Source organism: Lichenostomus cassidix, chromosome 1 (genome assembly GCF_008360975.1).
Source record: "Lichenostomus cassidix isolate B80296 chromosome 1, HeHo_3.0, whole genome shotgun sequence".
In the NCBI taxonomy this organism is placed as follows: domain Eukaryota; kingdom Metazoa; phylum Chordata; class Aves; order Passeriformes; family Meliphagidae; genus Lichenostomus; species Lichenostomus cassidix.
In genome coordinates, this window is record NC_139479.1 from 64,107,874 (window position 1) to 64,252,052 (window position 144,179).

General features: G+C 38.7%; 1 protein-coding gene across 1 annotated transcript; it reads right to left on the reverse strand.

Annotated features, from left to right (window-relative positions):
• Positions 1 to 363: 363 nt before the first annotated feature.
• FREM2 (FRAS1 related extracellular matrix 2) lies at positions 364 to 120,403 on the reverse strand. Its single transcript, XM_085060982.1, has 24 exons — positions 115,122 to 120,403; positions 111,338 to 111,427; positions 58,004 to 58,150; positions 55,642 to 55,872; positions 52,795 to 52,920; positions 51,666 to 51,917; positions 39,865 to 40,014; positions 37,753 to 37,962; positions 37,301 to 37,498; positions 35,302 to 35,466; positions 35,039 to 35,221; positions 32,350 to 32,480; positions 31,275 to 31,433; positions 30,079 to 30,382; positions 27,346 to 27,477; positions 26,383 to 26,714; positions 16,549 to 16,741; positions 14,145 to 14,249; positions 12,874 to 13,001; positions 12,650 to 12,784; positions 8,179 to 8,305; positions 7,796 to 7,983; positions 6,704 to 6,850; positions 364 to 5,066 (listed from the first exon to the last, which is right to left on the reverse strand). The coding sequence occupies exons 1-24, from the start codon at positions 120,262 to 120,264 to the stop codon at positions 4,554 to 4,556; spliced, it is 9,489 nt and encodes a 3,162-aa protein (XP_084917108.1). The 5' UTR covers positions 120,265 to 120,403; the 3' UTR covers positions 364 to 4,553.
• Positions 120,404 to 144,179: the final 23,776 nt, after the last annotated feature.

Genomic DNA, 144,179 nt, shown 5'->3' on the forward strand with positions numbered 1-144,179 from the left:
CAGGAACAAGGGAACTGCTCCCTGCAGAGTCACTTTCCCTTATCAGTGAGATGAGTAAAATAAAGGCAACCCAGCCTACAAAGGAATTGCACGTATCTAGAGATTTCTGATGTTCTGGAATTGAAAGAGAAATCTCTCTCTGAGCCATGTGCTGGAACCACAAAGATTAAAAAACAACCCCTGTGCTGAGCCCATCATGACTGGAAAACAATGAATCCAGGAAAAAAGCAGTGAGATTTACTGTGAACACAGGAACTTTATGTTCTTCCATTGATGTGACAAATTAAGTTTTTCTTAATACTGCATTAATGACCTCTCTCAGCAGTGTGATAATCATACACAAACTTTAGATCAAAACAGAAATACCAAACAGAAACAGTTTTATTTTTTTCCTGATACAAATGCCAAATATCACAGCCATAGACATAAGCAAAAAATTGTTCCAAATAAATATGACAGCTTGATAACAAATTTAAACACAGGAATTCTTGTATAAATGGCTTAGCAAATGGTATTGTTGCTAGCAGAATAAGCATCTCCAGGGAAAAGAGGATTGAATACATAATCTGGAAATAGATTAAATATATATATAAAATATACTCAGTTTATTGCTTGGATAGATAAATATTAAAATATTTGTGCACATCACTGGGAATGAGGCACTTATTCAGGTTAGTATAAACAAGGACAATTGTTAACTAGAAGGAAAAATGTTAATAAGCCTCCAAAACATCTTGCTGAAATCTGAAACCTTGAAGCCATAATAATTAAAAAAAAAAAGGCATGCTGTTACAGATGTATTTATAGTTCACTGAATTGTAAAAAATCCAATTTCTTAAGAATGGGAAAAATCCAGCACGCCTTACTGAAAATGTTGGAATTTTTTTTCCCAAAAAGAGGACTTTGGTATCTGACTCATGAATCTCACTTATGCTTGTCCAACTTTTCAGTGTTAGCTTTGTCCTTTTCTTTGTTATCACCAGTTTGCAATATTATTTTATATATTGTTAGAAAAACATTAGTCTGATTATCCCCATCAACCTAATATTTTACAAAGTTGTAATCAGATCCTATTCAAAGCAGTGATTGAGTTGTTAACTGGGCTAAATATTTGGCTTGTAGAACACATGGGTTTTGATGCGATTTTATAAAAACAAATAATAATTAAGAAAGATTTTGCCTGCAAGCACCTTTAATGATATTTTGGTCTGGTAAAATTCAAAAGCAGAAAAATAGCTCTATTGATAAACACTTAATTTCTGTATTTTATATATATTTTTTAAAAAAGATCTTCTCTGCTTATACAAAACAGGCATTTCATAAATATTAAAATGTTCTATTATTTACATGTGTCCCATTCTCCTGTAGAATCATTAACTGCAATTATCCAAACATACAGCTTCTAGAAGAGAAATTCTGCTTTTCACATAGTGATGTCACACATAGGCACAAAGGCAAATTTGATCTTATTGTACATTTGCAACTTAGTGGTGAACTTACTAATATAAAAAGTATCTGTGGGTTAAGTCTTTGATCGATCTTGCACACATAATACATGGATCACAAAACCAGGAACTTCATTAAAAGAGCAAATTGATGTCAGGTGGCTGGAGGAAAGGTCTAAAGCACTGGGCATGGCTTACAGATAATTGTTTCAGGCTAGAATTCGGATTAATTAAAATAAAAGATGACTGCGAGAGTTTAGTGATGGAGTTTGACCCTTTGGGTGCTGTAAACATCCTTCAATTAAGCTGTCTAATCACAGTCTTCAGAAAATCTAGAAAAGGTGGGGCAGATTTTGACCTGAATAATTTTGTGAAAAACTGATGAAATCTTATTAAATGAGTGAAATCATAACAACATAGACCCGGAGCAAGAGATATTAGCATGAGTCTCTCTGTGGGTATATTCACACTGAACCATGAATCACAGCACAGATATTCCTAGGCCAGCAGAATTCCACATTCCTGAGTCTTTATGACTCAGAGGAAAATTGTGCAGAATTACTAGGTCAGGTCTATCTGTGTTGACTGACCCCCACAACCAGGCCAGGAAGCCTGGCAGCATTGTGCACTTCCAGGCTGCTTTCAAATGGAATCCTGCTCAGCTAGCTCAGATCTCTGCAGCATGATCCCCAGACCACCAGATGTCAAGGGTATTGGGGACTGCCTGTATACACCACCACAAGACGGTGGTGGCGGAAGGGAAGAGGCGTTTTAGCAAAGTCTCAACATGATTTTATATAGTTTGTATAGTTCAACTCTATTGGGAGCTCCGTTGACTCCAGTGCTGTTTGACAATGTCATGGACGGTGGGATCAAGTGCACCTTCAGCAACTTTGCAGATGACATGGAGCTGTGGTGGGGTGGATGTGCTGGAGGGAAGGGAAACCATCCAGAAGGACCTGGGCAGGCTTGAGAGGTGAGCCCATGCAGACCTCATGAAGTTCAACAAGGCCAAATACAAGGTCCTGCACCTGGCTCAGGGCAATCTCAATCACAAACACAGGCTGGGCAGAGAATGGATTGAGAGCAACCTTGAGGAGAAGGACTTGGGGGTGCTGGTGGGTGAGAGGCTGGACACGACCCAGCAATGAGCACTGCCAGCCCAGAAAGCCAAACGTGTCCTGGGCTGCATTCAAAGCAGTCTGGCCAGCAGGGTGAGGGAGATGGTCCTACCCCTCTACTCCGCTCCTGTGAGATCCCACCTGGAGTGCTGTGTCCAGCTCTGGGGCCTCCAACACAGGAAGGACATGGACCTGATGGGATGAGTCCCAAGGAGTGCCACAAAGATGGTCAGAGGGCTGCAGCTCCCCTAGAAAGACTGGCTGAGAGAGTTGGGGTTTTTTAGCCTGGCCAAGAGAAAGATCTGGGGAGATCTTATAGCACCTTCCAGTACCTGAATGGGGCCTACAAAAGAGCTGTGGAGGGACTTTTTACAAGGGGATGTAACAATAGGACAAGGAGTAATGACTTCACTCTGAAAGAGGGTAGGTTTACATGTTAGGAAGACATTTACTATGAGGGTGGTGAGGCACTGGCACAAGTTGCCCAGGAAAGTTCTGGATGCCTCATCCCTGGAAGTGTTCAAGGCCAGGCTGGATGGGGCTTTGAGTAACCTGGTGCGGTGGAATGTGTCCCTGCCCGTGGCTCTGGGCTTGGACCTACATGATCTTGAAGGTCCCTTCCACCCTAGGCCATTCTACAGTTGTATGACCAACCTAAAGGACTTACATAAAACACTAGTGTGACAAAAGGGACAATCTCCTGAAGGTCACATAGCTTTCACGGCCAAGGATTTGACAGGGATAGAACAGGTCCTGTCTGGAGAAAAACATCTTTGGGACAGAACAGGCCATGTGTGGATAAAGACTGACACAAGACACTGCTGGTCCAAACTTGTCATGTTACCTAAAAAAAGAATGCTAAGAGAAAATTAGAACTTCTCTTGCAGAAGGAGTCACTCATTAAAAAATGCCCAGCAATGACCCAGCATGTTTGTCAAAATGTGCTGTGATTATACAGCAATAAATACTGTTTGATTCAATCAAAAGTTAATTTTTTCTTCACTTTTTGCTATTTAGTATGGTAACTAACTATGTGGATTCAGTATAATGATTCCTAGGCTCAGTTCAGCAGAACCTTGTCCTCTGCACTTTGAAACTAACTATTGTTTTCTCTAGGTACTGAAATACTAATGCTTGCATTTCTCAGCAGTGGACATGCACTAAGAAATAAAATTTACCTTACAACAATTCCATGATCAATCATAAACTTAAGAAGACATAGGCGTCCAATTTCACTGAAAACCAAAATTTTTTTCTGGATTTGTTGCATTCTTTGGCTTTATATAAACATAAATAAGAAAAAAAAAATCTCAGATTAAATAGATGAATAGGAATTTGCAGGAAAAAGTAAGTATTGGATCCTGTGACATGCAGCTGTTTATAATGTCATGCTGTATAATCTAGCTGTCTTTTGAAAAATTTAGTTACATATAAGTAAAAAAAAAAATATCACTGGTACACATTAAGTGAAGTCAAAAACTTACAAGACGGAAAATCCACGCCTAAGGTATTCCATCACCTTTCAAACTATTTGTAGACATTGAGGTCTTTGTGAGAAAGAGTACAAAATTCAACAGAAGAGTGTAAGGATTCCTCCCCTCAAGTATTACGTGTTTCTGAAGAAACAGATCTCCTCTCTTATTGCAGACAGGATATAAAGCACCTTTGTATAGCTTCTTTTATACTTTTGAAATGTCAAAAAATACAAAACCAAAACAATAATCTCTCCCTTACAATGCAGTCCCTTGAACTGCTGCTTAAAATTAGTGCATGGTATAGGGACATCAGCACTTCCTTTTGTGCAAAGTGGGAGGTTTGGTTCGGCTTTTTCTGTTGTTGAAAATGGCAGTAAGAGTTCAGGATAACAAATTTCAAGTACACCATGAACTCCTCATGAGTCACCTTTTATCTGCTGCTAAAAATGTGCAGTCCAAGGGTTTTTTTGAAGCACTCTGGAGACTCTGGCTTGAACCCTGTGGTCTTGGACTCAAACCTCTGAGCTGTCATTGCTGTAATTATGTGGTAGCATCATTGGTTCATTGCTGCCCGACTCGTTTGTGGCATCCTTCTTGTCAGAATTTTGCTTCCATTTTAGCAGCACAACGATAATTGCAATTAAACAGATGGCAAGGAAAACAGCAGCAGCTCCGCCAATGACCGTGACTATGCTGATTCCTGCACTTGGGTTACTCAGCTCCCTGGGGAGAACACCATTGACTGCAACCTCCCTTGGCGGCACCTGCTTCTTGCTGCTGCGATCCAGCGCTATGTGCTGTATGTTCGTTCCTCGGTTGTTCTCTACTCCAATGTCTCTTGCAAGCTCTGGTGCCTGCTCAGCTCCCCTCCTCTGCCGTCTCCGTGTGGATTCTCCCGGGCTCCCAGCGCTGAGGAGCGAGTGGTACTGGTGCTCCACGCTCCTTTTGCCGATCCCACGGTTAGCGTTCTCCTTGGAACGCACGGTGTAGATTGTGTGGACATACCACTCCCTGCCCAAAGACACCTGGAAAGAAACATTTTTTGCATTTAAACACACACACACACAATCTGGGCAGTGCTAAATGCAGAGGAAAAGAGTTTCCATTCTGGAGTGAATGCCTTGACAAGCACTTTCAAAATCATGCACAGATAACCCCTAACTATGTGCCAATGTACACCAGAAGAGTTGTGTTTTCTGCCAAAATTTGTCTGTCTCCATTCCTCTCCATGGTCAGGCTCTGTGGCTCCCAGGGCAGATGAAGAAGGCTATGGCCTTGGCATGGTTTTGGTACTATTAGTACCAAAGGCTACACAAAGTATCTTTAGCTGTGGATGGGCTGCAGAAAAGCACCTTCCAGGCTCAACCTGCCAAGTGATTAGGCCCTGGGTCTAGTTCCATCTGAACATAAGAAAGCAATTTTTTTACTGCAAGGATGGTCGAACACTGGAACAGGAAGCTTGTAGATCCTCCTTCCTCAGAGATGGACAACTGGACATGGTCCAGGGCAACCTGCTGTAGGTGACCCTGCTTTGAGCAGGCTGCTAGAACAGACATTTCCACAGGTGCCTGAAAACTTCATCCACTCTGTGGTTGTGTGGGTCCATGCAGGCTGTGTGAGATGATACTACCTCCCTTGAATTTCTCTTGTCTTTCCTGATTTTACCAGATTTGGCCTCCACAAGGTTCAGTAGACTTGTCTGAATATTGTCTTAAAGCTACTGCCTGATAATTTGAGTGGTTACAGCCCAGTTTTGTTATTTTGAGAAAGAACACATTTTCTATTTTACTCTTGTTTTTCCAAGTAATTTTCAATATATACTTTTGTTTCTTCATATTCTCTTTTTTTTTTTGACAGAGTGAGGACCAAAAATCATGGCATTGGAATATATGAAAATGGATTCTTCATATAAAAAAGATTTCACTTTCCTGAGGGCAGATTTTAAAATACATTTTATACTTTTAAGTAGGCTGTTTTGTTAAATACTCTACTGCTTACAGCGCATCTTTATTATTGAAGTGGCCAAAACTAGGATCAAAGTCTCCATATTTTTCTACTAATTCCTACACTTGAGTCGTGCATGCAGTTTTGTGAATACTAGAGACAAATAGTGAAAAGACAACTCTTGGCTGGTTATATAGATCAAAGCAATGAATGCACACAGCCAAAGCATCAAACATAATTAAGAAGTAGTTGCACCCTTTAGTTGTCAATTTTTAGGCTTTCCAGGTGAGTTTGCAAGGAAAGAATTGTACAGAAAATGCTGAGTGTCAACTTGATTTTGATGAAGTTCACCATAAATGCTTATGATTTTTATTTTTTTGTCTTTGACAAGCGAGAGGGGAAGCAATAAAACAATGCCATGGAACAAGAATCTTATTAACTTCTTAAAAGAAATGTACACGAACAGTTTGTATAATTTCCGGTTAGCCTGTGGAATTATACAACAGAAAAGCAAGAGTATCCCTACACAAACACTTTTATAAGTGTTTCAGATTTTATTTCTAGAAATTTCTAAGGATTTATAATTGTGTTTGACTGTCACTGGAATCAAAATAAATCTTTCTATTGTCTTCAATTTGACTTACAGTGAACAACAGTACTTGTGCAAGGGCTTCTTTCTTGGTTCAGTTCCCTTGCTCAAAAGCTACAGAAACCATACCTGAAATAGAGGAGTTGAGTCTACTTTAAATCCATCAGAGCCTGGCTGTTTAACTAATGGAATTGCTTCAGGATCATCTATTGCAAGTTTTGCATTAAAAAGCACATTTCCAAAGCTTGTGGCTTGCGTCTCTGGCTGAGCTTTGTCCTGCATGGAGTGAAGAAAAATCTTGTAAATAACAGATTCATTTCTTCTAGGAAAAAGTTTTAATATTTACTAGAAATGTACAAATTGTGTAATTTACACATGCTATTTTATGCAATGTAGTGAAATGCCAAAAGAAAAGACATGAGAAGCAGTTGTGGTCCCATCTGACTTGTACTAACTTCTATTTAATCTCTTGTCTTTCTGGAATAAAAGGGGGAAACACTAGAGAACAACCATAGCTATACTTCTTAAACAAAAAAGATACATAAAAGTGGTCTGAAATGAAAATAAGAAGTCCATTTCCCAGTCTAAAGAAGCCACATTTTATTTCATTAACAGACAGTCACATAAATTTGTTTAGCTAATTATATAATCATCTTAAAGTTAACTTCAAAAGTTGGGCATCAGGTCTCTAGTTACCTGGGGTTACTCTGTAGTTATTTTCAAAAAGGAAATTATCTCAGATCATCTAAGCCAACTTTAGAGATATCTCTCTTTCCCTATGGACTGCAGAGGCAACCTGGATAACTAACTTTGCACTGCACTAAATTTTGGATGGCTAAATATGAAACAAATTCCACTCCTTCACTTTCATGTCTCCTAAGACTCTTGTCTATGGTCCATGGATACAGCCAAAGCAGAGAAAAAGCCTATTGTGAGATTCTAATTTAGGTCAACCTCTTAATGAAGGCAGTTCCCAGAAAGATAAAGAACAGAACCAGGAGGGAAAAAGGCAAGATACTGCCTCCATCAGTTCATGTTAGCCTGGAGCTCCAGTCAAAAATTTGGTGCTGTTGAGAACATTTTAAAGAACAGCTGGGTTTTGGATAAAAGACAAGTTAGAAAAAAATTAAAAAAAAACCCCAAAAACAAAACAAAAAAAAAAAAACCAACAAAAAAACCCCTATATATATATATGCATCCTCCCAGAATTAGAACACTTACCACAATCTTAAACCTGTACAGAAGGGATGGAGAATCAGCAAGGCACCCATACTCAGTGTTGGACGGATTATATTTGGGTACATATCCATCAGCTCCTGTGCACAGGAAAACCTTCTCGATGCTACAGTAGAAGGAATCACCCAAATTCTGCACTGGATCCACCATCACCCGACCATATATGACATCACCTGTAAAAGTGCCCACAAGTTTACATCCTGTTAGACTGCAACATTTAGCACAGGTCTGAAGCTAAGCTAATAAAGCCTTGCCAAGAAGTTTAGTGCAACAAGCACAGACCCTTACTCCTATCTTGTTTTGACTGCAACAGGATCCTGATAGTGTGGAACACAAATTAAATGTGCATGATCTGTGCACAATTATACCTTCTGAGAAAGCAACATCACTTTCTTGCCCAAAGCCCATGGAGCCATCAGATAGCCACAGTGTCTTTTTGGAGAGGAGGAACATCTGGGTGTTCAAGCTGAACTCAGCAGCCACTGGGTCACTGACCTAAAACCACAAAAGCATAAAGCCCTTCAACAAGTCGTTTTTAATGAAAAAACAGGACATCATCTTAAGCTCCTAAATCTTAAAACGTAGCAGGATCTTCTCCCAATGTACATTACTTATCAGCTCTGCATATCTACACACAATAATACAGTTTAATGAAAAGATCTAGTGGTACTAGACACACATTGCTATGTTTTTTATATGCACACAACCTTTGGATTATCTGCATCTGTGGTACTTAATAGTATTCTAGGTTAGTTTCTTCCCACCACATATTTCCAAATCCCAGTTAAGGAGGTGTCCAGGACAACTTATGTGTGGGGTTAACATGAGGAAAATATTTGCCTCAAAAACTTGTCTCTGACTCCTCACAGCCTGTTTTCTCTACCCCATTTTCATTCTTACACACAAATCCCACCTCTGCTTCTGATCCTCTGTCAATATTTGAAAGCACATATTGCTGAGGATTTATTTGCAAGTATCAGTTCTTCTAATGTGCTGCAGGATATATCAGATGATGCATGTGAAAATGCACCAAACCATTTGAACATCTTTTTATGCTAGTATTTATCATTTTATGCTAGTATTGATCTTTATATATTTGACACAGTTATCTGTGGTTCTTCCTTGATTACATGAAAATTATAAAAGAAATCAATACTATCAGATGCAGTTTCTCATAGGACCACAAAACATAAGATAGAAGGCAAATTATAAAGGGACATGGCATAATAAAAGAGAAATAATGCAGTGAAAAGAAGAACTGGGGGGAGCCTAAAGTTAAAAAGGATGCAAGTACCTGAGTAAACAATGCAGAAGACACAAACATCCGTAAAAAAAGAAAAAGAAAAAATAACAAGAGGCCACTAAACAAATAAAAAAATGCTAACATGTATGTGTATATTTATGTATATATATGTATAAGTGTGTGGACAGGAAGGAAAAAAACATTCTTCTGGCTCATTCCACAATAGAGTCTCAAAACTATCAAAGCAACAGAATCTTGCAGGAAGAATGTATAGCTCAGACCTTTTTATAAATGGAGTGCACTCTTCAGAAAAATGAACCATACCACCATAGCCTAAGCACAGAAATAATGATTAAAAAATTGCATTCTCTTGGAATGCTTCTTTCTAAATGCCTGGAAAACAGGTTTTTGGGTTGTAGTTCCACAAATACTTGATTAGCACAGCTGGTTTCCAGCTGTGTTATTTATGACAATAGTTTAAGTGTAATTATTTTCATGGGCATTTGAGACATTTTATATGTGAGTTCTCAAAAAAACCCAATCTGTGAGGATCTTCTGGGTGAGAAGAGTAACTGACAATTTATTCTGCCTATTTGCCATGTCCATCAACTCTGCATATGGATGATTTGGGAACAATGCAGACCACCCATGGGATCAAAGCCCCTGTGATACCTGGTACCTCAAGGAACAAAGCACTCTTGAGAAAGGTCCATCCCAGGGCAACAAGTATACTGAGTATGGAAGACTTTTTGACAGGAAATAGTCATACACATTTAAAGAAAGGAGATGCTGAAAGGACTGGGATAAAGCAAAGCTTGGAGGTTGAATGCTGATCATCTTCAGGGAATACCAGAGTGAGACAGTGGTAATCCAATCCTCACTAGTGTTCCAGGCTACCTGCTTCACTCCACAGGGGCCATGGAGAGTGGAAAAGGAGTTATACAGGTGATATATGTTAAAAAAGGAAATGTTGAATCAAAATCTCCAGTGGGGAAACACCAAATACATTTTCTTCTTGATTCTTAGAATGGTTCCTCCCTTGTGAACAGTGAAAACAGTGGTGAAGGAAATTAGAAAAAAAGTCTCCAAGGAAATGAAAAGCCTCACATTAATTCAGTACAGGAGCTGGAGCATTAGACTAAGAATTGGAGGAACCCTTGTCCTACCTTATCATTTTATGACTTTACAGTCAAAAGTAATTTTGGTCCAGTTATGACACCTACACTCACAGATTTCAGAGAGTCACAGAGTGGTTTGGGTTGGAGTGCATATTTAAAATCACGTAACCCAACCTCTGTGCCGTGGGCATGGACGTCCTTCATTAGACCAGGTTGTTCAGTGCCCCATCCAATCTGGCCTTGAACACTTTCAGGGATGGGGCACATACAGCTTCTCTGGAAACCTGTGACAGTGCCTAACCACCCTCATTGTAAAAAGTGTCTTCTTTATATCCAATCTAAACCAACCTTCTTTCAGGTTTTCTAAACTTACCCCTCTTTCTGTCACTGCAGCCCTTGCCAAAAAGTCTGTCTTTCTTATAAGCCCCATTTATATATTGGAAGGCCACAATAAGGTCTCCTTAGCTTGTTTTCTTCAGTCTGAACAACCCCAAATCTCTCAGCCTTTCTTCATAGGAGAGGTTTTTCAGCCCTTTGACCATTTTCCTGGTCCTTCTCTGACCCCCTCTAACAGGTTCATGTCTTTCTAGAGGACTGCAAGCAGTGGGCCTGTGCAAAGTATCAGGTATTTCCTAGTCTAAGGACCAATATCCTTCAGGCTGATCCTTCAGTCTTCTGTTTCTTATTCGTAAAACAATGGATATCAATGCTTATTCAGTTTTGCAGAATGACTACAAAATATTAAAGTTAAATACTGCCTACTGAATTTGTACTGCTGCCAATTGCTGCTTTTTTGGGACCTGCTTAAAGTCCACATATGGTTTCAATTTGGGATCAGATGGAAAAATTATCATGGACACAGAATTTTCCAAGCCCCTTTTTACTATGAATATCTCAAAAAAGGGCTGGTCTTGGTTTCAAAATTGTCAGTGATGGGGGTTTAGCTTGCCACAGTCTATGACACTGTTACAACTTTGTACCTCATGCCTATTTTGCATTGATGTACTTTCCATATACTGTATTATTAAGTCTTATCTGCAATAAAACCCCCTGCATCCATTTATTTATTTGAAGGCAGTTCTAATTCTTAGTCATAGTTCTTGTAGGCTACTATCAGGTAACAATTAAGTTTCTCCTTAGAGTACTTTGCCCATTTTGCAAATTTTGGTTTTGACCAGGTGTTTTGACCTTTCTTTGAAATAGCAACATCTTTTTGTTTATACTAGGATCAGGAACAAGCTGTGTTTCAGCATTGCTATGAATTGCTTGAGAAGTGATTAGAAATGCCAGACAAAGGCTGAAGTGCTAAACTAGCATACATTCCCCTCACCCATTCCATTCAAACTTCTTCAAAATGTGGAAATGTGGTTAACTCTGAGCAGGCAGGTTTCACATCAGATCATGTATCATCTCTCTTCTTTGCCAGGACTTAATGCCCTATCAGGAATCATCTGCTCTCCCACAGGTGGCATAAGGCCAAATGAAAGCATAAAGACTGCATACATTCCCTTGTGTACTCTAGCTAAGTCAACACAAAAGTGATTGTGTATCCCTGACTGATATGGATTTATTCTGTAAGATGATTTAATAGCATAATCTATACCACTAATGAGCATGAAACCACAGCCATGCTGTTCTAGTATTAGCTGTATTGGCTCCCAATAGCAGAAATGATATAATTTCCTCCTTACACATCCCAAGGTCACACTAACCCTTTTGATAACCTGGAAAACTGGCAGTTTATGTTCTCTTTAACTATCCAACATGATCCCCCTTTTTTTTTTAAACTGATGTTTTCTACAGCAGAATCCATTGCTCCATAGTTTGTTCCCAGCTACAGAGCTTCACAGCTGGACTTTGTGAAAGATATGCTGTTTGCCCGTCCCCATATGTTCCCATATGATCCATATTGCTATGGACTCGATTTGTTTCAGTCACTTTTGTGACTTTTAAAGCTAAACATTTTACTAGTGTTGCCTATCTACACTTCCCTCTAGAGTCAGAGAAGGAAGTTCTACCTTAGGACTGAGTGAATTTTCCTCTGGAGGTTCCACTTTTAACACCAGAGCCCTAACTCTGATTTTGTATCAAATGAAAACCTTCTGATAATAGTTTTATATTTTCCTAATTACCTGATAAAACTATTTACCACCAAAGCTAACAGACAAGGAAAGAATTCCCAAATGTTATTATCACATCACAGCAACTTTCCCCCAAACTAATGTCGATGAGCTTCCTACTGACTATCAAAGACTGGGCATGCATTGAGGACAAAAAACCATTTGGGCTCCTACTTTAGCCTTTCCCAGTTGGGTAAAATTGGTTATTTAGCAGAAGAGGAGTATGTGCTGTCCCACCCATTCAGGAATGCCTTGTTTATAAGCAAGTAAATTCAGTTGCTAGTACTATTATTACAAAACCAACAAATGGGAATCAAATTAGAAGGGAAAGATGATGCAGATGTCATTGGGATGGTACCTGCTGGAATCGGATGTCCAGATCAAAGGTGATGGGCTCTCTAGGATTGCAGATCACTGGCAGGCTGTACTCCTGATGTGGGGCAGTGCTACAGGCTATCAGCTTCACCGTGTAGGTTCCAGAATAGTCTCGAACCTGGACACAGAGAGAGAGGGAGCTGTACCACCAACACCCCAACCAGCAGGCTGGGGCAGTGGAAGACTCAGTGACGGCTGAGGTTTTACCGCAAAGTCTGAGACAAAGCTCCACTGCTGGACTGGCTGGTTGTAGGTTGGCTCACTTCGGATGAGGCTCAGGCTGAATGTGAGGCCAGGGTGATCAGCTGACATAACCATGGAAGTTAGAGATGAAGCTAGAAATGTGCCAAGAGATAGGTTAGTCACCTTTAGTGTTTCATTGCAAACTCTCAGAGCCTGAAAAACATTCCCAGTAATTCATAAACCATAATGCCATAGCTGATGTTAGTACCTTCACTGGGTTTTAGTAACTGAACCTAAAATCAATCACAGTCAACTCAGCTGCGCCTCCTTGATTCTTGTTCAAGTGTCTATTCAGCAGCTGCTTTTGGGCTACACAAGAAATGTATGAACAATAAATTTAAGACACAGTCAAAACTGCAATAGTGGATGACAGAGATCTATAATCTCTCCTGTTTTAAACTTGGAAGGTCAGCCCAAGGAAATGCAACATAATTTCCCTTAGCAATGTCTCCACCTGATAGGCAAAACCAAACACTGTGGAGGACAGCTGAGAAAAAGCAGAAGCACCATGAAGGAGTTTTATGGGTTAGAAACACCTGAGTTAAACTAAAAGAGATTTCCTGTTGTTTTTTTTTTCTTGTCACTGTTGTTCAGCAGATTTAATTTAGTTAAATAATCTTTTCCATGGCTGGCATTCATGCTCAGATTTATGTCTGTAGACAGAGGCTTACACCTGTAATTATTCTGAAGAAAGGAACTGGGGTTTAAACAGATTAAATTGCAGGAGCAGGTCCTCAGCAATGACTAATTGAATATCAGTGAGAATGTTATATTAATGGAGTGATACAAGGCCCATACAAGACTTTTTCTTGCTGTCTAAAAAAGGTCTAGATATCCTAGAAAAGCTTCAGATTAGAAAAGAAATTATAATGCTGCCTAAGTTCCTAGGGCAACGTAAGTAAACAGTAATATTAACTATGGGGTTAAAAACATGTATCTATAGATCTGTAATGGAAAGAATGGCCTAGATCTTCATCCTTCATAAATCAGGCTCTTGATCAAGTGGAACTATTTGCCTGCCATCACATTCATGCATATTCCATCAAGTTTGACAACCTGAATACAGTCATCAAATAAGAAATCTCAAGCAGAGGAAAAATCTGTATCTGAAGAGCATAGGAAGTTAAAAAAAAAAATCAGCTATCAGTAGCAGAAATAGAAAAAAATTAATAATATCAAATTTGGGAAGAGTGTCTTTATTTCTGTAGTACTGCTAAAGGGTAGCTAACACTTACCAGGATGGGACATAACAAACAGACCATGAAACCGAGCTTCAGTCTTGAAGTTGACCACCAAGCGCCCCTCCTCACTGATGCGCATGCTGGTTGGGAACAGGGAACCTGCCAGCAAAAACCAATTTATGACTGTGTTCCACTTGCAGGTGACAAAGAAACCACACCCCTGTGAAACACCAGACACACTCTTTCATCTACCCTTGCCGTGTCACATGCTTGGGGGTGCCTGTTGGTACTTTTTGGGTTGACCCCAAATTCTTCTCAAACAAGAATTTACACAGCGAGCCCTAGAGTTTTCAGGATGTGATGCAGCTTCCAAAGCATATAGGGAACTTCCCTGCAAAGTCATGCTTTTACATGTTACCATGAACCTACACAGCTGCTCTCATAGGCTGAGGAAAATCCACACAGCACAGTCTGTGCTTCTGTTAAGGCAACAGCATGGTCAGCTGCCAAGGGGGTCTGCAGAAGGAAGAATACTTTTGTTTTCACAAAGTATTCAAGATGACTTCTACCAATGAAAGCTGCTTCAGAGATACCCTTTATCAGTGTCTCCCTGCCTAGTGTGCCAAGGCAGCAAACACCAGCATTAGTAGCAGCAGCAGGTTGTGACTTCCACAGCAATCTGCTCTAGGGTACTGCAACCTGTGAAAATCCTTCTGACAGGCTTTGCATTGCTGGCAATTGTTGGCATGAATTTGGCCCAAAATACAGGCCTTACCTCTTCTAATTTCATATTACAAGATCTTGTTTACATGTCAGAAGTAGTTTATTGCTGTAGCTCACAGCCAAGACACTTTTTCTCTAGAGTTATGCAAAGCTTCAGAGGTCAGGTTTTTCCTCCAGTGTTCACTTACAAACAGCAGGTGATGTACCACCATTCTGCTTGCTAGGAAAAGAAGGAAACAGCAATGCTCCTCCATGAATGTGCTGGAAACCTAACACACTGACCGGTGTGAATGTATACCACCTGTACAAAATCATCTGTGCCAGTCATGTTTCTTGGTACAACAGAAATATCTATATAATCACGTATGAATTACAGCTTCAGAAGACCTTGACTGCTTTACAGTGCTACTTAGAATTTATGTAGGACAATTATATGAATTGAGAGTTATGAAAAGAAAATGGAAACTAGTTAACCCCTCCCTGCCCAGAAAAAGAGCTGCTCAAAAAATACTACCCAAATCAGACTGAGATGTGTTGGAGGTCTAAACTCCACTACCTCCCTGCTTTTATCATGTTTTGTGCTAGTTGTTTTCAAAGGAACTACCAATGTCCAGCAGCTCCAAAGATGTGGCCATCAGCTTCTTAAGCAGAGAAATAAAAAAATTAAATCATCAAAGAGGGAAAAAGGTGGCAGAGATGCACCACGTAACTGCTGGGACAAAGGGCTAGGTCTGGTTGTTATTTGGTGACTAGCACATCACTTGATTTATGGCATGTGGCTTATTCTTAAGGCCTGGCATGGCATGTGCTTCATTCTTCATGCACTGTAGATTCTCCTTGCTGGTCTTCATTTCCTGCTCTTAACACAAGGACAGAAATTGCATAGCAATGATTTCTGTAGATCATGTTCAGTTAGCAGAAAAAAAAAAAGTGATTTTAGATTCCCAGGAGTCCTAAAATTGCATAAGTGTATGCACATAATTACAGCTGGTGCCTGTATTCTACCTTAGGTTGAGAGAGATTTGAAGCTTAATGCTGGGAAATATTAAGTACATTTGCATTAAAATAACAATGCATCACACAGGTGCACCTATATATTTTAATTCTGCACATACATCTGTGTGTCACTATTTTAAATATGTAAATTAAATTTTTAAAAGATAAATTCTGCAATGATAGAGTGACTTGTTGACTAGTTATACTCACTAACATTTACTGACAGTATCTAACAGATTCACAGAATGTCTCAGTTTACTACTCTCAGACATAGGACATGCCCCCCTTATACAGTTCTGCTTCTTTTGAATGTTTCATAACATTTTCAAAATATCAAAAGTTTCTGAAACTACCCATTCATAGTAAGAAAAAAAGATATCACAGAAAAGCTTCAATTATTTTCATTAAAGTGCAAACATCTTGTGTGCTAACACAATATGGTAATACAATGTACCCTGAAGTTCTGAGTAGATATAAGTGTTTGAATTTTTGCATGTATACTTCAAATACAACAATACAATTGTCTTTGCAGTAAAAGAGCTCATGTCAACTTCACACAATTTTCATAAGCACTCCAGCAGACACCTGGAAGTGCTAGGAAATGACAGATTGAAATTGATAATAAATGATAATTATAATTTTTTTAAGTATTGGAATGATTGAAAAACAATCCTACTGTGTGCAAATCATATTTTTAGTAACAGAGCATGAGCTCTATGTCAAGAAGCCCAACACCCACCTTGGAGCTCTGCTTCAGGTGGGCTTCCAATCCCATCCTTCCACAGGATGGCAGTGTCATACACGAAAGTCAGCCGGAGCTCTGACTGCAGGTCGAAATGCTGCCAGCCTCCGACGCCCACAGGAGAGTGGAAAACATAAGAGACGTACAGAGGGACTCTCAGCGTGACATAGGACTGCACTAGGTTGAGAACCTATAAAAATGAGAATTGTATATTAGGGTTAGCGATCATCACCAGCAGCGTTGCACAGGTAAGCTGAATGCAAGAGAAAGGGAAGACAGAACTTCAAATAAATACTGTGACTGAATCAAATTCTCTCTCTGCAAAAATCAGATGAGGTGCAAAACCACATTTCAGTGGCTGTCAGCTGAGCTTACATCTCTTCAAGTTCCATCTTTGTACTTCAAACTGATAAAACATAACTCCCTCCATTTTTTGACTTATCATTTTTGTTCAGGTGTTTTTAGTAAATATTCAACATAGCTAGTAATGAAGGCTTTAGAAATATTTCAAATAGCCTTTTGCATTTGCTCTATCGTTGTGCCTTGACCAACTCTTTTGCTTACATTCTTGTTACTATCAAGTAAGAAACTCTTCTGGAAGATGCTGAAATTGCTCAGATGTCATTGAAAGACTGAGTCCTTGGACTCTACTTAGTTATCTCTGGAACTATTTCTTCCTTTGTGCATGCATAATAGCTAACATGCTGCATGCAAACACACAAATTGTACCGTTCCTCACTGTTTGGAAGAACTAAAAATATTAAGCAAGTTGATATGGATTTAAAATAGAGCCTTTCTGCATATATTGTACCAAAAAATTGTGCTGTAATTATCAAAGAATTACATACTCTTAATATGTATTTTTAGAAAAAGGGCAAGAAGAATAGTGTAAGTAAACTGTCACATCTTAAGATAGCTCTTACATGATACACAGATCTAAACCTCTCTAAAGAGCTTTTGCGTTTATGTTTGGTTACAAATACATTGTCATTCACATATCTCTGACTAAAAATGTGCAATCCAGATCCTTTTAGACCATTCTGGATTTTCTAAGAAATACACGGGAGGAAAGACATTGAGATCATCTCCCAGCGGGAAGCTTTTCAAAGGCATAAAGTTGTTAAATTCTCATTTAGTTCCAATAGAAATTACACACATAAATTTGCACATATGAACATTTCCCTGGAGTGATTACCTTACACGCTTCTAAAGAGTGTTTTGCACTATTAAAAGTGCCCAGCATTCACAGAAGTTTATAAGCTGTGTAAAAATCAGACTGTTTCTGGGTTCACCCAGCGGCATATCAAGGGGCTGAATGCCCATTATCTTACAGCTGCTTTACATTTCCAAATGCCTGACAGAACATTTACTAATATAATGTAACCACAAATTTATAGTTTGCACTGACTAAATACTCTGGCCTAATTGAGGATTTCATTAAGGCAAATGTTTGCAGCTGCCACAACTCACTTTTACATGTGACCTCCTTGATCTACACACTATGCTACCAAAACCCTTTCGACTTAACGTTGTTTGAATCATTCCATAATACATGCTAGCATGTAGACAGTAGTCATTTGGAAACACACAGTATCACAGAATCAAAGAATTGTTAGGGGTGGAAGGAACCTCTAAAGATCATCCAGTCCAGCAGCCCTGCCAAGGCAGGGACACCTAGGGCAGGTTACACAGGAATGTGTCTAGGCAGGTTTTGAATGTCTCCATTTTGAATGAAGTCATTTTGAATGACTTCATGGTGTCCCTGGGTGGCCTGTTCCGGTGCTCTGCCACCCTGTATGTTCTTCCTCATGTTGTGGTAGAACACATTTTTTGTTTCAGTTTATGGCCATTGCTCCTCATCCTGTCACTGGGCACCACTGAAAAGTAAAACTCTAACACAGACTGGTAGATGAGATGCTACAGTTGTAGATTACTTTATATCAATGCTTCTTTGTGGATTTTACCTAAATACAACCAAAAACTTCTATTTGAAACAAAAAAAAAGAGTTTCTTCTTGCTATATGTTGGATGACCAATTGAAGTTAGACAAAAATATTATTATTTAGTACCATTTAAGTTGAAAGTTCATATTTGGGATATCTTCATGAGTATCTGAGCAATTATTTTGGTCACAGATTTACTGAATTGTTCCAAATAACAACACGATATTCTCACTTCTATAAAAAAATAGCAATGATGCAGCTCTTGAGTGTCTTATGGTTTGCCTTTGATTCAGGGGTAACACAAAAATTTGTCATTTCCTGGAGCAGTATGAAGAACTGAATGAATACATTTGATTGTACAACAAATGTGTTACTGTTTTAAGGTCATCTCAGACAAACTGTTGACTTTTCTCTGTATGTTCTTGTTCTACATTTGCATGCTGTACAGTAAGAATTAGACACTGAAGTCAGAGATCTGAAATTCAGTTTGCTTATAAGGAAGAGACAAAAGTATGTGGAAGAGGATTTAATATATGTCCATTATTCTCTTAAATAGAAGCATACATAATGCTTAATGATAAAGTAGAAGACTGGAATATCAAAGTGAGAATTTAATGACCTTGAGGATTAGAATAATAGCAGTGAGATGAAATCCTATAGCTTAAAGTACAAGGTAATAGAAACCAGTCACAGGATTTCTGGTACAAATGAAAGACATTCATTAGACACAATAGAGGGGAAAGAAATTTTGTTGATCACATCATAACTATGACCTTCCTACCCTCTCCATGTGCTATGATCCTAAGATAAACTGAGGAATGGGGTGGAAATTAGAAGCATGCATGCCATTATACAGAGCACTGGTGAGAGCTTATCTGGAACAGCTTTGATCATCCATGCTTAAAAAAGGCTAATTTGCATTGTAGACTGCAGAAAAAGAAATCAACATAATCAGAGGAATGGCAAAACTATCTGATGAGAAGAGTCTAAAATAGCCTTGTTGTTGAGCCCAGTACAACAAAGGCTGAGAGGGACTAAGAATGCTGTCTATATACATCAGGGCACTAAGAGCAGAGAAGGGCCACTGATGATGAAAGATAGTGCTGACATGAGAACAAATGGGCATAAGATGGCCATGACAAACACAGCCTAGAAATCAGAAGAGTTTCCAGCCCTCAGTGTGCTGGTATTCAACAAGAATAGTGAGGCCATGAAATCCTGTTAGGTTTTAGATTAAGTTTACTAGTGTTGGAACGACAGTATAGACTTAAGGCAGCAGCCTCAATAGGGTGATCCACAAAACTCCTTCTACCTCAGCATCTTATCCACTTCAAGCTAAAAAACCACCCCTCATTCCAAAGCTTTTCTTGACTTGCAATGTATTATTGGCTCTTCATGTATACTGTATGTAAAGCAATCCATTATTGAGGTTTGTAAGCCACATTTCAGGAGTTTCTTGCCTCCATTCAATGGCACCATAGTGTTAGAGAGCTCAGTTTATTTGTACCAGTGGAAATCTAGTAGCAGGGTCCCTTCTGGGGCAAGTCTGCCAGAAACACTGTTTCCTTCACATACTATCACTGCTCTGTGGGGAAATCTGAAACTCTCCATCTCTAGGACTGTAGAATTTAAAACGTTCTTCCCTTTTACTAAAACCTGTAAGAGATGTCTGGGCAGCAGGGCTGCTTGCCTCAGCCTGGGAATTTGTGTACTTATATGCTTCCATGAGTATTGCTGCCCTTAGGTGTGACTTATGGCATGGAGGGGGAGAAAGGAATTCTTGCTAAAAGCTCATTGAGTTTTTATGCACACAAACCCTTCTCCAGGCACTCATGGATTTGCAGGTGTGGAAGCAAACCTACAACACTGATAGTCAGAGAATTACTGAATAAATAATTCTCTCTAACAGTAAATGGAAACTTTTAAGAGCCTCTCACTCCTACAAGGGGGAATCTACGCAGGCAGAAGAGAAAAATCTCAAGACTTGCTACATGAAAGGATCTTTTTGATACAGTAAAAATAAAATAAAGGGAACGTCAAATGCAGAGGAAAGCTGTGTCAAAGTGAGCAGACACCACCCTGCCCCCCAAATGAATTGATGGAATGTGTTACACAGATGGAGGAGTCTGACTTCTCCAGCCCTCCTAATAATGCTGTTTAGACAAACATGAGAAAACATTCTTTCCATTGAGTTAACTTTCTTTTCCAGCACTGCATGCAAAGCCTATTGAGAGTAGCCAGCTGTTCATTTTATATCTCTATGTGACACTGATGAAACCACAAGGGTAACTTCGAGCTGTGTAAGTGTAGGATCAGCTTAACTGCTGTGGAGAGACAGGACAGGTGCATTATGTATCCATGTATCCATGCATCCTATCCACAGGAGATTTTACCAGTTGTACTGAAAAAACTACAGTCAGTAGCACTGATTTTAAACAACATGGTGGGTGTGAATTTTAGTCTTCTGATACCAGGAGAGAAATACAGACTACAGCTACATTCCAGATGAACTGGAGATATTGCGTCTAATATTCCGTGAAAATGCCAGAAGAACCTGAGAAGACAGAAGACAAAAATTTTTCCAAGTAGGGAACAGACTCTTGCAGATAATATCTGGAAAAATTTAGATAGAAAATCATCAAAAAGTACACCTCAAAATTCATGTATGTTAGAGAACATGATTTATACTGGTCATTGATCAAAGAAGTAGAGTTGCATACTTTTTTTTTTTTTTGGTAAGATAAATTACCAGAACATAAGGTCTAATTTTGAGTACTGACAATTCCCATTTAAGACTTAGAAAGTATTAATGGGAGTTTCTACAGGTGTTTTTCTTTTTTTCGCGTCTCAGATGCAGTCAAACTTCATGAAGTAAAATATACAGTTATTTGAGAATCTGCCACGTCACAATTTAGAATACTAACAATAAAAAATATTTGTAGTAAAGGGTTTGGGGCACAGACCCTGTTCTACATTTATAGTGTGCTTTATTTAGCTGGCTCACATTTCCAGAGGGCAGAACTTTGTGTGTGTGTGTGTGTGTGTGTGTGTGTGTACAGTGATAGTACTGATCAAATCAGAATTAGACATTAGAAATAACACAAGTTTATGTTTTATTTTGTTTATCTCAATGAAACAGAATTTACATGAAAATTCTGGTTTTATTCTCCAAATTACTCCGAGTCTCATTTTCTACTGCATTTACTTGCTATGTCTGTGAATTTGAGTCACACCGCTAAACAATGCTATCAATTAACTATTTACACAATGTCAGTATGGTAAAACGAAGATTTGCCCCCAGGGAGACACCCAGACAGGTAGGTCACAGGCAAAATGCAAAGCAGGTTTGTTTAAAGAAGTCTCAATGGAGAAGAGAATGCAATACAGCCTTGAAACACCAGTCCCTCAAAAACATTTAACCTCTGACTTTGTTACACAGCTGGTGCATTAACTTTATAGTATTTTTTTTCTTCACAGCTTACTAAATGCACATGTTTGCAGCTAGAGAAAGTCTTTAGTCTCACTAGTCTTTAGTGAGGTTCCATGTCAAGAGAACATGAGTTGTAGAGTTTTCTTAAACTTGACTGGAGTCGCTAAAGTTAATATAAAAATATGAAAGACATTTCTGACTATTTGCATTTTACAACCTCTAGTGAGATTTTCAGAATAGGTGAGTTTTCATCTTAAAGCATGATTTTGGTAAAATTAGATCCAGTAAAGCTGGAAATATACTGTTTCTGTGTAATAAAAACCCTCTGCAAGCTGCCTCATATAAGCTGCAGCAGTACATTAATGATCTTAAAATCTGTTTGCAGATGGGATTTTGAAACACTCAGTGCCATAACATGTGTAGCATAAATGTGAACTGCACTGAACACATTGGAAGAAAGACATTTTCAGTTTGGGCCAGGAATAACTAGTTTTTGAAAAGAAAAAAGTGAACTGCTCAGCTATACTCAATCACCATAGTTTCAAGGTATAAATCTGTACATTCAAGTATTTTAATATATGTTCTTCACCTTCTTCTTCCTGTAATGGACTTGATTAATGAGCTGTTGTTAATAAAATTAGTTTGAATGGTAATTTCCTCAGTTCCCTATTACAAGTCTGGTAATGGACTCAAACTACAGAAAGCAACATCCATATATAAATACTTGGCCTGAATCACACAGAAGCATTCAGATGCCAAATTGCCTGGCTATAGCAAACAGTTGTAATAGTAGGAAATGAGATGAAATGATACCTCACACTCTATCAAATCAGTGTAGACCAACACTTCAATATACACTTTATTAAAGTACGGTCACTTGCTTGGTTTTCATTGTCTCCTTTTTTTCACTTCTTTTCATGAATATCTGTCTTTGTTTTAGAGCTTGTGTTTTGAGAATGTGAGATGTCTGTAGTACTTGACTCTCATAATGTCCCCATGAAGTAAAGCCCAACCTTTATTAGTAACTTGAAAACACAGGAAGACTGCCCTCAATTAGGTGAGTTCCCCTTTTTTAAGGTCTATAAATAACCAAATGCAGACACTGAATTCAGACTGTGACTGCAGGTTGTCCTAAAGAAAACTGCTAATCATCAAAGCTGACCTGAACTTAAACAAGGACGGAGTTATAATCCAAATTAATTAGCTCAATTTACAGAGGAGCAGGTCTTTATTTTTAAATAGAAGTTCTTTAAAATGCACATCTAAGTCCATGTTTAGATACGTAAATGCCTGGTTTTTCAGTTGTGGGCAAACCCCAGGAACAAACCGCCAAGCTGTACACTGAAAAGAGTGCTGCATGTAGCTCACACAGGGTTTGCTCATGCACAGAATAATTGAGAAAGAGTGGGTCACAATCAAAAGGCCTCAGAGGGAAAAAAAAAAAGAAAACTAAGACCTTCTCTGTATGTATTATGACAGTTCATGAGTTCATGGGAACTGGCTAAGACAGCTGCAGCCTTCAGCAAACACTAGGAGCTGTGCCAGAAGAACTACACCAGCTGCAGGTCTCCCACCTCACTTCTTGCTTACTAAAGTTCATCTTCTTCCCCTACCATAGCAGGAGCTCCCATAAAGTGAAGGTCCACATCATTTAAGATATTGCCAGTTCTTTCTGTAAAACCTCTCTGTCTGAATCAACATGTCTGTCTTTGTTTGACCATACAGGTACTGGTGAACTAGAATCAAGAAACAAAATTTGGAGCCTAAAGATCTAGCCAAAGTATCTGGTAAATTCAAGATATTAAATTTGCAGTGGTAGCAGGATGTGGTGTTTTTGTTATTTATCTGTTCTGTCTGTATAATGGAATTGAGGTTTCCTTTGTCTGCTAAAAAAAATGGTGAAAACCATAGCTGCCAGCTTTCCCCTCACAGAAGAGGATTATTAATTGTTCACTGAAGGAGAAAAAAACAACAATGGTGACAACCACAGAGATGGGGCACTGACTGCCTCCCCTCTCAGCTGGAGGGGGTCATGTGAAGATAAAGACCAAACCTGGAGAAGAATTAAATGGAGGTGGGGAGCACAGGGAGGGCAGTGAAGCGCGTACCGGCTGTGGAGCAATGCTTCACCGTTAGAAGTAATTCAGCTTGATATTTCACTTAACACACTGTAACCTTTTATCTGTAACCTAGAAGGCACTAAAGGATGACTTCAGCTGCAGTTTTATGGCTCTCCCAGCTCATGTTCATCTCTCTCTGCTTGTAAATGAGAAATCTTACATAAAGTACACAACAGTTCTGAAGCTTGAGGAAAGTACAGCTCTCTTCTTTGGCCCCATTGACACTTATGCATGTCCTCCGAAACTGAATATACAGGTTCTTCTAATTTACCAAAATATTGGAATGGTACTTGTTTTCTCCTCTGTTTACATGTACATGGACATAAAGAGGTTTTATTTAGACATACATTTGTCTAAAGCAGTTATCCAGCCTTTTCTCTAAAGGACAAAGAAGTATTTAAAATGGAAAGGATTTATTCCAGGTCTTCCTTCCTTTTCACTGAGGGACAGGTGGCTTGCACAATTACAGCTGCTTCAAGTTGAGTGAGCTTATGTGCTTATGGTTGTGTGGTATGGGAAATAGGAATATATGGTTGCATATTGCCTGTGCGTGAGGAGACAGTCAAAGGAATGATGAGTCAAAGAAATGAAGAAATTAAATCATTCTAAGAACAGTGAAGACTGCTGTAATTTTTATCTTGTGGGAATGTGTAAGGTTTACATCCCACACTTGGATGCCTTCCCTTTCCCTCTGACAGGTTCATAGATCTAGTGGAATGTACCTGTAGGAGGATTTGCTTTCAGCAGAGGCCAAGCCCAAGAAGAACATGGACAGTGAGCTTCCAACACCAAGGCAGAGACCTTGAACTGGTCTCTGTAACAGATAAGGAACCAGAACTGATGACAAAGCACTGAGATGACATATCCATCAAGGCCTTTGCATCTGAGAAGGGCAGAAGGTCCATTTTGTTCTCATCTTCTGACTTAGAGAATATGATCTCTAGCTAAGAGGGGCACAATGTTAGGAAATCAAGCAAGTATAAAACAGATCCTGGCAATTTCTTGTCCAGCAAACAGACTGTATAATTACCTGTGATCACCCATTGAGTAAGGCAGATTTTAGGCATATAATTAAAGCAAAATCAAAACAAAAAAGTCAGTTTATCTCATCAGATATCTTTACGTCCATTGGGGATTATGCTTTTAGGAGTAAATTAGCTCTGTTGTTGCACATGCTTACATGTTTCTGTGGGCAACGACACACCTCCCACATCTGCTTTATTGCATTTGGGACTAACAAAATAAGAGTTGGTGCAAATAAGTTTACTGAGGTCTCACAGAAGATGGATCCCTAGCAAAATGTCTAAAGAGCAGAGAAATTATGGCCATTTCACAAAGCAGCCTCATTCTTTTCACAATGATTTAACAAGGAATGCTAGTGCACGAGGAAAGTGAGTTAGCTGTGGATAGACTTCTCTGATATGTCTTTCTTCCAGCCTGTGGGATTAGTGCCCTAATATATTTTGTAGTACATAAACTTCATAGTAACAGCCTTTGTACTGCAGAGCCTGAGTGGGATCAGACAGGCTTACATAGTAATTATAGAAGGAAGACCCAGGGATTAATTTCACTGTCACAGCTCCAGAAGAAATCCTGCACCCTTTTCCTTCCACATTATTGTGGATTTCTAGAAGCCATTTTCCAAAGTAGACCTGAAGTTCTCTCCAGTCTCTTGCTTTTAACTCACCAACACTTTTACAGCTCTGTTCTTCAGCCATTCCACATTGGCAGCTTCTTTTGCTTTCTGAACAAGTAATTTTCTGCTGGGTAATGTGAGACCACTGCGCTGTCTGCACAGATGGATTGTGTTACCCAGTGAACGAGAGATCAGCAAAGTCAAGCTGCTGGTAGGACACTGAAGTCCACTGTTATCAGCAAGAAGTCTCTCCACAATGCTTCAAAACTGTTTTTTAAGATATACCACAACTAATACTAAATAGCCCAACACTACTGATGTGCTAAAAGCAATTCTTCGGAAGGCTTTCATTTTAAGAAAAGACTAAGTTGGCTCACTATACAGTAAAAGTGGAATTGGTTTGTCCCAAAACACTCCAGCAATCTACTGGGAGAAAAACATAGCAAATGTAATTCAAACCAAATTATTCACTTAATTTTAATTGGGCAAGGATTTTACATAAGGCCTATTAGCATGTAATGGATATTGACAGTTTTAAGAAATAAGCCAGCTTTAGGGGAAGTCTGTTTCTTCTTAAGAAAAATAAAACCACTTTTCAACTAAGTTATTCCTAAACTCACTTATTTTTACTAGCACAGATGCACTATAAGGGAAATATTTTATTACAAGAAAATGGTACAAAATCAAATTCCAGTTCCATACCTGTCCATCTGTCCCAATGGTGCCTCCACAATCTGTGAGGAGCTCGGACATGTCATAGTAGCTACTAAACTCCCACAAACAGGCTTCCAGATTCAGGTTGCGGTAGAAGCGCAAGGTATTGAAGCCTCTGATTGCTGGGCTGTATTGATAGGGAATGGTCTCTCCAATCACGTCTGGATTCTTGGTAGCGTCAGTTAGAAAACCATGGTGGGTCTTTACTTCTGTGTAATCCAACAGGTTGGAGCATTTATGGTTTCCAACTCTAGTTCCATCAGGGCTAAGTGTCAGCTCAAAGTTGGAGAGCTCTCTTGTAGAAATAACAGGCAGCATGCCTAAAAAATATTAATTTATAGTACTATCACTAAATGTCAGTGGTCAGAACTTCTTGATTTAGCCCAAATTTGTAAAACACAAAACATATTTTGCAGTGCTTCCGTATTTTGTACCTACAGCAACTACTGTACTTTAAAATTCAAAGAAAGTTGAAATGCTAAGTATGTATGAGAATTTTACCCACAATAATTGTCTGTATACTATAAAAAGACAAATAAAATATTTCTAAATGTATCAATACTTCAATATATTAATATATAACATATTAACATTGCAACATATTATTAAATGAAAAAATAGTGTGATTTTTTTCAGAAGCACTTAGTGATTGAACGGTATATTTCTATGCACTTCAAAGGAGTTTTACAAAGCTTAGGTCTAGCCCAACATTTGTAAATCATGCAGTTAATCTGAGAACGCTATTGTTCACATCAGAGACTATATATCAATACAGTATCTTATGCAACTTGTTGAAAACTATGCTTATTCATTCAGAACATTATTATTTGATCCCACTGTTAAAAGATTATGCTATTAATTTATCTATTTAAAATAATATGTCCAATAAAATAGCTCAAATAACAGCATATTGTATAAGTTCTCTTGACTCCACCGGTGATTTTCGCATACCATCAATATGTGGCATTGTGACTGTTAGTTTGATGAGGTTGGCATAGTCAGGATCTTCTGGGCCAGTGTAGCGCAGTTTGGCAGAGAATGGTTCTGCTCCAACTACTCCTGATATACGAGGCTGACAAAGACCTAATGGAAGAAAAGAGAAAGTAACCTTACTTTATGTCCACAGGAAACAATCTATACTTTCCCTACTATTTTAGATGTACTTTTCTTCCACTGTACAGGTATCCAAAACAACGAGAATTTTCTTGACTGACAGGTAAACATTTTGAGAAGCATTTTCCAGAGGTTACAACAGGAATTTATGCAAAGGAGGATTCAAATTGAAATCATTGCTCGATCAACAGGACCACACTTTCAGGACAAGATGATGATACTGCATCTGTGCCTTTTCAGTTGTACATGTCAACCTTACTTGCAAAGCCAGTGCCAAGTGCCATACTTTCTTACAGAGGTCTTCAGAGGCATGTGTTTTAATTCCTCCCACCATCTTAAGTTTTATGGAAGATACCTGACCAGTATTCAGTTGGTTTTGGCACTGGATTGGAGTATGCCCTCACAGGACTTTATGAGCCTCCTGGTCCCTTTTCTGTAGATTCTGTAGTTTTCTAACTACAAAAGTGCATTTAGAAAAATTGTGTCAAAAGATATCCAGAAATACTCTGCTCAGAACAGAGCTAGCTTCAAAGATGGATCAAGTTGCTTAAAGCCTTGTTAATTTGAATTTTGAATTTTTCCAGGAAATGAGAATGTATAATTTATTTCAGAAGTCCTTTCCAGTGTTAGTTCAATGTGTTCCAGTATTAGTCCTAGTTTGTAGGACCAGAAAATTGGGTTTGTAGTCATATGATCTGAGATTATATGCAACTTCTAGTTGCACAGTTCAATGCAGAAGTGTCTGCATTCTGGCAAGAATCACACAAGCATCATAGCTGTTTGTCATGTGGTGGCCAAAAGATCACAAGGTACTCTAAGAAATAAATAAGCAGCTGTGGAAAATCAAAGCAGCTCTCTTTGCCCATTTCTGAGGGATTTCAAGAAAAGAGGAGGCAGGCCCTCCTCTTGGAGAACTTACTGGTTCTGGTGGAGCTCATCTTGCTCAACATCTCCAAGTTGGAAACTTATGTCTATAGGTAACAGAATTTCTTTTCTGCACATGATAGCTTTTTGTTTGTTTAGCTAGTTGGTTGGTTGTTGGTTTCATTTTTTTCCCCTCAAATGCAAGCAACATTGCTAAAGAGACTAAATACAATTTTTTGGACAATCTGAATTCCTTTTGAGAATTTGGTCTATGCACCAGAGGTCAGGCATCCTCAAAATGGAAAATATTCAGGATTTTGGCAGGTTGCTTTGATCATTGAATTTCTTTCCTTTCACATCACAAGTTAGCTCAGGTACTGGAAGTAATTTATGCATGACAACTAAGCCCTGAGCCTTAGCTAATTAGCTCTGCTAATTTGTCGAGTGTAATCCAAATAATGCATTATAACACTAACAAAGCCAGTCTGTTTCATATAACAAAACCAGCTCACACAGTACAAGTTTGTCTGTCTTTAACAAGCACTACAGAGCACCTTGTAGACAATACCCTTAGGCAGAATCCTCTTTAAGGTGTAGGATTCCTGATTAGTTCAAAGATGACTTGAATCTACAGTCAAAATACGGAATAAAGCACAGGGGTAAAGAGAAATTCTGTTCACTAAAGTTCTTAAAGCCCTTCATATAAAATATAATGTTCTAACTAAAATATTTACTTGATAATGCCTAGAAAATGAAAACCATATTGCAAATGAATGATCATGCCATTTATCTCACATAAACTTCAAGAGTTAATGTAGCTAGCAAAGCAGCAAAGATGACACAAAGAGCCAAATGGCTGCAGAAGGGTAATAAAATAGTGTTTTGCACTTCACCTGGTTTGCTGATAATTACTCATTCTCCATATTAAACAATAGACAAAAGTATCTGTGATTTCTGTAACAAAATAGCCTGTGCTATCAGACTGTACTTGTGTGCATGGCAGTGGCTCCACGTCTGCTTTATAATGATATTCAGTATGAGTTTCATGAGTTGTCTGGGCAAAGGAGGTAGACTACACTAACTCTGCTGGCTGAGAGAATGCAGCATCAGCTCAGTATTGGTTAGGTGCCAGAGAATCAGAGAGAGACAAAGAGAGTATCAGAGAAAGAAGGAGGATGAATAATTATGAATACCTTGACCATGGAAAAATTCTGTCCATGCCCTGTTATTGGACACCAGTTGCTTTAGTTCTTTGTCAAGGAAGACACTGATTCTCAGGGGTCCAGTGAGGCCTGAATGCCAAACAAGGTTTTTCTTCTGGCTAGGCATTCATATGTCACTCCCCTCTGGATTCTCCAATGTCTAATCGGAGCTGAGACTGTGCTGCACCATTACTGCAGTTGAATTCAAAAGCCAACAGAAACCAGGCTTCACTAATTACATTGCACATTATATATTCTTGTCAACATAAATGTTTGTTATGTGGATTATTATTTAAAGATGTGGAGAACTAGGAGAGATGAGAAACATTCTCTTTATGCAATGCTTTGCTTTGTTAAGAGAGTTTTTGCACCAGCTCTATGATCAACAGAAGAAAAGTTGAGATTGTAATATCAAAATGCCTGACCATGTAACCAGCTTTTGTTAGGACTGAATTTGGGATCCAAAAGAGACCTGTGAATTTTGCAATAGGTGATGATGTCTTACCTTCTGATGTGCTTATAGTGACAATAGGGCTCATAAGCTCAAGACCCTCATTCCCATCTGAATTCACAGCGCGAGCTGCACACTGGACACGAGAACCAGCTTGGAAGTAAATGGAGTCGAGTGTGATCATCTTAGAGGAAGTGAAGAAGGTGTCAAAGTCAACCTCCTTCATGGGGCTGGTCACACCATCGGGGCCAGTGGGGGCACTCACAAGCCACCGGTACCGTGTCAGAGTATTGTTGATGTTCTCGCTGGCACATATGGAACCAGTCTTGTCAAAGTCTTCATACTTCGGATTGCAAGCCTAGAGAACAAGGAAGATGTGTTAACAATTTAATTGCTTCATGCCAAAGGCATTTTAAGTTATCAAGAGTCACAAAACTCAACAACATGGAACTGTCAATCCCAGTAAATCTCTTAAGAAATCACCTTATTTTGACAGTGATGTGTTTAGCAGTTAGGGCAGATTAAAAGGCATATCTAATTATGCCTATTGAAATACAGAATTTTTTTAAAATTATGATTTATAGGTGAAAATGTGGAATAGTTACAAAGGGACAAACTACACTCCCATATACTACTTGTTTGAACTTCTCCCTTTGATCTAATTCTGCAAATATACTTTGCATTTCAAGATTTATTTTTTCGATTTTTTTATTTATAAGAACCATTCGACTTGTGAAATTCCTGTGCAAAAGGAATGTGTGAAAAACAAATGTAAGACAGACAAAAACATTCATCAAGGTATATGAATATTTATGTAAAATTTTTAAGTTGCAAAACGACAATGAAAGAAGCCTGTAGTCCTTCAGCACTCATTTTGCAGCCTGTGGCACTCATTGAAAACAATGGCTCATCTGTTATTTCCAGTGATTTTAATTCTGCAAATTAAGGCAGGATAATGCAGGAAATAGTAAGGTCATGCACAGACATAGCATGAGTATCAATATCAGACTGCTCTTAGTGAGGAACAAGTGAAGCATCTTTTTATGCTTTCTGTCCTCCTGAAAACAGATTCATTATCCAGACAAATTGGATTAGCTCTAAGGATAATTCTAGCTTGAACTAATATGTGTGACTAATGTGTGTGAATATTATGTGTGACTCACAGCCATATGGATTGATACTGTGTGCCTAAACACCACTGAAAAAATCCATATACTGATTTTGTTCCATTTTTCCACAGAGATACTCACTGTGATACAGATGACAGGATAGCCAGCTATGGGACTAGTTCTGTCTTTGGCTTTAGAAGTATCATCATATATCAAAAGAGATGCAACTTGAGGGACAGAGGGAAAGGTGACATCTGCCATGCTGTTCATTTCTTCTATGTAAACAATGGCCTTGGCTGTCTGACAATGAAAAGGACAGAAACAGTTCTCTGTGAAAATTTAAATAAACAAGGGGATTCAAGCTGGACCTTGATCAGAATATGTCTAGCCTTCAAAACGTTGTTCAAAAAGAAGTTTTAAAACATCAGCTGGATGAGCTATTGAGAAAGAGTTGAGGCACTGAAGTACATTGCAGAGTACAAAAGGAAGAGCTAAAATGAAGGTTTTCTTTTCAGAACAGTGAAGATCCCAGACCTTTATCCTAGTCTCCCAGCTTTTTTGTTATTACGTCAGTATTCTGGCAGAAGCCTCCATGTGCACTATATGCTTTAATGCCTGGTGGAAACAGGGTGTTTGCCATCAGCAAAGGCTGTGTCTCTTCTGTCTGTCTGGAGTCAGACTGTACATGGTGTGACACTGATAAAGCAGACAGGGAATTTCACGAACATTTTATGCCAAATCAGAGGAATATACTGTTTAAATTAAAAGTATACAAGGTATAATGATAAATAATATTAATGTGTGGCTATTTAATCTTACACAGTAAGAATAATATTAACATGGTTTTGACAGCAGAAGTCATATTTCACCTGAAATCACTCTTTTTACAGCATAGAGGTTATATTGTACTGCCAGAGAGTGCTTCCAAAAGGACATGAGTTTTAAAGACTGATTGTTTGAGGAGAATGTGTGGAGAATGACTGTCTTGAAGAATTCAGTCTTTCATTGACTCTGTGGCCCCATCAACGTTACTGCCTGGGCAACAGACTGTTTTATGTAGGTGCTGCTGTGACAGGGGGAATGACCCTTTTTGTCCTTTAAAATACAAGCCAAGATGGTGTGAATAAACATTAAAAGAAGAATAAGACTATGAGCCAGAAAGCAAGAAGTCTGTTTACCACATTTTCCTGTTCAGGACTTTGCATGGGCTTGTTACCTGTATTTCTGCAACCATGTTCTCATCAGGCTTCAGGTGAACAGTGAAGGCCTCTCTCATCTCCCTTACTCCATCAAAGAGAACTTCAATCTCCACAAAGTGCTGTGTTTCACCCTCCTTAAACTCAATTTCTGAAAACATAATGAGACACTTAAAAATAAATCTGTTTTTCATAACAAGTCTTGATTCTAGGTCCAGCCCCGAGAGATTGCAGTTAATATTCACTTTTCAAATTACAGATGGTTGTATACTTAGTTTAACCTGCTTGATGCTACACATAATAATAAATAGCAGTGGACACGTGGCAATCCCTGAAAATAAGTCATTCACATCATCAAGAGATTTGCAAAGATCTAGATTTAATCTAACAGAACTTAATGTTCAGGGTCCCACACTGGAGCAGTTCTGAAGAACTGCAGAGCATGGGAAGGACCCACACTGCAGTTTGTGAAGGACTGATTCCTGTGGGTGGGACCTCATGCTGGAGCAGGGAAGAGTGTGAGGAAGAAGCATTAGAAATAACATGTGATAAACTGATCACAACCCCCATTCCCCTGAGCCACTCAGAGGTAAGGAATTTGGGAGTGAAGTTAACCCCAGGAAGAAGGGAGGGATGGGAGGAGGGTGTTCCGAGATCTAACCTTATTTGCCATCACTGTACTCCGATTTGATTGGTAATAAATGAAATCAACTTTCCCAGGCTGAGTCTGTTTTCCCTGTGCTGATAATTGGTGAGTGATCTCTCCCTGTTCTTATCTCAACCCATGAGCCTTCTGTCATATTTTCTCTCCCCTCTCTACCTGAGGAGGAGTCATGGAGCAGCTTTGGTGGGCACTTGCTGTCCTGCCAAGATCAACCCATGACACAGACCAAGTTAGAGAGTACTATGATTCTTGATTGTATTAACTACTGAAGAAACAAAAAGTAGAGAAACAATTTAACATTTGTGTCTGGAAAGGGTGAGAGTGATAATAACTAAAATAATAGGTGCATTTTGAATATTTTTATTTTTAGAGGATGTCAAATTCACTTTGAAGTTGGTATAGAAATAACCAACAGAAACTTAGGACCAGAAGAACTTGCAGGGAGTGATGTTCTCATTGTTATATAGAAACACCACCATAATCAAAATATACCTGGTGAGAAAGCCTTCTACACCCCAAAGGGACAGGCACAAAAAGCATTAAAGCTGAAGTGTGTATGGGAAATAAGGCACAGTTAGGTGCTAGAGACTGATCAGTAAAGCAAAATGCTAAGAAACACTCTTCCTCTCCAATGCCTTCAAACCAGGACTGGATGCCCTTGCTGAAAGATGTATTTTCTCCAACCAAAGTTATTTGGATCAATACAAAAGTAACTTGGGAAAACTGCGACAATTTTGCAATCCACAATGAGTTTGATAAGGTGATCTAATGATCCTTCCAATCCTAAGTGTTATTAAGCCAGGGAAATAAGCTTTGTGGTAATGACCATATAAACTCATATGTGTGATAGCTAAGAATTTCACTGATTTTCAGTTAGTCACACTTCCTTCAGAAAACCCAATCAAGCATACAGGTTTTGTACCCACAGCTGAGTGAGAAGATTCCCTTAACTCACAGGTATTCTCAAACCTGTGGGGGAATCCTGCACATCACAAACCTTTCTCAAAGGCCTCTGGCAGAGGCTGAGAGCCTCTTGTTCTGCAGTAGCATGTCTCCCTTGAAAACTTTGCTCCCATGTGTTGTCAGTGCACAGCAGGGAGAATGTAAGCAAGACTACACCTAAAGGTAATGCATATAGGATAAAAATTGAATGACACTAAAAGTTCTGGTGGTTTTCAGGGGGAAAGAGCAGAACTCTAAAATGCAGAAAGCAAAGTGACTGGAATTAGCAAGCTCTGGGTTGATGATTTTCTTATGGCCTACAAATTGTCTTTTCAGATATCACTAGTGGCAAATGCCTCTCCTATGGAATTTGAAGACAGCCCAATGTTGTTGCTGGATGCTCAAATGTAAGTCATATCTTTCCACTGTACTGGACTCCAAAATAGTTTATCCAAAACTGTGAAAACACTCCAGCAATGAATGATTAATCTTAAAACACAGAGTAGTATCATATTTTATCATAAACTTTAGAAGAAAAAACTCCATTAGTCATTCCCTAAACCAGGTAGGTGGGCTATTAATGAAAAGAAGTTTATCAGCTAAGAAATTTCTCATTCAGTTGCACTTCTGTCCTCATTCATCACTAGCATGGAGCAGCAGGCAGTGAATTCAGAATTACAGAAGGAAAACTTTACTATTGTGTACGTAGAAAAATGAAAAGAAATACACATTAATTCCTAAATTGCTCAAGAAAAAAACACACAATCATATCCTATGGGTAGATGTTTCTACAGAATAAGGTTATTACACTCTGCAAATATTACTAAGTTTAACTCACACGTGTCTTTCACAATTACTTGAGCTACAGATGTTTTCAAAGGAGTCACAATTCTTTTGTAAATATCTTCATTAATAAGCAGTATTCCAAGAGCAATTGGCTGCTGTATACAACAGGGGATCTGCCCACACTGAATTTGAATAGCAAAATGCATGTTGGGATATAGTTATTTAGTATTCTAATTATGAAGTTATTTCATTTTTCAAATATGATGTTATAGTCATGAATGAAAACAAATATTTAGATGTGAGAAGTAAGATCATACCTTCTGATATAGGGTGATAGTCTTCTCCAGAAGTAGCAGATCCATCCTTTGTATGAACTCTCACAACAGAAACTTTGGAAGTGTCTCCCAGACGAAGCACTGGGATTTTCACAACTGCTACTTGCCTTGTGTCCTTTGGTTCGCTCACACTAAATTTGGTCTCACCAAACTTAATAATAGCCTCTGTATTAATAAGAAAAAAAAAGTTTTTAGAGCATGCAAATGGGCTTCCAAAAGCCAGTAACAACAAAGTATTCTCTTACTGTCAGCATCATCCCGAATCCTTATCAGCGTCTCGTTTTGCTCGCCAATAGAGGCACCAAAGGAAGAATCACTTCTTGGAGTGCCAAGAACCAGGCGTAGTTCTTCCTCCTCCTCATGGAAAGTATCATCCATAAGCACCAGCGTGCAGGGCTTCTCAGTTTCACCTGCAATCATTCTCAAGGTAGTATCAGGCAGAACTCAGGTGTTCTTTGCTCTGATACAGCACTTTTCTCCAAGCCCAAGGCACCACAGGCTGCCCCTGCTGGCCAAGGCATCTGCCTTGACACCATACAAGTTAATGCGCAATGACAATAGTGAAAGCAGGATTAGTAATCATTACCTTTCTATGGAAACTCATTAAACTGGAATCCCCCATTTGGGGACTTCTGTAAGACAAGTTGCTATTTGGTATATTCACTTTACATGTGTTACTCTTTTTGTTTTACCTGGGAAGAAAATGCTCCTTCTCAGTGACCTCTTCTATAGAGTACACTTAAAAAATAAATACTTGCACAAGCAGAGCAATAAAAACTTCCACTAATACTAATGGTAATTTTGTCCTGAAGTTTTATATCTCGTCTCTTTTGATTGGACACTCTCCAACTGTGTGGACCTTCAGTTCTGGTATTCCATTTGATTTTAAAGTCTTTTGAACGCCCATTGATTGCAAGTGACAATGAATATTGCCTTAAAAATGCTCCTGCACCCCAGACAAATGGAACAGCACAGAAGGAGAGAGATGAGGTAAATTTACTGTATTTTTTCATCATTACACATGCAAATATGATCAAAGCTCTTCAAGATAAAGAACCAGACCAGGATGGTGACTGTGCTCATTTTCTGAGGTTGCCTTCCTCCCCTTCCTGCCATAGAAAACAAATTAACCATTAGGAGGAGAAAAAAATGCAAAATATTCTACCTGCTCATTGTTACATGGGAAATGTGAAAACTGAAATGAAATGAAACTGCTGATTAAAGATAAATATTACACATACCTAAGAAGATTATGGAAGCAAAATATAATTCTAGCAGACCTCCTTGCTACTTGCCTTTGCAGAGACATGGTAGGGCAACACTCAAAAAAAGAGAAAAGTCACTTCCTAAGTGGTCCAGATCCATTAATTCTTACAAGTTGGACTCTGTCCTGGTTGCACAGAAGCAATGGCAAAGGTATAGAGTACGTGACAGCACTAAAAGCTGAGGCCAGCTCTAAATAAAGAACTGAATGCCACACTTTTTCAAGAGAACTATGACACTTGTCTACAGAAACACAAAGGTTGTAATTTCTGTGATAAGGGCATACCAAGGATTTCATGCTGATGACAGAACTTGTTTGAGGCTTGTAAAAAATATCACATTTGTGCAAACTTCAAAGACTAGAAGGCCAAACTGCCTTCTGCACAAGTAGAAGGAATTAGGCAATATTCTTTCAACATAGTAACATTTGATTTATTTACATTTCATCTCTGATATGAGATATGAAGTACCTGATATTGGTGGATCTATATCTATCTATATCTGGGATATTAGGAAAACCTTGGGGGGAGAAAAAAACTCCAACAGGAATTAGAGAGCATATACCTATTAAAAGATCTATTACTCATTTCAGTGCAACTCAAATGTATTTACCAGAAATCTGCTTAACAAAGAGCAGAACTTCTGAAGTTTACTCTCTGACAGCAGATCTGTACTTCTACTGTGTTAGGCTGAACCTGCTTTTGCTACCAAAAAGATCCTGGCACTCAGGCTAAACCTATACGAACATATACCCCTTTGGTTCTTATTGATTATCCCTCTAAGTCAGAAGTGAAGCAAACAGAGACAACATCATCCCATTGTGTAAGAAAAAAAAAGCGCTTTGTTTTCCAGAGTGTTCTTTTTGGCACTACTTTATGAGAAGGCACAATTAAAACAAAGCAAAACAAACAAAGCAAAAGAAAGCAAAGCAAAACAAAATGTGGTAGACTAAAGGCTTCTAAAATAAGATCAAGAACTTACCAGGAAGGAATGTGATGATGGAACTGTCAGTATTAGGACGTTCTTCAAAGTCCATCATTACCTGAGCTGAACCTTGCCTTGTATAGCATCTCACAGTGGATGTGTATCGGATATCCCCACTCCTAGATATCATGGCAGAAATCTGCCCATCATTTTCATTGGCTACATACACAGATTCTTTGAACTGCATCTTTGGCACTGGGCAGAAAAACACAGAAAGCACATGTAAAGTATAACTGCAGAAGTTATCATACCTTCCCTCTACTATTTCACATTTATTTATGCTACACTGCACCAGATATAGAATGCAAGCAGCCAGCCAGCACACTATTTAACACATCACCTCCAGCTGAAACAGGTACACTCACTAGCACCAAAAGGACGACTGCTATTTGTGTAGTGCAGAGATGCATCTCCTGCATAAATGTGAAAAGGAAAATAAAATTACTCACAATCTGACACTGAGTCATTGATGAAGATGGTGGTCTTGCTGGGTTCTCCAAGGGCAGCATTCATGGGCATCCTTAGCACAAGCTCAAACTTCTCAGTTCCCTCTAACACTGGCTGTCCAAGATCATCCAGAATTATCACACGAAATGTCTGCATATTGACTCCGGGAGAAAAATCCAAATTACGACTGATGCCGACATAATCTACTCCAGCTGCCAGTGGAAAAGAGATGAAAATAGCATTAAGCATTACATGTAACTAGAATTAAAAATATCTACCATTAGGCAGTTATTTGTAGGTAAATATTTTTCCTTTATAATGTCAGTGTTTGCCAAATTCTGGCATTCATGTAAAGCAAAACTATATTTGGGTCATTTAAGTTGGACTATACAATAAAATAAGTCAATATTAAATAATTTTTTGTTTAATGATGATTGGAGTCACAAAATGAGGCTGATTCTGTTCTGCTGTAAACTAACAGTTATTACAGAAAAACTAATGAAATTTGCTTGAAGTGAGAAATGAAAGTAAGCAAAAAGCTTTGAGAGGGACTCTGGAGATGAAGCAAAGTGTTTCGGAAAGAAATTTCATATTATTCTGTAACAAAGATGGAAGTTTTGAGATGAATGTAAAAAGGAAAGGAGACAAGGCCAGTGAGCTGACTGTAAGGAAGAACGGCTATTCAGAGGAGCTGACAGACAGAATGAATGGAAAACAAACAAATCAAATTCTGCTCAGACCATATCAGATGAGGTCTGGCACCTTACCCTTAAAGGAAGATAGATGGGGTTTGTTTTGTTTTAAGCAAAGCAAACCAATCCATAACATGCCAATGAAAAGAAGGCAAACAAAACAAGATACTGAATAAAACATGACATAGTTTTGGAACCAAGGCATTAAAGGTATCTAGGACTTTAGAGAAGGACTCAGTTTTAACATTAATTTTTGGGGAGAACAAACAGCAGAGCTGTTGAAACAAAGCCTTGGGAAAACACTTCAATTGAAATTGCGATAAGGTTTGGAATTCTGTGAATTTGACAAAATTTGGCCAGATTAAATGTGATCATCATATGGGCACTTGCCTAAAGGCTCTGCTGCTCTTCTCCAGAGCTAAGCCTCTAAGGCAGGATTCCAGGACTGACAGCTCAGAGGAGCAGATCCATTGCTGCACTGGGGAAGGCCAAGGACCACATTCATGGTCTTACAGGCAGCTAGCCATGCCAGAGATTTCATGCTGTGACCAACAGACCAGAGAGCTCAAGAGCTGAGCCACTCCCAGTTTTTAATCCTAGAGGTCCTGGCACAATGAATGAAGATTCTTACTGAATTTTGATATTTTTTACCAGAAATAAAATAACTTAAATATTCAAGATTAGATAAAGACATCAGATCGTAAAAGCAAAGTTCAGAAATGCAGTAACCATGTATTTTTTCAGACTTAATAATTTTCTGTTTCATGAGAAAAATACATATATGTTATGTCACATACATATATATTATGTTTAGATGTTCCTGAAAAAACAATAAAGTTACACTCAGGATAAGCACCTAAGGAAGATAATTTTTATGCTGCCTCAATATGAATATCTTAGCTTAAACATTATGACACGTTTTGTGAAAAAAATAGAGTATGCTAACACTTGATTCTGCAGACAAAGGTTCTGTCCAAGCATCCAAGAACCATACAGCTGAAGCAATCCTGTTCCTGAATAGGATACTAGGTAATAATTTCTCATTGACTACGGTGAAAATGAGAGAAGCAAACTCAGCATGCTGCCAGTGATCATAACTGTGCTCAAAGCATGTTCTTGAGGCAGCAATCAACTGCCTTTGTAGCACAGTCTGTTATATGAGGATTTAAAGGCATTTCTCTTAGTGCTGTACTTCATAGTGGCTCTTATTCCCGTTTCTTTGAAATTCTATAACTACTTAATTTGTTCTAAGAAGAAAAGATCTGCTAAGAGCAAGGGGCATTGCTAAGAGCAAGGGGCATATAATTTTCATATTATGAGGCTGAAACTGTACCAACACCCTCTGAAAGGCAGCAGCATGCACCAGTGATGTGTCCCAGCATGTGCAGTATAGCAGCACAATGAAACCAGACAATAACTCACCCTCTGCAGTCACTGGCTCAGATTTGCGAGACCTCACAGTAACAGAGGCAGTTTTGGACAGGTCAGTTCCAGTCCTCCAGACACGGACCTCAACGTAGCCAGCACTCTCATCAACGTAGTATTCATCATTTCCAAAGTAGAATGCTGGTTCTGGTGAAAGAGGAGTAATTTCCGTAAATGTTTCTTTACCTTACATTGAAGTTAACAAGAGACCATAAAATCCACGTTAAACAATGGGGAGCACTTTGTTCAACTCAGTAAATGAACTAAAGCTCTTTTTTTTAAGGTTTAAAATTCTTCTAGCTATTTTCTGGCTTCTTTACAAGTATTGGTTTGTGTGGTTTTAGATAGCAGTTGTTATATCAGCACTGTGCTCTTTTTCTTGCCTCCTACATTTTCAACTTTTTGTGTCAGCATGTATGAATCTGTGTGCAAAACCAAATGTGGTATCTCATTAAACTTGTTTTAGTTGAATCCTGTGCACAAGCCAGAAAATTCCTTGCATTTTTCACTTTGGTGCAAACATACAAAGGTGAATACAGATAATGAAACCTTAACTTGAATGTTCTCACAGATTCCTGTTGCTAAAACCAGACTGGAACATGACATATAACTGGAGCTACTCTTGGTAACGTTTTCCAGCTAACTAAAGGGGCAAATGCTTAATTTTAGTTCCCCCACATCTAGCATTAAAACAAAATCAATCTTATTTCATGTAAACTGAGATGTTAACATCTTTATCTTAATACTAAAACTCCACATTCATAAGAAAGAAGAGCAAAAAGCAAAGGAGGTTAAGAGCTATTCCACTTAACAGACACATTGTTCAGCTTCATTTTTTCCTCCCTTTTCCAGTTCTCCTACCCACAGTAATTTCACAAAGTAAACAGCCTTAAAAACATATCCCAGCTTCATCCTGGTTGTATATCATTTCCCCTTTCCTTTTTTTTCCATTCCTGTTACTTCCAAACATGCAAGTAATGTCAGTGCCTCAGTGTTCCCTCTAAACAGCAGAAATCACAGCTACCTCTCCCAAATGTAGAAAGACCCACACAAGTTCTCCTTGTACTTCATCACAATTTTCTTATGCTGTCTTGTGAGAATTTATTATGCTCATGAGGCTACAGTATCACAAACATGTTTGAAATACCATGCAGCTTATGGCCAACTTGAATTCAGTCCACAAAGATCATGGTAATTGCTCAGTGCTCTGTGAGTAGCACTATGGATACTTCCCCTTCATCAAGCATAGAAAAAAAGCAAAAAATTCAAAGGAAATGACTGGAAAAGTTTACGGCTCTACAGAGCTAGGTTTTGCATACAGAAAAGATACAGCTCAACCAAACAAGGAGACATAAATCCTTTTTAATGGTGAGTGGAATTTGGACCCATCATTTCCATAAGTCAGATGTTTATAAGATTGTATGTGTGATGTAAAAGGTATGATTTCTATTACAATGGAACAAATGTTTTGGAATTGAAGAACCACCACAGTGTATGGCAAAAATGTCTTCTGTGGTAGATTGCTGAACAATGTAAAATAGCAACTGAATTAAAACTAACCAGAAATAATATTAAATTATTACTCAGTTATTACTAAGCCAAAACTTCATCTGACAAAGCAGCAGTTAATAAGCATTTTGGAACTGTATTCAAGAATGAAATTGCAAGTTTTGGAGAAAAGAATTCTCTCTTCTGTCTTCAAGGTTTTCCTGTATTTCACAACTAATAAAACAAAATTTAAAGGAAAAAAAAAAGCAAACAAATGAACTTCTTTAATATTCATCATCAATGAAACAATCGCAGCTGCCTCTCTACTTATATACTAAAACTAAAATCAAGGGCTGCAAGAAATTGATGGCACTAAGTGTATTTACTGAATAGTACAGATTTACTTAAAAATAGTACAGATTCATATACTTGCTTGAGAATTATCAAGGTCACCAACATTTGCAGGATGAAAGACAAACTTGGAAGAAGTCTAACTTTGGTAGGTGAAAATGTCAGTTCCAACTTAATTTTTTTTTTTAAATTTAACACTATGTGTATTTAAACATGTCTGTAATTGTGTGCACAGACAGACACACATTGATCTTACTTTATTTGCCCACAGAGACTGGATTGTCCCTAGTTGTTTTTATACCAGGGACTGCAAAGCTCTTATCGGAAACATTTTTAATAGGTGAACAGGATACACCCTCTCTACCTTTTGTGTAACTACTATTTGATGAGAGTTCTACTTACAGGGATACTGAAGCACTGGATATTAGACCTGCAAAGAAATGTGTCATTTCCAATATACAATGATCTTCTAAAATTCTTAAGATGGACAAGGGCTTTCCCAGCCTCTAGACACTAAAAATACAGAATGCCTACTCAGACCAAAGGGTTATTAATGTGCCAATAGCTAGATAAAGGCAGTTAAAAATATTATCAATTCTAATACTATATATGAAATAATGTAATTTCTTAACCAAGCATGCTTAGAGTTCAGCACACTTTCCCAATTCTAATCTCGTTCTTATGTCCCAGTGGTTCCGGAACTTGATGTGGACTTGGCTGCACCTCATTTTAAGCACTAAGTGAGAGGTACTCACATGGAGCCTGCTTGCTCTCAGTTTGCAAGGACAAAGATAGGCCATTCCAGGAGATTTCCCAGCACAATAGGCATACAGGAGGACAGGTGGGAAAGGCTGACTTACTGCAATCAGAAAAATCTGAGGAGGTGTGGAAGCATTCCCTTCTACTTACTGGCTACACAGGGAGCTTAGATCATCTGCCTTAAACTAGATGGAAGGCTTAAAATAAAATATTGTTTGTTTCTTGTAGCAATGCTTGCTTTACTGCTGCTGAAGAAGAATCCTCACACACTGTTCATTTCTGTAGTCACAGACAAACATAAAAACGTCTAAACCTAGCTTGCCTTGTACTTCAGAGTGAGTTTTTCACACTTTTTGAGGTATGTATGTTCCATGAAAGACACATTCTGCATGATTACCCATCCTAGGAAACAAATCCTTACAAATGTTTTCTAAATTCATTTCCTGTAAGCTGTGTTAGTAGCTCCCCAGGGGAAGTAGCAAAGCCAAGCTACTAACAGGGAAAGCATTGTCTATCTCAGGTCATGTCTGGAAAACACTCTGCTCAGTGACTGCAGGCTCACTTACAGCAGACCTTTAATCTAGTAATCACTCTGAAGAGAGACTACTGCAAATTTAATGGTTCCTCTTAGAGAAATAAGAGGAAGTTTTCTAAGGGTTTTTTTGTTCAGACCCACATATTTCACTGGCATGAAGTTACGATAATCAGAGGAGAAAAGTTAGGAGCTTTAGTCCCAGGTTTCTTGGCACAGAAATGAAAACTTTGCCTTGTCTTTGTGCTTAAAGAGTCAGAGGCGTATCTCAACTACAGCACTAGTCAGTCATCAAGCAGGAAAACAAACACACTTCTCATGTTGTTAGGAACACGTATAACTTTGAAGGTACATGGTAAAATCAATGTGATAGCACAAAAATATTTATTTCCAAAGAAGCTTTTCCTTTCAAAATTATATCCTCATAAACTGCTTTGGGAGAAATGGCAAAAGAGTAGGTTGTTTATAGAAAATCCTGTTGGCAGGATATTTAGGGGAAACATGAAAGAACAGACTTGTTTGTGCGGACACCTTGACAAGACTTAAAACTAAGGTGAATTTCGGTGACAAATGCTGTCACACACACACACACACACACACACAAACATATTCTCAGGGGGAAAGAAATAATAGAAGGAAACAGGCATGCCACTCTGACATATTCAGATACTGGAACCAGGAGAAGCAGTCTTTACAAGATGAACTTATGGCTCATCTTTTCTAGTGTTAAACTGTTTATTCCTAAAAGCTTTTGCCTTACTTCTTTCCATGAACAGTCCAAACAAGGCTATGATGTGAACATTATTAGTTGCCAGAGCTAGCAGAAGTCTTGTGGTAATGCAGAAGGTGCAAACCAGTGCATTGCAAGCCTATAAGCCTGTTCTGGTACAGTCTGGACATGCTAGGCCCATGCTGAGTCTGAAGCAATGAGCCCTGATAGCTGGCCCAGCTAATTAACTTGGACATAAAACCAGACAAACATGGCCAGATTTGGCTGGTCCTGCTCTGGCTCATACTCAGGCAACATATACATCCCTACTTGTACAATGCCTACTTGCATTTAAGGATCACAGCTGGCATTAAAGGACTGATATGCTGAGTCTGTAATATAACGGACCCCAACTTTATGAAAATGAAGTGTGAGTCATAGATAGACCACTTAAGAGTGAGAGTTCCATTAAATTAAGAAGGCATGGGCATTTACTGTTTAATAGCAGTAAAGGTGAACTTCTGAAATATCTCTCATATGTGCATCATAGTAGCAGCCAAAGAAAAGCTCAGAGAAACCATCCCTTACAAAAACTTTATATTAAGACAATACCAAAGAGGACTTCAAAATCTGCAACTAGGTAGCACCATTCTGCAGCTATTTACACATACTTGAAACTATGCAAGCAACTGGGCTTGCATTTAGCACAATGGATTTAATTTGCCAAGTCATTTATTTTCACTGAATGCTGTAGAAGCAGGGGTCAAGATTACAGTCAGAGCTCAGTTCTGGAGCAGGTACCTATTGTGCAAATGCCAATAGCTTTTTGTTTGATGTGGTCAAAACAGATTACTTTTCAAATTCATATGCTGCAATCTTAACAGCTTTCATCTTCTTAGCACTGTTGTCATAACTTTTGCAATCAAAAAGTAAAGTCCCCTCAGAATCAAAATTGATAGTTTCAGCCAAATTGCCACAGGCATTATCTTAAGCAAATAATGTCTGCTTTTCCATTTGTCTCAACAACCCATTTCTCTCTATTGACTTAAAAAATATTTTTTTAAACAATACTGCAAACACTGTAACAGGTAATAGGACAAATTCAAATTAATGCAATCTTTACCAAACCCAGTTTGATTTTGTAAGAAAATTGCAGTTTCATTTTTAATCTACAATGGCAGTGCCATACACTGATTAGACTGACTCCTCATTTAATTACTCTTATTTTATGCTACTTAACCCCATAATTTCAGTAGAGTAAAATGGTGTGAAGCAGCAACTGTTATGAACAACATTATGCATGTGTCACGTTTAATTAATTTATGATACACACTAATTTAGCATAACACTTTACATTTTCACTCACTTTTGATGTTAAAGTGCATCCATGCTTCAGTTTCTCTAGACACAGTATCATCACAGCCAGCACCTGCCTAGCAGGCCTGGAGTCCACATCTAAACTCTCTGCTATGTCAGTAGGCAAAACTCAAATGTAAGCAAAGTTGCAAACTAAAGAAAGCAGACTACAGCTCTAGCTGCAAGGCTGAGGATGGCAGTAAGATGGCCACAGTGACATCTCATCTCTGGTCACCTGCCCTTTCCTTCTTGACAGCCTGCAGCGTTCTTCATAGCCTGGAGAACAGAGCTTATTCTGATTTTGCTTAATGTCAGGCTGCCGATCTTAAACGGTTCAGTAACAGCTCAATGAGCTACAGAGTATTCCTGAACAACTGAGAATAAAGACACCTGAGTGTATGAGGCCAAGCTGTAGCTCAGCTTGTTGAAGATGTGTGCCTTTAAAGTGAAAATGAATGTTTCAGCAATTAGTTAACTATTATGCACTAGATAGCAATGACCAGTCTTAAATTGTTTCCCAGCTACAAATAGCACGTTAACAGAAAGGCTAAATTCATTTATTGGTGAACTAACATAGACTTGAAAATACTTAGAGTAGTATTGTTATGATTTTTTCACACACCCTTGGGGTATAACCTACAGACTTTGATATCACTGGAAATATTACAGGCAGTGGAGGAGTTTTTCCTATGTTCAGACTGAGGATAGGGCTAGAAGAGTTTTCCTGATGGAAGTACACCAAGCTCCAATCACTTGCCTAAACTATTCCACAATGCATTTAATTGCCACATTCACCAATGGAAATAAAAATATAAAGACTAACAGACGAAGAAACAAACACTGGAATCTGGGGACACATCCAGACATGATTATATTGCCTGCAGCAACCATCTGAATTTCACATACCTTTTTCCTACTGGCTATACCTCCCACATGAAACCAACTCAGGATCTTCTACATGCTCTGTTTTTAAAATGAAATAGTTTATTTTTATGTAATAGGCCCGGGAAATGGGATCGGTAACAAATTTTCAACAAACTGTTGATAAATGCAGATAAATGGGATAACTGCAGATAAATGGGAAGGCTTGGCAGTAGCATTTAAAGATACCACACACAAGGTATTCCACAAGGAGGGCAAGCTTGAAGGAGCTTACAGTCAGTGATTCATACATCAGGTAAAAAATGAGGACTACAAACAGAAATGGTATGAGAAGTTCAGCAGCATTTCAGAAATCAGGCTATGTAAAGATATTGCATATAGCCATATAGTGTGTAGCCAAGCTGATCTGACTTCAGATTTTTGCATTTTTACTATTCAGTCACGATGTTAGTTAAGTTGAGTTTGCTTAACCAATAGAAACAATTTCTTATAGGCTTTTCTGCCCACATACAATCAGAACATATTTAGCTCACTGAGGCTGTAGAAGAAAAGTATGAAAGAGATCTTTCACTATCCCTTTACCAGAACTACTGTTGAGGATGGCACTCGGCAGAGAAGACAGAGCAGAAGTGAAAATAGAGTAACAGCCAGACTTATCAGACCAGAAAAGCAAAGCTCTAACAAAAGAAAATATGATCTGCTGTATGGCAAAACTTCTTGAATTCTGTCTCTTGGACTTTTGATCCCATTTGCGTGGGAGAGAAAAGAGTGTCCTGACAGTGAAGTGAGATAGTAACTGAGTTAATCTTTTGAGTATATACATGCTCAAAAGGAGAATAAATGGCTTTGAAGCCCAATGAGTTACAGTGGTTACAGTGTTCAGTGCCTTTTGGGTCTTCAAAGATTATGAGCAAAATGGCTAAGTCTCAGTATGAGGAGATTCAGAGGAAGGAAGATGGTTGAAGAAGCCTTAGTAAAACTAAATGCACCAAGATGTCCTACTCAGCTAGATTATCCAAAGCTTAAACACCCAAAGCACTCACTAGGTCACTAAATTCACTCCTTACAACCATGAAAACAGCACTTCATTAAATTCGTTCTAAATCTAACAGAAGGTATAATGTTTTCTACAGTTCATATAATCTTGTGTCTTCTACTTATTGGTTATTCTGTGTGTTTTGAGTACAAAGCCAAATGATTTCTGTATTTCAACACTCTCCTTGAATATGACTGTAATTCACATAGAAGCATAATAATGCATATCTAAGTGACCCATTTACAAACATGCAGCAGTGAAGGCTGAAGAGAGCTCTGTGCTCCCACAGCTGCATCCTCAACTGTAAAAGAGCCATCTGAAATAGATGTGACAAACTACAGTCTAGAGGTCATGTTCTGTCCTCCTCACCTATCAATGGAGCCTAGATCATAAGGTTGAACATCTAGTTATTAAGCAGATAAATAAAGATGAGATTAATCCAACATCTGTAGTTCACACACACACATATATACACACACTTATAAAATGGGACACACGTACGTAATGAACTGTAAGCAACAAATAATGCTAATAAAGCAAATCATAAATGTGCCTGAATACTTTGTAGAATGTCCTACTGCAAGGTATGACATTAATTTATTTCTGTGATATGCAGCAAAGAGGGACTTTCCAAAATCTTTAAGACTATCAACATAAATTGAACATTTTTCACTCAGTTGAACTGGTGATAATAAGAAGCTATTAGTAATGAAAACTGGGAGTATAATATGTGTCATAAGCTGGCTGTCATCCACTTTTTCCCTTGAGTAGTTGCCAATCTGGCCACCCGCCACAGAGTGGGGAAAGGGGAGGGGTCATATACAGATTTTACTTAATGAGAGGACAAAAGAAGTTAAAAGCTACACAAAAGTGCCAGAGGCATCAGACTCATACGCACTGTAAAAACATAAAAGTGAGAAAGTAGTCAGAGATAGATGTACAGAGGAAATAATAATTAGTTCACTATTTTATTTATTTTCCAAGAGTGGTGACGGATAGTTGGCCAAATCAGGACTCCAGTCCATAACATAACAGTGGGCATGCTCTGCCTGTAGTGTTCAGGTTGTAATTAAAACTGGACAAATAGACTAGCAGATCTTGGTTAACTACCAAGATCAATCAAACACCCGTTCAGTTTAGGGTCTGGCATACCTACTGGCAAAGAGAAAAGGACACATTTGACTGCCTGCCTTGGAGAAGACAGGAAACAAGGAGATTCCAACTAGCCTTGTGAGATAATGGTGTTCCTCTGATAAATTATGTTACTAATAAAATATAAATTTATCACAGTTTGTGAATTTGGCTCAGTAAACACAATGAGAGTTAGTTCACACTGTCTGTGAGCTAGGAGACTATGAAAAACATATATTTATAATACAGCATTGCAGTGCTGATTTTTCAGGCTATTGATAATAAACATTAATACATACTTTACTACTCTAAGGAAGTCAGACAAGTGTTAGTGGCTACCAATATCCAGAATATGTTCTAAGGATTTTCAAATTTTAATTAAGTGTAAGGAGATTGACAGCAAAGAGTGTTTTAAAGAAATCTTCAGAAGACTCAAAAATTAATCTGTTCTATTTGACTCCTAACATTGCCTTTCTGCATTAGGATACCATCATCCAGTTTACTCATCTCTAAAATATTCCCAGGCAGTGCTGTTCTCTCTCACGTGGATGATCTGAGTGATTGATTCTGTTGAGCAGGTATAACAGTAATGGTCAGCAAACCTCTGACATAAATCTGGGTCTTTTGCTTTCCCAGCCTTGATGTAGTAACGTCATGAAGAAGTTTGAGAGGCTTCTTGCCCATCTAATGTGAACGAAGTGGAACAAATGTATTTAATGTACTTCCTGCTGTGAACAGCGTGAGGCTTCAACAATTCCACTGAGGCAGGATGACTGCTTGTCAGCCTGGCTGTAAGGCTGTGTGCTCTCATGGCAACACTAAATACAGTAGCATGGAATTAAAATCACATGGGGAGACAGACACTGACAAAAAACTTGCAGCAACCAAAATAATTGTAAGTATTTTCCCCTTAGGTGCACACTTCCAGCTCTGCATTCACCACACCTCTTCTGTTCAGGTTTCCAAATATCATCACAAACAAAGAGTTTTATATTTGCCCACAACACAAAACCAAGTAAGTAAAAAAGAGTCTAAATTAGCATAGCAGTCAAAGTATTAGGAGTGTGAAAGAGCAGATCTTTGACTGAAACCTTGTTAAGGCATTTTGTATCAGACTTGTTGCATACAACACAACAATATTGTTAGTGCTGGAACAAAATTACAGGCTCTTGATTTCCAGATAAGTACTAACAAAACACTCAGATCTCAATTTTCTCTCTCTTTATGAAATTATTTCAGAGTCACCACTTCAGTTGGAAAAACAGAGAGCACTTCCAGGCTGATCTAGCTTAGTTGCTAAGTGCCTGAGGATTAAGGCATCTCCATGGAAGACTGGGGTCTGAGTGTTTTCATGAGTCAGAGACTAAATTCCAGGATTCCTCTCTCCAAGGGGAATGAAAAGTGCACATTAATCTCATCTTCCTTTTCCTAGATGCATATTTATCTATTATGTAAAGTGCCTCCTACAAATGAGCTTTATGCTGAACTCTTTGCTCTCCATGCAGGATAGGTATGTCCTGAACCAACCAACTGACCTCAGATTCTTCAGGGATTTCTCTTTATCCCCCAGATCCTGGAGATGCATGAAGACAAGTAGTTCAGCCCATCAGTTCTGGCTAGATTTTGTAATTAATGTTCACATCAGTATGGAAAATGCTTGAGTTTCTAAATACCTATTGAAACACTCTTCAGCATTTGTTTTTTAGATTTCAAACAGATTCTGTTAGATTTTTCTGCAGAGACCACAATTATTTTATGAAGCAGGACAGTTATATATCCATGTTGTTTGATGGCATTTCATAGTAGATATGGTTATAAAACAAAATTGAAAAAAAATACTTCCTTCATGCCCAGTAGTGCTTGCAACTAAATTACTAAATTACTTCTCCTGTTTTCTAATGGCAGTGTCAAAGGAGATTTCTCGTTAACTTCCCTAATATTTTGTGAAAGTATCATAAAATATTAAGTTTTATACTATATTGTGTCTGGGAGATTCCCACTGAATTAGATGGTCTAATTTCAGATCATTGCTGGTATTAACTAATGTCGTGGAGAATCATTCTCCCCATCCCAAACTCTCCATATATATTTTAAGCAGTAAGAGTACCCTTAAAATTCAGGTAATCAACTTCTTCATGAATATATTTTTTTAATAATTATTCTCCAGATATTCTATACTCTGTTATTTACAAACTGTGAAGTTCTTGAATTCATCAAAATTATTCATACAAATCAAACTGCTGTAGAAACCCCTAAATGAATCCATTTGTATTTTGTTATAATAGCAAAGCCAGATAAAGATTTTTATTTTGGCTTGCATTCCATGTATGACCTTTTACTTTACAAGACATGTTTTTTCAAACTGTTGTAGTCATTAATACTACATGATTACTCAGATCCTCCACAGAGAAAACAAAGTCACCTCTGTCACAGGATTACAGGTGAGAAATCTCAGGCAGACTGAGTATTTATGAGGCAATTAGATGGGCGTGGACTTCCTGCTTTAAGAGGTGCCTTTTGTATCCTTACCTAGAGAGAAATCACTGCTGACAATAATGGTCTGTTTTGGCATCACAATTTCAAAGAGTACTGTACTATGTAATTCCTCCAATTAGTCTTTAGGAAATACGATCGTGTCACAAGAGATGCTTTATGGCCTCACAGAGAGGACCAAAATAGCTTATCAGTAGTCCTATCACAGAATTGACAGTTGAGATGTCACTCTCCTCACTCCATGCATAAATGAGGGTAGTTGTACCAGGAAGCTTTTATGGTACTTCTCCTAGAAAGAGAGCTGCTACACCGATGATGAGGCATTAAAGGAGAGGCTTGAGGCAGCAATAATACTTACATGCATTTCTGAAAGCAGTTGCTGATACAGTATGCTGATTCTACTCTGCCTTAGTCACATACCTTTTTCTAATCACCAGAAGAAGTGTCCCTTTCAAAACAACATCTCAAAGTTATTAACCAGTTGAACAAGTGGCATAATTCTGTCAGCATTTCCTGACTGGGGCCATTTCTAAAGCAACATTACTGTTATTTGAATACTTGCTTTATTAAAAAGTCAAAATAAGCATACTTCTAGGCAGAAATTTAAATGCAGCATCAAATCAGAAGAAATATAGCTTGCCTCTTAGGAACTGCTAAATGGCTTCTGCCCCTTTAGAGCCTCCAGTAAGTCCCTCTGCAGCATAATTGAATGGGCCCAAAGGCTTTATGGAAACAGCCTCAGAATCACAGGAACAAGGCTGCCCATGCAAGGTGACATCTTGGATTACATCTGTTAATGTGATAGAATGGATAGGTGCATCTCCTTGCTCTGAATCATTACTCATTTGATTTTCTCAAACAATAAAATAGCAATAATAAATACTTTCAAAACCCCGCATAGCTTTCCAGTAGTATTTTCTAATCTCAAGGTGGAAGCAGCATGTGTTTTAACCAGCAGGAAGAAAAACAAACCTCATTTTCTGCATGCTGATTTGAATGTGATGTTATTTGTAGTTTCTGTCCTGAATTGGGAATATCACTTCAATTATGTGGTATCTTACCATCATCCTTATCAGGTACAATGGTAATGCGAGTGCTTGGGAATTCTGCACCAATTCTTCCACCCATGGGCATGCTCAGCAAAACATCAAAGGTCTCAGCCTCTTCATACAAGGAATCATCTATGATGACGACCCGACACATTTTTTCTCGTTCGTCTTTGTCAAAACGTAGAATGCTGTTGTGATCCTCGGGTCTGGAAATGTAGTCAGAGTAGGAAAGTACAGAGGTTGGGGCTGTGCCAGATGCTGTTCCTGTGGCATAAAAGGGAAACAGTCACTATACCTACCATGGTTATAATGATCTCCTCACAGAGGTGGGATTTTATTTCCATTATCTTTTCATTTCTGTTTACTTTTTAGTGATGAAACAGGCTGAAACCTCTGACAAGGCTATGCTTCTGAGGCCCATGGAAAAACTTCTTCTGTATATGACACAATGGAAGAGTGTGGTTCTTCAAATAATTTGTACATTTTCAGTCAGAAGGAATATTGTCTATCACAAGAGACACAGACTGACAAAGTAGCCCCTGTGAGGATTACCAGTTAACTCCCTTAGTATGTTTTATCAATATTGAAGATACCGGTGGACTAGAACAGATAGAATTTGATGAAAACAAATTATTTGGATTCCAGATCACTTTACACAAAATATTGCTTCAGCTCTGCAGATGAAAAATAATAATAAAACCACAGGTGCAGAAACCCCATGCCCTGCAAACATAATTAGCAAGAGATTGAAAGTCAGAGGAAGGAGAAGTATGGCAATTAAGCAATATTATTTTATATTATTTTTTTCAAGATACAAACAAGTGGAGGATAGCCTGGGCAATCACTGCAGTGATTTCAGCTCTCATCACTTTTAGATATATGGAGCTGCATATAGAAATAATACAAAAAACACAGATCCTCTTCATCTCTCCATGTTGATTTTTAAATTGTGCTCAGTAATACTGTTACACAGATTGCAAAGATTAATACATTTCCAGTTGAGACTGAAGATATTTAGATGAAAAAGTAATTAGTAGAGTTATAAACAATTTTATTATAAAATAGATAGAATAAATATTTTTCAATTTCTGTCTCTTTTTCACTTTTGCCATTTTTTAAATTCTATAGTAGATTCTATTACCTTGCTGTGTGTAGCAGATGACCATCAATTCCTGACTCACATCTCCACTTCTTCTAACCGGAATAAATAACTCACCAACATCTTCTTCAATGGTATAGGTGGACTGAGGAATAAAGACTGTTGATTCTGCAAATAAAATAACCTCATAAAGTCTGTATATAAACTGTACATTAGCTAAGAGCATTTTTGAATATTCTAAAATGCAAAAAAATAGCTTGCATTTATTGGCAATGCCACTAAATTGTAAGTAAAGCTTGGAGTGTGAGAGAAGTAGAGTTTCTTAGTGTTTCAGAAGTGGGAAAGAAAATAAGATCATTAGGTCTGAATTCACAAGTCCTTATTAAGTGGTCTCTAATGAGACTGATTTGTTTATTTGTTTATACAGTTTCTTTGACTGTCTAACTAGGGTTAATGGTGCAAGACAGTGTTTGGAGAATTCATTCACAAATCTATTTTTTTATTATTTCCATGGTATTTCATTATTAACTATTAACTACAGAAGTAAAAATAGCGGAACTCACACACAGGCTGTGGTTCACCAAGGCCATTCTTTAACTTACTGCATCGATATAACCATGAAAATCATTTGGCACTGAGAAGCAAGTTTGAGCTCTTGACATCTTACTCTGACTTGGACATTTGATTTGAGTTGATTACATGTCTACAATCCTGTTTTACTCAGAGGAGACCCAGCCAATACAGCCAGTTAAGTCTGAGGAGCAATCTCACCCTAAAATGTATCATACCAAAAAATACCAGATTGTTTTTCAGGGGAAAAACCCACCAAGAGGCATTCTATACTCCTTCATTATTTTATACTCATATAATCAGATTTCTGGGGTTTATGCTGTTACTGGATTCCAGGATCAATTTTATTCTTGTTCTCTCAAAAACTCAAGAACAAAAGCTGGCTATGCATATAATTATAAAGCACCTTTACAGTTTCACTAGCGTGACCGGCAACCCAAACAGAATATAATTCTCTATAATATCAAATAAATGGTATCAGCTGACTGTACAAAGCAAATTTTTCATTATTTCAGAGTACTTTGGAAAAGAGTGTTCTTAAAATTGTCAAGTGACTTCTTTGAAAATGTGTTCCAGGTTTTATTTCTCCAACTACTACTAGCATGACTTAAGGTCAAAAGCCTGCCTTAAAAATGCTGTAATTCCGGTTTGATAAGATCTAGACTATTCACTATTCCAGCAAGTCAAAAATTCAATGTAAAAAACACCTTTTTGTTTTAAAGTAAATCAAAAGGCAACACTAAAAACCCCCCATTTCATTCCTTTTATTTCTCCCTTTAGAATTTAGTTGGCAAAATGAAAAACTCTAAACCTCCAAAACATGCAGGAATCTGATTTATTCAGTTTCCTCTCTCTCTCTTTCATAATTACTCAACTAGGAGTAAAATGGCACTATAAAAGCTTAACAGACCTTATGAACAACATAAAAGCTTGGAGGAAAATGAGCTAGTATAAGAAAACACATCCACGCAATCTATATTTGGAATAAAACATTAACTAATGTCCTGTACACCAAGAGGCTGGTACAGCTTTCTGAACAAGCTCACAATTTTGATCTTAAATCTACATCATTCAAATCAATGCTTTTTCACTGGTAACAGAATAAAACATTAGATGGTTCCTATTCAGTGAGCTTGGTAAACCCTAAGCTTCAAAAGACTGTTAGGAAACACAGCCCTTCCCCTCAAAGTTCTCTCTTTAGTTTTCCTGTAGATATTCCTTTTCAGCTGTGCATTTGATTTTCTCCTATACAACCTCACTTTATGTAAAATTAATACAAATTCTCTGGGACTGCAAAAATTTTATATTAATGTAAGAGGTAGAAAAAACTGTTGTTGGCATTAAGAAGACTCAGATGATTACTTTGAGTTGTGCTATCTCACTGACCATAGAAAAGATAAAGAGATTTGACACATTTTCAAGTTATTTCTGTGTTTCATACAGGCTGCTTTTCAAGTTAAGCACTATTTTTCTCAGTGACTAGATATACATGTGAGATGCGCTCCAGTTCAACTTGCATTTTTAACTAGGAACTAACACACCTCTGACAATCTCCATGTCCAACACTCTTAAAATGTTAACTAGGGAAGACTATATAATTCAAGCTGTTATGGTCATCCATAAACATTAAAAAAAGTTTAAAAGATTTCTTAAGGACAGTTCTATGTAACTACAGCCCACGATTTCAAGTGTCTCGATGCAGCTGAAAAGATGCAAAGCAACCAGAGCATGCTCTACTTTTTTTATTTTATTTAACTCAGCTTATTTCTTCACTCATATTTAACTGTAATTTTATTTGTTCTTGACACAGCATGTGCTGCACTTGGTCTAATGAACATTACATTTACTGAGCTTCTCAGCTTGATATTAAAGCCTAACTGATGCAAATAGTTTCTCCAAGACCCAAACTTGGGACCAACAAGCCTAGACTTTCCTGTGCCATCCTCTCCCACATGAATTATCTTGGAAGAGTAAATCAAGTCAGCCTCCAGACAACTCTGCAGACACATTCTGTTTGCTAACACATTTCAAGGAAAGCGTATTATACCTAAAATGAAAACAAACAAATCCCCTAGAAATAACTTACATTAAAAAATGCAGGTATTCCATAAAAACATGCTACCTGAGTTAGCTATTCATCAAGCACTTAAAGTGATAGAGGAAAAGTGGCTATCTGATGTGAAAATCTATCTTCAGAAATATTCTGAGGAAAGGTAACCTTTAGTATCCACTAAATCCATGTTACTCATAGCATTTGCCCTCTAGTCTATCTTTTGGAACATGCACATATTGGCAGTACAATTCTGGAAAGGTTCTTACCATCTCCTGGGTCAATAATTTCCACTGTGGATGCAGCAGGAAATTCCAGAATTGCCATGACAGGCTCAGAGAGAACAATTTGAAAGGACTCAGAATGTTCATGTTCACCATCGCTCAAAATCCGTACTCTCCAGGTGGCTAAGGTTTGACCAGGATTAAACTGCACTTGCTTCTGGGCTTTTCCTCTGAAGTCTTTGTCTTTCTTGGCAGTACCATCTTTGGTGCTAATACCTGTTAAAATAAGAAACTCAGGTTATTAAAAACATCACTGGTAATTTTTCTCCCATTAAAAACATGTAGAAAAATAAACTTTTCACAACCTGAGAACATTTCAGTGAAATCCATTACTCTTGATTAATTTTATATTGGGTGTCAGACATAGAGGTAGAAAAACTCTACATTCTTTGAGGTTACAGTCAAGTTTCCATTTCCCCACAATTCAACTATGGATGTCCAAAAGGGACAACAGACTTTTTTCTCCCTTTTTAGACTGCTGGGTTCCCTTCTTTTCCAGAACGTCTAAATAACACCCCATCTGAAACCCTAGAAAATATTTATTTCTCTTAGAAAAAATAAAAACACCCCTGGAAAGTTCAGTCTTTAAAGTGAAAGCTAAGGAAAACAAAGGAGTATATAGAGAATAAGAATGAAACAAAATGCAAAATCTGAACCATTGTTCTCACTGCCATTGCAATAAGCATTATTAAAAATTATTATACCCTTATTTCAGTGTTTGCATAACAACAATCATTAAATTCAATTGAAGTTGAAGCTGCAAGTGCCCTGGATAAAATCCAAACAACTCAATCCACAGAGATGGCAAAGGGGTTCCAGCCTCACATTCAGACTGCTGTAAAATAAGTTTTCATAGACATTTCACTCCCAGTTTAAGGCTGTCTGACAGACCCTCATGGAAATTAGACAATATTTCAGAACTGTCTCCAACTCATGGCCTTGTTTAAATCTCACAGTACCACTGAAATCTTAAAGGCTTACCTCAGGTTTTCAGAAAAAAAACCTTGAAGCTTCTCACTTCTCTGATTGTTTCTTCCAATTGCATTATTTAATGTATTGAAACACATGACCTTTCCCTACAAACCTTGCCTTTCTGTCTTCAGGTTTGTGCCTTGTCCTAAATCATAGCCAATTTTATACAACCTATAAACTTTTAGCCACACTGGCACTGCACATGGACCAGAAAGGCCAGTAAGCATCTTAACCAGTATATTTTCTTTCCAATTCTGTCATTCTGTTTGCAGGATTAAGGTAGTCAGAAGCAAGTTATTCAATTCTGAAATTGACCTTGAACCCATAGGTAAAAAATTTTGTAAACACTCTGTCTGAAGGATCAAAAATCACATCAGTATCTGTTATTCAGCATCAGTAATTTATTTGAACCACACATCCTTTACTATGCATTTAATTTCTCTTTTCCATTCTTTTTCTTTCTTTAAAAGAATTATATTATCAAAGTTAGTTCACTGTTCAAAACAGTCTTTAAGTTACACCCTGTTTGTTAAGGTCTATACCCCTTAAATCTCATGCCAAAATAGGTGTCCCAACTGCACATCACTCCCTGAAACTCAAGTTTTTAATCAGAAAAAGTCCTAAATAGAAACTTGCCAGGCAAATGCTTTCATATCTCTGCAAAAATAGCTTTCAATTGAGTGTTTTTTCTAAGTAGTATAAGCTCACCACAGGTTTCAATGTGAAATTGTACAAGGATAACGTTCCCTGGTACAAATGCATCAGAGGATGGGAACAGATCCAGAAGCTAGAAACAGGTGTGAGGTTGCAGAATGTGATAACACAACCTTTTTTTCACCTTTTCGCTCCCCAGATACTGCAAACAGTTTTCAACACCTCCTGTATCAGCCCCAGTTGATTGCCAACACTGAGTGAAGAAAATGAGCCTAATGCTCATAGCTGATGGTCAGACCAGCTCACAATAGCCTTCCTGGAAAATGATATATGCTTATTGTTGTCTTTACAATTGCTACAATCGTATTTTTTCAATACAGGGAAAAGAAAATCTGGATAGGAAGTGAAACAAATTCTGTGAAACAAATAAACAATGGTATAAATCAAATCAAAGAAAGAAGAACTGTGTCTTGGGTTGTTTAGCCAAAAATTAATTGCGGAAGACAAAAAAAATTACAAAAGGAAAAATTTCATTATATAACTGAAGAAATGCCATACATAGCATAATAAAAGATACACTCAAATAAATAAACAGATACCTTTGAATATAGTTTGCTTAGCAGGAAACATCAGTAATACGACATAGTTGTGGTGATGCATTTTATCAACTTGCTGGCCAGTCATTTGTAGAATCAACTAATAAGGTTAGAACTGAACTTACTTATAAAAGAGGTTTCTCCCAGGTAACCCCTCCGTTTAAGAACAACATCAAGATACTTGGAGTCTTCATTTACTAAGTAATATTCCTTTTCTAAGGAGATCCATGCCCAGTTTAGGCGAAAATGTTGATTCTTCAGCTTATTGCCTCCTGCAAAACAAAATTATAAAGATATAATTACAATTTTTCTTTTTTGTTAAAGACTATTTTGTCTTTTGAGATTAATACAACCTTGTATCCTGGGTAAGATATGTATCTATCTGGACATCACAATCCAAAGGTTTTAAAGACTTAAAACTAAGAAATAACAAGTAAAGAACTCAACCATAATACATTTGCTACACATAGGAGTAAATTTTATCTTAGATGCATACCAACATAGTACCCTCACTTTCTTATTTCTCAAGAGAAGAAGATCAAGAACTAATAAAAATATATTTGGGATGCCTTCTGTCTATCATCCTAATGGATATGGTTTTTTATTACTCTAGAATCCTATAAGTACTATAGCAATAATAAAATAAGCTGCTCAGCTCATTGGTGGCAGATGCTCACTCAGCAGCTATCTTCTGGTAAGATAGCTGTGTGGGAGACTGTAGTCTGAATTCCTTCCCACAAGGTGCTGCTACAGAACAAGATTTGCTCAGGTAACAACTTTCTTAAATGGGCAAGAAATTTCCTTTAGAAATTAACACTTCTGTACTCAAGCCAGAGAAAAAAGTAATTCTTCTGAACAGCAGAGAGACATATCTAAGTATTTAAATTAATTCATGGCTTAACTACTGGAGGAAGAGACAAATGAAGGTTGGTTTACCCCCTCCAGTGTCTTCCATTCTTGAAAAATTAGGCAGCCACTCCATGTGCTTTCACTCTGCCTCAAAGACAAGCCTCTGTGTTTCTCTATTGACCTGGCTACTATAAAAACCCAGGAACTATAGCTGTGCAATCTCACACTGAGGCAAAGGTACTGTGCAAATGAAAGGAGGGAAATAGTTACTGGAGTATCTCCCTGCACTCCTCACCTTGCTTCTTTCTGCTCTTTTGATCTCTGCTGCTACTGAAAAAGGGGAAGGCTACAAACACATACCAAAAACTAACGAGCACCACAGAGAAGCAGCAGCTATAGTGTTACAGCAGTAACTACAACAGCACTTACATTAGCTTAGCCATATGTTATGTCTTCCCATTAGTTTCTGGGGACAAATCTAACAGAATATGTCTTGTTCTCTAATCCAGTGAGAAAAGCCATTTGTGTGCCACACTTGAACACACAGCCCAATTTGACCATAATTTAACAGAAGGATAAAAGTTTCTGAGATATAAAAAGAATGGAAATTTACTGTCAATTAGAGAAGAGAGAACCACTAACGACAAAAATACTGCTGCATGAGCTTACTACAAGTGAGAATGTCAGATACTGGAAATCGCCCAGGTAAAGAAAAAATTTCCAGCAGATTTTGCATCCTTTTAGACAAAAGTTATTCTAACCAGAGGATAGAAAGCAAAAGAAAATCCAGCATAATTTGTTCTCATATCCAAAGAACTCAAGGTTAAATGTGCTGCAGACAAAGGCACACGATCTACATCTTACATACAGGTTGCTTATGAATGCAATTTAGGAAGAAAAAAAGCACAAGAAAGCCAATAGAAATATTTAGTATTGTCTTCATTCCACCCATTTCTTGCTTTCTTTTTTTTTTTCAGAATAAAAAAGAACTAACAAAAAATTATACTTCTAAAAAGGTTATAGCAAGTCTCCATTTTTACAGACCTATTCTGTCCCTGAAATACATAATGTTCACCTTTTAGAAAGTGCAATACCAAACCTATCAGATTTGAAAGTGTAAGAAAATAATACAGATATTTTAGACCTTCCTATCTTCACTTTGTGCTTTTTTCTTCATGTTCAGAAGATGTTTTCTGATTATAACAAGACATTACACAGTCCAGTGTTCCAAAGAATAAAACCACTTTTCTTCTTATTAGCTGCTATCATCATTATTATTAGTAGTAGTAGTAACAGCAGTAGTAGTATTACAGACCTCTGACAAAACAGATCAGGAAGCATATGACACACTGTACCTAATTTCAGGTATTTGTTTTTGGGCTAGAAATCCTAAACTATCTCTACCCAGGAAACCCAGGAAAAGGCATTTTGTAAGGCTAGAACTTAATCTAGGCATCTGTTTAGGAATGAGATTAGCTTTGCATTGAAATATGCAAAAATATATGCATTTTTCTTTAGCAGCTTTTATAAACTCCTGTTGTGACCCTTTACATTGTAGACACGTTTATTACAGCCATCCAATGCTAAGTAAGATGAATTCCCCCCCTGCTTGATCTGGACGAAACTGCTACAACATAGTAGAGCCAAGCACCACACAAATAAAACGTCTGTAAAGAATATTAAGGTATAGCTTTTAGAAATTATAAAATGTCACAAATGAAATTGTACATGCCACTTTTATTTGGTTCACTATTAAATTTAAGCATCTGCCCTACAATAAAATTTCTATCAGTAGATGAATTGTGCACTGTTCCAAAGCACTTCCCTTGGGGACAGTCAGACATGTAGCTGCTGGACAAATCATTAAGCTACTATACCCCAGTGACAGTTTTGCTTTTGTTCCTCTCCCAGACAAGTGCTGGCAACACAAACACATCAGAAGTCTAGAGAGGGAAGCCATTACTTTTAAAACTACACAAAAGGAAGGAGGGCAGTGCTAGAACAAGGTAAATCCAAAGTAACTTCTCATCAATGAGATGTGGTTGGAAAGATGCTGCCATAGTGAGGTATGAAAATTTGTTTATTGAATTTTGCCAGAGATCAGAGTGCAGCAGTGCTAAATCAGAAGATGTTAGATAGCATATGGTGCAGTGAGATATTGACAAGAAATGAGCTGGCAAGAGTTATGAGACACATTTAAAAACTTTGTAAGGAGATGAAGGTAAGGATCTAGAGCAAGGTGAGTCACAAAGTGACTTCATAACTGACTGAGGCTTTTGAGGACAAAACCCTCTGAAAAGGTTTGCCTGCATATGATAAGTCAAAGATAGATATAACCTGGAACTGGTATTTATAGAAGTCCTGTCAGCAAATTGTTTGCCTGTCACAAAACAAAGATATATTATTTTTGTATAGGTCATCAAACAAGAAATTCCTAAAAAGATCAAGTAATCTGGAAAAACCAGTTTCACTTACACACCATGAATAAAAAAGAAGGGGGAAGAGGAGCTGGTCAGTGAACCGCTTGAAGGGAAAAATGTTTAAATTAATATTCGCATGTAAGCATTCATCTTTCCAGCCATGCTGCTCAGATATCTTAAAGTTATAAATCCTCTATGAAAAAATACAGATTAGATTGTCAGAATTTTCTACCATGATGGAAAGAGCTCAGAGAATCAGTTCCATAGATCACAGAGTTATGTAAAGACAGTATATAAAATAATTCTACCATTAAATCGTGTAACTTGAGCTCTGTCAGCCTGAGGGACAATTAAGAATGGTCCTTCCATAAAGAAAGTCTGAAGGACTATCAGAAGAGGAATATCCTGTAAAACTGCCTTAATTTCGTATGGAAATTGCAGAAGTGAAATACCTAAGTAAGCCCAGCACATGGCATATGCCACTAGAAGGTTTTGATTTGACTTTAACAGTGCATAAGACAATGTAATGATTTTACCCAATTAGAAAATCTTTAAAATGCTTCACCTTTATAAGCGTCTTTCAAGTATACTAAAATAGACCCCAATGACAAAAACAACTTGCTGAACTCTGCACCCTCCTGCACTTTATCTGCCACTGTAACTCAATATTTTTGCAGAACAACCAAAACCAAGCCCCTAAACTAGCCCCTAGTGATTAGGGACTAAAACAATGCTTTCTCTGACTTCTCATGAGAAAATACACACTTCCCAGCATTATGGACTTAGCTTGCCTGGAGTATAATTGCTGGTATCCAATGAACTGCAGACAGTTTCCATCTTTCAGTAGTTTCTGTAATTCTTTTTTTTTCTTTTTTTTTTTATGTCTACCCCCAGAAACAAGTTGGAAGAGCCACATTTGCCAGGGCTCAGAATAAGCAAATGCCTGAAGTCACGTAGTAGAAGAAGTATCTGAAGAATACCATGGAGCTTCTTTGTTACAAAAAGGAAGGGGAAGTCAGAGACAAGACATGAATGTCAACGTTAGCTAGTGTGTATTAAACTTGGATCCTCGTCAAATTCAACTAAGTGTCACTAAGGATGTCTCCAAATGCAGTCAGGAGATTCACGCTGGGTTAACTTAAGGAATTGCCAACTCAAGTCTATGTCCAGTTCTTCTGCAAGAGATTAACTGGATTCTGATTAAGTGATTAACCTGATTTTCATTAACAAAAACTGTGGAAGCAAATATGCACTGGCTCTTCAGCCACTTCATTTCATAGCTTTAAATTAATTTCAGTTTAAATCAGCTCAGCACAAATTGGTTCACCAAGAGCCAGGATACTGTCACACTACTGGCTCTATCAAGAGATTAAGAGCTTTTAAAGGAAAGAGAAAAGTGGATAAAGAGGAACCTAGTTTGAATCATCAAAATTTATGGTGGAACACTGTGTATGTTTGAAAGCCTTTACGGATATTAAGTACTTACTTTGTTGTTTTCCAGGGAATCTGAAAGATCCACTTGCTGGTTTTGGATTCTGTGCTGTAAGCAAAGGACTAGCTCTGCAGGATGACCACTGCTTCTGAGCAGAAAAGAGCTCAGAGCAGACAGTCAATAGTTCTAGGGGATAAGCACTCCTGGCAAAACACAGTATGTTTTTGCTCAGGTCCCAGAGCACAGGAACATGATCAACTTGCTCCTTTTTCACAAAAGGTGAAGACAATAGTTCTGCCTTAGGGACCCCATTGCAAGAGATCCTCCTTTAAAGGTAGGACTCATATAATCTAATGTTATCATATAGAAGACATATGTTCAATTTAAGCTAGCTGTCTAGGCACAATGAATGAAAATAACTACTCCTTCAGGAACTGCAGATACATCTAATATGAACAGCTGGATCACCCTCTGGAAAGATTTGACCCACTCCATTGAGTGTAATGGGAGTGTGTCCAACCCACCAGTCTGGGTGGCTAACTAAAACCCAGCCAAGTCATCTTGACAAAGGAGGGTCCTGAGAAAAGTCAAAGACACAAGTGCTCCTGAACTGTAACATGGTAAACTTGTAAATTTAAACACTTTAAAAGTAATCTTTGGAATATTTAAACATAGCAACAAAAGAAATGTATTCTGTTTTGAAGAACTGTTCTGTTACTATAAAGTTATTTCCACGCTGTCATTAAACTAATTAGCATTTCTTGTAATCACTTACTAACTTTGCACGAGAAAATTAATTTAAATTGCCTTGTGAGTATTAACAGAGAAAACCCAAACATACCACTCAAGCTGTCACGTCTATCATTAAACAATGCCCATATTACCTAAAGCACAATACCTTTTTCCTAAAGATCCACACCCTGCACCTCCCTCTGAAGGAAAAACCACCACCTGGATTAGTTAAGGCTTCATACATGCATGGCCTGCAGCAACAAGTAAATTTATTAGATCTCTGACAACACATTCTTAAAATAAACTTAATAGTTTTCAGGTCTCTGCTTACTAATTTGTTTTGTGGCGCCAGACAACTTCTCCCAAGAGGCTCCAGCTGAATTGAAGCAAGGCTCATTTCCTTGGCTCACAGAATAACGGGTTTAGCTCAACCAGCTTTGTTACTGTCACATAGGGGACTTTTTTCTGGTTTATATCTTCAAAGTAGTGCTACACATGTATTATCCCATAGGAAAATACTCTCATTTAATGCCTACTCAGACAAAGTGTTAAATTTGAGGATCATGGAACATCCTAAGCCATGGTCAACTTACGAGTAATAACAGAAAGGCTTGCTGCAGCCTCACAGATGAAAGACATTATAATAGAACAGCAGCCAGGAGAAATATAATTAAAATCAAAATATTATCTCACTTCATAATGTACTGTTTTAAGAAATTCCTCTATTCTGGGAAAAGACCAACTTCCCTTTCATTAAATAGCATTTTCCTTTAGAACCTGCTACTGCAAACTCTGACATACATGCCTAATATTCCAATGCTCATGCTTAAAACCAGGGCGCATGAGTGGGTACCATCTGAAACTGAGGCCTCTAATTTTTTACAATGAATTTTAAATTGGTTTTTTGTGTCAAATTGGCAAATTTCCCTTGACAAAGAAGTAATTGAACTTTTCAACTCTAGCTGTTGAACACTGTCTTTGCAGAAAATTCCCCTCCATTTCAAATCACAATCCAAACTCATAAATTTTACAGACTTAAGAGGAAAATGTATGCAAGACGGATTAAATAGGTTGTTGTTGTTTGCAAAACCTACTCTAAACATTTGAGTAAATTATTAAATTTACTATTAAAAATAAGTTGGAATATTGTTTCCACTTTATCAACTGGACTTGCTATAACTCACTGATCACTGATACAAAAAGTGTTCCTTTAACTCTGTGTCAAAGTGATTGAACTGTTTTTTGTTGGTAAGAATTTACTTCCACAGACTTGCATTTCAGTTCCTTTTCTGTTCTGGCAACACAACAAATAAAATGCCCTACTGACTGGAGGAGAACAAATGTCAGGCAGGTTCATTTAACATTTATTTTTAATTCACTTCAAAGAAATTGTACCAAGTAATCTCAAATACTTAACTTCTAATATTATTTGACCAGAGAAACTCCTTTGTGGTGCTTTCATCCTTTATAAGCTACATCAAACCTATCACTTTTTTTGCAAGTGATTTAGTCCTGCTCAGCAAGAGCAGAATAAAAAACTGAAAACATACAAAATTGTTGCTATAAACAAGAACAAAAAATGATTCCTTTTGAAGTCACTGACTTGAGACAAGCCTTGCAAAGTAGTCAAAGATACTAGTTCTGCCGAGGAAAGAAACATTTTTGCAATAATGTATTTTTTTTCTATCATGACAAATTTTTTAGTATTACTTGAGGTCTATCCTAAGGGACATAACTGTATATTCCTAAGGCAGTAATTATAATATATTCCTGTATTATTTTATCTGAAATTCTTATGTTTTAGTCACAATGTGTATTTTAAGAGGGGGAAAAAAAAGAACTGGAAGAAGGCAAAAATTCCATAAAAGATTCAAGCCAAGATGTCAGAAATCTGTTTAAATATTAAGTGCACAAAAGTGATTCAGAAATAACGAGCAGAGTTGAGAGTCCAGAATAATATGAATGCTGTGAGTTTTCCAAGAGAGAAGCTCAACAGACATAAAGCAGAGGGACAGGGGACAGAAGTGGCTGAAATTATGATAACTCAGTCTTGATAGTATGTTGCTTCTAATACATAATTTCTTGCTCCCACTTCCTCCCTGCCTCTGCATGAAATCTTATCTTTCAGATAAGTAGAAATTAAATTAAAATCAGCAGCAGAAAAATTGCATCTTTAAAATGAAATTTGTTTTGATTATACAACAGATCTTTACAACTTATTTATGTATGGTTCACATTTTACTCAGCTTGAAAAGAGATTACTGTTTCAGCTATTTAAGTTGATTTGGCATCACTCAAACTTCTGACAAATCCTTGATAAAGATTTCCACCACTGCTCTCCCCCATGTGTTGAGAAATTAGAATCCTTGAGCTTTTTTCCAAGGGCCAGGGAGGCAATGTTTTTGTCAAGTCAAGTCCACCTCCCACAAAATCTGCTGGCTATCATACACAGGCAGGTGAAGGTCTGGATATCTCTGGTCTCACGTTTACATTTTTTTGCATTAGCATTTGTACAGAAACATGTAGAGCAGTGACCACAGTAGTTTGAACTTGCCAGCCAGCACAAATGTTTATCAGTTTTAAAGAAAGCTGCCTTCCACCCTTTCTTGAAAGGGAGCTGCATAGCACTCAGCTGTTGGGACATGACCTCAGCCTCCCCCATGTGGCCCACTGTAGCTGCTGAGGTTTCTGAGACACAAACCAGGGCAGATCCCAGGCTGTGGCACCATGGGGGGCACTTGGGAAGTCGCTGGGAAAACTCTCGCCTGCAGCAAGCTGAACGACGTTGATGACACAGTGCTGAGCTGTCATCAGCTGTCTCCTCCTTTTCGCTGGGGGTGTTAAACTTGTTATCTTAAACTGATTTCATGGCTGTTCAAAATACATATTTTCTTTCCCCCACTAAATCTGACAGTGCCCTTGCTACCTGTTAGGATTTCTGCTTCTCATAGGATACAACAACATGCTGCAGACCGAGCCCATGGGGTCAGAAAGCCCATTCCAGGAATGCCACAGAAGCCCCATGGACTGTAGGGCTGTGAAGGATAGAGCATACAGCAGAGGCTGGAAGACAGGGCAGAGGTGAGAATATGACAAAGCTCGCTGGTTGCTCAGTGAGATTAACAGCACATGTCAGATGGAATCAGCCTGGCAGCCCTCTGGCTACGTAAGTATAGATGGTTACAGAAACCCTTCTAATTACTGATTGCCATAGAGCTTTTCAAAATACTTCTTTCTCTTCTTACCTAAATTCTAGAAGAAAATTAATGTTTTAATTGGCATGATTGGTTAATAAGAGGGGCATAAGAGATTCGTAAATTACACTCACAGGATTTCTTTCTCTGTTCTATAGGATCAAACAGGTGTGGATATGAATTAAGTTAGCATCAGAAGATGGAATGGCAAATGTATTAATCTTCATACACATAACTGTGCAATATATAAAATGTCATTGATTGCTAGGCCTCTGTTTGACACCTCTGGGAAGACATACATTTCAGCCCATCTATGAAAGCTGAGTGACCACAATTTGAAAGCAATACACTGCTGATCCTCCTGTGCAAAACAATCTTTGCCACACATTCTAAAGAAAAATACGGCAGTGACTCCTTATCTGTTTAGAGATAGATCCAAAAAGTTATGTGATCCATAATAAAGTTTCAATCATTCTAACATTTGCATATGTAACTTTAGTCATACAAATGCCCACACCCTTGCTAAATCAGATCCTTGACTTCCTAGCTGCTATAGGTTCCTCTGTGCTAGAGAAACTTTCCTGCTTTAACTTTATTGGTCAGTCCCTATCTTGTTGCTTGGAAGCCTTAAGATAGCTTTAAGCTTTCCAAAGAAGTTCCTACTAAATTGCCTATTTAAGAAAACCACTTTTTTATCTAGGTCACTGTCTCCTGCCTTTTCAAAGAGGGAAAATGTTACTAATGTTATTTGTAAGGTTGCATTGGGTTTGGCTGAGTTGTAATTCATTTTCCCCAGACCAGCCCTCAACAGTGCTGTGCTTTGCACTGCTGTTGATAAGCAGTGTTTTGGCACCCGCTGAGCAGCACTTGCACAGCATCAGCACTGTCTCTGCAATGTTCTGCTGTCCTTCAGTAGGCTGGGGGTGGGCAAGATGTTGGGAGGGGACACAATTAGGACAGCTAATCCAAACTGACCAAAGGGACACTCTCACTAACCTCCACCTACAAAACCAGGGGCTTCTTGCCCTTGTCTCTACCTCCTGTGGTGGAGCACTTCTAAAATTGTTGAACAGACAAAACTAGATGGGTTTTGGCTAAATGGAACAAAATTCTTGAAACTAGACGAAATTTAAGGTCATTTTCTATCCAAAACCATTCTATGATTCCAAAATTGTTTGCTGTAGGACAAAGAAGGTCTCACAATAAGTTACTTTAGCACAAATATCTCAAGAGAACACTATGTGACCTTGAAACATCTTTGTCCAAACATATTTCTACTCCTTTTGACATGATTCTTACCTCATGTTAATAAATTAATATATCTTTTAGATTTCTTAGCTGCCGATATATAAGCAATACCTCTGTTCTTCACCTCTTCACATACTCACTAAGTTCTTGGGAGGATAACAAGGCTCATACAGTCTAACATAACCATGGGAAAGCACTTTCTTTTCACTTTGCAGTTAATGAGCAACTTTCAGGATAAGTTTGATAAAGGTCCTTATGTTAAAGAACATTGGAGGGAAAAGTGAAATGAAGTGTGTGTGTACTGTCTCAAAAACTACTTGTTCAGTGCAGACACATTTGCTCTGATATGTGCTTGCTTTTAAGAGGCCTAGGTTGTAGCTCTTTCATTGAAAAGGTACTTCAATCTACAGTCACCAAGATACCTTAATGTGCTTTTGCACATGAACACTGGGGCAAAACACAGTATGTGCATCCTGTCAGAGCCTCACAAACAAGCACCAGTTGAGAGGTACCTCCTCACAGCACAAAGGATAATGCCACATGACTCAGCCCTGTCAGAGGCAAAGCTTTACCAGTTTGATGCTCTGCTGAGTCTCCTCAACCCTGCTGATTCCTGAGATAGTTCATTAAGTTCTGTCTTGAGCAGCTCGGTAAGGAACTATGTTGCTCTGCAGACAGAAAAGGTTTAGTTGTGGCTAGAGGGAAATAAACGAGAGTAGATTTGATCTCGGGTTCTCTCAGTGATTTTGACAGTGCACTCTACAGGTTGTTGGACACACTTGTCACTCTCTTTTCTATTCATGTGTGGCTACAGAAACCATCTTCTCCCCTGTTTGCCATCACATGCCCTTCTCAGGGTAAATACAGTAGCTGCTTACACAGACATGTAATACATGCTATGCCTTCAAATCCTTTCTTTTAAGGTTTCCTTTAACATTATTCAACAACTAGAGACATGACACCCATAGGTATCAGACAAATTTCACAGCCAGTTTTCACACCAATGTCCTCAAAGGGCAATGCTTTCTGTGAGTCACATTGTGATAGGCAGAAGAAAAACAGTTAGTTAAATCTACCAGAGAACAGGCTGGCAAAACTCAAGGCATCAAAGTGGGCCAGGACTTTCATTCAGACTATGGTTAAACTTTTTCTTCCTAAGAGATCTTGGGGCAGAGTCATACAAAAATGGCAGAAGAATGAAATTTGGACAGTACACTCTATGGGAAAGCTATAACCTTTTAGGTTATCTCTTTGCTACCTTACCAAGTATACAACAAGATCTGAATAAAAGAAATATTATGCAGAAACACATGGAAGTTCAACGTAAAAGCATATTGACTTGTACTACAGTAAGTGTAATTACTGACATATATATGTATATATATCCATATAATGACAAAAATATTCCAGAGTAACAGTTGAAATTTGAGCATATACCTTTATGGCTATACTATATATCAACTTTAAAGTAAACACGTGGTCTCTTCTTATACCTTATAGTGCTGAGTGAAGCTGGATTTATAACATCTAAATTTCTGCTTCCACCAACTAAATTTGATTATAAAATATGCCCTGTCACTTAGTGTTCTTGCACACTCACTGGTTGCAAAATAAAAAAAAAAAACAAAAACCAAACCCACCAATCCATATTAATACAAATAGTCCAAAAGTTACTGTGAATTATTCCTGTGAATTCCTGAATGCTCCCTGCAATCTACTATTTAATATTTTGTACAATTTTATTGTCTACGATTGACACACAAGTGAACCCATATAAATATATATAACGTCAGCAGCAACCAAGTATTCTGTGGAATTTTGTAAAATGTTTCAAAGAATCATCATGTCACATGATGTGAAAAGAACTAAGACTGATATGATGCAGCAGATTGCTTCAGATCTGCTTGAAGCAGGAAGGCTCTGCAGAGGGATTTATTTGAACAGACTGCATCACAGGGCTGAGGCCAATTGTGTGAGGCTCAACAAGGCCAAGTTCCAGGTCCTGCACTTGGGTCACAACGACCCTTTGCAGTGCTACAGGCTGGGGGAAGAGTGGCTGGAAAGCGGCCCAGTGGAAAAGAACCTGGGAGTGCTGGTGAACTGCAACTGAACACGAGCCAGCAGTGCCCAGGTGGCCAAGAAGGCCAATGTCATCCTAGGCTGGATCAGCAATAGTGTGGCCAGCAGGACCAGGGCAGTGATTGTCCCCTGTACTCAGCACTGGTGAGGCCACACCTCAAACCCTGGGTTCAGTTATGGACCCCTCACTACAGGAAAGACATTGAGGGGCTGGAGAGTGTCCAGAGAAGGGCTACAGAGCTGGGGAAGGGTCTGGAGGGTAAATAATATCAGGAGTGGCTGAGGGAGTTGGGGGTGTTTAGCCTGAAAAAGAGGAGGGTCAGGGGTGATGTTATCACTCTCTACAACTGCTTGAAAGGAGTTTGTAGCAAGGTGGGGGTCAGCCTCTTCTTTCAAGCACTAGTGACAGGACAAGAGGAAATGGCCTCAAACTGTACCAGGAGAGGTTCACGAATGACATCAGGAAAAGGTTTTTTCAATGAAAGGGTGATCAGGTATAGGTTGTCTGAGGTGCTGGTAGAGTCACCATCTCTGGAAGTCTTCAACAAATGATTCGATGTGGCACTTAGTCGACATGGTGATGTTGAGTCGAAAGTTGGATTCTATAATCTTGGAGATCTTTTCCAACCTTAATGATTCTATGATTCTACAATTCTGTATTTGAGTCAATACACAAAATGTCCTGACACTTAATAGTCAAGAAATCTGCATTATTTGGGTCAAGAAAAGAACAGTGAAAACTGCCAATTACTTTCCTATGAAAACTAAATGGTGTGTGAAGCAAACAGCTTACAGTGCTTAGAGTTCTTCCAGAGATATACTCAACAAAGTATAAGTCTCTTGACTGTAGTAAGGATAATATTTACATGTTCTATCCCATGCCAGAATGGTATTATTAATACAGGAGAATAAAAATTATAAACATACAGTTTTAGAGAATATTATTTCCACAATTCCCTCCATTCCTAGCATTTCAGCACTATATTGCAGACACCAACAGTGAACTCAAGGCCAGCATTCATGTCTGTGGTTTGAATTTGCCCCATAGCCAGGGTGAAGTGCAATCATCAGCAAACAATGTAGTATGAAAATTAATTTATGAGTTAAAATGACTCAACAGTATGAGTTAACACCAATGTAATTAAGGGTAATTTGTGGGAAACACAGAGAATATAATTAATGCTAAAGAATTTTATACCTAAAATGGTCAAATGATTGACAACACATTTTTTGATCATGGAGATTTACACTTTTTGTGTAAGTTTTGGGAAGAATCTGAATTTCTTCCCAACAGCTATGTATCCTGTATTTTTAAGAAGCCATGTGCACTTCACCTGATGAACTTAAGACAGCTTTCCTTGTACATTGTTAGATTAATAAAGAAAATTGAGATCTGCTACTTTCATGGAATACTCTTTCATATGCCCCTACACTGCAAGTCTCTCTCCTTCTCTCTGTATGTATCTTAAACAAAATAATTATACATGTATTTTTCATCTTACAGAGAATTCAAGTCTTCATTCAGGGCTGGAAGAACCTATGTAATGGGCTGAGGATTAATTCTCTTTAGCTGTTTAAAATAAATCAGTAACATGGATAATAATAATGTTACAATTATGGATAGTAATAGTATTTTGCTGGATGAAGCAAAGTGAAATAAACTGCAGATCTCCAGAGTAATTTTTTATGTATTAATGGTCCCATTCTACCTGACTCACACTCCAATCCCTGTAAGAAGTAATTCCAAGAGCAATGCTCCATGGACCTTGTCTAGGACTACAGCAGGCTCCCACTGCACATACAAGAGAAATCAGCTCATACATTTTCCCAAGATAATCAAAACTTTACATTCAGTCAGTAAACCAAGACCTAGCAGCCCTGCTCTGGAGTGAAAAATACATTTTGTTAAAACAACACAGTAAGTTCAGGCATTCTTTCCTACCTTCAATACTGCAGTTTAAATTGGTATAACACACTGCCCATTCTTCTCCCATTGGTCAGACATTTACATGCAGTCCATTGAGCCTTTGGCCTGGACACCACACTGGCTATGAACACTGCTGGTGCCATGTAGCCTGACTCACTAGAAACATCCCAGTAAGTAAAGAGAAAGTGGATAGCAAAGTTCTGGCAAAAAAAAAAAAAAAAAAAGTGATGGCTATTCCAAGTAGAAAACTCTTTTTGATGTCTATGGAATTCTTTTATCAATTCTCTCCCCTGAACTTCTATACTTATGCAACCCTTTACTGGAATAACATCACTTAGGCCTCACCATCTAAGTGAGGGGGTGTGCGCGTGTGTGTGTAACCCAAATCTTTGCCCTTTTAGGAGTGATCTAGGCTGCAGACCTGCTGGTTCTAGTAACTTCAGTTCCTTCACTGTTCTTGTCAACAGCAGCTGGGAGCCTTCTTCCACTTTCCCTCCAGAACTTTCTATGTAGGGAGACATTACTGAATTGAATTACACTCATGCTATGTTAAACAAGTTTTTTTGAAAAGCATTTATTGAGATTTGTTTCACCTAACTTTGGATGAGGTAGACGTCTGCATCCTAAGAAAGTTATCCTAAGCATCCATTACAGTCAAGCAAGACCAGTCAGTGGATTTGGATCCTACTGTCTAAAGATAGTTATTTAGGGTTATTTGAGATGCATTAAGGTATCTGAGAAATCTGCAGATGGCTGGCAAATCTAACACACAATTAACAGGAAACCCATGCCCTTCGGCAGGGTTGGACAGAGGTCAGGAAAGTTGGCTGGAGCCCCTCACAGTACACTTGGCCCTGTGCTGAGGGAACTGAAACATGCCCAACTGGGTCTGGAGATCTCTTGGGCTCATCATAAAGAAGACACTTGCATTGGCTGACCAGTTTTGTAATTCCAAAGTGTACCATTTACACCTCTGACAACTAGACCCATTCAGAACTCTGCCTTTAGTCATCTAATTTGATCTGTCTTAAATCTAGCACAAACTACATGGAAAACTTTCCTCAGGGAGGGGAGTATGCAGATTGAAGAAGAACCATGTTACATGGCATCTGGCTCTGCTGCTAGAAGGGAAATTTGCAAGCCCTACCTCTTGGCACCATATCTTTGAGATGAATGTGTGGATGTCTCCCTGCTTCAAACAGGCAGCCTGAAGCAATAGCAAACAGGGTGGGACAGGAACGTGTCTCAGAGCAGCACGTGTTCTGAAGGAGGCAATATCAATTTAAGTGTTAGTCTCAGATTGGATTAAAATGACTGAAAATGCATCCTTGAGCCAGAGCTTCCCATATGCATCCAGCAAACACAGACTAAGCACTGCTTAAGGAATCAAAGACTCCCTGTTCCCCCCAGGCTCTCAGTCCCAGCTTCTGCTCTGCCTCCTCCCTGGAGCTGGCACCAGTGGCTGCACAGCCATTTAAGGAACCGCTCTAGGGAACTGATCCCTAGTAGAACTAAATGCGGAAAGAAACAGTTTAATTTTAATCTGGGTGTTTTCCCTGACCCCGAGTTCATGGCACAGCAATTACAGTGCTTGTGCCAGCGTACAGGAGGCATCAGCACCGTGATAAATACCAGGGGAGGAGAGAAAGTGGGACTGCTGTGCTTGGCAGCAATGCTGTCTCTTGATGCTGAAAGCAAGCCCTCATGCTGACATGCCTTGCTGGTATAAATCAGTGTGTTAGAATGTAAATCTGGCCCTTAACCTGAAAAGTGAGTTTTCCATGTTATTCCCACTAAGAAACAACTTTGTCACTATGTCTGATACCTAATGTAGACTGAAACCAGGGAACACACACTTTGATAGTGACACAAATCACATCACTTTTAACAACATGGAAATGATTCCTGATAGAAGGGAGGAGTTGTTGTGGTAACCATTCAAAGAGGTCATAAAGGTTCCTGTCTTACAGTGCTTCCCAAGAAAAGCAAAAGCCTACAGATAACCAGGCTTTCTGTAAGGGCCATTTCCATCAGACCCACAGGTCAGGACATTAATGTGACTGAAGGACAGAGCTTTCTGAAATATTGCAACTTACTCCTTTTGATCATTTTTGAGGCACTACCTTGCATCTAAGTGCCCACCAACCACCCCCTTTAAAGGTAACCAGTCACTCCACAGAATGAAGATTTGATGTCCTAGCAGGAAAAGCACACATAAAAATCTATCCCTTTATAAAAATGAATTCCCTTAGACTCGTGCTTTATATACACACTGACAGATAACTACCTAAAAATACACAAACATATACCTTATAAAGCACCCACAAGAATTAATTCTAAAGTGAATGTATAATTTAAAAAAGAAACTAAATGGACAGAAGCCTGGTTTGCTTGATTTTACCCATACCAACATTAAATATGAAAAAAATAGATAAGTCCTGGGAAATTAAAAATATATTTTGTTTTCACAGACTTCCTTATCTTGGGAAATGTTTTAAAGGAGTCACTTCTGAATATATTCGTAGTTGTACCCTATTTACTAAACCATTCAATATCCTGAGCTCACAAAAGAATTATGGATGAGGAATGAGGGTCTCACCAGAAAATCAAGATCTGTGTATTAGTTTTTCCTCTCTGCAATGCTTCGAGTGCCCCTTCCATACATACTATGGAATATACATACATGAAAACTGGAGAGGGAGTTTTTACAAGGGAATGTAGTGATAGACAGGGGGAATGGCTTTTAACTGTAAAACAGTGGGTTTAGATTTGACATCAGGAAGAAATTCCTTTTTTTGTGAGGGTCTTGAGACTGGCACAGGTTGCCCAGAGAAGCTATGGATGCTCCATCCCTGGAAGTGTTCAAGGGCAGGTTACATGGAACTCTTAGCAACCTAGTCTAGTGGAAGGTGTCCCTGCCCGTGGCAGGGGTGGCTGGAACTAGATAATCTTTAAAATCCTTTTCAACCCAAAATATTTCTACAATTCTGTGATTCTATGATACTAGCTCTGCAAACACATAAGTGACTTTTTTCAGTATAGTACTCTTACGCATATTAAAGTATTCATATAGGTAAGTCATGTGAATGATTGACCCAGAAACAGATATTTGCTGGAAAATCCTTTTTTCATTATTTACATTTATATTAGAGAATAAACAGATCTGCCTGACTGTGACAGACACCAGGGCAAACACAGGGAAGAAAATCCACTGAGAGTAGGATGAATCTGAGCAATGTGTTCTTTCGTTTTCTTTGTTCCTCTTGTTCATGTTATAGTAAATGTAACTAAGACACACACATGCATAATAAATGTCCCATTAACCTCTGGCACCAATTAAACTCTCTCATAATTTCATGTTTGTTCAAGTTAGGTTTAAATGCAGAGATATTTAAACAGTACCTGACAATGTATGCTAGAGAATCACCACATTCTTTAATACAAAGATAATGGAGAGTATGGAAAGAATCTCATTCCTGATTCAATTTCACTGGTTTTTTAGATTAATCTGAGCCTACAACAAAGCAAGGCTTGCTTCCTGCTTACACAATAACATTAGGAGCAAGTAAGAATCCATCTTTAAAACATGTTCAGTCCACACACAAAAGGTAATGGCAATCATTCCAAACACGTAGAAAATAGGTCCATGAATGAAAAAAAAATAGCAATAAAATCTGAAGGATAAGGGGCACCAGCATGGCATTTCAGTACCTCATTGTAATAAACATAATGATCAACACTAAGACCAACTGGCTTTATTATATTATTATCTCACTGGCTGTTTAGTTGCCAGAACTTTATTGGGTATTAATCAGTTTCTCTATTTGCTAATTACAGATAAATTTTATAAACCTGCAGAGTAGCTTCCAGTACCCTTTTTTGCTTTTGCATTCTTTCATACATAACTATTTGGTAACTTTAAATACAAGAAACCCTATGAAATGTTTTCTGGTTTATACTGAAAAATCCAAATATTAAACACAAAATACAACTAGCTAACAAGGCCAAACACACACACACAAAAAGGCTTTGTCTTGTTGCCTTTCTACTTAAAATGAGGAATTTTCTAGCTTTGGCAAACATTGGAACACATAAGACCTTGTCTTAGATAACAGCACTGTGGTGGGAGTACAACTGTAGGAATCTCAGATGTCCCCCAAATATAGATGGAGAGGAGAAGGAAAAACCCTTACTTCCAGAAGCCTAAGTGCTGAAGTCCCATGTAATTAACTTCATATCTATCAAGTGGGTAGGATTTCAATATAAAACTGTACACAACATACAGCTTTCAAATTATGCAGCAATAACATGAGTGTTAACCTAATGGTGCAAAGAAGTTGTGAGAGCTTTTTCACAGAGTGGTTTGGGTTGGGTTGGAAAGGAACATACAAATCACCTGCTTTCAACCCTGCTGCTATGGGCAGGGATGCCACTCACTAGAGTATAAAGCCAGACATGCAAACTTCACAATTTCCCACCAACACTTTTTTCCTTTTTTTTCCATGGAAGCATAATACCATTAAAAAGCAAATCAAATTGCTGCCTTTTCCAGTAAGTAGAATTTTAAGTATAAGATCAACCAGTCACTAAGTTTTTGACCTATATATTTGTACTAAGCATAAATCCATCAGAAAGAAATTGATTGCAGGTTATTCCTACAGTAGAGTTTGGAAACACATAAGGAGTTTCTGGTTTTCTTAAAGAAAATTACTGTCCTGTCTTTATTTCAGTCTTTCCAGCTACTGTTCTAAATACTTAGAGGATACAAACATTTTCAGAACCTATGGGGAGCAAAGTATTAACAACAATTTTATACTCTCAAATAGTGGTAGCATGTGCTCTTTTCAAAAATGGGAGAAAGGTTAACTGAGGCTCTAATAATTCAGTCAAGTAACTACAAAAGAGGTCTAATATTTATTTCTTTTTAGCCATTAACTGACTAAAGACGTAAAGGCATTGTAGGTGACGTGTCAGTTCTGGGATAAATGGGCAGCTAGCCCAGACTTTTGTGCTTTCAGACTTTGGAGATACAACATTTTTCTCCAGTAACATCTCCACAGCCACTAGATGCCAACAGAGAACAAAAGAATTTTTTTTTTTTTTGCAGACATTGTCACCACTAAAGCAGACACTGCCTCTGCACAATTCAGTAGCCTTCTCTCAAAACTGTAATCAGCTATTAGAAATGAAGAGCTTTGTAGCTGAAATGATCTTCAGTACACTTTCAAATAAAACTGAGATGAGCTCAGTTGGTCAGAGCATGCTGCTAACAACACCAAAATTGTGGATTAAATCACTGTAGCAGCCATTTACTTATGAATTGGACTCAATGATCCTTGTGGTCCCTTCCAACTCAGAATATTCTGTGAATCTCTGAAATCTGTTTTATGTTCCTGTATGTATGCTTTTTAAGAACAGACTACATGTGCAAAATAGCTATCCTTGCATGATCAATGAGTAGAAGGAAATGTCATGTCTCCTTTTTCAACATCAGTCAAGCCTGAAAATTTGGTCCTCTGCAATGATAAATGAAAGTTGATCTTATAACTGTGAAACCATAAACAAGAATCTCCTCACCTCATTCAGAGGTAGAAAACCTCTACACTAACCAACTTCCCTTTGGAGACAGGTATATCTAGTATGTGATACAACATACTTAAACATACTTAAAACAGTCTTAAACCTTCCTCTTAACTGGGTGATAGTTTATCATGCTGAAGGAATGGAAGAAGGAAAACTTATGAGCAGACAGATGTCAGGAAGCACTGTTTACATCTATGTTGATGGATATGTGGTATGAGAGATGAATCTTTTCCTTCTTCTAAAGAAAGTGTAAGGAAGCACATATTGGATTGAACATTTGAGAGCAAGTGTTTTAACCATAGAGCTGCATTGTGCCTGTAAGCCTTAAATCAGTTTTTGTAGTAGGCCAGGACTGAAACTAAATTTCATAACGTCCAAAATACTAGCTTTGAAAAATGAATTTGTATTTTGATGATGATAACTTAGGTTTAATTTTAATTATAAGAAAGTGTCAAGAATAGGTTTCTTCAGAAACAATTTGGATTGTTTTACATTTGAAGGCACAAAGAAGGGTTATGTCATTGGGCAAGGCTTTGCTTTTATCATTAATTACAGAAAAAAAAGGCTGTACTTGTTTTTATCACTCTCCTCACGGTCACAGTGATGTGATATATCTTTAACATGTGTCCTTCAGTCAACAGAGAATGCTAAATGATAACCAAACACTCCCATTCATCTGACCAACAGAGACTGTAAAGGGTGCGTCCAGTCTTTTTGTTAAAACAGTTTTTGATGACTTCACAGTGAACTTTGACTTATGTTTAAACCAAAAAAACATTCTCTCATGGGGCTCATTATTCTGGGCTGAGCGTATTTAAAACACTGCTTAAATCTCCAGTTCAACTGGCTAGTCAATATTCCCTCAGGCATAATAGATTTTTTTTTTTCCTCCTGAAGGTAAAGCCTGTCTGTGCAGGAAACAGAGCTTGCTTGGGAGCTGGTCTGAGTTTCTGAAATGAATTCCCCCAGGAATAAAGAACCACCACAAATCTTCTAATTTGAGTCAGAGTATACACCTTTGATTTCTCTTTAACAAACATATAATAATGTAACAAATACATTAAAAAAAACCAAAACAAGTGCTAGGTTACACTGCACACACAATTCTGCCCCAAGGAAACGATGAAAGAAAGAACATTTTGTGACAGATGCTAATCGTGTTTGCTCATGTACTACTGAAAGGTGTTTGGATACTATAGGAAGGGGGCAGGGGGAGTGCAGTAAGAACCAACACAAGAGAGAATAGCCACACCATCAGTCATGCCCTAGCATGTTCTGTAGGGCTGCTTCCCTGTCCCAGTTTAATGCTCTGGGCTTTATCAGGAACACATTCTCACATTCTCTTAGCCATCTCCACAAGCTCACATCTTAAATGGAGCTGACAGTTTATCCATCAAGCCAGATTCCTGAACATAAAAGCATTACAATAAATCCTGCAAATTTTAACTATGATTATCAACAAACAAAAAATTGGAATGCAGAGTAATACTGGCAGTACAGAGAGCTATCAATAAACTCAGTCACTCACATGAAGTTCCACAAATTTCTGCATATGCTATTAAGCAAATATGGTTTCCAAGCTCTGTTTCCCAGTCCCCAAAACATTTCTGAAGTTTTTTAGTCTATCCATTCTTATTTCAAGACAGCTGAATACCACATTGGACATCTGTTCAGATGTAAATCCTTTTAATGCTGTCGATGGGTTTCCAAAACCATGTAATTTGTAAAACTTTCAGATACACATTTCTATTTAATAGTGGATTATTAATTCTCTGCCAGAAAACTGCTCCTAAAATGCAGTCTCTATTCTCCACTCTAACTTCCCTTGTGCTGACAGTCGCATGATTTTACTCCAAGCAACATCTGTGTACTCCTTATCCAACTGCAGGCATTATATAGGGGACAGAGAGGCCAGTTGACTTTATTTGATTGATAAGTGAAACTAAAGACAGCATGCAAATACTGCTTATCTTGCAAAATGGTCATGAAGCAGTTTTACAAATTGAACAAACTGACAATAAAACTTTATGCTAGATGCTTTGTTGTGTCACATATGTTTTCATTTAACAAAATTTCTGTCATGATTGACCTTGTACTTTTATCATATTTCTCGAAGTGACTGTTTCAACAGCAATAATCTGCATTTTAAAGAGATTTGTTTGTGTTACTTGTACATTTAGGACTAAAGTCTTTATCAAACAGTCAGTTCAGGTACTGAAATAAATATGATATTTGCAAAACTTCAAAATGTCAAAATTGGTCTCTAGTAATAAAAATGAAGTTCCTGCAAAAAATAATGGAGAGAGTATGACATGAGACATTTCATTTCATACAAGAATTATCACAAGTAGGTTATTATAAGGCAGCCTAAAAGATTTGGAAAAAAGAGCACCATGAAAGCAATTTATGACAAATAATAACCAGTAAGTTTGTTTTATTGCAGCAAGCAGTAGTGCACAAGCAACCATCTCATACTGTGGACTGGATACCCTTAAAGACCTTGCCCTCTTGCGAAGAGAAGGACTGTCACTACAGAATAGAATACAAAATGAAGATGGAGAGAAGGTGCTTCCCACCTGCCCTCCCCAGTTCTGGCAAAGCTGGCCAGACAAGCGTTCATGCCAGAAAACTCTCAAATGGGCTTCTCTCTTTCTCTAAGCCAGAATCTCCCTGGCAGCTCTCCATGGGCCCTGATGCTTTCTATGGGACTCAACATGGACAAATTGCAGTAAACAAAATGCTGCACACTCCAAGGAAAACTGAACTTAGATGCTATAGGCAGATCATGAATTACTACAGACAGGTGGAAATTCCACAGCAGATGCAGCTACGTGTCTAAAGTCTAAAGGGATTCTTGTGTTCAAGTAAACTCTCATGAGAATCAGTACAATTCCTGTTTTATAAAGCTACAATGCAAAATGCAAAGCATTTAACATAGCATCTTCATTTCTGGTTCCAGGGCACTAAAGTCACACTCCTGTATACATGTATTTATTGGACAGGGGCAGCTGGGAATCCTGAGAGATGAGCAAATGACAAGCCAGGGATTTTGGTGTCCAGTTAGTCTTGGATAGGGGCAATACTGTAAAACACTAGAGTGAGTGAACACATGATAAAGATTAGCTATATCACTGCAGCTGTTTAAATTGTTATATTTAGTTTTAGGCTGCAGCCAGACATCCATTAAAGAAGTGAATGAGATGGTATTAGAAGCTGATATACCTTGGCTACTTATTTCTGCTCCTTTGCTGGAAGCTGCCATTCCTACAGCAATGTAAATGAACAGATCTTGTGAGCCTCTCTCATCTACTCCAGCACAAATGAGCCAGCTTAATTTAAAGCCTCTTTACCAACAAGTTAAGGTAACTCAGGTGAGCATTATGCTGAACCAGAGAAAGACAGAGTTCTGTTGTCTTCTCTTTGACGATGCAGCCTTTAGCAGAGGTTTAGTACTGAACAGCTGAAGGACAAGGACATCTTAAACCACCACAGCTGGTTCTGTGATGATTGCCTGAGAGCCTCAGTGATAACTTACTGAGAGGCATACACAGGGCAGGTCATGCATGTGCTAACTGCTACAGCATGCTTACAGATTTCAGAAGAAAAAGAATACTGTATTGATGTGATTTAGATGCCAAAGCGCTGACAACTAGCGCAATTTAAGATGGTTATGAAAGCCAGACATCAATGCAGGCTGTCTCTGGGACCTATGGAAAACCTGGATTGTTGTGAAGGGCAAGCTAGAGACCAGAAGGCTACCTCTTGGTTCTACATTACTTGGTTGATTTCAAGACATGTATATTTAGGCAATTAATTCTTAAAACAATTTGTCTGATTATAAGGACTAGGAGTTAATTTTCAAAATTAGAATTCAGGACAGGATTTTTTTTTTAAAATCCTTCTTTTCCTCTCATAAAATCAATGGTAAATTTCCTATTATTATTCAGCAAGGACAGAATAAGACTAACACAGGACACTTTTTCAGATCATACCCTTCCACTCTGGTACACAGCATACAGGCGAGATTCTCCAGCTGCAGGTATGAATATATCCACAGTCTTATCTATTAGACACTAGTGAGCCCTTCTCTTACTGAGTTTATTGTCATTGCCATTTCCTAATTCCCACAGGGATCACTGTTACCTTCCTCTGCTGAGCAAAAGTCTTTTAAAATTCTTACACACTAAGAGGAGAGCTCAAAGAGAACCAGTTTGTTGGAAAGGTGTCTCAGGAGGTGGCACTTCCTCTGTAGATGACTTACACTTTGAACAACTTTGTTACCCAACACGTGCTGCCAGCCAGAATATACACACCCAAGTGCTGCAGTGAGCTTTCTGCCAGTCTTGAGCTGGCAAGTGTGTGCAGAGCTAGGGAAGGGTGCTGCACAGCTCCCGGACAAAGAGGCTCAGTCTTGTGATGACATCTACTGGCTAGCCCACCCGTAGGGAAGCTCACTCCAACATCTTCTGTTCCTGAACATTTTAGGTACATTATCTAACCTCAAAAAGGGCAGGTTAAAACCAGGAGGAAAATAAGAGCCCATCAAGAAACTATCTCTGTGGTTGACACCTACCCTGACTATGCATCTTGCCTTCTCCCATAGAACAGAAATGCAAAATAGACATGACGATACATATTCGGAAAGTTTTGTAGGTACAAATTTTCCCTTACTGTAGCAGTTTTCAGCTTTGCTTTTTTTCAGTCCTACCTTTTTCACTTCCGCAATAATGAGCTTTCTGAAGTGTCTGCAGTTTTCCTCTGTTTTAGGGCCAAAAAGGACTGTTGTGGTATAATACCAGCCAGCAGCCAAGCCCCACACAGCTGCTCCCTCACTCCCCCACCAGTGGGATAAGAGAGAAAATCAAAAAGGGAAAATCTGGAGAACTCATGGTTGAGATACAGACAGTTTAATAGGGAAAGCAAAAGTCATGCACACAAGCAAAGCAAAACAAGGAATTAATTGACTGCTTCCCATGGGCAGGCAGGTGTTCAGCCACCTCCAGGAGAGCAGGGCCCCATCATGCGTAACAGTGGCTTGGGAAGACAAAAATCATAATTCCAAATGTCCTCCCCCTTCCTCCTTCTTCCCCCACTTCATATGCATGATGCCATATAGTCTGGAATATCTCTTTGGTTAGTTTGGGTCACCTGTCCTGGCTGTGTCTCCTCCCAACCCCCAACTTCCCTGCCAGCATGGCAGCCCAAAAAGCACAAAAGGACTTGCTTCTGTGTAAGCCTTGCTCAGCAATAACAAAACCAACTCTCCATTATGAACCCTGTGTTCAGCACCAATACAAAACATGGTCCCACACCAGCCGCTGTGAAGAAAACTAACTCCACCCCAGCCAAAACCAGGACACCAATCAAAGAATGCAAAGTGCAAAATGCAACTAATTACATAAAGGAAAAAAGCTAGATTTTTCAAATGCTCTCATTTCTACTTATCCTGGAGTTTATTAACTTCAGAAGAGCAGAAGAAAAGTGTCAAAGAATCAAACTTTCTTTTTGAAATACACTTACTAAAGCTTCCAAAAAAGCATCATTCCTTACAGTTGTAAGATTATTTTCTCCATTGACATAGAATTCACATTATAACTGCATTCACTCCATTCAAGTCAGTTTAGGCTAAGGGAAAATGGACAAAAGTGAAGGCACTCCAGACTGATTCTCTGGGGCAAAGGCATTGTGCAAGTAGCTGAGGAGCTACACTACAGTAAAGGGAGTTAGAATGGACTCCTTGGCCATGGCAGCCAGTTCAAGGAAAAAGCATTAACCTGACAGATTTAGCAGATTTTGTACACAGGCACAAGTCCATCTAAAGATAATTCTAAAATAGTGGCTTGCAGAAAAAGTATTTAAGTAATTTAACTAAAGAGCAAAGTTCGCTATTAGCAGTCATGTATACCTGTAGATAATAAAGTTTAGGAAATTAAATCTCAAGCACACACTTTTTCATTTATTGAAAGTCCTTTAACAATTTTTGATCACAACACTTAAAAAGATTAAAAATAAACACTCAAAAAGATTAAAAATTCAGCCCACTAACTAATTGATATTCCTGCTTTCCAACAATGACCTTTTAAAAGCTTAAGGTAGAAGATATCCCTGGGTAACATGAAAGGTATTTCAAACTATGTCACATGAACAGGAGCATTGCCAGAAGCCAGCTATTACTCTGGAAGCACCCTTCAGTGGTCATTCACTTGGTTTGTGTAGTTTCTTTTTTCTTTTCTTCCCCCTAGGTAGGACCAATTATTGGACACAGATCTGAGAGCACACAGGCAGCTCTCTCCAAGGTCAGGAAACAACTACTTAATGTATCCTGCTTTCAACTCTGCTAATGAATGGGTAACTCCCAGGTTAAAAATTATCTTTCAAGGTTTATGTACTTTATGCTAGAAAGGGCAGGGGGAAAAAAAAACAGAAGAGTGAATTCAACCCCTTGCTTGTTGTATGTTTAACCTATGTGTGTGAAATGAAATGGCAGTAATCACAAAATATCTGTCAGTTTGCTATCAAATAATTTTGATGTGCATGCAAATTGTCATCACTTGGGGAAAAAGAAGATTATTAATGATAATGTGGCTCCTAAGAGGATTTGAGCATAATTTTTTCTAAAAAGGCAAAAGCTTTAATGTAATTTCTGTTTTAATACTTTACAAGATTTATTCTCTGTTTCAAACTCTGAGAAATAAAAATGGTGGAAATGCTCAGTCTTTTTTTTTTTTTTAATCAGGTTGTTATTATCTCCTTCATTTTACACAGTTACCTAAAAATCTACCCCAAATATAGTAAACAACCCATACTTGATTCTGAACACAGTACAGTGCTGTAAGCTAAAGCTCCCTTTTCTAGTGGCCATAGATAAACACATCAAACAAAAGAAATTATAGGGAGAGGGAGAGACAGTAAAAAAGTGTATTGCTAATGTGCCAGATCTGGGGCAAAACCGACACAACATCTTATAATGCCTCACCTGAGGAGTCTCTTAGGAGCTTCCTAGCTATTTACAGAGGGGCCAGTTAATTGTGAGCACAGAACACATCAAGTGAGCAGGAATTAAAATACAGATACATCCCATTCCACAATGCCCATGGCTGAGCCTGTGCCTCGAACACCTGCAGAACCATACACTGGCTCTTCTTCTGCTTCACAACAACCATGTCCCAGAATTTGGCTAATTTTGTTCAGGAAAGAGAAAAGTTGTTATGTTACGTAGCCACAAGCACATAATGTGTAAGTGATCCACGATCAACAGAGATCTGCTAAAATGTATGTTCTCCAGCAACAGCTTAGTGTCACAGCCCAGCTTTTATTGTAGGGCTTGGCATGTCCCATCCAGTGACATGACACAGCCATTAGCAAACAGGGTATCAGGCTGCGAGCAGGCACCTTGAGCACTTCACATACCTTGGAGCTTTGCAGATACTAACCCTCTGCCAGCTCCCCAAACCACTCCTGGATTCCAAATAAAATGAGAATTCCTTTGCGAGGCCTGCCAATAATAAACAGCACAAACGTGTTCATCACAGCCCTTAAGAGTTCAACTGAACACATCAAACACGTATTTCCGACACATCTCCTTGGGGCAGTCCTGTGCAGGAGTACAAAGGTGAGGTTTCCCTGGCTCTCTACCACATGTGCTCCAGTAAATCCACTGTTCTGCAGATCTCCTACACACTGCTCACCCCATCTCAGCCATCTTCTTTGAGCCCCTCTGTGTAGTTCATCTCTTTGTAGTGGCCATTGCTGTTTTCTCCTTCTGGATAACAAATCAAAGCTGTGCAGCCTGTAGCCCATCCTAACAGATCTCATCTGGTTTTATTTCTATAGCCCATATCCATATTTGCAACTCCATATTTTTTATGTATACAAATTTTTAATAAAATTCCATGACACTGAAGACACAGTACAGCAGTCCAGTCAGTAAAAACATCACATTTCAGTTCCTTCAAGGTGTGTCTTTTGTCAACAGAAAAAAAAGGTGGGGTTATCTCATCGCATCTCATCTCATCTCATCTCATCTCATCTCATCTCATCTCATCTCAAAACATTTATCTAAAGGAAATCTAAGTTGGATGAAATAAATCCCCTTCTTGAAAGACAGTTTAAAGATGTTGTAGGCTAAATAAGGACAGTGAAAAGGAGATTTCCTACCAATGGGAAAGACAACAGAGGGACTAAGGGTTTTACCAAGATTACCAGCCAGGTGAAACATGACTGAAAAACTGAGTAGAGATTTCAATCTCAGCCTGGTCTGGGGCCTTTCTCCAACCTCCTATTTTCTCCTCAAGCACGATAGATAAAGATCTGAAGTGAAGACAGAGGAAGATGGGAAGATAGGTTTAGAAAAAAATATTTGTATATGTCTGTGTGATCACACTGAAGAGACTCAGTTTGAATTATTTTTATTTCAATTATTTAAAGTAGGATCAGTTTTCTATTAAAATGAAAAATGCATTTTTAAAAGCCTCCTTAATCAGGCCACATAAAAAATCCTACCACACAATGGACGCATGTAACTGTGTACAATCTTGTGACAAAAGACCAGTCTGCTGACATTTCTCTCACCACAAGAAAAATCAGATGGTGTAAAGTTTTAAGACTTTGGATTGGGTATAACCATTCTATTCTTTCTTGTAAATTTTGAAGTGCTGTTCCAGTAATACAGAATTACACTTAACTCTGTATTATTCAAGGTTAAGGTTAAGGGGCCTGAGAAAACCCAGAAAATGGAAAAAATAATAACAAGGGAATTATAAGACATGCTGGGGAGGATGATATACAGATAGACAAGCAACTCTGTAGGGCATCAGGTCAAGTTTAGCCCAGGGTGGAAGCAAGTAGCTGAGCTCACAAATAACTGTTAGTTTGCTCATATAATTAATCCTGAATTCCTCTCTAAAATTCTTCTTTACCAGATAAAATTTTCAAGAATACCTGAGTGATTCAGGAGCCACTAGCTTTTGGTGAAACTTCACATTCATCTCCAGTACACAGGGACTAGCAAAACAGTACCAAGATCTCCAGTTATACAGCAAGGTGTCAATTCCACTTCACAAGGCTCTGAGGTAACAAGCCCAGCAGATTTGACTGCTTCAGTTGCAGAATTCAAGTGGCATGAAGACAATAAAATAATTTCTCTTTCTAGGATATTGAAGAACTCTATCTGTCTTGCAAGGGGTTGCACTATTCCCAGGCTTTAGGTTGACTTTCACTTCTTTTTTTTACATTTAACTTTCCCCCTGCTTGATTTAATAATTTCTAATTTTAATACTTTATTTGCCAGCAAAATTTGTTGAGTGACTTTTTTTCCTTGAATTGTTCTCCCCACGAACATGGGAAAGGAATCAAGAAGACTTAATTCTAAATTTTCATGAATTATCTTAATTTTTCTCATAAAACCAAAAGCACATAAATGGCCAAGCATTTAATAGCATCACACATCTTCATTGCAACAGCTTCTCTTCCTCCTGCCATGCAGGGATGTGAAAGCACAAAGCATTCCTTATTTTGGTTGCTTGCTGGGAAGCAGCCTATGTGATGACAGCTGTACTTTCCAAAGCCTTGGTAATGGCCATAGAAAACAGTATGAAATTGCCTTGCAATTGCCCAATGAAAGCTCTAGACCTCATGCTCAGTGCTGGCAGCACATGCCAAAGAGTATGGCATCCAAAAGAGAAAACACCTCCCAAGGCCCCAGCTCCATACAGAACATCTCAGTTTGACTTGATGATAACAATCTGATCAGCCTCAGACACAGCTCTTGGCAGCCAAATGCAAACTAGCTTTCATGGCAGATTCTCAAAAAGCTTCAGTGAGCTCTACATCCATATGAACAATTTCTAATTATCATGCTTCACTTGTTCCAGGGATGCCAAAAACTGTAATCACTTGGTAGAACACAAACAAAAGTACAGTCCAGGGGAACAGCTCTGGTTAAGTAGTCATCCATCTGATTACTTATAAAGTTTAAATCTCTTCAAAAAGAGGTATGTGACTGAACAAGAATGGTCATGAACAGAGGCAGTGTGAGATTGGTCAGAATGGGGCTGGCCAGAATACTAATAATGTATTTTGCACTATTAGCTCAGCTCCTCATGTAGAGAACCTGCAGCCATTGCTTCATCCAGCATCTGTCTCCACTTTGCTGCATCTGCACCCAAACTTTGTGATCATCTTGCTGAAATTTATCCCAACTGCTGAGGCTCCTGTACCACTGCACTCAGGTAAATCCTTCAACTGACTTAATGGAAATGTGCTAGTTTCATCTAATAAAGGACTTGATGACACATAATCCTAGATCCTTGTAATATGTCTTACAAAGTGTGATGTATTTCTGATGATGAAAGTAGAAGGCAAAGAATATCCTCAGTCACACATTACACAGATCTGCTTCAAAGACACACAGAAATACCTTTTTCCTTTTAAAGTAAAACTGTCAAGAACACATTTCTGCCTGGGATTATAGGTCTCCCATTAAAACACATACGGAGAAACAAAAGACATATAAAAAGTAACTGAATTGTAAAGAGTGACATTTAACCGTGATACTCCAAATTAAGCTCCTATTTAAAAAAAAAAAAAGAGAATGTCCAGTTTAGCTTACATGATAAATTATGGAAGAGATATGTGTATGTATAGTTTAAAACTCCAACTGGCAAAGAAAGGGCAGCACAAAAAGCAAAATTACAAGGAAATCACACTTTGATTACTGTAATTCTGTAGGCTTCATAAATCACTACCTTTTTCTCCTGCAGTACCACAGAACTCTCTGCAATTTCTTAGGGGAAAATTGCTTCTATTACTTAAATTAATGTTGTAACAAATTAAACACCTATTTTTTTCTGAGTTGTTTCTGCATGTATAGCACTTATTTTCAGACTCTCTTTATTTCTCTGCTAATATCCTTCTCTGTCTTTGTTTTTCCCTACAACTGTTCAAATCTTAAAGTCAAGGTTTTTCTCCTATAGCTGCATCTACACCAACACATCTGCTTGTTTCCTCCAAATTGCACTTTTCTTACTTTTATTCTTATTTTTCTTATTTTATGCTGCATGTTACTCCCTATTGTACTTGCCCTTCATATTCACAATTCTACTTGGCAATCACTATGTCCAAACTTCAATTCCCTCTCAACAAAGCATTCCGTCATTAAGGACATGTTAGCATATGAGATGTAAATACATTTTAATATATCCTTCATTTGATATGACAGATACAGGTAATACAAATATTTCTATTGTAAAAAGAATTGCTGGCACTGTAATGCTTGTGTTATTATCCTTTAAAGCACTATTCCTTTAATGTGTGAAAGTCTGACTGCATCTATGTCAAGCCCAGAGAACAAAAAGGCTGACTTAAAAACAATCCCTTCATAGGTGAACCTGAAGTTATTTTACATTGCTAAAACTACGTATTTTTAAGTCAAATTTAAAAATTGAATTTGTCTGTCCATGATCATTAAAAGACAGGATTGCTTTCATAACATGTTATTTATGTCCTGTATTGTACCAACATGCAAATGTCCATAACTGCAATGAAAAATACAGAAACAGCATAATTAAGAGGGTGGTGGATTCAGTAATAACTGGAGACTGTGGTGTTTTAAATCTGTGTGCAGTCAAGATAGGTTTCTAGGCAGCTTTTACTAACTTGGACAGGGCAGACAAACCAACATGTACTTCAAATGAGTGATGAATAAAAGCTATTAATGAATTGCATGATACTTTACATTCTGATGCAAATCTTGATCTCATGACCATATCTGACAGGAGAGCCCTGGCCAATTTAGCCATAGTATCTCTAAGACATTACCCTCCACAGTTGTTCACCTCCTCCTGTATCACTGGCAGACTTCTAGCAGTGTCAGTGAAGCAGTTTGTGTGTCCCTGGCCTGAAACATAGTTCAGCATCTTAATCTTGCACTGCTACAGAACTGGACTAACTCCGGAGTTACTAGCATGCATACTACTCTGCTGACTCTGTAAAAAGGCAGCTACCTCTGGCAAAACGGGATTTAGTAACATATTAAACCACCACACCTGTTCCCTCAGTAAATGACAGAATTTTTTTTCAAATGTGGTTATTACTACATTACTACTATCTTCAAGAAGCGCTTAGGGACAAAACTTGTGACAAGCAGAGTCAATAAGCTTAGGCAAGTTTGTTTGAAGGAAAAATGTCATGCTTTTTCCCCTGAAAAGAGGGTATATTCAGACCCTTGCCCTCACACAGGCTTCTTTGCCTTGCTAACATCCCAGTCAGTACACTGGAGCAGAATGCTCTCATGCTGCTGAGGAACAGCAGCTTCTGCATCATATCCTACCCTCAGCATAGAGAAAGTGAGGGTAGCTCATCAGCAGCTCCCAGTTTTTGGTGCCACACATTGGCACTGTGCATCCAAATAATCAGTTGCACCACATAAAGATATAAGGCACCTAACCTGAAACTAATTAGTTAAAAAACTTATCTGGCTGTGGCAATGCAGAACTCAGCATGAACAGCTGCTCCTAGGAGTGCCAAGTGCTCTTGCAGATCAAGCTGAATCCAAAGCTGTTTCAGCTACAGTGTTATTGGTACCTGGTCCAGATAGTAAAGTGAGCTCAGGTACCTCTCTACAGTCACTATTCAATGTTAGAATTAACCTGCTGTGATTTACACATAGCATCCACCAAGAATAGAGGGTTTTGGCATGTTTTGATGCAGACCAGAATAATTATGAATATTCAAAATAGTTTTAGAAGGCAGCTTACCATATCACTTTCTCTAGAAGTACAAAAAGATTGCATTTTATTGTCATGCAAAAACAACCTGGCTAACTGCAACACTAAGGTAATATTTGCAGATATTCTGTTCAACAAAACAATCTCTATTAAGCTGTAAAATAGCTTATTATTACATGGCATGGAAAATCTGAAATACCTCATCTTGGCTGTCTATGAAAATATGAAGTACAGTGCTTTGCTGTACAACATGAGATTATGTTGGATTAAAAAAAATGCAACACCGAGCGCAAACACAAAAAGGAAATTTGGCATGCACGTGCATGCACTGTCTCTAAACAGAGACATCTCCAGAAAGAAATCTCCGGAGGCAACATTTCCTTTGTTACGCAAAGGGGATAGCTGGCATCTCTACAGACACTGCATGTCTGAACAAACACGCTACAATTTCTAGTTTTATTATAGCAGTATCTGTGGCTATTGTCTGGACCTGCCTCCCAAACTCCCCCCGAAGTCCTTGCAAGGAGAGAAGGGCTTCTTCAGTGCAAACTCAGTGCAGAAGCTGAGTACTTGCAGCTGATTTCTGAGGAAGCCCTTCTCTCTTGGGCATAGGTCTACAAGCATGGGCTCCTGCCTTCATCCCCAGCACCACAAAGCCACTGACTCAGTACAGGGGGAGGATTATCTTGTCTTGACATGCATGCCACCAATAACTACTTACATAAAGCAAAAGAGAGCATGTATGAATTCTGGAAACCACATGGCGTTTTCCCTTAAAATGAAGAGGATGCACTTTGTGGGGCTTTTGTTTGTTTGTTTATTTTTTAAAAGAAACAGAACCAATGAACTTACTTTTGAAAAATCATGTGATACCATGGTTTCCATTAGCCTTTACAAAACTCTGGGTGATAGGGTTTAGTGGTTTAGGGGTTTCAGTGGTACTGCTGGGTTGATGGGTGGACTTAATGATTTTAAAAGTCTCTTCCTACATCGATGATTCTATGAAACACTAAATCATTTGCCTAATGACTTGGTTCACCAATCCTTGCATGCTTTGCCATCTCAAAAGAAGATTGTTTTGAAGATATATTCATTGCATGAGTGCCACAGTCTACTTGTTAAGCAAATACTTGATGTAAAAAATGCCATTTATTATGGTAGAACACAAGATGGAGCCAGCTGGGTCTCTCTACTGCACAAATCTTAAAGGATTATAATCCCAGTACATGTAGGTGCACAACTCATGATTTCAATGATCTAACTGCATGTCTCCTGCAACACACAAACCACCATCTTGTGTAATGTAGTTAAAATGTTTAACCCACTTTTGATCTAGTGATAATCAACTTGCAGCACAATGTTCCTTCTAGAAGATCAATTAAGGTACATTTTCATCACTTACCTCAATTCCAAGCTAAATCCATCACCAACATTGGTGCAACATACCAAGTAAAATAGGAGAGTTTCCTTTATTGAAAAAGTAAAATTATTTAAACATTTCATTAAAATTATTAGAATATTATGAATTAGAAGACATAATACTTTCTCTATTTTATAATGTGTGTAATGCCACACCTTTGTTTTTTCCCTATGTACAGATTTAAATTTTTTTCTCCTAAATAGCACAGATCTGTATACAATTTTCCACCTTTTTATTCATTATTTTCTTCTTTTTAATGTTTAGGTGATTATTACAAAACATACAATCTCTCTCAGCATATTCAAACTTCCAAGACTGGTTTGTATAAATGCTAATGCAGATGTCACCCTGGAATGTCATTGTACAAATTAAATGGACTCATTTTACAAACTGCCTTTTCTCTGTTGCTAAGCCACTAGTCAGCAAAATACACATTATAATTTTTAAAACAGTAGCAAGAGAGCTATTTGTTCATTTAATGAATAAATCTTCTTAGCCTGAGAAGGCCAAGAAGGCTTTAGGGTGATTAATTATGGGATGCTGCAGATAGGGGAGATCCATGCTTTTGCACGTGGCTGTGCTGTCACTTCTGCTTGCACAGAGAGAACAGGTAGAGATAAAATGAGGGGGTGGGACTTCCCCTGGGATAGGCAGCACAGCTTCGTGCTGCCTCAAGCAGCCTGAGAACAATTAATTCCCATGGGAACTGGCTGGGAAGCAGCATAGCTGGACAACTGAGCTGAACCAACAGCACACCTCGAGCCCTCAACTGGGGACACTCCACTGCTCTCTCTCCTCCTCCAGTCCCAGCATTCCCAGACGTGTGGTCTTCCTGGTGCTCATCCCTGCCTGCCTGGTAAACCAATTCAGCACCCTACCCCTCACTTAGCCTAAAACCCTGCTGGCTTTCTGCCAGAACAGTTAGTTGACTCAACCTAGCATGCTATAAACTGGTGTAAGATGAGATAGGAAAGGATGAGGGAGGGATAAGGGGATCTCGCTTGCTTGGCAGCAGCAAGTCATCAAGTCAAATTTGACTGTATCATTGAAACACATTTTAAGGGAGGAACCCAACTCTGTAAATAGATGATGGAGAGAATTAAGTAACTCCAGAGGGCTGCTTGGCCTGCATAAGACCCAAAATGTCCTCTACAGGCATTTACATTTCCTAAATAAAGCTCTGAAGGCATCTTAGTGTTAAGAAACAGGTGGCATGGATTATGGATTCCCTCTTGCCCTCCTACTCCTCTCAGCCAAACAGCATCTCATTCATTAATCTAAATTAAAAATTAGGGATGGAATTAATTCCACCTATAAAGCAGTACACTTTTATCATAGTTCAGGCACATTCAGAATATCCTTTCGTACCTCCTTCTTACATGATTCTTTTAAGTCCTCCAAATTTAGATAATTAAATTGAAAGAAAAAGTAACACTTTTGAGTTTGCCTCCCAACTCTGATTCCTCTAATTTTACCAGCCATTGTGGATATGAATGTCTATGTTCCAGCCTGTGATACTCATACAGAGAAGGAGGAAAGAAAACAACAGCTTGCAGCTATTTCACTATAGCTAAAGTAATAAATGGCAATGAATCTTGTGAGCTACTGACACCACCTTTTATGTGATTTCCCCAGAATCCTATGGATGGGCTTTCTACTTACAGTTGGTGGTTTCTAACCATGCCCTATTTTTATGTGGAATATGGAAAACAGTTTCTAGCCCTATCTCAGCTATCAGTGATTCACAGTAATTTGGAAATGCTCCTTGCATATACAATTTGTAAGCCACTCACATTCGTGGTAGTTCATACACTTGAATAGTAGAGTTTTGCTTCTCCACAGATGAATGAAGTAACAAGGAATTGATTTTTTTTTCTTACTGCCAAAATAGAAACCCTGGATTTATCCAGATTGATACATAATAGTATGAACATAAACAGCATTCTGGGCTGCATTAGGGTGACTTGCCAGCAGGCTGAAGGATGTGATCCTTCCTTCCTACTCATGAAAACACACACATGGAGTGCTGGGCTCAGGTCTGAGATCAATACATGAGGGGCACAGACATGCTGCAGCAAGTCGAGCAAAAGGCAACAAAGGTGGTTAAGGAGCTGGAGTGCCTAACTTTTGAGGAGAAATTGAGAGCATTTTTGTTGCACAGCCTGGGGAAGAAAAGGCTAAGGTGGGAAACTTAACAATGCATCTAAGTACCTGATGGGAAGGTGTAATGAGAGCGAGTCAGGCTCTCCTCAGAGGTGCCAGAGACAGGACAAGAAACAGTGGACAAATTGAATTACAAGCTGCATTCAAACACAACAAAAACACTATTGTATGGGTGTCCAACCTTTGTATCAGATTGTTAAGAGAGGGTGTGGAAGTCTCCTGGAGATACTCACAACCTGACTGGACTTATTCCTGGACAATCTGCTTTAATTGATGCTGCTCTGCACAGGGGTATCAGACTATAGGATCTCCAGAGATAGGTCCAAAATTTTGTTTTTCCATGATTCTATGGCTTGCATGAAGCCAGGTACCAAGTGTGAAAATTTAGGAATAAAATGTATTTTAACAATTTCATTTCAAAGCCATCCTTTCTCCACGTAGAGACACAAACAGAATTGGAAGATACCAGATTTTTTTCTATTCATATTATTGATTATGCTCTTAAAAGCTGAGAATATTCAGAATATTCAATATGTCTTTCTTCAACTTCACAGCCAATATTTTCATTGCATTTTTTGTATGCACATGCATCTAAACATATGTGATCAGGACACTCTATACTCACAAAAGTATTTGGAAAAATGTAGATAAACATTTATAAATAAGTATTTGCAGTATTTTGCTTTCAATTTGTAGTCCAGTGCTCAACTCCTTGTTTTCTCTAATCATTTGGTATATTAAAGGATTACATATTTTACATAAAAACGTTCCTTGCACTTCTAAGCATTTTTTTTATCTGAATCATAACTTCTTGGTATTTCATTTCATCAAAAATTCTCTCTGTATTCTTTCCCAACTATTTAGATAAAAGGAATGGCCACTGCAAATGAAAGGGGCTTGCCAAATTTACAGTGAAGTAAAAGATAACATAATCTTACTTATATTAATTTCCTCAACTCATTTAAACTGTTCTCGGTATCTACTGCATATATTGCAGTAATTAGGTTTATAAAGAAATAAAGTAAAGCCATGAACCATCTCCAAGCTCCAGCAAAGGGAAAATACAGAACTTGAATTTTGGTTTTCTGAGCAATACATAGGTAAACAATAAACAAATGCAGTGAAATTACTGCAAAACATTTTTTAATATGATTCACAACTACATTTTCCCACAACATTAATTTCAGTTAATAAAACTATGTGTGGGAGTTACAGAACTATGTATGTAGATGCAACATTTTTTTCTAATTTCCACTCATAGACAAAATGTACCATGACATAAAAGGAGAAATGAGCACCTCAGGAGAGCAATTTAACTAACCTGTTAGCTTGTTTCTTAGACTGAGATTAATCACCCTTATTCAACCAGCTTAACAACTCCATTAACTATAAAGGGATCCAAAAATTACCATTAGATTTGCAACTGTACATTTGGACATCTTCGTTAAAACAAATTACTCCTATCTTTTTTATTTTCCTTCTCAATTTGAAAGAGCAACATTTGTCCATACATTGAGAATTTTTTTTGTTAAAATGTAATAAGTGAGCAGACTACAAAAACATATTGCTCTTTAGACCTAGCATTTAAAAACCCCAAAACTAAAACTACCCTGGGAAGTATGGCACAAGCTCCCTCCAAACATGGTTAAATCTTGAGAAAAATTAAGAAACTAGTAAGAGTACAGGACAGTGTGCCTGTGCTAGCTTGATCTAGCTAGCACCCAAACATCAGCAATTAAGGGATTGAAATGTGGGTTTTAGCAATGCTTGTTATTAATTTAGTGTGTATAACAAGAATGCACAGAAAGTTTGTGTCTGGATTAACATATGTTAGAATTCATGCTGTGGCTTCTGCTACTCTAAGATACGCAGCTAGCTTGAAGTAAAACAAATATTGCTAGCACATGCAATTAATCATGCCTTTGTTTCTCCTGTGTATCCTATTCCATGCTATTTAGCACACAGCCTTGTATTTTGAAGCTGAACAACACTGCCCAAAGGGGAATTCTCAGAGGTAATGTATTTATGGAGGGAAGAGAATTTTTTTTTTTAGCAAGAAATAAGGCAAGGACTACTAAACTGCGTAAGTAAGTGAAGGATTTTAAAAGAAGCCTAGATAAAGGGACACTTTAAAAAAAAAAGAAAGAAAAAGAAAAAAAATCTGCATTTACTCAGGGACACCACTTTGCACTGAAAGCCCACCCCACATACTTAATTTTACTCTTAATCCTTAAACTTGTGTTTATCAGCTTCTTGACAATCTCTTATCAGTTCTACAGTGCAAAGGTGGGCTGGACTCAAGCTTTAGTTTCAGATACTGTGATCAGAGAGAACTAAAAGTTGACCTATAAAGCATTCTGTTGTAGAAGTGTGAAAATATCTCTTGACTATCTTTCCCCTCCAAATAATTATTTTTAATCAAAAATCTAAGTCTTTCTGATGCAGAAGAAATGTGTCTTTTTTATATATTTCAAAACTGACTGCTGCTTGAAACAGTATGATCTGTCTCCCCTCAGTGTAGCTGACTGGATAACAGAGTCTATAAGTAATGGTCAGGGTAAAGAACTGTTTATGCAAAGCTCAGCACTGAAGGAGGAATACCTGCCTTTCTTCAGGTGGAAAGCCAGTTCAGGCATGTCAAGAATCCAAAAGTCAAGACTTAACTGTGAGCCATGCTGCTCACCAAAGCAACTTCAGCATTATATGGGGGAAAAAAATAGGAGTGAAGCAGGAAAGAAAGATATCCCATAATCACAGCAGAAAGCCATCCATATCCCCACTTTTGGTATCATGTAACAGCACATCCACAGAGAAGGCAGCAGTGTGATGAACATGTCTCTCTGACCTGCTGAACTCTTCCAAGGAACACACTGATCAGGCAGGGCATATGTTGGATAACCTCTCTGGGAATCATTTTGCTGAGAAAGGAGTAGAAATCTGGATAGTCTGGTTCTGTTTTCGTTTACATAAGGATGGAGTTTTTTTCACTTGATTATGTCAGAATAATCCTGATCTAGCTAAGAACAGAATAAACAATGAAATTCTAGAAAAATATTGTCACCTGCATTTATATAAAGTATTATTTTAAGAGTATCTGGTACATTATGAAATTTTTAACACGAAAAAATAAATAACATTTGGAAAATTTAAGCTTTTTTGTTACATGCAAAAGGATTTAAAATTTAATTTTCTCAAATTTGTTAAGTTTCAGTGCTCTTTTTGGCTGTTTTTTTTTTTTTTAAGTGCTGCTTACTTATAGAATTCTTTGTAAAAACTTCCCTGAGGTGAAAAATGTTAAGATAACATTAAGATTAGAAAGATATACTTTACAAGAATGTGTGTAGGTGGGAGAGGCATAAGATTGTATGTTGAAATACTAAACAAATAATAACTAGTGACTATATGAAAAGCTGTAACAATCCACAGATTTTGAGTTCTGTACCATTCAGCTTTCATTTTATCTTCTTTGAATTCTTGGCTTCTCAGCTATGTGACTTAAAGGTCCTTCTATGACTTTCACAATAGCACTTCTTAATTTCCTTAAGGATCTTGGAGGAGGGTCAGGAGGAGTAAGGACTGTTTCTTAAATATACAGTTTGGAAGAATAGCACTGATAAGCATTTTCTGCAAAATGATACATTCTCTTTTCAGTATTTTCTCACTAAGGTTCCAGGAAAGCTTTGCTGCTGACTCTAGTTGCATGCAAAATCAGTAATAGTTGACAGTTCCTACAAATTCCTGCTCCAGAGATTTCAAGGCCAAAAGAGGCATTTGTAATGATTTAGCTTGATCTTCTTTATTAAGAGAATACAGGATTCCATTCAGTAACTTTATGTTAGATGTAGTTTCACAGGTGGAGTTTTTTTTCTGTAAGGTATCTGTTCTTGAAGACATCATAATTCACCACTTGGCTCAGAAATCTGTTCCCAGTTAACACCATTCACGCTCTAAAACTACATTGCCAACTCTAAGCCAAATTGTTCTTCATTCAAATTCCAACCACTGTTCCTTGTGATGCCACTTTCTAACACGGGTAAAACATAGAAATCAAGCATACAAAAATTGCCAGCAGACTTGAAGCAACTTAGACTTGAAGCTCTTTGTTTAGCAAAATCACCATTACTGTTAAGTTTCATGAAAAAAAGCCTCCCAGGAAATTACACTTCCCAGCTTTTGTGAAACTTGACAAGTTCCACAATCCTTCAAACAAAACATTATAAACTGTCCAAAGTGTCAATTTTATGAAACTCAGCATGTGCTAAAGGTTTAAGATAATTTTGTAATGCATTGATATGTCAAATGCTGTGGGAAAAAAACCCCATTTTTAGGCTATTTAACTCTTTATAGTTATCTTCATACCTAATACTCAATTCTACCATATCGATATGCTTTCTGTAGTCATCAAACATGGCCAAAAAAAAATTGAAGTGGAATTAAACTGAAAGTATTTGCACCTTAGTTCCTGAAGAACTAAGCTACATGGACGGCATCATGTAAACACCTCACAAGTCAAAATTAATACCCTGAAGAAAAACTACTCTAAAATTATTATGTTTCAAAAGTACTCAAAAGGTATGAATACATGAGATTTAAACAAAGAATATATAAATGTTTTGCAACATATTTTTGCACCAATGCGCATACATTCCATGCAAAGAACAAAATTAGGGAACTGCAGGAAAAAACAGTACAGAAGCTTTTTTTTTTTTTTTACCTGAATAATACATTGCCTGCTGATGAGGGGCTAATCAAGCAAAGCCATGCATAGTCAAATCAGGATACATTTGTAAAGTATGTCCCAGCTAAGAAAAGCAGCTCCATCCTGGAGACTTTGTAGACAGTCTCACAAAAAATGTAAATCAAGTCTACCGAAGATCTAGATTTATTCTTTTTCAGCTGTGGAAACCAAGGGAAGGCTGTGCAACAGCAAACAGATTCATCATGCATAAGAGCAATCTCTGAGGGGCCCCAGTTGAGTGAAGTTTCCCTACAAGCAGACAGCTTCAGAAGGTGAGGCAGTCACTTGGGATCTCAATAATTCAGTAACCAGATATTGAGCCAGAGTGGCTCCTCCTCGGAGGTTTAGATGAATTTGGGACCTCAAAACAACGAATAAAGCCTGATTTACATGTCTTATTAAGGGAAATGTAAAGAACTGTGAAAAACCAGAAGTTGCATACTTCGAGTTTTTAATAGGTGGTAACAGTAGCAATCAAGAGAAGGAAATAATTTTATCATATGATTTCAAGCAGAGTTCCTATGACTGATGATTATCAAACTACTTTAAATAATAGCAGTTACTACATAGAGACTAATAGTCTAAAACTGCATTTGCTTATTACTCAATAGGTTGAAATTACTACAATTTTAAGACTAACATTTCATTAAATGGGGCTGTATTTCAACTGTAGATTCTTTTGAGGCTTCTTTCAATTTTGAACCACACTACGAGTAGCAAAGAGCATTTGCTCAGAAACAGCTCTCTCAGCTGAAAGAAAAAGGGGACTAATTAAATCAAGGCTATTTGGGGGGATATAGTGAGGAGACTCAATAAAGAGGAAAAAAGACTGACCTCTTAAAAATATTTCTCTTCCCTTTCTCATCATCTTTCCTAAAGTTTTAGTAAACATTTGCAGGTCATTAACTGGAATATGGTGCAAACATATTTTCATGAGCTGATAAAAATAAATCGTATCATCTTCAATCTACTTATATGCTATGATTGATGTAAAGATGTGGGTTGGTGAGTGCATTCTGAATGGGGAACAGGTACACATAAGATACTTAACATGTTGGAAGTGCATTAGTACCTTCTTTTTTAAGAGTTTTTCTTTAGGAGTTATTTAAGAGTTATTTATTAATTAAATAAATAAATGAGTGAGTAAAATATTTTTCTGTTGTGATTGTGATCTGTTCCTCCATTCTTCATAATCTGAAACCCAAGAATTATACATTGTGTGATTCAGGGCAGAATGACTGTGGATGAAAATTGTCCTGCTTATTTGAATTGAATTGAATGCTCAGTTGTGATCCTTCCACAGGTCTGAAGTAGTACATTTTAAAATAAAAACCAAGCATTTAGTAACTGTGCAGCTTAAAATGACACACAGGTGTCATAGCATCTCCTATGCTATTGCTACCTGCAGGACATACTACTTTATGCCTGTCTTTAAGTGGAGGGAAAAAATGGGTGTTATACCAAAACACTTGAGCTCATGGACTGGCTGATAGATCCCAATGCCAAGATTACAATCCCTCATTTTTAGGCTCTTTTAACCACTAGTCATAAAACTTCAATTTAATGCATAAAGTCTTTCTATTCCAGCTACTCTTTCCTCTTCTTGCCAGTGTTTTTTAATTTGTGGCAAAACAGTTGCAAAAGCAATGCTTTGCTTTGTCTCATTCCAACTTGCCACTGGTGTACAAACAGCAAGATTCTGCAGGAGCACAGGCTAACTCACATTTCCTATAGCCTAAAGGTAACAGCAGTTTTGTAGGAAATATCTATTTAAGATTCCTCAGGCAGCACAGAAAATGGAGCACAGGTCTCAAATATCCGCAACAAATACAATATGCAATGACTTATTAAGTAAAAGTGAGACACTGGTAATCTCATGTCCTTACCTACATTTAGTGTAATGCCCAAATCAGCTAACAATTTTGAAAATGTCCACTTCACTAATGAACATGTAAACTTTTCAAGTGCAGAAGGCTGCTCTTTTAAACACTTACATGACTTACGCAATTCAAAGTATACATGAAAAGGAAACTGTGAGCAAAATTGGATTAGAATTCAGAGCAATTGTTACTATGCCACATCTAAATCTATTAATCCTCAAGGTTATGAACAGAACATAAATTTATTATGGCTATTAATTCAGCACTTTAAGGAGTGCTTTGATTAGGATGAATCCAGGACAAAATCACACCCAGAATGCCCTAGAGAAGTTCTGTCATTTGGATCTTAAATGTGCAATACTGCATTATCTATCCCTAAAGAAGAAGCAGAGTGTGATGCACTTGTGCATCTATCAGGAAAAAAAGAAAAAAGGTATTGCTGGTTTCCTTTTCACTAGGATCTTCTACCTCTATCTACAACACTCTCAGTGCAATTCTCTCAGGAGGGATGTGTTTGAGCACACAATACTACAAATCCTCTATGGTCATGATGAGCCAGTTGGAAGGGCATTGCTGAGATTAAACAGCATAGATATTGACTGCATTCAGCACAGAGCCAAGGAAAGTCTTGAAATAACACACAGAGAACTTCAGTGACTTTTTTTCAACTGGCTACAGTGTCTCAGGCTCTTGAGCTCACAAGTTCTACCTGAAAAGCAGACATCAGAATAAGAAATCAAATACTTCAAAGGTCCTAAAATAAAATCTTCAAGGGCAAAATAGCTTTAGGGACACTGAATGCTTTCAGTTATGAGAATCTTATCTTGCACAACCTGCTCTTGAACACTGAAGTAGTGAGTGAAAAAAATATTCTCACCGATTTCTGTAATGGAGGATCAAACCACAAACCTCAAGGCACAAAAAGCCTCACTGGAGGCACTGGGCTTTGAATCAGGCTTCAAATGTTTCTTTAAAGGTATCCTTACAACTCCCTCTCTAATTATTATATTACTCCCTAACTACAAAGCTTTAGAGAGGCAGCAAGGTGTGTGGTAACAGCATTCCTACAGCCTTGAAGAAAACGTGCATTATACAGCAGTGACAGAAGTGCTATGCTGATACTTAAGTTAAGAGTTACTGAGACTGGAATCCTGGCAAACATTCAGGGCAATGGTGTATCAAGCTGAATGAATTAATGTTTTACTAATGACTTGAACTTAAACAAGCTAAAATCCTTCTTCAGGAAGGGAAAAAATCTTTGTCTTTTCAAAGAGCTTCCTAAAGGCCTACTGCTAAATGAAATCCTTTCTAGTAATAAAACCAAAAACTAATTAGTTAAATCTGTAAAAGAAAGATTAACTGAAGGAAACTCTAGAGAAAACAAGCAGCACTATGCCAATCTAAGATATTCTGATCTATACCAAATCCAAACAATAATCAACAAAAGTCTAATTATTTAATTTATTCTTACAGGGTTTTTCCTCTGCTGGTATCATTCCTGGCTCCTAATTTCATATAATCATGGACTCATTTAGTTTGGCAAAGACCTTTAAGATCATTGTGTCCAACCATTAACCCAGCACCACCAAGTCCACAACTAAGTCATGACATCTACATGTCTTTTAAATACCTCCAGGAATGGTGACTCAACCATTTTCCTAGGCAGCCTGTTCCAATGCCTGACAAGATTTTCCACAAAGAAGTTTATTTCTAATATGCAATCTAAACCTTCCCCAGTGCAACTTGAGTCCATTTCCCCTTGTCCTGTGCCTTGTCACCTGGGAGAAGAGGCTGACCTTTCAGGCAGTTATAGAGAGCAGTGGGGTCTCCCCTGAGCCTCCTTTTCTCCAGTGTAAAAAAGCCCAGCTCCCTCAGCCACTCCTCACAGGACTTCTGCTCCAGACCCTTCCCCAGCTCCACTGCCCTTCTCTGGACACACTCCAGCACCTCAATGTCCTTCTTCTAGTGAGAGCTGAACCCAGGATTCACTGTGTGGCCTCACCAGTGCTGAGTACAGAGGGACAGTCACTGCTCTGATCCTGCTGGCCACACTTCTGCTGATATGGCCCCTTCAAAAGTCCAAAGTAGCAGTTCTGCTGATCCTGTTCCTTGTTGCTCTGAGAATCTAAAACTCATTCATTTTGTGATTGATGTACCCAAAACAGGCTCCAACCACCACATCTCCCAGTGGTTCTTCCCTGTTCACAAACAGCAGGTCCAGCTGGGCACCTCCCCTGGTTGACTCACTGACCAGCTGTGTGAGGAAGTTTTCTTCCACATGTTCCAGGAAACTCCTAGAATGTCTCCTCTCTACTGCACTGGATCTACAGCAGACATGTTGCAAGCTGAAGTCCCCAGGGAAAACAAGGGCTAGTGAATGTGAGACTTCTCCCAGCTATTTATAGAATATTTCACCTGCCTCTTCATCCTGGTTGGGTGCTCTGTAACTGACTTTCACCAGGATATTGACTTTGTTGGCCTTTCCCCAATTCCTACCCATTAACATTCTACCTCACTGTCACCATTGCTACTCTCTAGTCAGCCAAAACACTCCCTAACATACCTCAATGCCAATTATAAAGAACAGGTAATATAATTTCAGGGAAAATTTGAACAGTAGCCAAGCAAAATCTGGACTTATGAAACAAAAATAATGTCTTCATTTTTCCAGAAAAAACACAGAGGTTGAAGAGGAAATAATTGCCCTTATAATATTTAGCAAGGCAAACAGAAACTTACAACAATGTTTGTTTCAGAGATATTTATCCCTCTTTGCATAAGTATCAACCTAATTTTAAAAGAAATCCAGAAACTTCCTGCATACATATTTTTACTGCTCAAATGAACCTTTACAGGAAATTTAGGTTTCTCTACACAGTTTACTGGCGAGTGAAGCGATAAAAGCTAAACTTATCCTGAGGACTATTTAGAATCCCTTGATTAAAACAAGTTGGGAAATTAAATAAGCTGTGCTGCTGTGAGCAGGGTTTCTTGACAGCAGCCAGTGCCCCTTCTCTAGAGCTCTTCAGAATATCCAAATCAAAAATATTTCCAACAGACTACCAAGATAATTTCACAAGCTTATTATAGTTCACTTTAGGAATTAGCATCTTTCTGCAGGTTCTCATGTCACTGGCAATCAGTGTTACTGCTGAAAGTTCTCAATTCTTCTGCTTAAGCCTAGTGTGTCTCCTTAATCCCTTTAATTCTTGCATTTTGACCTAATTTTACTGCTCATTGTCATGCTTCTTTTGCTGATATCTGGGCCTTATTCTATATCACAAGAATATAAAAGCTAAATTGTGGATTACTTTTAAGTCAAAGGCCTGTTAAGTACTTACAGGGCTACCTTATACCTTCCTTGTCTCTCATCTAACCAGGTCAAAGTAAATCAATGGTACTATTCAGCTCAGGAAAACAAGTGTGATTGAGCTCCAAGTGCTAAACTGGTAAACTTTGTTGCAACTGTATCTGTTCTTTAAAAATGTGAATACTCAGCAAGTGATCTCAGCTGGAAACTAGCAAAATACTATCAACAGGTATTAGTGTTTGAGACATTTCCATTCAATTCAAGGAGCCCAGCAGTCCAGCTGCTCATTCTGTATGGAAGACAAGACCATTGTCCTTGACTCAAGGAGAACTGGACTGGAATCAATACTTGCCTGCTCTAAATCCTGATCTAAACCATCAGCCTAAAGGTTATTATGGAAGGCACTGCTCCTAACTGGCCTGTTTAAGTTATTTTGTTCTGTGGAACATAGCAGGTATTACCAGCAAAGGAAAAATATAGCAGAAAAAAGACAAGAGGAACAAACACCAAAAAAAAAAAAAAAGAGAGAGACAGAAATTGTTGCCCCCATAGTAATAGTACTTATTTGAAGGTGGAATATCCAAGCGCAGGCAATGTTCCAAAGAGTAATTAAGAACTCATATACTTGGGCAGCAAATAGAAAATTAATACAAAACAGGCCAGAATGTAAGTGAAGGCATATTAGTGGGAGTATGGGTTAAAAAGCCTCTCAAATGAAGGAAGGAATTGAATCTCAGATTTCCATGTTTGGACAAAGTGCCTTAAGTTCTGTGAAAAGGCAGTTAAAATCCCAATTGATTCTACTTTTAAAATCCAAAGCAGTATCTAAATCCACCCCTTCACTTACATTGATTTGCTTCAAAAAATAAAAAAAAAATTACAAATCCAGGATGGGGAGAAGTAGAAAAGCTTTGTTTTAGGACAAAATCACCATTAGAACCGAAATAATTAAAAACAAACAAAAATTCTTTTCCCAAATCACAGAGTTAACCTTATTCCTCTCAACAAAACATCTTATTTCAACTACATAAAGCAGACCTTTTCTATGTATGTATTTGGAGGATAAGGTGATATTCAGGTTAGAAATGGGAAATTCAGTGATTTCCATGATTCAGACTAAAATGCCAGGGCAAGGAGACCAATATAATAACTAGTACAGAAGACAATGAAAATCTTTCCACTGAGATTAGAAAGGTTTGTATTAGACTTTCTATATGCCCCATATAAGCTCTTTTACTCCTGTATGCTTTCACAGATAACAACTTTGCTGAGACCTTGCAGCCACATTCACAACATGCCCATGAACTAATTTTTTGTTTACAGTAAAGTTAATTTCGGGGTTTTTTTTTGTTTTTTTGGTTTTTTTTTAATAAACTGTAATGTCAAACCAACTATTTAAATCCTCTGGAAATTCTTACAGTAAGAAGTGTGACGTGGAAAATTGTTTGGGCACCATCCTAGAGTATATTAAAACAGCAGCAACAAGCCTGGCAATGGACCAGAATCCAATACAGTACTTTGCCAATGATGGCAAACAAACTGCCAACATGTGATGCCCCCATTTTTAAGCCAAAGATAAATGTAGTTGATGTGTCTCGCCAAGACTGGTGTGCCCAAATGCCATAAGTGAGGTCAAGCAAGGATCCTGCAAATAATTTCCAATCATATTTTCCCAGTTTGCTACTTTAAGACAACCAGATATTTAGTCCAAAAGGTCTGATCTGACATTGTTATTACAGCTTGCCCAGGAAAACACATCAGTGTTTTGGCTTTGAAAAACAGCATTGACAACTTGTTACAGTTTCATAATTTAAATCAGGGTGTAATATTATTCTCTCACAAATAATTCAAGCATACCAGAATCGTAAAGTTCCTAAAAAAAAATAGCTTGTTTAGCAAAACAAAGGATGACAGATGAAATAATTGTATTTCACAAACTTAATGGAGAGTTTTCTCTAGGCAGTGGAACAGCGATTCTTTAACAGAATTTCTTGCATAAATCTATCTGGGAAAAGTCTATGAGCTTTTCCCATAAGTTGGGCTTAAAGGGAATTGTTTTTGAAAGATTCTCGCTTCAGTGGGGATTTAGCCAAATGTTAGTACAGCAAAATGCAATGCTGTGTTAAGGCATTTAGGGATCTGTAATGAAAACTTTAAGTAAGATTTAGCTAATGATGTAAATCACCAGTTTTAGTGAGCCTTGGCTTTGCAATGCTTTGGCTTTAAGTCAGAAAAGCTGCCCAAAGAGCCTGAAATAAAACAATTCTTGTTTCCCTAGTGATCCTCACATTCCTAAAACAGCCATGAGAATCTGTCATTACTTCCCCTTTGGAACCATTCTACCCTTGAGGCAAGGTGTTTCAAGATAGCATAGCAGTGCTAAAGAAGCAGTTTGGACAACTCCACTTAAACACTGAGCAGAGAAAGAAGTTAAGTAAAGGAGGAGCAGATTGTGGTTTAAATGAAAGCTGAACATGAAATGGGTTTCCCCCCCCACAAAATCTGGGTTTTTTTTCAGAATGCTCCAGACCCAAAAGGCCCACAACAGGGTAATCTCATTTTTTCACTCAAAACAGGAAAATTAAATGGAACTGACTGTAATGCAAAGAATTATCAGTGTGGACCCTAGCCTCTTGTAACACAAAATACTAAGGCTCAACACAGGAATTTCTTCCATGGGTGCTGCAATCCTGGTTGACAGTTTCCCAAGCTTCAGAAGACAGACAGGGGAGGAGGGAGAACAAACAAGGCAAACTTCTGCAATGAGAGCACTAGTCAAGTAACAAGCAGGCCAAGAACAAAGTCTTCATTTAAAAATACCTGGGAGCAGACCACTATTTAAAAGAGAGGAACATTCTTTCACTGACTTTACATGAACTGATCTTGAACATTTCTGAGTTTTCTACAAAACCTAAATAGAATAAAGATTTTTTTCTTATGTGAATGAAAAAAGAATACAACAGTCCCTTACAGGGAAGCTCTGCTCTCCAACAGGCATTCCACATGCTGCTGCTGAATAACTGCTACCCCAGACACTCATTGCTGGGCAAGGGAATGTATTTCACTTTGATACTGCCTCTGGAGACATGGAATTTGTGTTGGGGTTTGAGTTTAGTGCCAGCTTCGGGGTATGTTTGTTTTACTCTACACAATCAGCAGAATCTGGCAAAAAAAATCGCCTTAAACCAGTTCAACCAGTTTCAGATTATTTGAAGCAGCACATTTCATGAGAAAATATCTCCTACAGAATGGATAGGTGGGCATTAAATCCATATTCTTAGTCTTAAATCCAAATTATTATGACTTACTGCAGTGACATTAAGGAATCTCAGACAAGCAAAGAATAAAAGAAAGTTAACAACAAACTTCAGTTTTAACTGCATTTTCCCTGCCCAGTTCACATAAGGAGTAAAATGCCTCAGACAACTCATAAGGGATGTAGTGTAAAATCATTGTGTGCAGTTTTCTGAAACAAGCACAAGAGCTCAACACACTGGAGCTAATTTCTGTGTCAACTTTCATTCCATGCAGATTAGTGCCATTTTGAACAGCTGAAGCACCAACTCTGTGCAGTGTCATACATACATAGTTTTCTCAAGCTTCCAGTAATATGAACTTGTTGCAGAAACTGCAGCTTCTCATTAAAATTGTCATATATAAGTTACTCTGAGTGTGTTTATCACTAATTAAAAGGCTCAAGCATTTTCAACTTGATCTTTCTTTTTCAGTCGAGTGAATCTTTCAATAGTGTGCAAACTTACATACCAGAAATACATGCAGGAGTTCAACTATCAGTCTAGATTTGCATTTTACCTTCCCATGAGAAAAAAAATCCTACTCTGCCTGCCTTCTGGTAGCATTCATTCCTTTATTAATCATTGCATTAAGAATTTAATAATGTAAACATCAGGATTCACCACTGTCACATGCTTGCACTTGCTAAGAAGAGTTTTTCCTCCACCTACTTAATGGAATGTAGAGGCCACTCTTAAGGAATGTGATTCAACTGAGACTATTTTGCAACCTTTTTGAAAAAGAAAATTCCACACTTTCTTCAGGGTTTTGCAAAAATGGGCTCATAACACTTTTTCAGTATCAACAGATCTCCACAGGATTATTTTAAGATAGGAATTCAAAACAAAATGGAAAGTAAATTCTTAATATGAACCACAGTAGTTTCTTTCAAAATGTCACACAGATAACTCAGCAGCACCTGATGTACTACACAGTCTTATTCTAAGTATAACAGAAATGCATGTGCTCACCCACTAATAGCACATCATCTTGAGGCTAAACCCCTATATAGGAAGAAAAAACCCACTTTCTACCTTTATAAACCATTAGTGTTGATAAATAGGTGAATTGTGTTCAATTTATCTTACTTTTTAATTACTCTCCTTAAAAATGCCATTTAAGGCCACAAAATCTCTACAGCCATACATTTGTAGGTAATTGATGCTGACAATAAGACTCTTTCAGAGCTTTAAACCTGAACCAGTTCTTCCTCGTGAAACCTCTAGTTTTGGTTTGAATGCAGCAGGCCTATGCTCTTGCTTGCTAATTATAATCCTAAGGGCTTTCTTCCCTTTTAAATGGCCTTCCTTTCTCTTCATATTGAGCCCATTTCTGTTCTCTTTAGATATAATCACAAAGTTTATTAAGAGATAGCCATAATCCCCGAGCTACACTTCACTTGTTGATATTGCAGTTTTCTCCCCTGGCCTCTAAGCAAACAACCTTGTTGCAGTACCACATTTCACACTTTCAGATCCCAGGTCATGATTTGGTATGCAGCATGGAACTCACCTCACTCCCACTGCAAGAAATGGAGCAGGCAAGGAGCCAAGAGCTGGCAGAAGGCTGCCTTGGCTCTTTTTCCCTCACCTAGTCTGCTGTTGCCTTAACTTGCTTACCATAAATACTACTGCATGCAAGAAGATAAACAAAATTCCAGATCCACAACACAGTTCACACCAGAGCAGTTTGATGACTCCTTGTACTTGGTCTCCAGGCAATTGCATGAAATAACAGCCTCGGGCCCCAGTTAGATTATCATCATTTAAGAGGCTAACAAAAGAGCTTCTGCATTTGTTCTTGTAAGTCATGGTATAATGAGTAGGGCAGATCAGCCACCAAAAGACAGACCTAGAGGAAGTCATGCTCTTCTCCTATTTGCAGTTCAGAGATCATGAATAAATATCACAAGGCATGTAGAAAACCATTTTACAGGCAACAGTACAGGTCTGGGGCAAAAATGACTTTCTAATTAATGTGAAAAGAGGAGGAACTTGCGTTGTATGTTCCCCTTGCTGAGGCATGAAAGCACTAGAAGATATAAAATATTTGGGTTGCAAAATGTGACTTATTTTAGCATTTTTAAGTTACTTGAAATAACATTAGCTGAATTATCACATTTTGAAATGCTTCTTGATTTGAACCAGATCACTTACAGACTATCACACAATTCAATTTAAGTGAAGTCCCACTTATTTTATTTATAGTGTTAGGCACTGTAGGGTAGCACAAACCTGTTAGCATTGCAAAAATCCGGATACAGGAGTTGGAAGCCTGAAGTGTGCCTTTCTATAATGGATGTTGATCACCTGTGCTCCATCTTTCACTCAGCTCTTGTGTGTAGTCTCTTAACAAGATTTGGCTTAATATCAAAAAAACCTAAACAATAGTCTTGGTACCACTGAAAGTCTGCCAAAATGTATCTGAGTTGCAAAACACTGGCTTTGAAGTTTTTCTGAGGAGGGTAGAAATAGAAATAGATTAAATTGCTGCATTTTTCATCCATTACTGATCCTAAAGACATTGTTAATAAATTTGAGATATTTCAGACAGACAACTACTAATATTTTGATCACAACTTCATCAATTTTAAATGCATTTTTACCATCTTCAGTCAAACAGAAAATCAGGAATACTCTGAAACACAACACAGCTCTGTATTTCTGTCAACAAATAGCCTCAGCAAAGCAAAGACCATCTTACCACCTAGCTAAGTAGTCTCTAAGACAATAACGTCAAAAGTTCCAACGGGTCCAAAAGATCAGCAAGCACCTTGTTATCATAACAATTCTTTGTATTATGAAAAATAGCATACTATTACAATTGTCAGGCTGTTACAACTCTGCCAAATAGAAGCAAATGTAACAGGTAAGCTTTCCAATGAAAGAAAAATTCTTGGTATAGAGTCCGAATACATTAAGTGCAATTTGCTTTAACTACATATTTGCCACTCTGAAGTGTTGAATAGCATGCAGACAAGTTCCACAAATTTGGCTCTCTAGGGGCAACTCAGTTTTCAGAACTGATGTTAAACAGCTCACTGAGAGCAAAGTTTCATCAGCTTTAATGACTCCAATCCCACAAAACCTTGAAATGATCTCAAGACTGAATATTTGTTCACCTACTAAAAGAACAAGTTGAAAATCCCAAACAACATCACTGTGTGTTGGTATCTGTCATAAGAAAGTGACAGTATTACTACGAAAATACAGCATCCCATGTTCCATTTTACTTAGCTTTATGCTTCTCTAACCTACATCTCAGTGAAAAGAAAACATGGATGGAAAACAAGGCAAGAGTTGCAAACTATTATCTCACTACATGGTCTCTACTGTCACAAAGATTTGCAAAGACATTTCCAAAAGTCTCAAGATGTAGAGTCTCCTCTGTGCTTGTCCAGCACAATAAACGGGAGAACATGCTTAAGTATCCCACTACAGCAATGGTAGATGGTGACAAAACTATCCCATCTGTGACAGACAGGACAAATCCCCGTTCACTGATCTTAATACCCTTAATTGGCTGTGTTTCTTGTAAAACAATAACACAAGCTGAGCACAAGAGCTGACAATCAGCTGACTTGAAGCATTTTATCTAAGAAGTATATAATTAAATCAACTAATAAAATTCATTGCCAATTACTCATAGAACTATGTATTACATATTTAAAAAGGTATTAAAGTAATATAATCTAGCCACCTGTTACCACACAGAGGAATATCTACATTTAGGAATATCCACATTAAGTCAGACTTTGGATGGGAAAAAAACGCCTGTTGATGTATTTTGTTTACCCTTTAAACTGTTCTCTCTTTGTGCTTTTAAAACAAACAAAAAACCCCTGCATATTTCTTCCTCAAATGAGTATATGCCAGTATTCTCAATTTCTTCTTATAATTTCCTTTTGCATCCACTACAGTACCACAAAATAATATTATCCAGGAGAATTCACATCAGTCACCTGACAAAGATCTTTGACAAGCCATTAAAGATTCTGTTAAGTAGGTAGAATCAAAACCTGAACTCTACACAAGTACATCAGAGATAAGTGTTTTGATGTGAATAGTCTTAGAACTCAAACCTTTAAAAAGGCAGACAACAATAACCATAAATCAAAAGTTTCTCAAGATAAAGACTTAAGAGAATTTATGCGTAAAGAGCCTGGACAAGGAATACAAAGTTAAAACTACAGAAAGTCCAAGTATCTGAGTAGATTTGCAGAATTTCACTTTCTTGCTAGAGTAAGTTGAGGTTTTTTTCATTGGGTGCAATTACCATTTCATCAATAACTCTCTTCGTAATTATCAGAAATAGTTCAGAATATAGGAAAACCATTAAAAAAATCGCATTCCAGGAGATAACACAGACTTCCCTCAATTAAATTCAATGTTCTTCACCTCCTAAAGCACACTTACATTCTTTGCTTTTAAATAACAAGAAAAATTGAGATTTTGGGAGTACTCACCACCATCTTCAACCAAGAAATGAAAAATGTCACTGGTGGCATTGTCACCCCCTCGTAAAACATAGCATATCTTCATATCATCAATATCAGCTGGAAAGAATCAGGGGAAATAGATTTGATTTTAAATGATGAAGGTATGAAACTGTTTTTATAGAAAAATTTAACATGTATTAAATAGTTTAGCTTCAACAAGAGAGAGGTTAAGGTTCTACAGCAGAACTGAGGAATTTCAGTACTAACAGTGTTGAAGTTTTACAGATATCATTCATTCTCCCTCCCTTTACTTCCCCCTCTCCAGTGCTCTCTTTCTTTCCAGCTGTATTTACAAAAAGAACTGAAACAAAATTTAAAAACAGGGGCTTGACAGTCAGAACTACTTCACATTTTTAGTGGTCCATTTTCTTAAACAGAGGTGTATCTCCACAAGGATATTGATATTCATTCTGTCATTCTTCAACCTGCAAAGTACTGTTGAGGATATTTACAGTGATTGACTCTTTTAAGAACCCAAATAGATGCAATTAAAGTAAACAGATAAGACTTCAGTATGAAAAAAAAACCCAAACAACTGATGTACAATTTTGAAACATCAATTGCAATAAAGTATGTAAAAGGTAAATATGTATTTGTTAATTTTTTTTTGTTTTCCTTGAGTAGTGATGAGAAATGTGTAATACAAAGAAACTAATTTTTGGCACTTTCTTTGAAGGACTGCTGTTGGTAAAAACCCAGGTCTGATACCTCTTTCAAGAAAAAGTGTTAGAAATTAATAGCATTAAAGGGGAGTTTAAGTACCACCCAAGTTCTCCTCTGATGTTAGGGTGCATGCATGAGTAAAAAGAAGTCACAAGCACTTTTGTCAGAGCTTCACAAAATCCTCAGTTCCAAAAGTAACCTGATATCTTCAGGGGCAAACAAGTTAAGAACAAATATCAGCAAATATTATCAAATATTATTATCAGCAAATATATGTAACTGAAGAATCTCTTCTGTAAATGTTTCAAAGTGAAAGATCAAAAATTCATGGGTCTGTAAAGAGGATGCAAACGAATACTACTTCATGCCATTGGAGCAAATAAATTATTCACATTACAAACACACAAGTACTCAGCTCTGCTCATGTGGATAGCCTTATCAAAATCCATGGTTCCAGCATACATAAAGATAAGCACTCGAATCAGTGTTTGCAGGACCAGGACTACCACATAAGAAAAAAGGCTGATTGTCATCCAAACACCTTAACTTTTTCAAAATAATTGCAAAGAATGACCTGTTTTCTGCTCCTTAAGAACACGTTCAGAGTCACTTGAGCAAGTCTATGATTTCCTTCCACAGCTGATTGGGTTGTGCTAGTTATATCAAAACTTACCTAGTTGCAAGCACAATTCATTGCCGTGTAACTACAGTGCCTGCTAAAATTAATTTTATATTGGAATTCTTCAATATTATTTTGAAATACATCCAATATGATTTTCTATTTAACAAAATATCATTATTTCCACTAGCATAAGGCAGAAAGCTGTGCTCTAAACAATTGCTCTGCTCTCTCTTTCAGTTACAGGCAATGTGAAAAACCAGACTGCTCTTGCTGCTTGCCCACAACAAATCTTGTTACATTACTCAAAGTGGTCAGGCTGCCTGCTCACACAACCACAGGCACAAATCCAAGCAATGGGAGTTTGAGGATGGACTTCACAAATTAGCAAGCAGCCCTCAACATTTTTTTGCATGAGATGCTGAAGAGCTTCATTTGACTTCAGAGTTGTCCCAGTTTTAAGCAGGGATAGGACCAAATGACCTCTAGAGGTTCCTTCCAACATAAACTGGAAGATGCTGAATTTTACAAGTCCCATAAGAACCCACACATGTTGATGAAACTGGAACTATCCAGCATTTTGAAAGAGGTGGCACATGGCAGGATAAGACACCTAAAAAGAGGGGAAGATCAAAACATAATAAGAAAGTGTGTTAACAGCAGGTCCAATAGTAAATACAGAGGCTTCCCAAAGTCTGTTGCAAAATTTGCATTTACACTGGGATAATAATGAATGTGACAAAAGAGGGTCTTGTTTATTTCCACCCTGAACATCAGACAATTATTTGTCTCAGTGCAGCATAAGCATGACCTTCTCAAAGGCCAACATTATTGAAGAAATGTGTATTTCTTAAAAACACTCTTCAATGCAACACAAATTAAGAGTGCTTGTGCTACTACTGTCAGGGAACCTGTGAAGTAACACCACTTTCTGGGGACCCTCACCAGCTTTAAAATCAATTTTTCTCAAGGGTTGCATGTGACCCAGCTTGGGCAACACAACAGGATATTAAGACAGTCTGAATGCAGACCAGTAAGCATGCCACATGGTTGGACTGCCAATTCAAAGCCAAGTAACAACTTCATTTTGGTCATCAGGCAAATGTACACCTGGCCACATGGCACAAGAGAGAATGGAATATGCACGTCTCCCAAGTGCTCACCATCCTCAAAAAAAAAGGGATATCGCTGTGCTGTGTGATAGTCTGCTTTCAAGGAACTTGTTCAATAGTTCTACATATTTCAGTGTAAGAGAAAACCCACTAAAGTAAGTGATAACCTGTTTATTTGCTCACTCCCTTTCTCTTTTGTTTCTCACTTACTCTGACAACACTCTCAATATTACTCGCAGCTCACTACTGAAGCCTTACATTTAAGGAGCTGTGGTGGTTCCCAAAGCTTGGACACAGTTTGGTCTCTTCTCATACTCTTTTTTGCACCAGCATTGCAAAACTTAAGATACTCCAGCCATTGGAAAGTTCATCAGGCTTGTATGAAAGATTTGGTACATCTGACAAGAGCAGTGCTACAGACAAGTCTGTAACGTGGATGTATACCAGTTTGGACTCTGTGAAATAAAATGCAACAAACTGCAAGTGTTCACCTCAAACCTTTCCACCTACACAGACCAGCCCACCTGGGCCCCTTTAACTTTGAATCTCCATGCTGTTGGTGCTGCCTGCTCATTCCACAGCTGCAGAAGGCTGCAAAAAAACCTAATTTCATTATTAATTAACTAGCCATTAAGTCATTGTAAAGCAACATGAAAAATTGTCCAGAGAATAGCTAATACTCCCATTTCAATTATACTTCACAGCCTTGAGTAGGAGCTTTATTTCAGAATATATGACACATGTGGTTTTTGCCCTATTTATACCACCTAATATTTTAGTTCCATGTAAAAAGTAAGTACCACTGACATAATTTTAAAAAGTTTACATTACCTTTTAATTTACCACAAACACTTTGTGGTAAAGACTTGTGTAATTAAGGCAACAAATGCACTCATAATATATTATTTCCCACTGGTTGGGAAATTATTTTGCTTTTACAGTTAGGTGTGCTCAGACTGTACAGCAACTGATACCCTAGCCAAGTTAATAATAGCTTGGCCACTCCCATAGCATTTTCCCAATAAAACTGGTTAAATAAAGAACTGTCTTTAAAGATGTACAGCTGAATTCTGTTATTCAAACTTTTATCACTATCCTGATAGAAAGTGCAAATCGCAGTTATTTGGACTAAGCTCTCCAAAGAAAAAAAACCCTTTATTCAGTATTTATCCAGCAGACCACATTTCCTGTTTAAAGCTGTCATCAATGTAATACAAAATTAAGAGATGTAAAAAATTATGAAGCCATTATAAACAAGTTTATAGTTGGAAAGTTTCTCCCATCAATTACTAGAGAGTTTAGCAGGAAAAAGAATATTTCCAGTGATCTAAAGAAAGCATATGAAGTACTGTAGTACCTTGGGTGAACTGGCTGATGCTATGGTTGCCTTTCCCCAGGTGGATCAGGAAGCCATGGCGTGGACCCTCTGTGATTCTGATCTTAAGAGTAACATGTAAACTGTCCCTGTCTTCCACTTTGAGCACTTTGTTGGTAAACAGAAACCCGATGTGACCTGTGGCCAGAACACGGAGAGTCTGAGCACCCTTATTAATTACAACTTGAGGTACACTGTTGTCCACAGCCATTATTCGAATCTTCATAGTCTGAGGTTTCCTTGTTTCAAACACAGTGTTGGGGAAGACATAGAAATCAGTATGAGTGCCATCTGTAACAGTGAAAGAGAAACTATCCTCCACTGATTCTGTGCCATCATGTTTGTAGCTGATTAGATTTTCATTCAGATCTTGTTTAGTGAAGGTGGTGACTGGTTTGGAGTTATTGAACATGATCTGACCATGAACTGGTATTTGAGTGATGATAAATTTTAGCAGTGTGTCAGGTGTATCTCTGTCTTCTGCAGTCAATTCAAATGGGGTTATCAGTTTGTATTCATTTTCACTCACCACCAGGTTATGGATTGTGACAACAGGTTTCTTGTTGTCCACATCACTGATAGAAATTCTGAAAGTACGAAACACAGGGTTGTAGCCATCAGTCACCTCAAACTCAAAGCTGTCCATTTTCACCTCATCTTCTGAAGTATGAATGTAATAGACCTTATTGCCTGCTAACAGGAGTTGAGTGAAAGTGGAGATGGGTACCCCAGGCTGATCTGTGCATTCAAGATGACCACGAACAGGTGGTCTGGTAATAGTGAAAACTAAGTTCTCATCTGGACTATTCAGGTCACTGGTACTAAGTAAATCAGTAGTAAGGGTTACCTTCCCCCCTTCCTTCAGAGAAACTCCTTTGCTGATGACATCTGGGAAGACAATATCAATGCTGCCTATTGTCACATAAAAGTAGCGGTCAATGAGAGGATTTATTCCATCTGTCACATCAAACTTGATAAGATCACGAACTCCTTGTTGGCCAAAATTCACATATCGAATCAAATTTCTATCCACTTCATCTTGGGTGAAGTTCATTCCCAAGGTGATATTTTCAGCTCCACCCGAAGGCTTTATTCTCTGCACGAGGCCTTGTCCTGGCCCATAAGTTATAATGTATGTCAAGGTTTTGTCTTCAGAGTCAAGATCAGTAGCCTTCAGTATTCTGTTATTAATAGTTCTAGTTTCCCCCATTTCAATTTCCAAGCCATCATTGATGGCCATTCTGGGCGTCTCATCATCTACAGGAATGACCATGATGGGTACCATTTTCCTAACAGTGTGTTTACCATCTGTGAGCTGCACCTCAAAACTGTCCACCCTTGTCTCAGAGTCATCATGTTCATAGAGAATGTTGGAGCTCTCCGTTATCTGATCCAAGGTGAAGCTCTCCACTAGGACAGTTCCATTGACCAGCTGGTTCACAATGTGGCCGTGCCTGGGCAGCCTGGTGATTGTGAATGTTAACTCATCAGCAGGGATATCTGCATCAACCGCGTTGAGGATAGGCGTATCAACAACCAGGCTCATGCCTTCCATCACCACAAACTCTCGCATAAAGATTTCAGGCTCTTCGTCATTGATCGGCACAATAACAATGGGGAAGAAGTGCCTCTGGGAAAAGTTAATGCCATCAGAACAGCGCAAAGCAAATCTGTCCTCAACAGGTTCTACACCCTTATGTATACTTTGGACATAAAAAATATGCCCTTGACGAAGGTCCTTCAAGGTAAAAGCACTTATAGCTACACCTGCCCTGGATTTTTCAGATCCTGGGGCAGGAGAGATGTTCTCTACATACCCAGATGATGGCTGAGCAACAATTGTGCATAGTATGTCATCGCTAGGAGTATCTACATCTTCAGCCCCGAGGTGAACAAGACTAATGGCCCGTTTGTCACCTTCCGTCACCATGAACTGCTCCCCCACAAAAATCTCTGGAGCTTGACTGTCAACAGGAAGAATGGTCACCAAGACTGAAACTCCTTGAACAACATTGCCCCTGACACGCCACTTCTCAGAGAGGTCAGACAAGGTAAGGTTGAAGGCATCCTCCTTGGGCAGAAGGCCTATTTCGCCACCAGTGTGAGCATATACCACAGCACCGTCCAGCAGATCTCTCTGGGAAAATCTCTCCGCAGGCACCCCTTGAACCAGGATGCTCCCATGCTGAGGAGGATCCTCCACAATGAAAGTCAACATTAAGTCATCTGTATCCTCATCCGTGCCCTGAATGACATTAGCAGTGATTTCAGCAGCACCATTCTCCAGCACGTCTAGGTAGGAACCAAGAGTGCCTGGGGGCAATCGTAGTGTAGGAACCTCATCATCAACTGGGTGCACACTCATTTTCAGTGTGATGGGCACAAAATGAACCCCATCACTCACATCCAGCCTGCAGGTATCACTGCTGGTCTCAGCTCCACTGTGCACATACACCACCCTCCCTTGTCTGATATCCTCCAGGCTGAAGATACCTCCTGGAACCAGACTGTACCCAGAGAGCTGCAGCTGGCCATACCGAGGAGCCTGGGTCAGGATAAATCTGAGACGGGCAAGTTCAGTGTCCGTGTCACTGGCATCCAGCTCAGCTGGACTAAGGACATGGCTGCCTCCCTCAGGCAAAGCGAAGCCAGTATTAGTGATTTCAGGTGGCTGGTTATCCACAGGCTGCAGGTAGATGGTGAAAGTCCCTTTGGCTGCATTGCCAGCCGCATCTTGCACTTGATATTGAAACTGAATCAAATGAGGGGCCACCCCCAGCTCTTGCTGTGGGGGGCGATATGAAATCTTGTGATGGTTGATCTGGGCTTGGGTGAAGTGCGTAACTTCCACAGAGTGATCCTCAGTCAGCACGAGGGATCCAAGGCGTGCTCCATAAACATCAGGAGGGTGGTTGGAGTCAGTGTCAGTGGGGGGCTGGATTACTGTGTAGTGAAGTTCACGGTCCCCTGAGTCTTGATCGGTGTAACACAAGTGCTTCCTGCGCAGGGGTGTCACCTGCTGCTCTGCAACTATCAAGTGCAGGCTGCTGCTACTATGCAGCTCCGGGGCTAATCTGTCCACAGGATGTACCCGGATCACAAAAGTCTGTGGTCCAGAGCGGTTGGGGGGGTCATTGTCATCCTGAACCCTAAAGATGAACTGGTCCAGCACAACCCCAGGGCCAGGGCTGTGAGCCCCAAAGTGGTGGTAATAGAGATGCCCTTCCACAATATCCTGTTGCAACCACTGTCTTACTGGCTTTTCATAGATGGAGCTCCCTCCTACACCTGGTACCCTCCTCCACGAAAAGCCCTCCTCTTCTTCCTCCTCTTCCCAGCCAGGAGGTGGTTGTGCTTGACGGAGCAGGAGCTGCCCAGCCGTGGGGCCAGACTCCACTGTGAAAAGCAGGATGGCATCCTGCGAGTCAATGTCAGTAGCACTAAGAGCACGGGTGGTGATGGGCACTGTTTCACCCTCAGCCATGGCAAGCCCTGTGTTAGCATTAAGTAGGGGTGGCTGGTCATCAGTGGGCACCAGGGTAATGGGGAAAAGGAACTCAACGCGGTGGCGAGAGCCACCATCTTCCAGCCGCAGCACCAGGTTGTCACTGAGTGGAGACTCGCTGCCATCATGCTGGTAAATGACCCGACCTGCTGCCAGCTCAGCCACTGTGAAGTGTTTACGAGGGGCGGCAGGTCCCGGGGTGTCCTCCAGGAGAGTGAGGTGGCCATGCCTCAGCCCTGCCACCACACTCACCCGCACCTGCTCAAGGTCATCCTCATCACTGACCACCAGGTTGGGGCTGGGCCCTGGGCCTGAGAGAGGCCGTGACTGCCCCTCATAGAGCACGAGGCCAGTGTTGCGGGTCACTACAGGTGCCAGGGTGTTCATGGGCTTCACCACAATCACGAAGGCAAAGGGCTCTGAGGCAGCACCCTCTGGGTCCAACACCTCCAGTTCGAGCTCAAAGAGCCGCTCCCGATCAGAGTCCTCCACGGGGGGCTGATAGGCAATACGCAGCTCCCGCACATCCCGCTGGCTGAAAGAGGTGACAGGCAAGCTCCGGTCGTCTGTGCTGACCATGTGGCCTTGGCCAGGGCCAAAGGGAGAGGTGATGTTGAAGAGCAGCAAATCGGGCGGTGACTCGGCATCCTCAGCTGACAGCATGTCAGGGGTCAGGGCGGTGAGCACAAACTGGTCCACCTCCATCATCAGCATGGCCAAGAAGCTGGGTTTGGGGGCCACGTTCTCGGTGCCGGCGCGGATCCGCACCAGCACCTGGAAGTACTCGCGCTTCAGCAGCGCCCCGCCGCCCGCCGCCTCCCGCAGCTCGGCCACCAGCGGCACCAGGTCGCGGTTCGGGGAGCCACCGGCGGCCGTGTGCCGGTAGCGCAGCCCCAGGCGCAGGAACTCATCGCAGTCCCACATCGAGGAAGGCACCGGGCCGCCCCCCGCCGTTTCCACGCCGCCGCCCGCCGCCGCCGGGTAGTTGAGGATCTCTCCGTAGCGGGGCAGCCCAGCCAGCAGCGGCAGCAGCCCCACCCGGCAGCGCTGCCGGCCCGGCTCGAAGGCGAACTCCAGGCTGCGGGCGTCCAGCGGGTTGCTGGTGCCCCGCAGGCGCTCCACGGTGAGGGGCAGGTTGCGGGTGACGATCTCCAGCTGCGTGAAGAGCACCTCCACCTCCAGCACCAGGGGCAGCACCAGGGCGCGGTTCGGCGAGTCGTAGCGCAGCTGCAGGCGGACGCGGTCCCGGGCGGGGCTCCGGCCGCCCAGGTGCGAGTACTGCACCTCGCGGGCTCCGAAGTCGCAGGGGAAGCGCCGGGGGCTCAGGCGGCCCGGGCGCTGCCACAGCGGGTCCTCGTCCAGCACGGTGAGGTGGCACCGGTCACCCGGCTGCACCTGCAGCACCAGATCCCGCGCGGGGTCCAGCCAGGCGGAGCGGCCCAGGGGCACCCGCAGCCCGCGGTTGGCCACCACCACGGGGGCCGCCTCCGGCGACCACGGCGAGGAGACCGCAGCGCTGCTGCTTGGCGGCGGCTCTGCCGCCCCAGCCCAGACGCAGCCGGCCAGCAGCAGCAGCAAGCCGGCCGGCAGCCGCAGCGACCCGGTGGGGAGAGCCTGCATGGTCCTTGCCGGCGGAGCGAAGCGTCGGGAGGCTCCGGCAGCGGCCGAATCGCGGCCCCACTCCTGCCGCCGGCGCGGCGCCGCTCACCCCGCGCACACGCTGCGCTCTGAGCGTGGCGCGCTCCGCTCCGGAGGGGAGCCTCGCGGCCCGGCAAGCCCCGCCCCGCGCCCCCCAGCGACCAATGGACAACCGCGATGGGCAAGGTTGCCACGCGTGATTGGACAGAGCGGTGTGCCAATCATGAAAGTTACGAGAGAGGCGGGGTCTCTGGCCGTGCCTCCTTCCCGCGGCCGCCCAACAGGTTGCGGAGGAGAAGGCGCTGGGAGAGCGGCGGGATGAGCCTTGGCGCTGTGGGAGCGCGGAGGTGGTGGGCACGGATCACTCTGCTGGCGGCAGCCGCCGCGGGAAGGGAGCCCTCGTGTCGGGGGGAGGGCGGCGCTGCTTTCCCGGAGCGGAGGAGCGCACCTCTGCCAGCCCCGGGAGCAGCGGGAGCACTGAGCTTCCCCGCTCCCGCCTGGCTCCCGGGGGCAGAACTAAAGCTGTGCGGTTCCCGGCTCGCCGCCGGGCACTGCTCGTGGTTTCCCTTCCCCTGGCGGTGCGGCGGCCGTGCCGCCCGGGTCCCAGCGGCGGCAGGAGCGGGGCTGCCCGGGAGCCGAGTCCCGATGGCGGGGAACGGGGGGACGGCAGAAGTGCCCAAAGGAAAACGGGACGGTCACACGGCGGGATGCGCCCCGGGGGTGCGGCGGGGCTGCCTGCCCGTACCGCGGTTCTGCGCGCCGCAAAGAACGGATCAGTATCTCCGGCGCAAAACACTTCGCTTGGTACCAGTTAGTGGCCAGTGTCACTCTCCGGAGGCGACGAGTCACAGCAGAAAGTGAATGAAGGCGTCCCAGTGTTTGTGCCACCTTGTGCCTGCAGTTGAAAGCACATCAATGACAGCCCGAGCTTGGAGTTCCTTGCCTTTTAAAATGCCTGGTAGCAGGCTCTGAGTTTTGATTCATCGTCTCTCACAGTTGCTAATATTATTTCTTGTTTACGAAATGTGATCCGCATTCTTGTTTAAGAAAGGTTTCTGACAAGCCGAAAAATACGACAAAGGGACAGATTCAAGGACAGCACATAGCTGTTTTGAAATTTGAGTAATATGTTGATTCCTTATTTTAAAATGGTCTTTTACACTACCCTTCAGTAGTGGAGCAACGTTATGGCACATGATCTTGTTTTTTGTATGGAAAAAAACTTGAGTTTGAATTTTGCAGGGATGGGCACAGCTGCATTCACACTGAAGTATTATTTCTAATAAATAATAAATAGTTTTCTTTGGGACAGGGGACATCAGTAAGCATCTAAATCCAGTTCTACAACACTAGATTATTGTAATTTGTGAGATTTTTATATTGTGTAACTCACATTCCTGTGGATTATTGATGAAAGTTCTTTTATAATATAAGTCTGTCCTTCTTAAGAACTTGAATCTGGCTGCAGGGGATGGTAATTCTAGCAGTTAGATATCTAGCAAGTTAAGGAACACTAATACCTTTTCTCTACCCTTACGAGACATTCACCCCAGATTTCAGCAAATTAATATCTTACTTGTAAAATTCAAAGGAAGATATTCAATTGAGTCCCTGGACCAAGGCATTCCAACTATTAATTTTTTGGAGATATTTAGCTGCTTCTGAAAAAAAACCCAAAAAGTTGTATAGGGGTGGAGTTGCCCCATGTCTACTACAGGAATTTATTTTCAATGGATAGAGAGTCTGGTTCTTTGACCTCTGTTATCTCCATCACCCAGTAGTAAATCTCCATGTGCAAACAGCAGAAGTCCTCTTCATTTTTAAGGGTTGCTGTCTTGTCAAACAAGTCAGTGAGCTCTTGTCCACAGTCCAAGTAAAAAGCACAAGACTTGCTTTATTTCTTCTTTTCACAGCACAACATAAACAAAAATGCTCCAGATTATAGAACTGATGGGAATTTTGAAAGTATTTTCCTTTTCTTCTGCCAACACTTGTGTTCATGTTGTACTTGAAGAAAATTCATCTTTGCTAAGTTCTGATCTAGTGATATAAATGCAAATCCAAAGTGTTTTCCAACCAATTGTCCCTGAAGTTAGTGTGGCAAATCAGAATTGGGCCAAATAACAAGTCCGTTCATCTTTTAAAATAAATTTTTAGTGAATAGAGGAACTGGTATTTGACCAGGAAAAAGACTAATATACGTATCTTTGCAAGAAAGCTTGCAGTCTTGCTGTACTACTAAACTATATTTCCAAGTCTCAATGGAAACAGCTTTAAGACAGAGATCTCCTCATTTAACTGAACATTAATGAATAAATGTGTGCTCTGGAAATCTAGTGAGGAATATTTCGTATGAAATAAATTACCTGTGAGGTTCAGCAGGATAAATCTATATTTTAAGATTTTTTTTTTAATTTAAAAAGAGTGAAAAATATATTCTTACTTTAAATGCAACTCTTCCTGCAGGCATCTGGCTTCTGCTTTTGATGATGGATCACAGATGTATATTCCTTATTGAAAGCTACACAACTCACAGTCCTGTGTAAAATAAACAGAAGTATACTGCTCTCCAAGTCTTCATTTGAATGTACAGTTATCAAAGACTGCCCTCTGTTGATATGGCATAATCTTAACTTTTTAAGAGTAGTGATGCCTGATTTTTGTTATTACATTACTTTTCATAGCTGTTTTGTACTAAATGATGTAAATAATTCCAGATATGCTCCTCAAATTAAAAAAAATTAGAAAAAATGAAATAATTCTGGTTGTTAAATATTGACAAAGGAAGCTAAATATGACATATAAATGTCAGGGATTTTTAACATTTTCCAACAATGTGAGTATTTCATAACTTAGAAATACAAAAAGATTTGCCATCTCTTACCAATGTGTATTTACTATCTTGCCAAGGAAATTAGGAGAGCAGGCGAAGAGGATGGAATCAGCAAGTGGGATTCCTGGGAGTATTTGGATACTTAATTGGTTGTGTAAGTAATTTTGCTGTTACAATTCAACTCTGAGGGCTATGTAGAAGCAAGGTGTACAGTATCTACTGTGCCTCAGAGAAAATGTCCATCATTCATGGTGTATTGAGTAATTTGGTGTTCAAAGACCAAAGAACCATCCTATATAAATAGTCTGCTGAAACAAAGTAAGAAATTGAAATTTTTAAATCAGCCAGCTGAGAGTGTTTCAGTTGCCTCTGTGTTGCTGTACTTAAACCAACAACCTTTCTGTTGCTTCCTTACTTTTTTAGTTCTCTTATTTCATTAATGAATTATTACACAAGTGGTTGTTTATAAATTTTTGAGCATAAGTTTTTGCCTGGGTATATGCAAGAGTGTTGCTAAGCTGTAATTTTCAGTTATGCTTTTCATGCTAGGTGTCTCTAGAGGCATATAGGTGCCTCAAGAGTCATCCCTGAAATGTCTTCTTTACCATCACACTCTGTAAAAGGGTCATTGTTTTGAACCTTTTTTCCATTTCTTTCATGACTTCTGTCTCAGTCCAAATATCGGTTGCCGTGCAGGCAGAGGTATTTCTGAAAAGTCCAACACCACTAAATCTGGCATCCATAGTTTATTTCTCCCTGCCTTGTAGTATGAAGAAATGTAAGTGGTTTCTGTCAGAATAAGTTTGCATTCCTTGACTGGTGAAACTCACACAGTCTGTTCTCAAAAATGTTTTGGGTTGATGCTGGGATGAGTATAGTGCTGGTTTGTACATTTCTTGTACCTACAGTAAATGTGACCACATGACCTAACCAACATTCACTCCAAAACCCAATACTAAATCACCCTCCATCTTTCTAAAGTTCCTCTTAGGTTTTTGTCATAATACCTTATGACGTTTCTTCTGCTGCTGTCCCAGTAGTTGTTTTGACCTGTCTGGCACTGGTGTTCTGCCCACCCTCCACGTCTTAGTGCTATTTTTATCTCAACCTTGGCTCTTTGAAAACCTATGTTTCAAGTCAACCTTTTTCATGCTCCTTCCAAGTTTAGATCTCACCAGAAGCAATGTGTTTTCCTTTACATTCTTTTTCCTCTGCCTTTTGATCACTCTCACTCTTTGTTTCAAATCCAAAATACAGCTTCTTGGTCTGTTCACAAAGGGAAAATACTTGGTAACCTACTAGACTGAATAAGTTGTTCCATCAAGCTTCTTTACCTGTGGTTTATGTCTTCTGTTTGGACTCTGAAGTTTTTTTACTGTGATTATGGAATGTATAACATTATTTTTAAATGTACACTGACACACACATGCATTTTCTTTGATGTGTAATGAAGGCAACACTGTAAGCAATATAACTGTGTTTGAAAAATATTTAAAGACCTTAAGACCTAGAGTCTCTCTCAGATAGCTCTTGGATAAAAATGGTGAGGGGTTGGGAATGTTGACAGGAAATGACCAAATACTGTCACCAGTGACTGTGACAATTTGATTTCAATGTACAATCCACAATAGGTACTTTTTTGTGGTTATGTACAGAGTAGGATATATTTATGTAAATTATAATTATAACTGAAATTGTGTATCAACAAGGAATTATTTATAAGACATTTCATTTTGCCACAGATATTAAAGAAGGTTGAGGTGAAACTTTTTGAAGTACAAACTGACTATTTGAAGTGCAAATTTGACATCTTTGACTGTTAGTGGCAATATTCAGTTCAGTGTTCAGTTTATGATTTCAGGGTTACCCCCTTATAATAAGCAAAGGAAGACTTGTACATAAAAATTATACATTTTAATAGATTTAACAGAAGTTGCTACGCGAAAAATAGAAAAGCCTTTGACCACATAATCCTGCTTTAGCTTCTGGCCCACCTTAGAAACAGAGCCTTAAGAATATTTGCCCAAATTAACTTTTGTATGGTAAGTCTATGAGTAGCCTGAGAGGGAATTTTGGCAGTTCCTGTAGAATGAAGCTATGCGTGATGAAATTTAATTCAGAAGCTGATCTTCCTCCAGCATGGGTTACGATGGTTAACAATTTTCGGTATGTTTCATGTTTAGCTGAAAGATCAGTGGTGAAGAGAGGTTGTATTGTACCAAATACTCACATCATGGTTCATTCGAAGAGTCAATACATTTTTGTCTAGAGGAGTGATCTCAGTGGTTGTGAGCCTTTTCTAACATAAGCATGATATGGTATCAAAACCATTGCAGCAGTATTTAGATGAATGTTACTATCTTTCATGTATATTTTGGATGTCTGCTGTTTTTTATGGAAGGAGGTATATTTGTCTGTGAGGTAATTGATTAAAATAGTGCAGTAATTCTGCAGCTGACAGAGGATTATATTTAGTAGAAATACTTACAATTATTTTAATTTATCTGAGCCAAGATGTTGATTTTTGCCTATTAAAAGAACTCTTTTCTTTTAGCTAAATATTTTTTTTTATACACACCTAAACTATAAACATGACATACTGCACACTTTATATAGTATACATTTATGTTTCATGACAAAGACTGTTAAATGTAGGTACAGAACCTCAGTCAAACAAGCTGTCAGGTATCCCCAAACTGAATGCTTTTAATAATTCAGGGTGCTATGGTATGTGTTATAGAGTGAAACAAAACTCTTTTGAAGAATGATCCTGCCATCTCTGTATTGACCTTGGATAACTATTAAAATTGCATATCAAAGGCTGAAGAAATTGCAGTTTAATCACTTAAGATTTCCTTCACTGTAAGTTTTTCTGTCCTGCTTTATAAAAGAAATTTTACCTAATCTTTGTAGCTTTGGTTGTCATAACAAAACCACCCCACACAGGCAGTTTCATAATATTAAAATTCAAACGGTATCACTGCCAAATATACATTTTCCTGTGACTATAAACTACTGGTCTTCATGTTAGACAGCCACAGGCTGGAAAGTAAATCAGAACTGAGCCTTAGTATTGTGAAGAAGACAAGAATCAGCATCCCCCCTTCCTCTTCATATCCAGGTAGTGATCTCAATCACTTACTATGTTTCCTTTCTCCACAGAGATTTCCCTAAGTTAGTCAATGTTAATTTCACTTTCATTTTACGCACAACTGGAATAAATACACAGACATATTAACCTTTTGGGTCTGATACTGTGACTTCCATTCAAATAAACTTTGTGTTGTCTTCAGTGAGTTTTACTGAGGTAAGAATCACAGTCAATTTAATATATGATAGATGAGGGTTTTATTAATACGTAAGTCATATGGATATAGGTGTCTGTTCATCTGGATACCAATTAAAATCAAGCATTTTTGTAATGTTGCAAGTTGATTTCCAGACTTTTCTCTAAGATTGTTTCAAACCAGTTTCCCAGAATTTTCAGATGACCCATCAATTTGTGTCAATATATACTATGAAATAGGAGCTATTCTGGAGCAGCAACTATTATAACACTAGATCAAACTGCTTTTGCCTTGCTAGGATTGCAGGTGTTCATCACAGACAAAACATGGTGGTTAGCAAGTAAGAATCCCAATTTCAGGTTACATTGCATTTTAGAGGAAAGGTTTTTGAAGGCATGGATAAGTACTTAGTGCATAACTTCATCTTTCAAGGGACATAGACATTAACTGGAAGCCAAAGAACAGCTGGGATTTGTGTTTGGAGAAAGATATTTGCAGCACCACCAAACTACAAGTCTCTCAGAGAAAGGGGGCACCATGTGCTCCCCACAGAGTTGGGAACATGCAACTGGCTGCCCTTAAACAGAACCCCAAAACACAAAAAAACTTGGGCAAGGCAGTTTCAGATTTCCCATCTCAATTGTGTTTGTGTTGAGTGTGAGAGGCAGAATATGGCTGCCTGAGCTGAGTGATCCTTTGGTACATTCCCCTTTTTAAACTTAAATTTTGTAGTTAAATGAGTTTATAGCATTTTAGTTAGGAGGCAATCTTTCAAATATACATTCAATAACTGTGTATGAGATGTGTCATTCCTCACCCCTTTGGACATAAAAAGACTTCATTCAGACCACTTTTGGTGCCTGACTTAGCCCTTGCATCTTACTTCCTCCATTGATAGTTTATTAAATCAGGATTTATCAGCCCCAAAAGGAAGAGATTTGAATCACTTGTTGCTGCCTTGATATAAGAAATAAAGAAATTTTGACAGCTGTCAGAGAGAGACCACTCCTCCTCTGTAAAGTGAAGGGAGGTGAGAGTTAGAGACATCTCATCCTGTGAAAGATGTTTGAAAAGTGCTCATATCTTTTCATCCCTGCTATGGGAAAGCTTACATTCCTGGCCTAGTCTAGGTGCTTAAATCCTAAACTTGCAAAATTAATTATGATGAATGCCACTCCACATTATGAAAGATTCAAAAGCTCTAAGCCTGTTGCATCCAGGACTTCTGTTTTTAAATTATTTTTAAAAATGTTTTTGGATGCACTTCCGGAAGTTCTGCCACTTCATGTGTACTCATATTCCTGTAGAAGCCAAATCTTACGTATCCCCAGGCTTGCTTGTGATGCAGCTCTCTTTAGCTCTCTGATAAGGAATAGAATCCAAAGCTCATGTGTCTCAGCATGTTCAAAGGTGCTGTGACCTTTGAGATTTCAGAGCGGTTTGTTTGCAAGAAAGCAACAATAGTTAACTATCAGTTTCAAAACATGGCCCACCATTCTGATGTGTCTGTATAACACAACTTGCTAAACCAAATTAATTCCTGACAAGTCCAATAGGAACTTATTTAGCCAAATGCCACAAAATAGAGAGAGCAAGTGGTATTTTACAGTAAGAGTTTCTGGTCCTGCTTAATGACTGAACACACAATATGTGCTGCTACCTTCACCAGTTTTAAAAGCAGTTAGCTATAAAACATCTTTTCTTTAAAAAAAAAGCGCAATTAGCAAACATATGCTCACCAAATAATGAGGGTCAGAGGCCACCAGTATCTGACCCACCATAAACTTTACTCTTGCTGTAGCATGTAAATGTGCAGCTAAGCAGGTAAACCAAGATTTCCACCGGGGCTACGCAACAGCATTGCCAATTGCATTAGATAGCTAAATAAGTATTTGCAGTCTGATAACCTTAGTATTTGCTGTGTTTCGGCTATTTCCAGCTATATTCAGGGAGGTAAAATTGGCAGCTTTATTTGAAAGACTCTCAGCCAGAAGGTGAGGTGTATGTGGTTGGTACACATGCTAGATCCACTGTTCACAGAATTTTTTGAGCTGTATCACATCAGATCTTCTGTGCTCACTCTGTCTCTGTAAAGAGTTCTGGGACTTTATGGGAGATGTGTGCTTGACATACAGCCTATGATTACCTAAACAAGCACCTTTGGATCTTTGCACCATTTTCAGACATGGCAGTTTTCTCTATTACTGTTTAAGCCCTTGGTCTTCAGTGTTGTGCACATAGGCTTTAAAAAAGTACTTTTTTTCCTTTTTAAACCATCTGTTCTGTGCCCATTATGGATTAAAGCCCACACTGAAGGTCCAAATCAACATTAAACACATCACATCTATCCATAGGAGAATTCTCCCTCCCAGGGGTTTCTCATCTATGAAAACATTTGAATTAACCAAAATTCTCACAAAGCAAGTCCCTATTTCTCTCTGCAGTATTCCAGGCCATCTGTTTATATAAAAACTTAATCACTGTAATGTTTTACCCTTCATAATATGTCTAGCTTTAGGTTTTCTTTTCTGCCCCTTACTGTTGACTGGTATGAGGTCAGAGATGAATACAACACAATATTGCCCTGAGCAGTCATTCCTGGTTCAGAACTCATTTAAATGACCCAGAAAGTTTACATTGTTTTGTCTAATAAAATATTTTGGACTTGTGGAAGTTAAATTTCTTCTATCATTTTCACTTAAATTTTTCAAGTCTGTAACTCTCTGAGAATGTTCTTATTCATCTGTTTTTCTGTGACTACACCAGGACTTCCCAGTGATGAAGCTTTCAGCTGAGAAGCAAATGTTTCCTTCTCACATCTGAAATCAGGTAGTCCAGAATATTGTAAAGCAACAGAAGTGATAACCAAAATAAATGGCCTGAAATCAAATAAAGAAAAAGCATATGTGTATGATATCTGCTGAAAAAAAATCCCAAAACACATACACAAACAACTGAGTCCCTACAGAACTCTCTGCAAAGTAAATTGTCAGTGATCGTAGATCATCCACTGTGATTTCATTGTTGTTACTGGGTTTATATAAAATGTCTGAATAAGACAGTGAGTGATTTGCCATGAAGATTTTTAGTCTTTATGATCTGTTTTAAGGAAGAGATAAACCTGTTGATATGTACAAATACACTAGTGATTAGAGCACCTTCCCAGGAAGTACTGGAGGTGGATTTTAGACTTTTGACAATCAGCAAGGACTTAAAATGTTGCTCCCACTTACTTACCTGAACTGCCAGCTAAAGAACAGGTTTGAGATGCCTTCTGTCCTTCCCAGTAAAGCTAGACTAGCAGAGAAGAGAAGGGATGGGCCAGTTACTGTCCAATCTCATGACTGACGACTCCACTCCCTTCACCTCAGCCCTGAAAATTAGACAAGACACAGGAAAGAAAGAAGAAATATTCTTTGGAGCTTTTCTTGCTGTGTGCTTCACAAAAGCCATCAATCCCCTTCAAGTGAGTGCACTCCCACAGGATACCCTGGAATTTGGATGAATGGAAACATCTCATTATACCTGACTGCCGATGCCTACAGTGAAGGTACTTCTGTGCTCATCACTCCAGGCTCCTTTTGTTATCAGTGGAAAGAAAAGCTGCTTTAATTTGCAATTCATCTGACCCACCTTGGGTATCTACTTTAGAACAAGATGAATAATGCTCTGAAAGCATCTCTGTTTCCATTTAGTACAAGAAAAGCCTGGGTGAGTAGGTCAGATGCAGCCCAGGGATGAAAATAGACAGACACTTCTAAAAGAGCATCCTTTTCATCCTGAAAATGGGATCATTGGAGACATGAGACTGAATTGCCTTTTTACCAGTGCTGAGCAATATACAACAGGAAACCTGAAAACATCATTTATATGAGAGGCTTAATGTGTACATGTCTGTGGTTATTAGTATTTTCTCCTATATGCTATAAAGGGGCAATAATAGTGCTTAATCTTTGAAGAGGACAATATGTTAGAAAGTCTGCAGTGCCCTGAAGTTACAGTAGTCAGAGTGCATATTTCTAAAGAGAAGCAAAAATGTTTTTTGAGAGTAAATGATGAAATACAGTGAAAACAATGTATTTCATGTTGTTGTTCCTAATTTTGAGGGGTTTTGCAGCCCTCGTGGTTAGGTGCTACACCATATCTGAATCTTTGCTCATTACTCACCACAACAGCACAACCAGCTATAAACTATATTTGATATGGAATGGTCTAGTCTACTGTACCAATACAGACCTTGTAATAAGTACTTTTCCAAGACATTATGCATGTGGATATTATGTGTATATATATTTTGATATTTTGTTGTATTTTGCATTTATATTTCACCAGATAAAGTGCTCAAAATCATTAACATTGCACAGCCATGGACACTTAAAGTGTTTGATTTTTTTGTAAATACGCAATAAAATTGCACTGTACCATTTCTGGATAGTTGAAATACAGTTTCCAACTTAGTGAATTTCAGTAGTCTAAATATTACATAGAACATTTACGTGAATCCCTCTAAAGGGTCGGATCTTTGTAGTAAAAAATTCTTTTTCTCTTTTTTTCTTCTTTTCCTTTTTCTTTTTCTTTTTCTTTTTCTTTTTCTTTTTCTTTTTCTTTTTCTTTTTCTTTTTCTTTTTCTTTTTCTTTTTCTTTTTTTCTTTTTCTTTTCCTTTTTCTTTTTCTTTTTCTTTTTCTTTTTTTCCTTTAATATTATAGTTTCTTTGGTAAGGATTTCATTTATAAAGCTTTGAAGCTTAGAATCTATGATGTAGGTCTCTTTCCATGCCAGGTGACTGTGGATGTGAGGTGACCTTGGGAGCACCCAGTTCAAGGTCTGGCAGCAGTGCAAAGTATGCTTAATTCATTGTTATAATGGTGTTAAATCTGACACCAGTCCTTCAGAAAACTTTCCCTATTTCTGAATCAACAGCAAAGGAAACCCAGCGAATTGTAACTCTTTTGATAGTATTCTGTAGAAATGTCATCCTGTCTGGCAACTTGCTGCCAGACATAACTCTGCTGGGTAGATTATAATGTACACCTGAAACTGAAGCTGTAATATTCAGAGGTCAAAGCCTGCAAGTGCTATTCTGGAAAGATTGTCTACCTGGGTACACTTTATGATTCAGCCTTACCTCAGATAATTGAGTTTTCTGCACCTTTTGCAAGTTACAGCATCTCTTTTTTTTAATTATTATTTTATTCAGGATGCAGCGACAGTTTTAGGCTTGGTTTGCGATCTACAGAAGTATTTAGAATCTCAGTTTCCACAGAAATAAATGTAGTTTAAGCTTGTATACGCATTCATGGGTTCAGCCTTTGGTCCTCATATTTTTCCAATGCCTAACCTTGTGAAGAGCCTTGCAGACTACTTATCAGGAAAGAATCAGAAAACTGTAGGAAAAAATAGGACTGAAAAGAATGTCAGGTGGTCAAGTAGTCCACTTTCCTGCCCTAGGGTGGGATTAACTCAACCTAGACCAAATACCTATTTGTCTAATTCAACAAAGCAGATTGCCTGGGAGGCCATGCAATCTCTGCTAGTCAATCATAAATAGAGACAGTGCAGATCAAAACCTCTTACTCTGCCTTGGAGCAACCATGCACACATGGTGCACTCAAGGAAGGACAAGCTAAATCCCAGAGGATCTCTAATGATACAGTCTAAAGGCTGAGATGTCAGTTAAACTCTTTGATGGCAACAGATCCACCCGACATGGCACAGGAGAGACTGCAGCAATTCAGAACGTTGCCTGTGCCAAAAAGAGTATTTCTACCATAGAGTCTGAAAAACATTTTTTACGTAAGAGAAAAAAAACCAAAATGATGTTATTTTCCATCACTCACTTTTAAAATAGTCAATCCATCTGAAGGATGTTTATAGAACACGTGCTGCTTTGGGAGTGGCTTCTTCTATAATACTCTGGCTTTGCATGTGTCCATGAAGGATCAGTGTTGCTAACCTTTTGTGTTAGTAGCTCTATTATGACTTGTTTAAAGAGAAGGCAGTTTTTAATTGTATTTTGCAGAAATGACAACAATCTGTTCGAAGGTGTCTTAGTTTGCTGCTGTTTTAAATATTTAAGGATCAGTGCTCAAGGGGCTCTAATTGGAGTAATGAGAATATCTTTGTGTTACCACTGGCTGAACTTTTTTTGTTGTCTTTATTTAATTGTTGATTTTAGTTTTTGCTATGTTTTCCCAGTTGCTACCTTTCATGCCCACTCCCATTGCTTTCCAAAAGGACTAACAGGAATCTGTGTTTCTGTTCAGAAGTGCACTCATTCTGTGGTTCTAAGCAGGTCTCTTGTATTAAAAAAAGGGCTTTTGCACAGGAAAAAAAACCAAACCAGTGGTAAAATACAGGATCTAAAACGGAAAAGAAATAGAATGCACAAGAAATGAAGCCTGTTTTATATGAAATATTACTTTTATAAGCAGTAGAGATACAGAACCCACAACACGCATGGAGTCAGATTCCTTAGCAGGCAGAGTTTTTGTATTTTTTCCTTCAAATTCTAAATACATTTATCTGCATCAGTGTCTTCCACTGAAAAAACAACATTAGAGATGGAAGAGTAAACAAAGGTTTCCTAATCTTGCTAAGATTCAGTGCAAATATGTGGTTCAAGCTGTCTTCCTAAAGTGCTAAGGCTCTTAGATGCATATCTTAGTGTTCATGCTAAACTCTTGCATTACATTGCATGACATCCTGGTTTTTTTTTGGAGGGGTCATGGACTTGTCCTGTAGTCCTTCGAGGACTGAACTGCCTGAATTTCCTTTAAAGCACCTGAAATGTGCCCAATATGTGTCCAAAAGGCCATATATGTTCCTAGAAGATTCTTGTAAGCTAGGGCCAGCATGATCAGTAGAAAACAGGGCTCAGGAGAGAACTTATTAAACTCCCTTCCACCCAGAGGTACACACATAGAAACATCCTCCACTCCACCCATTTGATCTACTTTTATTTAAAGCAGTTAATTCTGCCCTAACAAGCAATCAGACAGAGAGAACTGGTGATACCCAGGGCTGCTCAGACCACCCATCTGTCAGAGAGTGGTTTATCTATTTGATGTTCACAGTATTTGTGCAGCATCGCATGCTGATAGTATATGAACTCTCAGTAAATGTTGTTATAAAGTCTAGTTTGCTAAAAAAAAAAAAAAGTAATAATAGAGCAATAATGCTGGGAAACACTCTGCTGTTAAAGCAAAAAAGTAGCTTAGTTGCCACCTTGCCTTGGAGCTCCTTCTCCTTTCCCTGTGTCTTACTCACAAGTACTTGCTGCTCTCATGGTCTTAACCTTCTCTCTGTCCTTCACTCTAACACTATGAAGGGCTGCAGCTACTCTACTGTGCCTCTAGAACAGCGAAATTAGAGCTGCAGGCATTGCCAACTGAGAGAAGCAGAGAAGGGAGCAGCACAGGCATTCCCACCCTTGGTCCCACCCTCAAGTCTGTTTCTTGGGATGAGGACACAGAGTAGCCCTTCTCACATGGGAAGCTGTCCTAAGGATATGAGGTGGAATTTATTCTGCATCTTTAGGACAAGACTGCTTGTGCCTGATGAAAGTCAGAGAAATAGTAGAGAAGTGTTGTCAGTAATTTCAGTAGAATCTATGATTTGGTAATACCAGGAATGACTAAATATGGCTGACACTTTATTAGAAGCAGCTGGATAAAGTTAAAATAACTCATTTAGATTTGACTGGATCATGATCTCTTGATAAATCACACAGATGCATGATCAGGGGAGATGTATGGGGCTTATGTAGGCCGCCAAAGAAGGACTGTAAAACACTGAGCATTGCCGGAACAAAGTAATCTCTTCAGAGCTGCAGCAAGGCAAGCATGAGGTGAAGAGAGGCCACACAGTAGGGATGAGCACATCCTACCTCCTGCTCTCAAGGAACAAGGGCCCCAGGTGTGCGTGAGCAGAGCCAACAGGAGGAGGGGGAGGGATAAACAGCAGGACAGCTGGATGAAGGTAAGTCAGGGTTGGGAACCCCAGATGTTAACATCTCATGGTCCTCTTATTCTTGTTTGTGAAAAACTGAAAGTTCTTTTAATTGGGCAGAAAAGGAGAGAGAGATTGGGAAAAAAACCCGCAAAAGTAGCTAAGAATGGTCTAGGAAACCTATAGAAGATTAGGCCATATGAGATAAAAATTTAAATGATTAGTACTTTTGTTGTTTCTACCAAACTTTTTTGTGTTAAGTTAAAAATGTCTATTTTGCTAGTAGAGGTCTCAAAAATAGCAGTTGCAATAAAAAAAATTGCATTGTGCCTCTTTTGAGTGGGATTTTTTATTTGTGGTTTTAAATGTAAGGACGACTGGAGCTATCCTAGTTTGTCATTAAAGCTGAAAGCCAGTGCTTGCTTTTATTATGTGCAGGCCAAGCAAAGATAACAGAGCTTAACTCTGACAGGTAATTTGACAGAATGAGCATTAGTAGTGTGGTTTAGTGCTTTACACCAATTCAGCAAAATGGTTTGGCTGTTCCTGCCCACAGCTATTCATGGCTTTTCTTCTCAGAAATTCTTTAATTGTCGGGAATGTACAGTAACTAAAATTTATGGTCTATTTATAGGTACAAGAACAAGTGGAAGGACTGATAACCTTAGCAGTGCCTTTACAGTAGAGTGAAGCTCTGTTCTTTCTCATATGCACACACCCAGCAGCCAGCCCTAAATATATTGATGTTTTCATGTGCTTGCACATAAGTATCCAGTGACAGTTACAGCAGAGAGCCAAGATAGACTTTCAGAGTTTTTCCATTTGGAGAGGGGATGACCTTCAGAAAGCCATCTAATTGTGATCATGGTAGACATTACAAGTCTTTTTATAAACTCAAAAAAATACTTCAGTTGTTAGTCTCAAGAAATATGGCTTCAGAGCTTGAGAAGCTTGTTATTTTAGATAAATATACTAATCTTTTGTAGCTTCCAAATCTTTTCATGTTGGTAATGTGTTTGTAACTTTTTTGCATGTTAGTTATAAGACTCAGAAGCATTAATCATGGAGCAATGTGATTTGCACACAGTTCATTTAACATGAGACATACTTACGATGGGTCCAGTCAGGAGACAAGCGCAAGGTACACCCATGAGACAAGGCAGGAGACAGGCACACCAACAATGCTGCTGTGGAGCTTCTGCAGCAGCAGGTTCAGGGAGACAGGTCCCACATGAGGCTGGACAGAGCAAATCAGACCTTTTGGTGCCCTCAAGCCACTGACAGAAGCTGAGAGAGGACTTTTCTGGAGTTTGTCTGAAGAAGCATTGAACTTGCACTGTCCAATATGAGGGATGATGGTAAGAGGTGGAGGAGTTTTTCTGGAAGGTCACCAGCTGAGCCAGGCTTGCTCTACAAATCATCCTGTGGCTGCTAAGGGGCCTTGTTGCACCAGATACCTGAAGAGATTATCTCTGTTTTGTTCTTATTTGCAAAAGAAGCATCAAAGTGACTGAAGTAGAAAGCAGCAAGGATGAGAGGTGAACCAGTATTGCCTGAAGGTGATAGAATAAAATGGTAACGTGGAAAGAGTAGAGATTTCTTCCTGTTTGAACAAGGGAGGAAATGGAGCAAAACTGGGCTGTGGTCAGAATGGTCTCTAGCAAATGCAGCCTGGAAGTGATTCAGGATTCCTGAGCCTCCTCTATTGTCAGCTTTAAACACTGATGGAAAAATGTGTCTCTTCTCCTTGATTTATGCAGATGTTGACAAATGTGCTACTATTAACTAAAAAGGATCCAAAGAGCAAAATGCTGATCATGAACCTTATGGGTCACTATTATGCTACACAATGGATTTTCTGAGGGGGTCAGTTTCTTTTTTTAAAACCCCAAGATTTTCCATTAACATTCCCTCTCTCCTCCCACTACTCCTTCTCCTGCTAGATGAATAGACAAATAAATCTGCAAAGTCAAACATTCACAAATATGTAAATGCCAAGATGAATGTTACTTTTGCAGGAGAGGAAACCTCTGCTGGTGTTGCCACCAGCCCGTGTACTCAAAGGCAGAGAGCTTATTTTTTCCCCTAACCATTGGAAGAGAGCTGTGGCCAGCCCTGTGTGATCCTTATGGAATATCTGCCTTTACTGCCACAAAATCCTTGTGTACAGGTTACTCATGAATTCATTCAAGAAAACAAGGGGAAATAAATAAAATATTTACAGCTCAATTGATCTCTCAGCTTCAGCTCTTTTTCATTTTTCCTTCCATTTACCTCAGAATTATCCTTGGATGAATCCAGTAACCCCAAAGGTTGCTGTCGTACTTTCTGATAGATGTTTTTCAATCCTTAAAATATACTGGTGAAACTCTCCCAAGTTGCTTTCTGGATGGGATGGCAAACAAAACCTCTTATCTTTTGATTTTTTCATGTTTGATTTCTAGTAGATTATGTTAAGTGTGTTTTAGCATCAGGTTATGTATTTCTGAAAAGAGCAGAGTTAAAATGCATCATAAGATGGATGGCATCCATAACTATGTGTGAGGGGGAACCTTTTTGTACTTTTGTGAATATACCAACTGGATTTATAAGTGTATGCTACAAATCTTGTCAAGTAAGACTGCAGGCTCAAATAAACTTTCTGGTCTCTGATCTCAAATGGAATGTTTTAGTGTGGCACTACATGTTGTTAATTCATGACTAAATATTTAACAAAGACATAAATTGTGGGGCCCTATTTCCTGGGCAGAAGGACATTGTTCCCATCTAAAGTTTCCAAATCATTAAAGCAAATTTGATTTAACAGTTTGGTATAACTGCTCTCTGGGCAGCTTGGTGTGCTTAATCTAGACTACAAGCATTTAAGTGAAATATATTCTGGGAAAGATTCAGCATGTGCAATCCTCACTGAGGAGAGTGGGAAGTGTTGAGCCCCTCAGAAGAGGGAATTAACACCTTGAGGGATTGTATCTTTATTATTAAGTAAAGGTATAAATTATTTTTACTGGCTACTTTTGTGGATTTCCTTATTTTAATCCTAAAATGAAACTATCTGCTCCCAGATGTTTTTTCCCTGTTCTCACCAACAAATTATTAAATTACCTGGAAATCTGAAAAAGGGTAATCAGTACTTAAAAATGTTTTTATGATATGGCAAATGCTGTTCTCAATTGTAGACATTCTCATAAGTAGCAAAAGAGAATTCATTAACACATGAAGTGTTTGATTTGTCCTGTGCAGATGTGGATTTCCACAATGCAAATAGCCACATCCAAACCAGTTATGCAAGTTCCTTTGATGGCCAGACACTAAGCCAGTTTGTGAAGCTGGCCATGAGATTCATCTCATCTTAGAAGAGAAGCCTACATTTGGTGAAATGAACCTCATTTCATTGGTCAAACCTCCACTGATTGTGTTAGGAACTCGAATGTATCAGATACAGATGCAATAATCAGTTAAATGAGTCCCATTCATGCTGCCTTTAAATTGTGGTCCTACAAAAGCAGTGGGATAACAGGGCTTTCTCGTCTTATTTTTGCATAATAGAATGAATAAATTGGTTCTGCAGTCCTGCAGAAAGAATGTAGAGAGCAAAGATTTTCCTTCAATTTTTGTGGTGTGGACTTGTAGCATTACATCACTGTTTTTATTTCCTCTCTCCTAAATGCTCAGTTATTAGTCTTCAAAGCTAGAAAGGTATTTTCAATTGACTCTACATATCAAAAAAAAGACACTGCTTTATGCAAGTCTTAGGATGAAATAGAAAATTTTAATTTTGGTAAAGAAATAAAAGAAACCTTACCTCATTTGCAGCTCTTACTTTGTTTAAACTATTTCTGTGTTAAGAGTAGACCTCTATTTTATTTGGAATAATGTTGATATCCTTAAATAGTTTGACCATGCAAATGTAGATAGTCTGGTTTATCTTGCAGAATAATTTAGCTGTCTGAAACACCACTTTTCAGATATTAAAATTCATGCACTAATGCAATTCATACTAGCCAGATGACTTAGAGTAACTCAGTATTAATGCTCTTTCTTATTAGGGCCAAGGAAAGATCTAGGGAATTCTGTCCAGGAATGCATCTATTTAGCTGACGTAAACATATGCATTCTGAGCACAACTGCTGTTTGTCTCTTACTGATAAAATCACACTTTTCAATGCAGAAAACTCACCTCCCTACTAGAGGGGTTCCTTTTATTCTAGAAGAAATTAGAAATAATTCAAAGCCTTCTTGTTTATAAGTACACTGGCTAACTCTCGATACTCACCTGTTTATGCTTCTATTGGCACAGTCACACAATGACTAGATTCTAATTTATGTTCATGCCTATCAACTTTCTTTCCCCCTCATTTTACATTTTGTTTTCTTAATTGTGTAATTTCTTCATTTTCTCCCTGAGACTGGCAGTTGTGTGTGTGGGGGGGAAGTTGTTGTGTGGAAGGGTTTTTATCTTATTTTTAAGAATAGGATTGTGGTTTTCTTGCTTTCCAAAATCTTATTTTAAGAATATAAAATAAACAATAAAAAGTAATCCCCTTTTCTCCAAGTAGAACTTTTTCCTGCGCTTGCACCCCTCATTCATTCACTTCACAATAATTCTTAGCTTTGTGAGTGGTATTAATCATTGTGACTTTTTTGTTTTCAGAGCTGAAAATAACCCAGCAATTCTCACTCTCACTGTCTGACTGTTAACTCAGTGACCTCTTATCATTTGTGAAGAGCTCTCATTCAGTGTTTGCCCTTCTCAGGTATAGGACTTTGGAATTAGGAGACTCCTGTCTCTACAGTTTGAGAATTCCAAGGTTGATTTAATATTAGCAGCACAAGGACCTTCAAACATTTCCTTTCAGTCTGAAGTCCCTCACAATGCCATGATAGATAGATGCTAAAAACCCCCAACAAAATAAGCAAACAAAAAAAAAATAGTTGAATTGTTCTGTATGGCTTGCTTGCACATGATGGGAATAGATGTTTATGCATTTGTTACAAATTTGGTCTGTAAAGATGTGGTGTATCTTTGTTCTCAGTTATCTTTACCTCAGAAAGGTTGATTCTACTTTTTTCATTAAGTGCTACCTGTGTTCCACCATTTTAATTGCTGGGCCTTTTCCTAAAAAGATTCTGGAAACTGACTGTAACCTCCTATTAAACAGAAAGGCTCATCATGTTCTAGTATTACTAACAAGATTAATTTTTTTTCAAAACTTGGCTGCTTTAGTTCTTCTTTTTCATCACTGGATTCCCCAGCAAGCAGGAAAAGGGAATCTTTTGTTTTTTAATCATTACTATTTTTATTTATTTTTGTTTTATCCTTATAATTCTTCCAGTATTAGAAACTATCATTATATCTTCTGAGGAAAAAAAAAATAGCTGCCTTCTGAATCTTGGCAAGATTCTGTGGTCCCTGCTGTTACAACAGCAGTGAGGACAGCTGCCTGTGACATGCCTTCCCCAGTCAGACCTGTAAGAACACTTAATCACCTTTTTGTGTGTATACTTTTAGTGAAGCAATGGGATTCTCTGTGCAAGTACAGTACTTTGTGGCATCTGAATATAGCTTGTTTCTAGGCATTTGCTTGCTTAGGGCAAGAATAGTTAGGCCTAAATTTAAATTCTCCCTCTGAATGTCAACTCATACCATGGATATGTTTTCATGCCACGCCCCTGATGAACTCTGCAGAAGAGTGAAGATGCTGTCTGGGAAGGGCATAGTGAGCCAGCTGCCCAAATGCTCTCAGCTAAATGGAGAAGCTGAAGAGTGTTTTTTGTCCTATGCTATTTTGAGAACTACCATTTAGAGTAAACGAAAAGATAAATACAAGGAGTGTGACAGTGCTGTCAGGAATGTCAGTCCCGACAAGATGTGTCCCTAAGGTCTGTCATTGTTGTTATCAATCTCCGTGAAACTCAGCAGCAGTAAAATTATAATTTGCCATTGTCAAAAGAAATTTCTATCAAGTGGGAAAAAAACTCATTCACCTGTTTGGCAGTCGCTAATATTACTTTTGTTTTAGTGATAGAGATATTAGAATCCTTCAGCCAAAACTTATGAATAGCTTAATCTGTGAGGATAAGCACTTCAAGAACGGTCAGTTGATTTTTTTTATTTTCCCTGATTAGGAACAGTATGGCTGTCTGCAAAGTGCACAGGATCTCATCAGCATGAGAAGGGAATGGGAAAGGGATGGGATGGGATGGGATGGGATGGGATGGGATGGGATGGGATGGGATGGGATGGGGGGGCAGGGCAGGGCAGGGCAGGGCAGGGCAGGGCAGAGAAGAGAAAAAGAGAAGAGAAGAGAAGAGAAGAGAAGAGAAGAGAAGAGAAGAGAAGAGAAGAGAAGAGAAGAGAAGAGAAGAGAGAGAAGAGAGAAGAGAGAAGAGAGAAAAGAGAAAAAAGAGAAAAGAGAAAAGAGAAAAGAGAAAAGAGAAAAGAGAAAAGAGAAAAGAGAAAAGAGAGAGAGATGCTGCATGTTCCTCCTGCCATTCTGATGCTGAGAGTGTGAGCACTTAATGTGCAAACTGTAGAGGTGTTCTGCCAAAGAAAGGCTCAGCAGATAAACATTTAAACATTTAGACATAATTTAAACAAGTGTGCTGGACAGAAGACATGGAAAATAAATTTTACAGTCAGATAATGTCTTTTTCTCTCTCTGGAAACTGTTGCTCTACAGTTTGATGTATTTTAACACCTTCATAATGCTCCTAGGAGAAGCAGAATTTAATTGCAGCATGTTTTATGTATAGATTGTCCACAGTAACAGTAAACAATCATGTTATCATCCCTTTCAATTCTCCATATTGGTTTCCTTAACCATGAATATGTAAGAAATTCTCCTCTTCCCTAAGCTGGCTGGAGCATTAATGACACACTCAGCTGAACTGTGCTTTGAAAGTGCAAAATAGCTTTTTTTTTTTAGGGGGAAAAAGGAAAAAAGTAAAGGCAACAAGCTTTCATCAGCTCATGAGTAGGAGAGGAAAATGTCATCTGGCTCAGAGTTTTCTTGGGGTGCCTGTGACTGACAGAGGATGTCTGTAGCTGTTCCATGAGCCAGAGCACACTTTAATTAGGAGTTTGATGATAAGCATATGCTACACTCTCTGAAACCTTCTGAAGATTGTCAGTGTCTAACATTTAAAATTCTCTAGAACAGGAATATTTCTGGAGACAGGAGAACTCAGAGATCATACCTACATTTGTGCTGTTTAGCTTTGAAATTTGCCCAGCATTTGGCTGTCTGTTGGTAACACATGGATGATGATACACATTACATTTCTGAAGGGAAATTAGGAAAAAAAAATTAACAGGAAGAAGTATAAGGAATATCTTGTATTTATAAGCCCTGGGATCTAGGAATGAAAAGAGATGTGTGTGTAGTTATTGCTTGTCAAAATTACCCATCTTCTGAATCCCACATCTTAGCAAGTATTTTGGGGCATTTGATTGTCACACCAAGAAATCATACACATGCTTTTTGTTTTCCAGGAATTCTTCACAGTTTTTGGAAAGCTCACAAAAGGAGGTATAGTTTTCTAAAGAAATAGCTACACATGATATGAGAAACTGCATGGATTCCCTAAAACATAAATAAACTGAATAACATATTTGAAATAATCTGTGCACTGTGGTCAGAGAAAAAACTCCAAATCCTGACTGAGACTGACAATTAACTTTCTGTGCTTCCTGCCTGAGATATTGCTGAGAAAGAATTAACCAGTGGACTACTTTGAAGCTGTTAAAACACTTCATTTTTAACCTTCATCAATATGGCTATCTCAAGCAATGCCTTTGATATATCCTAAGTTTTGAGAAAAGTTTTTCTCTAGCATAAATTCATGCACAAAATTATGGGTGAACTTAATGCTCACACCTAATTATGCAGGCACCAAAAAGTCTGATAATGAAAAAATAATATCTTTAATGAAAGGAAGACCACATGTTCTATGTTATGTAATCTGTGCCTCAAAGATTCTTTTCTCAAAGAAAAATTTTCAGCTTTATTTAAACATCGCTAGCACACAACCACAAAGAAAATAAAATTTTACAGGAGGCTGTCTTCTTTTTCTGCCCTCCTTTTCCATTCCCTACCTTCTGCTTCTCTCCTATCTATATGTAAAATTTAGATTTAGCTAAAACAGTTCTATCTCAGATCTTTATTTCAAGAATGTAATTTGAGAAGAATTTCTCATGATCTCTCTTGAAAGTGAAATGTGTCAAAATCCATCCAATTCCTGTTAGCAGGAGTGACCTCCAGGGGTTCATCCCTCATGGGAGAAAGACCCTGATCCTAGTTCTGTCTAGAGAATTATTTTCTCTATCCAATGGGAGAGTAACAGCTAAGAGACCTATATTGCAACTGTGGAGATATTGATATAAAGGGGGAAAAATCTAATTACTAGCACAGGGAAGCACAAAAATAGATTACTAAAGGAGAAATGAGTTCCTATCATGATTTAAAAAGTACAGTAGATAAATATATGTCAGAAATGACACAGACGTGTTCCTTGGGGCTGGGACTGCAATGCCTTTCAGCATGTCTTCCAGATCACCTGTCTACAAGTCCACAAATAACTAAGAATCAGCAATAAATAGTCTGGAAAATAAGCTCTCTTACCACATTTCACACCCGAATCATGAAAAGACAATGGAACATTTTTAAAGACAGTGAAACATTTTGTTCCTGAAGTTGAGCATAGAGTGCTCCCACAGCACCTAATTCAGTCTTTCTTATGTCCATTGTGTAAACAGTGTTACTCTGAATTTAAGATTAGGAAGTAAACTTTTGGACCAAATTATCTGCTTGTACAAATTGGCCTGGCTCCAGTTACACTCATGGACTCATGCTGTTTTATTTACCATACCAGTGCATCTAGCCATTTGACTTAGAGTCTCCCCTTGACTCCCCTGGCCTTTGCACCAAGTCCTTGAGCATGTCTGACTCTTAATTCACAAGGTGCCGGATCCACAAAGACAAGTCAAAGTGCTTCAGGATGGCTTGAACTGTGGGAGCATTCATGGCTCTGTCTAACTAAGCAAATATAGGGAGCCAGAAAAAAATGGGCAAGAGCAGTTAAATCCAGGAAGAGGTCAACCCCGTTGGTAATTAGCAGGACAATGGATCAAAGAACTCCACTTAGAACAGGAAATATTGAGCACCTCGTCTTTATAGCTGAATCTGATAAAACTTGGGTTATACATTTTCTACTAAATGAACCTGAGGCAGCTACAAAAAGGAGGCTATTGTTTAACCTCTGTGGGAATTTCTGTTGGGTTATTGCATGCTTGATGGGCTACAGAAGAGAAGCCCTTATGCCACATACTGATGTAGGTCTTCTTATCTTCACATCCATAGTGGTTACTCGAAAAGCAAAGAAAATGAAAGCCTTTCAAATAGCTTTTCCTCTAAAAAATTACTGCCTCTGGGTTTTTGTGTGTTTAGTGGATCTTTTTTTATGTTGTCTTTCTCTTCAGCTTACAAATATACCCAGTGCTTTATTTTAAGAGGTTTCTTTTTCCAAAGGAGTAATTCACTGGTTTTATATTACACCCTTCAAAAACTTAATCAGAAAACTCTGTTAGACAGAAAAGGTCAGAAGTAAAAGTGAAAAGAGGAAAGGTCTTCAGATCTATTGTTACATTAATCCCTAAAAATTACCTTTTAGCAAATACTGCACTACTCCAGGCTTGTCCCTACTGACACTGTGATTTCAGCTCTTTCCAACAGCTTAATTAAGGGAATAACACACGTTGTACCTGCTGGAGTCAGTCTGAACTATGTTACCCTTTGAATTTATGCATTGAAGTAATAAAGAGAGAGCAAAA

Coding starts and splice junctions, on each gene's coding strand:
- FREM2 (XM_085060982.1), bottom strand. CDS start 120,264: ATGCAGGCTCTCCCCACCGGGTCGCTGCGGCTGCCGGCCGGCTTGCTG. Junction 35,467..37,300: donor CATCATCACATTCCTTCCTG/GTAAGTTCTTGA, acceptor GAATGATTGCAG/GTGAAACTGAGAAGCCCTGC. Junction 12,785..12,873: donor GCTTTGTCTCAGACTTTGCG/GTAAAACCTCAG, acceptor CTCTGTGTCCAG/GTTCGAGACTATTCTGGAAC.